General features: G+C 45.4%; 10 protein-coding genes across 30 annotated transcripts in view; 6 read left to right on the top strand and 4 right to left on the bottom strand.

Moving 5' to 3' along the window:
* iqgap1 (IQ motif containing GTPase activating protein 1) overlaps positions 1-1,594 on the bottom strand; it is a 31,233-nt gene extending 29,639 nt beyond the window's left edge. Inside the window, exons 1-2 of the mRNA XM_028401085.1 lie at positions 1,344-1,594; positions 535-637 (exon numbers count right to left, since the gene is read on the bottom strand). Coding sequence (XP_028256886.1) covers positions 535-637; positions 1,344-1,389 — 149 coding nt within the window. The 5' untranslated portion in view covers positions 1,390-1,594. The remainder of the gene's footprint in view (positions 1-534; positions 638-1,343) is intronic.
* Positions 1,595-2,759: 1,165 nt separating this feature from the next.
* Positions 2,760-4,111, top strand: cartl (cocaine- and amphetamine-regulated transcript-like). Its single transcript, XM_028402427.1, has 3 exons — positions 2,760-2,934; positions 3,479-3,556; positions 3,889-4,111. Exons 1-3 carry the CDS (start codon positions 2,797-2,799, stop codon positions 3,994-3,996), a joined length of 324 nt encoding a protein of 107 aa, XP_028258228.1. The 5' UTR covers positions 2,760-2,796; the 3' UTR covers positions 3,997-4,111.
* Positions 4,112-25,403: 21,292 nt separating this feature from the next.
* cart3 (cocaine- and amphetamine-regulated transcript 3) lies at positions 25,404-26,461 on the top strand. The gene is made up of 3 exons (XM_028402021.1): positions 25,404-25,597; positions 25,994-26,077; positions 26,166-26,461. Exons 1-3 carry the CDS (start codon positions 25,409-25,411, stop codon positions 26,271-26,273), a joined length of 381 nt encoding a protein of 126 aa, XP_028257822.1. The 5' UTR covers positions 25,404-25,408; the 3' UTR covers positions 26,274-26,461.
* A 6,180-nt stretch (positions 26,462-32,641) lies between these two features.
* cdkn2aip (CDKN2A interacting protein) lies at positions 32,642-38,199 on the bottom strand. 2 transcript variants are annotated; one of them, XM_028401383.1, is made up of 4 exons: positions 38,075-38,199; positions 37,295-37,547; positions 35,963-36,087; positions 32,642-34,541 (listed from the first exon to the last, which is right to left on the bottom strand). In XM_028401383.1, the coding sequence occupies exons 1-4, from the start codon at positions 38,079-38,081 to the stop codon at positions 33,952-33,954; spliced, it is 975 nt and encodes a 324-aa protein (XP_028257184.1). In that variant the 5' UTR covers positions 38,082-38,199; the 3' UTR covers positions 32,642-33,951. The 2 variants fall into 2 exon arrangements, with proteins under 2 accessions (XP_028257184.1, XP_028257185.1); XM_028401384.1 differs by lacking the exon at positions 38,075-38,199 and adding an exon at positions 37,922-38,009.
* Positions 38,200-38,229: 30 nt separating this feature from the next.
* On the top strand, positions 38,230-42,956 carry tubgcp4 (tubulin gamma complex component 4). Its single transcript, XM_028401381.1, has 18 exons — positions 38,230-38,409; positions 38,707-38,835; positions 38,991-39,113; positions 39,194-39,247; positions 39,328-39,384; positions 39,593-39,672; positions 39,824-40,025; positions 40,101-40,266; positions 40,339-40,463; positions 40,541-40,591; positions 40,672-40,777; positions 40,914-41,021; positions 41,212-41,356; positions 41,445-41,622; positions 41,908-42,042; positions 42,116-42,232; positions 42,305-42,444; positions 42,558-42,956. Exons 1-18 carry the CDS (start codon positions 38,332-38,334, stop codon positions 42,562-42,564), a joined length of 2,001 nt encoding a protein of 666 aa, XP_028257182.1. The 5' UTR covers positions 38,230-38,331; the 3' UTR covers positions 42,565-42,956.
* Positions 42,949-57,657, bottom strand: tp53bp1 (tumor protein p53 binding protein, 1). 10 transcript variants are annotated; one of them, XM_028401361.1, is made up of 31 exons: positions 57,523-57,657; positions 55,902-55,987; positions 55,004-55,115; positions 52,874-53,092; positions 52,457-52,535; positions 52,290-52,374; positions 52,139-52,206; positions 51,937-52,053; positions 51,752-51,806; positions 51,489-51,658; positions 51,275-51,401; positions 51,088-51,182; positions 50,807-50,991; positions 49,507-50,530; positions 49,308-49,424; positions 48,931-49,122; positions 48,767-48,833; positions 48,475-48,567; positions 47,343-47,610; positions 47,154-47,222; positions 46,921-47,073; positions 46,615-46,835; positions 46,169-46,336; positions 45,445-45,836; positions 45,155-45,346; positions 44,896-45,075; positions 44,219-44,407; positions 44,026-44,120; positions 43,584-43,780; positions 43,372-43,508; positions 42,949-43,294 (listed from the first exon to the last, which is right to left on the bottom strand). In XM_028401361.1, the coding sequence occupies exons 4-31, from the start codon at positions 53,051-53,053 to the stop codon at positions 43,086-43,088; spliced, it is 5,124 nt and encodes a 1,707-aa protein (XP_028257162.1). In that variant the 5' UTR covers positions 53,054-53,092; positions 55,004-55,115; positions 55,902-55,987; positions 57,523-57,657; the 3' UTR covers positions 42,949-43,085. The 10 variants fall into 10 exon arrangements, with proteins under 10 accessions (XP_028257162.1, XP_028257161.1, XP_028257165.1 ...); XM_028401360.1 differs by having other exon boundaries at positions 55,004-55,987; XM_028401364.1 differs by having other exon boundaries at positions 48,475-48,564; positions 55,004-55,987.
* Positions 57,480-88,663, top strand: map1aa (microtubule-associated protein 1Aa). 2 transcript variants are annotated; one of them, XM_028401358.1, is made up of 7 exons: positions 57,480-57,710; positions 58,090-58,191; positions 78,182-78,264; positions 78,718-78,858; positions 78,942-85,806; positions 85,894-86,120; positions 86,285-88,663. In XM_028401358.1, the coding sequence occupies exons 1-7, from the start codon at positions 57,485-57,487 to the stop codon at positions 86,438-86,440; spliced, it is 7,800 nt and encodes a 2,599-aa protein (XP_028257159.1). In that variant the 5' UTR covers positions 57,480-57,484; the 3' UTR covers positions 86,441-88,663. The 2 variants fall into 2 exon arrangements, with proteins under 2 accessions (XP_028257159.1, XP_028257160.1); XM_028401359.1 differs by lacking the exons at positions 57,480-57,710; positions 58,090-58,191 and adding an exon at positions 68,228-68,263.
* Positions 88,664-91,753: 3,090 nt separating this feature from the next.
* Positions 91,754-115,822, bottom strand: ppip5k1a (diphosphoinositol pentakisphosphate kinase 1a). 10 transcript variants are annotated; one of them, XM_028401371.1, is made up of 32 exons: positions 115,710-115,822; positions 112,195-112,733; positions 111,370-111,565; positions 111,170-111,260; positions 110,992-111,077; positions 110,373-110,527; positions 107,634-107,735; positions 107,371-107,532; positions 107,158-107,279; positions 106,987-107,088; positions 106,764-106,850; positions 106,591-106,666; positions 106,394-106,503; positions 106,156-106,241; positions 105,944-106,069; positions 104,695-104,816; positions 104,360-104,542; positions 103,965-104,106; positions 103,441-103,664; positions 103,221-103,348; positions 103,013-103,127; positions 102,812-102,919; positions 102,404-102,532; positions 102,162-102,302; positions 101,908-102,001; positions 101,078-101,203; positions 99,124-99,186; positions 96,003-96,062; positions 95,207-95,386; positions 93,230-93,367; positions 93,037-93,150; positions 91,754-92,675 (listed from the first exon to the last, which is right to left on the bottom strand). In XM_028401371.1, exons 2-32 carry the CDS (start codon positions 112,336-112,338, stop codon positions 92,053-92,055), a joined length of 4,335 nt encoding a protein of 1,444 aa, XP_028257172.1. In that variant the 5' UTR covers positions 112,339-112,733; positions 115,710-115,822; the 3' UTR covers positions 91,754-92,052. The 10 variants fall into 10 exon arrangements, with proteins under 10 accessions (XP_028257172.1, XP_028257175.1, XP_028257173.1 ...); XM_028401374.1 differs by lacking the exon at positions 95,207-95,386; XM_028401372.1 differs by lacking the exon at positions 99,124-99,186.
* Positions 115,823-124,823: 9,001 nt separating this feature from the next.
* On the top strand, positions 124,824-134,380 carry LOC114433593 (aggrecan core protein-like). Its single transcript, XM_028402234.1, has 21 exons — positions 124,824-124,911; positions 124,992-125,083; positions 125,326-125,617; positions 125,719-125,893; positions 125,983-126,110; positions 126,180-126,473; positions 126,558-126,857; positions 126,939-127,113; positions 127,184-127,311; positions 127,397-127,690; positions 127,765-127,863; positions 127,942-128,425; positions 128,537-128,889; positions 128,980-129,447; positions 130,336-130,413; positions 131,054-131,167; positions 132,150-132,308; positions 133,167-133,249; positions 133,329-133,473; positions 133,930-134,112; positions 134,195-134,380. Exons 1-21 carry the CDS (start codon positions 124,824-124,826, stop codon positions 134,239-134,241), a joined length of 4,179 nt encoding a protein of 1,392 aa, XP_028258035.1. The 3' UTR covers positions 134,242-134,380.
* A 2,618-nt stretch (positions 134,381-136,998) lies between these two features.
* The window catches only part of znf408 (zinc finger protein 408), a 13,037-nt gene continuing 9,439 nt past the window's right edge, over positions 136,999-140,596 (top strand). The window contains exons 1-4 of the mRNA XM_028402233.1: positions 136,999-137,252; positions 138,285-138,537; positions 139,237-139,289; positions 139,892-140,103. Of these exons, the coding sequence (XP_028258034.1) occupies positions 138,289-138,537; positions 139,237-139,289; positions 139,892-140,103 (514 nt within the window). The 5' untranslated portion in view covers positions 136,999-137,252; positions 138,285-138,288. The remainder of the gene's footprint in view (positions 137,253-138,284; positions 138,538-139,236; positions 139,290-139,891; positions 140,104-140,596) is intronic.

Here is a 140,596-nt window from a genome sequence, read left to right as displayed (position 1 = left end):
GAGGATTAAAAGGCGGTTAAACTGTGAGATTTAACTCTCTAACACTGACTCCTCAGTCTGCAGATGGTGACTGATCTGTCCCACACCACCACAGTTTCGATAGAACATGGCTGCTGCAGCTGAATTAATGACAGCGAATCACAGACTTTCGCTGACTCCGGGACACTTCATGAGCTCCCTAATGGTGCAGATACCGATCAGCGTAGTGGATCAATGTAGAATTTGCATTTGTATGCTCGGAGCTCTGCTAACAGCCGGGACTATCTGACAGGGAGCGGAACAAAATCCTGGAAATCACCAAGAGAGAGTCAGACTCCTCTGACTGTTCTCTGAACTGGATGATGGACGTCTGAGTGGACAGATTATGGGAGATTTCAGCAAAGTTGCAGAGTGTTTTTCTGAATGAGTAGCTGGAAGTTTTGAAATAATTATCTCGTCCTCTCTTCATATCCTCTAATTAAACACTGAGACACCCCGTCACCTCCTTCATCCCTGTGCAGCCTGCTGCAGAGGAGCAGCTGCCCACACGCTCACCTTTTGGCTTCTTCCAGGTGACACAGGTACTCGTAGGCCATGTTCTGCTGCCGCCGCTCATCCATCTCCTCCGCGGTGAGCCTCTCCACGCCATCCAGCACGGCTGCAGCCACACGACACACACAGAAAATGATCACACATTTAAACTGAAAGCTCTGGATCTTTTATGAGGCGTCTGTGCAGCAGAGCTCGGGGGCCGCCGGCCTGCCTGTGATGTGGGCATGGCCTTTGTCTGCACTCATACACCAACAACACAACACAATGCAGGGGGAAGTTATGGAGCTATTCAGTGGAGTGAAGTGGAGCAGTGCCCCCCCCCCTCTAAATTATGGAGGAGGAGAGGGGGGAGGAGGAATTTGTACAAAGAGGCCCATTTTCGAGGCTTCTGTCACATCAGAGGTGGGAGCCTGAATGGGCTCAGAGGCAGCAGGTAAAACGTGATTTTCACACAACACCAGCTCCTCTGTTCACACTGATAACATCAAACTGTTTGTATGGGATGGATAAAGGGAAGTTTAACTGTCAGACGTTTCTCTTTTGATTCCCTGTGCGCAATGTGGGCAAAAAGCAGCGCAAACTGTACGCGCAGGCCTCCCCCTCTGCATTTTTATAAAAACGCGGAAGTCATATTTAGGCAGTTACCATGCTGTCAGAAATAAAACCCGGCCCGACTCGGACTTTTCCTGGAGTTTGGTGGGACTTTACATGAGCAGAGTGCGGCCCCGGAGAGGCGCAGCCGCCCGGTGTGTGAGGAGGAATCCGCCCGCCTGGCGCCTGAAGGTGAGCAGGAGGAAAGTGTGTGAACTTACAGCCATATCTCGGCCGGAACCCGTCTGCCTCGTCTGAAGTTGACATCCTCCCTCTGCTGAGAAACGCGGCTCTCTGCGCTCCTCGATTCGCTTCAGTTAAAAAAAAAAACCCAAAAAGTTTACGCACAGTCTGGTTCCCGAAGTGTCCGGAGCTGAAACCCGGGGAGGACCTTCCGGCGCCGCTGCAGCTCCTCTGCTCAGGCTGCGCGGAGACTTTTTTCTTCTTCTTCAAACCTCACTGATGTCACTGGGTGTGTTCTTCCTAATCCTGAAGTATGCGTTTCAGGAAACGGAGCGCAGCAGCCTGCAGGCGGACACACTGCGAGCGCGGCGCCCCCTGCTGGCCAGCGAGGCCCCGAGACCCCAGGGTGGCTTCCACAGTGGTGTCCGGGGGCCCTTTGTAGACAAATACATAACAAATACAACTATTGTTGTTTGTTTGTTTGTTTGTTTTAGATTTAAATCTCATTAAAAAATCCACTTTTTATTTTTGAAACAATAAATGAATTAAAATGTCTTTATTTATCTGCACGAATTAACAGGTTTATCTAAAAAAAAATAAAAAAAAATACATTATTTATTTAAAATAAAAAATGAAACGTTGGGCTTTTAAATAAAAAAAATCACAGATTTCCTCTCATTACATTCAGCTGCTTCGAAAACAGTTTTAAAACTGTAAAAATAAAGTAAATAAAAATTCTAAGAGTAACAGAAAATACAAATATATGGGCTTCCTCTTGTGAAAAAGTTACTGTATTAAGTTACATCCTTATGTGTCTGCCTGTCAGCTGACTGTGCTGCCAGTCAAGATGCGTCTTGAACACGTCTGCAACGTTTACCACAAATGACACAAGCATGAAAATTATAGTGATGCTCACATTCTGGATAAATCAATAAAAAGCCATCTTCAGAACGATTCAACGCTCCTTTGTCTTTAAATACTCTCACATGTACTTTAATCTGACCTTCAGATTAAGATTGTGCTGAAGGTTTGACAGGTGAGTGTGTCCTCCTCTCTGTGCGGGGATGGATCTGTGTCCTGTGGGACCAGCAGCTGTGCTTCACTGACGGTGTGAACAGGCTGCAGCTCCTCCAGGACCGACCGTGGAGCAGGACGACACCTTCACCTGCAGCCTCATCATCCGTCCTTCTTACTGGGATTACTTACTGGATGATGATGATGATGATAACGTTAAATTCACCTCTCTACCTGAGCAGAGATCATGTGAGCAGGTGTGAGCAGACCTGTTCTCGGGCTTGCTGAGGGGTTACAGATGTTTTAGAGAAGCAGTGAAGGCTGCTCCCCTCCACCCCCACCGGTCACATCCATCCCTGCGGCCTCTCGGGCGGAGCTACGGCTCAGTATAAAGAGAGGTCCAGTAGTTGGAGGGAGAATCTCCAGTGGACCTCTGCTCCTCCTCCTTCACCTCCTCCTCCCACCGGGACCAGCACCATGGAAAGCTCCGGCACGCTCCGCGGACTGCTGCTGGTCAGCCTGCTGTGCGTCCAGTGTCGCGGCCAGGCGTCACAGGAAGTGTCCGCCGAGGACTTCGGAGAGGAGAAACCCGAAGCAGCTGCAGACAGAGACCTGGTCAGTATGTGGAGCTCCACAGGGTGTTATAGGAGAAGCCTGGGTCACAGGTTAGGGCGGTCGGGGTGTAAGATGCTCAGATGTTTTTAATCAGAAGATGCAACAATCAATATCAAGGATATGAGAATGTCAAGGATGTGAAGCCAGACCACATCCAGCTTCCATGCACATGTTTTACCTTCTGATGGAGACATTTAACATGTAGAGCTGGATTTGCCAGGGACACACGGAGTGGGCTTCAGCGTGCTTCCAAAGTCTGAGATGTAGCTCCCTGCTTAAAGTGCAGGAAAAACTAGTTTATAATCATTGGAACATTTTCTTTATTTAAATGCATGCAAAAATATTTCAGAATTAATATTTAGCATTTGTTGGTTTTTAATGTTTAACATATTGGACAGCAACATATGTGTGTGTGTGTGTGTGTGTGTGTGTGTGTGTGTTCAATGTCATGAATTCCACCACAAATTAAGTCAAAAATAAAACAAATGAAATCAGCCTGTTTCTGTAAATGTCCTCATGTTTCCCTGTTGTATTGTTTTGTCAGATTGAAGCTCTGCAGTCTCTGCTGGGCCGGATGCACAGCCGAGTTTCCTCCACTGAGAAGCGAGGCAGCATCCCTCTGGTAGCCTGACGCTCCTTCACTCTGAACTCCACACACGCAGCTCTGAGTGTCATTATTTTACACTCTGCTGCTGCTTTAATCAAAGCTGTTAGCAGAAGATACCTGCCGCTCATTAAAAGATAACAAACACAACAACAGGCCTTCACTCAGTGTAATTACACACTAATCCAGACTCAGGGGCAAATTCCAATTAGCTCAAAGTAGGAACAAAATCAATGTGGAAATGGATCAGATTAATTTCACCTACAGGCTTAATTATTCTTCTCTCTGTTAAAGAGCACAACAGAAACATGTGTCTGAGTCTGACCCCTGTGTGCTGCTCCTCTCCTCAGTGTGGGATGGGTGATCGCTGTGCCATGAAGTTTGGGCCTCGCATCGGGAAGCTGTGCGACTGTGGACGAGGAGCCAACTGCAACTCCTACCTGCTCAAATGCATCTGAAGCAGAAACACCCGTCAGCTGTCACCGTGCTCAGTGTGAAGACGAGCATGTGTTATTTTCAGCCCTGTTGTTGCATGTAAAGGCTTCATGTTCAATAAACAGATGTGTCATTTGATTTTTGATCATTTGATGATTCAGTGTGGATCCATGTTCTCACACAGGGAGGGGGGTCATTTGAGTTTTAAAAATAATATCATGGAAAAATGAGATTTTAGAACCGGACTGATGGACACCGAACTTACATCTGCATGTTTGTTTATAAGCCACTTCATACAAATACTTATTTAAATTGATATCGTGCACTGTCACCTGTGTGACGCACAGAGTGCTGGAGGAGCAGGAGGCTGGGACACACACAGGTTAAAGGTCTGAACGTGAGTTAAGGACAGTTCAATCATGAGAGACTCAGCGAACTGAATGAGAATTATTTATTAAGTACAAAGTTTAAATGTGCATTGGCGTCCTAGACCCCGTTGAGAAGACCACATCCGAAAAGGGGGAAAAACACAAGAGGAGAGGCCCCTGGATCAGAAGATCCCCCTGGGGTCTAGACCTGGTGGTGGTGGAGAGCTGGAGGGCAGGCGATAGGAGGCCTGAACTGGCGTGGACCTGGTGGTGCTTGGGGTGGAGGAGGGTTGCCGGGTTCAATCAGAAGACAGCTGGAGATGGAGACTTTTAAATTTCGTGCTAAGCTGTGATTGGTCAGGAGAGGGACGGAAAGCGACAGCTGATCGGTGAGGGAGGTGCTTTCTGTTAAGCACCGACTAAGAGTGGAAGAGAGGGGGAGCAGAGGAGTGAGGGAGAGAGGTTAGGAAGTGGATAGAGATAAATGGTGAATGATGGGAAACAGAGTCTTCCTGATTGAACTTACGCTGAGAGCTACATTTCTGTTGGCGATGAAGACATCATCCTGATCACCCTCTCCTCCACGACAGAGAGTTCATTTATAAATGTAAGAAGTGTAGAAGGTGAAAGAGTCAGTGTCATTCATGCATTTCTCTGTTCCACTGTGAGCGAGCTGCAGGCGTCAGGTGCCCCCAAACCCACTCTCCCAGTCATTCATACACATATTATGTGGATCATTGACTTTGTTTATTGATGACCTGGGTTGTTGTGTGTGTGCGTAGAAGTTGGTTTGGGATAAAAATAAAAGTTTTGTGTGTGTATATATATGAGTTCACGGTTATCCCTTGTTGTCATGGTAACGGATGGTGCTGACGTTTTGTATACACAGGGAGGCTGCTTGTTGTGTTTTGCTGTTGGATGGAGGGGAGTCTTTGTTGTGTTTTGAAACTTGTGTGCATTAAAAACAAATAGACACACAAAAGAAATAGAAAAGGGACTCTACACAAAGCTTTGTGTGCAGCACACTCAGAGAGCATAACAACCGACGGATTCATCAAAACAAACGGCTGATCCTTCACAGAAGAGGCGCTGCTGGAGCTGGACTGTTCATGGAGAGCTTGATGATTGGAGTGTGTTTCTCTGCAGAGCGCCCTGCTGTGACAAAACCATTTTAATGTAAGAAAAGCAACAAAAAAACAGAAGCAGCTCACACACACACACACGGCCTGCAGCCTGCAGATACCTTTTCATCTGCAGAGCCATAAAAGACGGAGCAGCTCATTTAAAGGGGTTTTTGTTGGAGAGAGGCGACAAACAGCAGCGTAATGTTTCCTCGTCCAGCGCCTGGAGCCGTTCAGACAGCAGTAAAAACATGTCGATACAGGAAGCAGTCATCAGAGCTGGATTCTGCTCAGCTTCACATTGTTTTGTCTAGTGTTGAAAACCGTAGCTATTGAAACACATGTAAAGAGGTGAACATCTGCTGAACACACAGATCCAAGCAGACACCTGAGATCTGCCTCTACAGACCGCTGAAGAAACTCTGACAGACCTGACACCACATTATACCTTTAAATGTCTATTATTATCATTATATAGGTGCTAATAATACACAGACACACAGTATGTTTCCTGTAACTAAATGAATATCAATAACCAGTAACATTGTGAGCCATGATCCCCTGGACCCCGACTACCTGCATCCTTATTAGGGCCTGAGCATGAAACGTGCAAGAGCCCTATTGAAATGCAAGGGGTTCTTATTTGTTATTCTTGTTCACCCCACGGTATCGCGATTTTGGCCCTGAACATAGTGCCACCTACTGGCTGGAGGACCTGTCTTGTCTTGTATATGTGCATTTTGGTGCACTCTTCTGGCCTGCAGACCACAGCACTGGCCGGTACGGGGGGAGAGAGGACGTGGGGCCGCAAGGAGTGCGAGGGCCCATCATCGCTGCTTGCAGCTTTAATTAAGTTTTGAGGCTTTTGGAGCCTTCAGACTTTGCTTCCTGTATTTTGATGTCAGATACAGATCCATGTCAGGAGACCTGATGGCCCACCGCTTCTCTGGTAAGTTTTGCGGCTCACTGTCGAGTCCCCGCTGACGTTAATGATAAATAACCGTCTGTTTTAGCTGCTTCTTCTGAAGGCAGCCATGTTGCTGCTCATTTGGACACTCAGCTGGAGTTCAGGTGGGGACGTGACGTCTTTACACCAACTGTCTCCACTCAGCTCTCACATCCACGCTGCTCTGACTGACAGCTTCAGCACCACATCTGGTTCCTCTGACGGTCTACTGAGAGCAGACCAGCGCTACGCTCGGCTCACTGTCCCAGCTAGTGGTACAAAGTGGAATTACAGTTGGTCATCAGGCTAACTTCACCAGATATTTCTGCATTACTTCTTCACACATTCTTTTTTAAAAATACAGTTACCTCCACCTCAGCGGTTATTAAAGATTCCATCTTTAATATTTTTATTGAACACACGATGAGGCCACAGGCAGACTGGTCCCTGGTTATTCCCCCTCTGCTCTACACGGTCTCATGAAGCCTCTGTGTTTGTACAAACACATGTGATGTTTGAGCAGCTCAGACAGAAGGTGGGACGTTTCTAAAGACCCAGAGCTGAATGAAACAGAGTGAGCTCGTCCCTCCAGAAGCTCCCACGAAGAGTTAAAACAAACAAACAGAGGCTCACATGTGATGACAGTCTCTGTTCTGCTAGCTGGTTATTAAGAGATCAATCATCTTTCTGTGCTGTAGATTATCACTAAACCGGTAATTACAGATAAACCCACCATCAGAGTTCACCATGCGGAGCGTTCTGTCCCGTCACATGACACAAACACACACACAGACAGACAAAAGAGATGGAACACAACACAAAAGCGGGGGAATCATGTTTCCATCATCACTGACAGACAAACTCCAAACACAAGGCGTGTCCCTAAGAAGTCCCTGTTGTGTCTCAGGGTGAATATGTTGCCTGGCTACAACACTTATTGGCAAAAGTATGTGGACAGCGAGCCGCCATTCTATTGTTCCTGTCCAGCCAGTAAGTATTTCTAAAGTCATGATGAGGATCAGGACCGGCAAGTACTTCTTTTAAAAACCGGGGATGATCTTTTCATTTTAACTGGAAGATGTCAAACACACAAAGTTATCATCAAAATCCCCTAAAGCTGCAACAACTAGTCGGTGAATGGAAGTTTGGGGGATTTTTTTAGGACGTTTTCCACTGGTTTGTTGCTAAAATGTCATAAAACACTGATTGATTCATCATCAAACAATCATCAATAGTAGAAAACAGCCCAGCTGAAGCTGCAGATGGTGTCCATTTACTTTTGGTCACTTACCGTATTTCAGTAAATCAGTTGTAGATGTTGTAGAGGGCAGGTTAAAGTGGACCATCACTCTAAAAGATAAAACACTGATAACAGGCGATCAGAGAGGACTGTGTCCGATATTGATCAGCGCTGGTCTTAATGTTTCACAGGACGTGCAGAGATCTATGTGGCAATCATGTGTAAAGATGTTACATTACATTTACAGCCTCTCTGCTGCCAGGATGTCCAGAGGTGATGTTTGAAAGGCTCAGCTGTTAACCTTTAACCTCTGTGGTGAAGAGCGGCGGGGTGACAGATGCCCTCCGGTCTGACAGGACAACTTCTGGTAAATCCCAGAATGAGCAGTTATCAGCACGATGAAGCTTTTCTGCCTGATGAGGGAAACATCTGTAAGAAAAAGAGAAAGTAACAATTTCAACAGGCAGGAAACCGCCGTCTGTAGCTGCTCAGGTTCAGGGGCTGTCACACAATAGAAAGCTAAACTATTATCACTGTTCAGTACAGACAATTGTAGGGTTTTACGCTGCAGAACATGACGTTGAGGAAAACTAAATCTATTTACTGCCCTCTTGGGAGCATTGTAAGCGAGACACTGACCTGCAGGCTCAGTGGAGTTGTGCGTCTGACCACAGGATGAATGTGAATCCATTATTCTTCAGGTTTGTACAGAGTCCTGAGGGAAATTTACTGTTAAACCTGCTGCAGCTGACAGCTTCGAAATGAAGTTCAATCATGCTGCAAATAAATTTAAAAAGGCAACAACAGAGCTCATAAGCTCACACCGTTAAATGTTCTGTCAGATTGTTCATTTTAACCCTGCGGACTCCAAACACGTCACATTCCAACATGAACTCTGCTGGAATAAATTGATAAATATGATTATTTCATACATGGAGTTTGGTCTCAGGGTCAGGAGGAACATGGGGGGTTCTTGGCCATAGGACACTGGCCTGTTGCTACAGGCCATTCAGGGCTTTAACAAGTGGAGAAGAGCCTGGTTCTGTTGCTGATTCTGTTCATTTTTAAGGACAGGTGGTGAGGTGTTCCAAACCGGGAGGAGGCACCTGAACCAGGACGTCATGGGGGGTGTCGGGTTTTTAGTTAGATTGAGACAGGACAACTCCAGGGTTTAAACAAAAGGCGAGCTCTTGGTGACCAAAGCCAAGGCATGAAAACCAAGGATACAAAGTACAGACCAAAGGAGTAAAAAGGAACTAACAGACCAAACACAGGTGATCCAAAAGAGGCCGGGGAACATGAAGGACATCAGGAGGAGGATAAACCACGGCCTGACAAAGACAGGAGGACAACAAGACCCCGGGAAGTAACACTCACAATTAAACAGGAAACACAGGGCACCACTACCAAACATCAATCAGACAACCCAAGAATTTACCAGAAACCAGAATCATAACAGATTATATCTCCTTCTGGTGGACCTGGGAACACCTCGGTGTCCGTCTGGAGGAGCTGAGGGAGGTCTGGGCGTCCCTGCTGAGACGACCTGACCCTGGATACGATGAAGACGACGGATGGATGGACCTTCTGTGTAGAACTGTTCAGGACAAAGATTTAATTAGACCGAGGTACCAATAGCTGTGCACTGAGATAAAGGTTAGTGTTGTATTGGATTAGTGAAGCTTCGGTGCACAGCACACTGAACTAATTAATCCATTTAACACATTTTTATCATAAGGCTGTCAGTGACAGGAAGCTGCTGGATTTCTCTGCAGTGAAAGGAGTCAATACTATAGATCTGCTGATGGAGGATGAGTCACACGGGCCGGTGGAGGCGACTGTTTACACAGCAGTGGCGATATCCTCTGAATGATGACAGGGGACGTGATGCGTTTCCTGCACACGGCTCATTCAATCCAACTTTATCAATAAACACTCCCCCAAAACCTCTGAACATCCAGCAGCTGTAGTCAGTGTGAGCTCACACAGAGTCCTGCACCTCCACGGAAACAGCATCAGCTGCAGGAACCCTGCACAGACAGACTCTGAATGTTAGTCATGTGACTGCTGGCCACAATAATAATCAATAAAAGCTTCCTGTTGTGTTGAGGAGTGCAGAATGTTTTTGTTTTTAAACCAGTTTTTGATGAAATATGACCTTTTTTGGTTTTTAAGGAACTGTATGTTACACACGATGCATTCAGGTGCCGTCAGAGAGTCCAGTTTTTGCAGTTTTCTTCAGTGATTTCAGTTTATTAACATCTTTACTTATAGAGAGAGGAGAAACTGAAATAATGTGTCCAACAAATAGTGTTATTTCTGTCAAAAATCTGTACGTCTTTGTGGAATATATTACTTAAATTTAAACATGTACATGCAGTGAATGCTCCAGACGTTCTTAAAGAGCCGCTGCGCTCAGACTCTGTGAAGCCGATCACATTTCTCTGGGCTGAAATGTAAAATTGGGTTCTGTGTATTCGATATGAGTGTTAAGCTAACACAGTGACACACTCGATGAGCTGGAACTCAGGGTGCCTAACCTTCATTTTTCAGACCTTACTGAACACACTGTGGCTGAGTGAGTTTAACGGATGGACACACACCACATTAAAGCTGTGAACAAGGCTGGAAATGCAATTACTCCCAGCTCCCACAGTGCACTGCTCAGACTGCAAATCATTTCACAGAGCTGCCGATGCACCTAGCACCAGTAACAGCACCAGCACCAGCACCCAGCACCAGCCGCCACCAGCACCCAGCACCAGCACCCAGCACCCAGCACCTGCCTCTCAGGTCAGATGTCAGGGAGCGTCCTCTGGACCACATTACAAAGAGGAAAGAGCTGGACGCCTGGAGTCACTGCAGCGGCATCATAAAGCCTCAAAAATAAATAAACACATCTTTAAGGGCCAGTTCACACAAATGACACTAACTGGCACTGTGTTGCTGAGAGTTTGTCTTATTTGGCAAAAAAATGACCTACAATTGGTGTTAGCAAAGCCACAAAGAGTTAAAATACTGTCAAGTCAGTGCCATTTAAGAAGGTCTCTCTCTTACTTGCAGCCCCACAATGCATTGCTCCTCATTTTATATTGATGTAGAAATTGCTCTTGTGCACATGTACCCGTGTATTTTGTATCAGAAAATAAGACAAATATTGTGAGCTTGTGCAACAAGATCAAAAAACACACTGACTTCAGGACATGGGAACAGGAAGGGTTAAAATGCTAATGCATTTATAGGTTGTTGGACTCGTGTCAGCAGGTATTGTGAATGAATGGACAGGAGAACAGAATCTCCACATCTTAAACAAAATGCCCAAAGCTGAGCGACAGGAGGAAGGAGACGCACCTGGACCCCACAGGGTGGCGCTGTTTCTTCACAAATGTCCTCTGCAGGTTTTCCTTCCCATCATCAGGCCTGCAGGATTCTGGATGAAGGGTCTGAAAGCAGAGAGGCTGTCACATCAGCGTCCAAACACTTCAGCAGGGGATGTCTCTGATTAGACCGCACTCTGTTTGAACACTGGTTTGGAATAAAACACACACACACTCAGTTCTTTACACTAATTTGATTTGATGTTTTTTTATTTTAATGTGTGAAAATGTTCTGCTTTCCAAAAAAAAAAAACAACATAAACACAAATCAAGCTGAAATGATGAGTGGATGAATAGATCAGGCAGCTATTTACTGAATAATCTTTGAAATATGTTTGAACGTCTCACAGGCTGCACAGGCTGGAGGGTTCTTGGCCAGCAGCTGTTGTGGATCTTTGTTTTATCCCACATGATCCTCATCCACAGATGGAGCCGGTCCAGCTGTTTACAGATCAGGAGGCTCTGGGGCAAAGATAATGAGCATGTGAATCTGAAACATACAGAAAGTTTACAGACTGTGATACCTGCATTATAAATCAGTGTTCATAATATTCCTGCTTGTCATTTCCTATGATTGTTTCTATGACAACAAGAATTATGTAAGGAACTGACGTGACAAGTGTGTTTTGAAAAGTAAAAATATCTTCTCTTTAAAAACACTCGGAGCTTTGACATTTTCAGATGTCAAAGCCGGCGTGTTTTCGTCAGCGGTTCAGCGCTAATCATCACAGCCGGCAGTCGGAGGAGCGAGCGGGCTTTGTGTGCGGACGAGGACCCCCCTGCGTTTCCTGGACTGATGCTCCAGGAGAGACGTGAGTGATGCTCCATCAGAGAACAACAGGAGATTAAAACTGGCCACTGTTGACCTTTGGGCCTGAAGTGATTCCTCTGACTGAGACATTACTGCTCTTTGACTGTCAAACACAAGCAAAGATTTACAACTGGGCTGAGTAATGTGAGTCATTACAGCAGCTGCTCTCCAGGATCCATTATTCAGGAGCACTAATTAGTTTTGGTTGCTTGTTATATCGCACCGATAAGGAAATAAGGAACAGAAAGAATTAAGTTTTTTTACACTGAAGTGTTTATATTCATGTCATTTTTCTGATATGTGCTGTGAGTGAATGAAGAAAAGAAATGGCTCCTAACTCGAGCAACGTTTAGCATTTCTCTCTGCTGAAAATATAAAGAAATAAAAAGCTTAATAAGCAGAAATTGTATGCTAACCTGGGTAGAGAAGATTGAAGCAAGGCGTCTGGACTTAGAGTTTTCTAGAAGACGTTTCGCTGCTCATCCAAGCAGCTTCATCAGTTCTAACTGTTTGGTGGGGAAACATGGTTTATATGTGGTTACAGACCTATGTGGGTGGGTCTGGGTAAAAACTTAAAAAACTTAAAAACAATAGCACTAAATGTTTCCATACTTACCTGTGATGTTCTGGCTGACTGGGCCAGGTGTGTATAACGACTGGCTAACGACTATGAAACTGCCGGAGGGGGACTGGTTGACAGCCCTTTGTTCTTACTGTGAGTATGTGCAAACTTCCTGGGAATGGATGGAATCACTGCATTGTATGTGGTAGAAAGATGATGTCTGAGGCCACCACCTCTGTTAAGGGAAGGTTTTTCCAGCTTAACATAGATGGCTTCCTTGACTCCTCTTTCATACCACCTTTCCTCCCTGTCTAAAATGTGAACATTGTTGTCCTCAAAGGAGTGTCCTTTGTCTTTGAGGTGGAGGTGAACAGCTGAGTCTTGTCCTGAGGAGGTGGCTCTCCTGTGCTGAGCCATTCTTCTGTGGAGTGGTTGTTTAGTTTCTCTTTAGTTTCTTGAGAAACTAAACAACCACTCCACATATATATATATATATATATATAAATATGGATAGCATCCAAAGCTGGGTAACATTCTCACAGTAGCTGGTAGCTAAATTATGCTAACCAAGCCAGACGATGCTCAACTTGGCTGCAGGAGTGCCGTCTACAGTTAAACACTTCCAAAACTGTAGGCATGTATTTCACAGAAATACACAAAGTATCACCTGATGCCGACACAAACTGTCAGCCAGTTGAAATATCTTTGCTTAATAATAGATTCACAGCTTTCCTTTAAAGCCCATATTGACAAATTGTGTAAAAAAAAAAAATTAAGTTAAACCTTGCAAATACTCTAATTTGAAATGAAATATCAACCGAAGCTGCAAAGATTCTTACATTTGATGATTTTCAGTCACTTCAACTATTGCCTAACCAGCTGGTACCAGGCTGCTCAGCCATCGGAAGTCTTGTACAAACAAGCAATTAAAGTCATGGATAAAAAACTAAGACACTATCATCACTGTGCAATTTTTTCAAAATTATAGCATTTTAAACTGGGACAGTCTCATTTCGCTGACTTAAAGTTGATTTATAAAGCATTGTATAAATTGGCTCCAGAACCTATGGCAGAAATCATCAGACAAAGAAACAGCCTTGAGCGTGTCACTCGAGGCTCTGTCAGAGGGCCACTCGCCTGCTGCTTCCCCTGAAGGATTACTGACTGCCAACAGCTTTCTTTGGTTAATTCAGGAAACCTTGGCTAAAGCCAACCTAAACTAGACACAACATTAACCTTATCAACTGATACCATCTGATGTTGGCTTAATGTTCATGTGTATTTAAAGACATTTAAATTTGTGGGGAAAAGAACAATATGAAAACTTGTCCTATCAACCAAAAACTTCACAGCCCTCTGCAGTACCTCCACAGGACCCCCTGTTGAAGACCTCTGGGCTACAGAAAGTGGAACAGCTGCTACATTATGCCCAGATGTTGCTAAATAAACAGAACCTCTGGATTCATCATGGTCACAGTCAGAACATAGAAGGTGTGACTCTAATGTCGAAACAGGAAGATCAAACCGACGCCATCTGAGGTGACATCACACGTCATCAGCGAGCGTCTGTGTAAAGGAGAAGAGGCTGAATGCAGGCAGTCAAAGTGAAGAGTCTGATAAGTGCTTCACTGATCTGCATTCAGAGCGTGTGTCAGCACATTTTACAAGTTTCCTGAGCTGAGATTAGAGCTGGCAGAGGATGCTATAAAGGTTCAAATATAGCTGGTGCTCTGTGCTCAGGGGATTCTGGGGAAAAAAAACAGCTGACTGTAAGATTCTACAGTTATTACGCTCCATATGGAAACATCTGCTGCTGCTGCTCACTGTGGACACAAAGGGTTACAGGCAGCAGGGTCACCTGAAGCTACGTGTGCAGCAGGTGGCGCTTTGAGGACTCAGACTGCTCATATGAGGACGTTTTGTTTTGGTTCTAATCTCCTCTTGTTAAGGTTTTTTAATAAAGTTCTGCTGGTTGTGCGGCTTCCTCTTTCTGACCCGGCGCCCCGGGAGCTCTGCTGCTGAACAGTCTGACTGGATTTCCTAAAAAAAAAAAAAAAAAAAAAAAAAAAAAAATCAAACAGACCTTTAAAAAAGCGTGAAATGAAGACTGAATCTGAAATTTAAATCAGCGGCTGAGCGGATGACACGGCACAAATTGGAGCCTCGTTTTCATATTTCTTATGTGTAAATGTTGGTGTTATTATTCAGGCTGTTGATAACATGTTAGAATGAATATTTGTTGAAAGTATTTGGTAAAAAATTAAAAGTGAGGAGCAGAAGTGAAGTGGGAACATTGATATTATGAGCATCATGATGACCGTGAGTTGTGTTTCAAAGTATAAACTGTGTAACTATGAACTGAGGAGGAGGAGGAGGTGGAGGAGGAGGAGGAGGGCCGACACATGCTGAAGTGTTAGAAACTGCAGTGCACTTCACAGCCACTAGGGGCCGGCTTCTAACGAGAGTCAATCCACTCAGACTTTGGAGTTCTTCAAACAGCTGTGACTGTGGTCACACTTCATGCATTGTTTTATACACTGTTACAGTTCAGGGAGGAACCAAATGCAGGCACAAAAATCCAATTTAAAAACCTTAAAAACAGAACAGAAACCAGCAGAAACAAAGACCCTGGAGAAAACACATGGAGCAAACATAGGGTGGCAACACAGGAACCAACAGGAACCAACACAGGAACCAACACAGGAACCAACAGGAGCCAACACAGGAACCAACACAGGAGCCAACAGGAACCAACACAGGAGCCAACAGGAACCAACACAGGAACCAACAGGAGCCATCACAGGAACCAACACAGGAGCCAACAGGAACCAACACAGGAGCCAACAGGAACCAAGACACAGGAACAAACACAAGAACGAACAGGAACCAACACAGGAGCCAACAGGAACCAACACAGGAGCCAACACAGGAACCAACAGGAACCAACACAGGAGCCAACAGGAACCAACAGGAACCAACACAGGAACCAACAGGAACCAACAGGAACCAAGACACAGGAACAAACACAAGAACGAACAGGAACCAACACAGGAGCCAACAGGAACCAACAGGAACCAACACAGGAGCCAACAGGAACCAACAGGAACCAACACAGGAACCAACAGGAACCAACAGGAACCAAGACACAGGAACAAACACAAGAACGAACAGGAACCAACACAGGAACCAACAGGAACCAACACAGGAACCAACACAGGAGCCAACAGGAACCAACACAGGAGCCAACACAGGAACCAACAGAAACCAAGACACAGGAACAAACACAGGAACCAACAGGAACCAACACAGGAACCAACACAGGAGCCAACAGGAACCAACACAGGAACTAACACAGACACACACATGGTAACAAGACACAGGTGAGAAACATTAGAGGGCAATCACGGAGGAGGGAAAACACTCTGAGAACACAGAAACAGGAAATACGACTTTCCAAATAAAACAAGGTAAATCACAACAAAGTATGAGAATAAACAAACTAGGAAAACTAAGGACTTTAGATGAACACAACACCAACCAAACTGGGGGTGATGACATACACTGTCTGTGAGGAGTAGTAAACAGACCTGCACCTGTACAGCTCTAAGGAACTTATGAGGCTAAAAAAATTTTTGAACCATGGTCAAACCATGAACATGCGTTAACATGGAGGTCTGTGAGGATTGACTCACTATTGGAACCAGCCCCCTAGAGGCTAAAAGGGGGACTGCAGTTATTGACATGGCCTCCATTTTTCAGCCCTGCTCAGGAGCTGCATCTTTTGAAATGGAGCAACATCAGCTGTCTCCCTTCCTGCTCCATTCCACATCTCACAAAAGAATAAAACATGTTTAAAAATGTTTTTAAATCTTCAGATTATTTCTAATGTCATGGAGAAGTCCTTATCTGATGCCTCAAGTTATATAGAAATATGATGTAGTTGCAGCACCTTGTTTACACAGCAGAATGTCTTTAGAAATTCTGTCTTTCCATTTGGAAAATGATGGAAAAACACAACCTGCTTTCCCCTCTGCGCTCAATAATAAGAGATGTTCATGCTCATGCTGCCGCTCCTCTGCAGCCTGTTTGGCTCTCTGCTTCCATGTGACCTCCCTTGTCACTTCGAGTTGCCACGTTATGACTGTGAAAAGCCTGGAATAGTTCAGACATTATTGATTTTTTTCCCTCCATCTTGAGTAGCAAGCAATGACTTTGTATCTGCTTTCAACAACGACAGAAACTTCAGATTGGAATCGATTGGAGTCCCAGTTGAGCCCAGGTGCATTCAGGGCACCACAGATTTAATGATGCATCGCTGTGTTATGGAACATGACACTGATCATGGATCGAACAATCATTTTATATGTCATGTTTAGCTGCTGAGCTACAAACAGCGTGAGAGGTGGATTTATTAAAAAAAACCACAACATAAAAACAATTTTGGGTTCAGAATTATCACATTTACTTACACAAAGCTGCTATATGCCGAACTAAGTGCAGGTGCTTCAAGTGACAGGTTGGTGCTATGGCCCCGCCCACCACTAATGCTCCACCTCTTTGGCCATATATGGATTTCCTGGAAATCATGGCAAGATGTTTCATAGGGGGCGCTGTCAGAACAGGCCAGACTGAATGTTCTATGAGAATGAAACTCTTTGAAAAGCTCTTTGTGTGCCCCGTTTGTTTCTGAAGAGCCGTTTTGAGGCTCGGGGGAGCAGGAGCGGGGTTTAGGGGGGCGGGCGATCGTGAAGCAGGAAACTCACGCTGTGATACGTCAACTGTCTGTCACTCAAGCAGCAACGCCCATAATTATGCGTAATTTTAAGTCCGAACACAATTGAAACAAGTGAGTTGTAAAAAAATTCAATACAATTGACACTAGAAGAGAACCTATCATCTGAGACCAGAGTGGTTTTTTGTACCAGGCTGTAAACATGTTAATTTCTGCTGTGAAGTCGGCCATTTTAACATGGGAGTCTATGGGAAATTACTCGCTTCTGGAGCCAGCCCCCAGCTGTTGCGGCGTGAATTACAAGTTTTGACACTTCCGCATGGGCTTCAACTTTGAGCCCCGAAGGTTGCTGTTTGGTGACAACCGGCCCGTCCTTACCAGGAAAATGCAGCATGAGATTAAGATTAAGAAACCTTTATTAGTCCCACAATGAGGTTGATATTTCAGTCCTTGAAAATGGAACCTTTACCCTGTTTGCCAAATCCACCTGTGACTGAAAACCTGCAGGCACAAATGAAATGACTGAGTGGGTGAAAACAGCTCACTGACAGGATTACCGGAAGTCCGGACTCAAAGGCAGACTCACATTATACAGGGCAGAGAGTGGTTCACAGGAAGGCAGTCCAACCAAGCCACAGTAAAAAGGAGTAAGGCGGTCTCAAAAAGTGGTCAACACAAACTAAGGAAGCCAAGTGAGCAGACACAAGACAGTAATCTAAAAAACAAACAGTCAAACCCAGGGTCACTAGTATGAAGACCGCTGGAACACTCGGAATAAGAACTCAAGACGACCTGGCAGAGAGGGGAGACACAGACCCTAGACACACCGGGCAGGGCAGACAATGAGACACAGCTGAGACATGTTAGGGCGGGCCAGGTAATCGGAGGAGGGACACACGAGAGGAGGAAGACAAGACACCTGACCCCAGAGGAGCGTTAGAAACTATCAAAATAAAACAGGAACTAGACTTATCAAATTAAAAGCCCCACAGTGTGTGACGTAACTTCACCAGCCACCACCTGCCTCTCCATACGGCCGCATGGGTCCCGTGTTCAGATGAAGTTCTGTTAACATAAAACGTAACATAACGTCACGTGCCGAGCAACACGTCCATCAGTTTGATAGCATAAATGTAGCCATGTGTTGTAGGTGTGCATGAGGACCTGATGACGTTGAGTCCTTCTTTTACAAGAGAGCACTTTGCTATGTCAAGACTATTAAGATTAGCGTGTTTTAATCCTGGGGTATAGTGGAGGAAGCTAGAAGCACATGCTAAGATGCTAAGATAATCATGGTGAACACTTGTGTTTGCTTAGCATCAGAAGCCTGGCCTCTTAGCATGCTAAAGTTAGCATCTGGCCCTGCACCACAGGGACAGCTGCAGCTGACTGAATGAACCTGTCAGGCTGGCTATGCTAATGTTTCTGCTGTTGATTAAGTTTCTGTTTATAATTGGTTAATGAGTTATGTGATTGATCATTTCAGCTCTGAAATTCTTTCAGCTGAAGGATTAATGCACGTCATCGAAAGCTAATTGTTTCAGAGAAACAAAGAAACTTGTGTCTTCTAAAGGATGGATTCAGTGTGTTTATACTTACAGCTGCATGCATGTGTTTGTGCACATGTGAGAACACACACACAGAAAGAGATGAGAAATTCTTATCATTGCTGCAAAATCTGTCAGACTCTTCTTCCACACTGCAATTACAGAACACAGAGCAGTGTGCATTATTTAGGGACAAATGTAAGCCGTGTAGGCAGACAGAAGCAGAAAAGGTCCCGAACCCACAACCCTTAATTACCTCACAGTGACGCACAAGAGCGAGTCTGAAGGCTGCTGGGCTGACAGACTGAACTTGTCCAAGTGTATGTTATTTGCCGATCCAGTGAGCTCAGAGCGGCGCCTTTGTCCTCCGGGTTCAAAAGGAAAAGGGTGGAGTAAGGTACTGCTCCTCATGAACACTTTATTATTCAAACATTGTCTTTATTTTTTTTGTTCCTCTCCTTTGATACTCTACTTTTTAATTTTCTTTTCTCTCTGTTCATAAAAGTGAAATATTAATCCCAGTGAGCGCAGATCAAAGCTGCTTCTTACACGCTCCAAATGTTCTACAACCTGACAGACAGTTCAGAACGGACGTCTGCAGCCCACGCTTCAAACAGCCTCTGTCTTCAGAGCACCGCGCAACTTAGCATCACAATTTAATGGTGGGAACTGACAGGTTATTGCATTAATCGCCTCCTACGCCCACTACGGTGTGCAGGAGATTCTTTCCACCCCCCTCGTATACGTGATAATGATATGATTATGTCAGGTTAAACACAGCGTGTGAAAGGAGAGAACGCACATCTGACAGATGAAGTGAGGGGATTCACTGTGACAGCAGGCGATCTGCAGCTGCTTCAGTGCATCAGCTGTGCCGGAGGGGAGATCTGCAAAGCTGGTTAAGAGCAAATAAATAAAAAAAAAAAGGTGAGAACATTTGTTGGGGCGATGAAAAATGAAGCATTTATTTTAGGATGTCCTGTGCTTTGGCTCCAGGATGTTGGGGACCTGACGTGGTCTCTCACTCAGGTCTAATTGGGTGGATGTTGCTACTGTTCAAGGTCACTGATACAGAAAATTGAAAAGCTGACTGGCTGTTAGATAATTATGACCACGGAGCGAGCGGAGGAGCTGCCTCCCGCTGCGTTAAACACGCCCTGTCACACCTGCTGATTGACTCTTGGAGGCGTCTCCAACGTATCTGCAATCACCATCAACCTCGCAAGAGCCTCAACGAAGGGATGCGATCAATACAGAAAGCTACTTAGGACTAAACACAGGCTTCGTCTGGTTCAAACTGTCGATTAACAACACTTCAGAAACCTTTACAGGAGCTGTTTGTAAGTAAACAAGGTACACAATGTGACCAAAAGTAAATGGACACAATGTTCCATGATTGCATTGATCGATTGTCCGTAAATAATCAATCAATCAATCAATGTATTCTGACAAACCAGTGACACATGTCCAGAAAATGTTTCCAGTTGTTGCATCTTTAGAGCATCTTTTTTTCACCTGGCCTGTCCTGACCTCATCACTCTTCATCAGGCTTCATCTTCAACAAGATCCACAGTTCCAGACTGACTGAGTCCTCCTCACAGCATCATACTGCCTCCACCATCTCTGACTGTATGAAGCCTGTTCTTTGGGTTCTAGCCTCTCCTTTCTGTCTCCACATGAAGACAACATCTCTGTGAGCAGAGAGCTCTAGTTCAGCTTCATCTGACCAAATGACTTCCGGTCTGTGTGCTCTGTCTCCAGGTGGTCTCTAGCAGACTTCAGTCTGTGTGCTCTGTCTCCAGGTGGTCTCTAGCAGACTCCAGTCTGTGTGCTCTGTCTCCAGGTGGTCTCTAGCAGACTCCAGTCTGTGTGCTCTGTCTCCAGGTGGTCTCTAGCAGACTCCAGTCTGTGTGCTCTGTCTCCAGGTGGTCTCTAGCAGACTTCAGTCTGTGTGCTCTGTCTCCAGGTGGTCTCTAGCAGACCTCAGTCTGGTTTGGAGGTGTCTTCTCTGCAGTCTGGCAGTCCATTCCTGTGCAGGACTCTAGTGACGGTCTCCTCTGACTCTTCAGGTCCAGACCTGGTTCAGTCCTTCACTGGTGTCTCTGCAGCTGTTCTCTTCAGACTCGTCTCTCATTGGTTTTCTTTCCAGAACCTTCCACATGTTTCTCCTCCTGTCTCTGACAGTCTGCTTCTGTTGGACTCTCTGTGAACCTCTTGATGAAACCTCTCACAGCAGCTCTTCAGACTTGAAGCTCTTTGATGAACTTGTAGATCTTCTTGTAGACGTTAACGACCCTTTTGATCAGGTCTGAACTTGGTTCTGTCTCTTTTGTCATGATGCTTTCAGACTAAATGTTTCTGGTTCCACTGTGTGGGCTGCAGAACTCCAATCACTCACTTTAAGTTCAGACCAAACGTTGAAGCAGGGCGATCCCATAAAAGCGTCCCTGCAGATGACAGTGACAGTGATGACTCACTCAGTCATGAAATTAGATGTGACAGCCACCAGTGGAGTCGAACTCTGAGCGCCGCTTTGTGTTTCGCAGACTTGGCTTCATATCACATTATATATACAGTAATGATGCTCATTAATCCTGCTCTTATTTCACACTGATGACTTATGAGACTTGAGATGCAGCAATTAGTGATGAGTCACTGCTGGAGTTAACACTCGACCCCGATGGTTCCACACTGCTCGGCTCCAGGATGACCAATCAAAAACCAGGAAGTCAAACTGGTGTGTATGTGTGAGAGAGAGAGAGAGAGCTCTGACGCGATCCTCTTATGTCACCTTATCGACCTCCTTTCCTTCCGTCCCTCCTCCTCAGATCCTCCGTTTGAGGTGTTTATTTTTCCGGAAAGGAGACGTTCTTTGCTAACGAGACAGCTCAGCAGCAGTCCTATTGGTGTGTGTAATTAAGGCCGTGCTCTGCAGATAAGACGCCTCGCTGAATGGAAACCCAAATTTACCCCAACACAAAACTTCTTTCAGGGAACAAAACCAGAGCAGCAGCTCTTTACTGCTCTGATATTCATGTGAGAAAGAAAATAATCAGTGAAGCTGGATGGTTCTATCATCCCCGAACAGCCCTCATTATGCAGCTACATTCATTTGTCTGTTTTTATTTTGTTTGTTTTTGTTTTTTTCAGGCTAAAACTGAGCCGGGCTATTTTAAGATGGAGAAAAGAAACATTTCCAGAGATATGAGGTCAAGATAAAAGACTATTTGTCGGGAATGAGTGGGACGTCAGGCAGGAAAAAATACAAGTAATGAGAAGCCAGGATGACAATAACACACACACACACACACACACACACCTACTAAGAGCTATTGGAGATAGATAACTCATTAGAACCAGCAGCAATTAATGCAGCACATGGAATAAATTACATGTAATGGTGACACAATAACAAATGTCCTCATTGTAAGCTGAGCTCATTGTGGAGCTGCAGCAGCTGTTAGCTCCATGATCATGATCAGGTAAGCGCAGACCTCGCTCTCTGAGAATGAGGGATGAGCTTCAAGTTTCTTTAAGTCACTTCAACCAGCAGAGAGATGAAACATATGACGAACGTATGAATGTACTGCCTGACATCAGCTGATCATACAGCAGCTCCTCAGTGTGAGGATGCAGGGCTGGAAACCGGAGTCCAGGGGTGTCGGCCCCACCGCCCCTCATGCTGCTGTTTTCCTGGTGAGGACAGGCTGGGTTGTGTGTCGTTTTGTGTGAGACTCATCACCGCTGTAGCTCAAAGTGGAGACATACGATGAAACCGTTTTTTACTATAAAACCACAACCCCGACCTGACCCTGTGTTGGTAATGTCTGACCTCTACCAGGTGAACTGTGAAAAGGAAACTGACGTCACATTAGCACCATAAGATGTTTATTGTAGCTTTTGCTATATATGCTACTATAATAATCTAATCACCCTGCAGGGATTAATAAAGTTAATCTTAATCTTAATGAGCCACCATCCAGGTACGTCAGCCCTGTGATGAGGCAGATGATTGTCACCTGGGCCCTGCGATGGACTGGTGACCTGTCCAGGGTGCACCCCGCCTCTCGCCCATGGACAGCTGGGACAGCCCCCCCTGTGACCCTGCACCGCAGGACAAAGCGGGTTCAGATGATGGAGCGATTGTCGACTGAATGTGGTATTTATTTGTACCTCTTCTTATTTTTCATCCTTGAAGCTGCTTGGAACACAGCCTGCTTTTAAACCACACAAGAGTTGGAGGGACAGGATGACGTGGACCTCCGTCACCTTTTTTTTTTTTTTTTTTTTAGATACTGTATTAATCCCAGAGGGAAATTCTTTACGGCTGCTGCACAATACAATGACTAGCAAGGCGCGCCACAGGCTAGGGTGAAGTGTCTTGCCCAAGAACACACAACAGTGACTGGGGAGGAGTTGGGATCGAACCACCAACCTTCCGGTTATTGGACAACCCTGCTATCCCACTGTGCCACTGTTGCCCCCCGAATCCTGCCGGATCCTGCTGCTGGCGGCTGTTTCTCCTCCACGCCTGTCTCAGGGCCAGAACCAAGCTGAGGTGCAGCTCTGCCTGGTGTAGCAGAGGTGTGCTGTGGTGCTTCATGTTGGCGGTTAAGGCCTGGCACGTATACTCCAGTGTTGTCAGTACTTCTGTGTGGACCCACACCATCTTTGAAATGAAAAAGACTTCATCTCTGTGTGGATGGAGCCTCCGTTTACTAAAGCTGAGTGAACACCGCTGTGGCTCTCAATGAGACGTCACATTAAATGAAGTTGTTCCTGCAGAACCGCAAGCAAGACGCCAGGACAGAAACTAATGAACAGGCGGCGGTGAATGGAATAACCTGGTTGTTGTGAATGAAACGGTAAATTGGCGTCTCAGTCATTAAAATCTGAGTAGAGAGTGAGACATGAGTCATGCAGCCTGGAGCACAATCAAAGCTTCCTGCTCCTCCGTCTCTGCTGATGGACCCCTGAACGCAGGCGGCTCTGAAACCAGCGATCAATGCAGCCGAATGGGACACAAACTCCACCACGGGATTAAGAACACAATAGGAGCAACAACTGCAGTCATTTGTCAGTCCGTGTTTTGTGTAAACATCCTTCGCTTTGTTAGAGCCGACTCCAGCGGTGGTTGCATAAGAGATAAAATGATCATATCATGCTGTGGCTGCAGAGATTCAGCAGAGGGGAAGCTCGTCACATTTACTTTCCATCGCTGGCTTATTTTCAGTGAATTAATCACTAAACTTACAGGTTCATTATAACCGGTCTGATCTCCTGTGTTCCCTCCACAGACAGCCAGTGGCATTCCTCCACTGTCCTTTGGATTGTTGCAGAAAATAAAGAAAGGTTTATGATTCTTGTTAGCATATAGCCTTTTTTTAAGGCGGGCCAACACTGACAGTATAAAACTATGCAAGAAGCTTCTGTGTGTTGAGTCTTGATGGGACCGTCGCCATGTTGGCAGCATCACAGTCCACACAATACAGCGACTTCTGTCCTGCATCCTCCCTGCATCCCTGTTGTGACGAGGTAGCTGTCACGTCACAAATAAACGAGAGACCGCACTGCTCCCCAACAAACCTGTGCAGCCAGAGCAGCCGGTCACGTGACAAATGAACGATGAACGAGAAGGCTTCTTACACAGCCCGAGCGGCCGGGCTGTCATGAGACAAAAGAACGAGGACCCAAGGATGAACGAGTCGTGAACCAATCATTTCTGTTTCCTGTCCTGCCGACTCAGCTCATGGCCGCCTGAGGTGAGGTGACTCATTACTCCCGAGACATATAAAAGATTAGTTCATATTGAACGTTCGCGACCGACACGTCACTACTCAGTACATGCCAGCTAGCTGATGCTAATGTGAGCTAGCCTGCTGTTAACAATACAGCCATGGTGTCATTGCATTATATCTGTAACCTCACCCAGTTTAACTGTTACATCCCTCAGTAATGAAGGCCTGAAAGCTGCTAACAAACGAGTCTCAGATCAGATCCAGGTCCATCTTACGGGTCAGCGTTTTGAACGGAACAGCCTGCAGCCTGAACTTCACTTCCAAAAATAACCCCGCCTTGTTTTACAGTGTAACCTGGCTCCCTGGTGTCTGTGTGTGTTATTGATTCAACAATTCACCACTTTTCTGTCAGTAGTAGTTTGATAACGGCTCCACACCAGTCTGAATACAAAAAGTGAAACAAATTCCAAAGCTGAAAACTTGTGAAGAGAAGTTATTAGCTGGAGACAGAACATCACACAGCATGGAGACGGACTGAGTCACCAAGCTTTAAATGCAGGAGAGGCTGCAAATGTCATTCTGAGGTAATCATGGAAAAGTAATATACTGCCAGGCCGTGCTCATCTGAACACCAACCGCAGCGGAGCTCTGACTGAAGGCAGCCAGCAGGCTGGTGCGTAAAAGTATAATCTAAGAATCAGCTCACTGTCCCAATAAAACTTCAAACATGATCAGTTTGTGTCGCATATTCTGAGTAACTTGTAATCCGTTACTCTGTCAGTAACGACCCCACGCGGCGGTGCTGCTGCTGTTGTTGTTTTTGAGGCAGATTTTGCCCAGCAACTTTTCCGGGATGACTCACCCAAGGCGGCTGTTACGCATGACAAAAACAGAAAAAATCAAAGGATAAGGTGGAGCGAGCGAGATGCTACAAGTCAGATAAAAAGCTGTTTGGCGCGGAGGACGGACTATTTGAGACCAGGAACTGGCCACATGCTGCCGCAGACCGGAACCATGCAGAGCTCCAAGCTGCTCAGCGGAGCGCTCCTGTGCGCGCTGCTGCTGCTCTCCGGCACCGCCGGAGCCGAAGTGCTGGACACCGAGTCCGAAGAGGAGCTGAGCCCTAGAGCCCTGCGGGACTTCTACCCCAAAGGTCCGAACCTGACCAGCGAGAAGCAGCTGGTAAGACTGCACCTTAACTCTGCATGCGAGCTTCTTTATTCCAGTGTTTTTTCTTTCTTTTACGCACTGCTGTTTATTCAATTTTACTAAAATTTGCCTTTTATTTTCCATCTTAAAACCAACCAAACTTCATCCAAAGAGTCATTAGTTTACGTTTTTATGTTTAAAACCGTTTCCTCACGAGTCACAGCCATTTATTCCAAACAGCACTTGTGCGTAATTTCATCTAACCTCATATTCTGCGCACTAACAGCAGTTTTACAGCGGTATTTTCAGACTGTCAGAGGGTGAAATTCTCAATAAATGACAAAGCAACATGTGTTTTATATTGATATGCCTGTCGCGGATCAATAAACGGACGTTTATTTCTGCCGTGTTCATTCTGTCTCCTGTCAGCTCGGAGCTCTCCAAGAAGTTCTTGAAAAGCTGCAGGCTAAACGGCTTCCTCTGTGGGAAAAGAAATTCGGCCAAGTGCCCACGGTACTGATCAATTTTATGAATCAATGATTGTGGTATGTGAGTGATGCGCGCGGCAGCAGGTGTAATCGAACCTTGTCTCTCCTCTCAGTGTGACGTCGGGGAGCAGTGCGCAGTGAGGAAAGGCGCTCGCATCGGAAAGATGTGCGACTGTCCCCGGGGAGCTTTCTGCAACTTCTTCCTGCTGAAGTGCTTATGAGCCTCCCCGGATCCTGAATGTAGCATGAGGACGAGGAGGAACCGCAAACACTCTGTTCCTTTGTAATTACTGTCATATTTTTTTATGATACAGATGAAGAGCAGGGGGCGGGGGCGCAGAGAACTGCAGTGTTTCTGTACATATTTTAAAAGTTAAATTAAACCACAGAAAAACTACGAGTCTCAGACAGGAGGTGTAAATACTCACTTTAAACCACACAGGATGGAGCTGAGCAGTGACACACACACACACACACACACACACACTGTAAAGTCTCAGCAGCAATATTACGGGATTATTATAGTGGCTCTTGTTTCCAGGTGAATGTTTTGTGTATGGATCTTCATCATGTTAATAAAGTGTGGATCATCTTCTTTTGTAAAGCAGCGGAGTGGCCGCACGTTCTTTTTTTCATCTGAGGGTGGTAGTGACGTCCGGGCGTGACGTCACGCGCCCTGAGGCCGGGTCGGGTCAAGCTAATAACAGAAAAGGAGCGGAGGGCTTAAAAAATGTTTCATATCCATGCAGCTTCAGGCAGCTGAACTTTATACAGCACACACACACACACACACACATTCCGACGGAGCCTTTAGATGGAAGCTATAGACCTGTCAGGTCAGTGACACAAACATCAAGAAATAAAGAAGAATATAATATAAATGAAACCAAAACTTCCACTGACACCTACTGCACCATCAGCCACCATTCAGGCAGACAGCACGGAGGGAGTCAGGCTGATGATCCGTCTGCTTCAGGTGCACCAGGGCCAATGAGCAGCTGCACCTGGACTACAGGTGGCCTCCATCAGGCCGAATGAGCGGGCCATGGGCGGATACAGCCCCTGCAGACCCAGGACTCACATTAAACTACATCTTTCATCAGTATCCAGGCATCATGAGCAGAGTCTGGAACCTGCAGGGTGTTGGAGAACGTCCGTCTCTCAGATCGGCTGTGTGTGTGCACAGCACTCTGCAAAGGGTTAAAGTGAGGACGCTTCAAAGCATCATTAACTCCATGTTCAGTAAAATGAACAGAAAACTAATTAAAGTGATGTCATCTTCTGCTCAGTTATTAACAGTGTGTCGAGCCCATCATCTGTGTCTTGGACCGCTTGTCTCGGTGTCTCCTGTCTCTCTGTGTGATGCAGACAGAGGCTGCGATCAGCACTTTTTGTCCACTCAGACCCTGATTTCATGTATCACTGCAGCTGTGTGTCAGCTGATTTCTGTTCCTGCTCGTCTCTGAGGACATTTGACAGCTTTGTCTTCCTCCTGAACTCCAGTCAAACCTGATTAACTTACTTCATTAGCATGAATTAGACCAAACACAGAGTTCTGTCTTCTTATAAAAGACCAAAATGTCCAATGTAACCATGCAAACTATCTGACATTGTGCAGGAATTGTTCAGTCAGGGACTCAACATTTCATATCTTTGCTTTGCTTCTCACGTCGCCTGTCCCCTCTGCATCAATAATGCAGTCCACAATCGTCGATTCCTTCACGTCCATTCGGGCTCAGCTGTGTACTTAGCACACGTGTGCGTTCACACACGGACACTTTCTCCCTGTTTGTCTTCTTATTTCCTGGAAAAGCTGTGATCATCATTAATATTTCACTGACAGTGAAGGACACGACAGGATGGAGGAGGCTTTTCTGAAATGACTTCTCACTAATTACTCTGCATTCTGGGCCCCGGCAGACTCAGTCCAAACTATTTTTGTCCATCAACAAACACGCATGTCTTCCTCAGAGTGTTATGAAAGTCGCGGAGGACACTCAGAGGAGGAAACTTGAGTTTTGGACACTCGGTGACCTTTCTTGTAGTGTTGCTATCAGGCAAATCGTCTCATCCTCTCATGGTTCGATTACCATCGAAGCTGTCACACTAATTCTTCCATAATTAGATGAATCATCCTGATTGCGGCGACCGATCTGTCAGGGAAACATCTGTTTCGTCATGCTTTTAAAATTTCACTCTTAATAAAGTTTTCTGTGAATATGGACGGTCCCTGTCGTGTTTGTTTGGGTGATTTTTAAGCCCTGGGCATTTTTTTTTCTCTCATTTCCACATAAAAAACATCCTCAGAGTCGGTAGCAGCGTCACAAGCGTGAAGTCAGAATGAGCACACATTGATCAGAGACACATGGAGGACACGGAGGACAGAAACACATGAAGCCTGAGTCCCCATCGTCACACAGACAGGAAACACAAAAGTGACATTTTTCCTCCTGAGTAATTTAAATTGTGGAAGAGGAGAATAAATGACGGTCTCATAACAATGAGGCAGTGATGCTGATAATGAAGCTGTCACACAAATGAAAACTCTACAATGCAACGTGCATTTTAATCAGAGCAGAGCTGCGTACAGCCTGGTCCTAATGCAGCAGCAGCAGCAGCAGGATGGAAAGGGTTAAACCACACGCTGCACTCACACACTTTAGAATTCTAGTTCTGATCACATGTGGCAGGTTCACAGAAGTGTAAACACGATCCCTGAATCCACATCGCTAAGGTCAGGACACACACATGCTTTTTTACACCTGGTTTAATAATAACTTAAAGGGCCAGTGTGTGGGATTGAGCACCACCTGGTGGACACATGTAGTCAGACAGTCCCTTTCACAAAGTGATCTCTGAGAAGTTCTCATCTTTATTCCACTGTAGCTCCACATCAGTCCGCTTCATCACAGGAATAGCAGAACAGTGTTTACATGGTGTTTACATGTCTGGCGCCCTCCTGTGGCTGCATGAATATGGGCTGTTACACTCAGCACTGTGATACGCAGGACAGCATCTGCTTCATAAAACACAGTTAAAGGCTGATTCAACCCAAATATGATCTTTAAATAAGCCCGAGTAGTTTTAACGTCTAAACAGACAACATGAGGCCACCCAGCGATCCAAAACCATCCAAAAACTCCAGAAGGCCAAACAAACGAAGGCTGACTGAACAAACAAAACAGATAACAAAGAGATATAAAACAAAAACCCAGAACAAAAAAAACTCACCTGGAAGCACAGGAAGGCCCAGGAGGAGCAACACAGACACAGGAGGACTCATCATCACAGTGGAAGGAAACAAGAGGAGGTCACACAGGGAAGGCACACCTTCAAAATAAAACAGGACACAACCAGGACGCGGCCAATACACCAGGAAAACAGCAAACAATACACAAAACCACAAAACAACGAACAACCAAGAATTCAACAGAAAACAGAGCCGACAGAACAAAGCCTCTGTACTGACTCTGAACAGCTGAGGATCCAGAGCAGCACATCTTCAGACAGACACGGTGGAGATGATGGTCCAAAGATCCAAAACACACAGAGAAACACACACACAGGCCAAGAAAGACCGGACTGAAGGCAGAACGACACAAACAAGCCTGATGACCGGGCGTGTGCGAGGTGCTGATGATCCACATCCTGGGTCTGTACAGGATCACATCAGACAGAACACACATTCAGGCCTGAAGCCGCCTGTATCGATGGCGTTTGTGTGGAAGACCATCTTGACTGAATGCTGTTTTATCACCAGCACGTCCACACATGATAACCAGCTGTGCACAGGCTGCACAAAACAAACATATCTGCCGTCTCTGAGCCGGTCTGACTTCCTCCTCACAGAATATAGATATTAAAAATTCAACAGACAGGACCATTCATGGCGGTCCAGCAGGCGGGAAGGAGACCGTTTATCTTATTTCCTGAGCAGCAATACTTTCTGCAGACAGCGAGGATTCGTCATTGATCCTCGGGGAATTGCCTCCAATTCTGATGGAGACTGACTGCGGACAGATAAGAGGCTCTTTTCTCACAGTGAGCCGGCGTCAACCTGCAGCCGTGGGGAGGAGGAACGTTTGTCTGCGTGTGATAATTCGACAGGATGACAGATCGAGATGTTGACAGACGCGGCCGGGATGATTGAGAGTGTGATTGATGGAGGCGCCGAGCGGCTGACAAATGATCCACTTGGAGGCACAGATCGCTGCTAACACCAGCCATACATCACTCCACACACTGCTGCAGGCCCGTGTCCTACATGTAAACACGTATGTTAACACTTGTCAGAGGGAAAGATCACGGCTCAACAAAAACGATCACATATAAGACATCTGGCAATTTAGGAAACTTTTTCCTCAGGACTCATTTTTAGACGATATAGAACATTCCAGGACAGTTGGTTGGTTTTCTTCTGTATAACTTCTATTTGAATCTCTGTTGGGTTTCCCATCCTCCATCCCATGGAGTTGGACTTTCTTCTGGAGAGGACAGTGGTCCGGACAGTTTGGCTTTTCCTGCGCTTGTGAGAGAAATGCCAACCAAAGGCTGAAACCTCCACGGAGCCATGGGTTTCATCCTACAATGGTGCTGTTGTCCTGGTTCACCCTGAAGTCTATTGATCCTCTTCCATTCTCCTTCGGGTGTTTTTCATCCATCGTGGTGCAGGCTTTCAGCGTGTTAATCCAGATCTTGTCAATGTAGAGGGTTCCTCTCTCTCTCTCAGGTGTTGTACCTGTTGAACTGATGTAAAGCTCTTGTGATTTTTTTCCTGCTGGAAGCGTGGATGTAATTTTCAGCACACCTTCTCCTGTAACACCAGCTTCAGACTTTTCTCTGTCTGGATTTTTTACACCATGACAAACATCAAAGTCATAAAGAAAGCCACCAGCACGTCCCCACATCTTCAAACCCCATTTGTGAGGTTTAGCAGGCATGTAGACACATAGACGAGATCTTCAGCTGCGTGGCATTCTTCAGGAGGTTTTGCAGAGAAACTGTTCTCACAGGCTTTGTGACCATGGCCTGAGCTTCCACAGTTTATCTTTCTTTGCATCATCAGACACGCTTAGGTTGTCCTGAAAGTGAATCATTGTCAGCACTTTCAGAAAGCGATCTGGAGACATCACATCACAAACTGCAGGGAGTTTTGTCTCCATGTCCCAGTAGGCTCTCACACTGGGCACATGTACTAACCCCACATGCCTAGAACCTTCTCTCTCTCTCTGTAACATTTCATCAGTGACAAACTGTTTGACATCAGTCTGGTCAGTCACACCTGTCCTCTGTGCCTTCCTCAATAGATGCAATGAAGTCGACAGGTGGAGCCTGATATTTCTCCACCTGTACTCTTCCTTTGTGCCCTTCACTGACTCCCTGTCCTGTGTTGTCGTCTTCCTCGTCACTGCTATCTGAGCTGAGCCCATTCCTCCTCATCTTCCCCTAACTGCTCCATTTCAATTAATTGCCATCCAATATCATGTTGATGACATTTTCTAGCATTTAGTGTGTGTTTGCATTGTGGTAGGCATGATGTAAATGACATCATGTGTTGGTTAAGCCTCTCCAGCTGTCTCCTCACCTGGCAGGTCATCACAGTCAAGACAGAGGGGGAGGGCTGAGCTGTGGTCCTGTAGTCAGAGGAGACGATGGTTTCCAAATGTCATGCTGGACCACATTTGGCCCTGGACTTTGGAAACTTTCTGCAAATTTCAGTCAGAGCAGAAATATCCCCAACACAGCGTCAACAATACAACACAGACACACACCGACAAGCCTCCTGCACAACAGCACAATACAGCCATAAAGTGTTCACTACAACCACACAGTGCGAGGGATGAAATGTCAACACCGGCCAAAAACATGCATCCATGCAAAGTACCTGAAGTCACATTCAAGACTGAAAGTTAAGAATGTAAAAGCTAAAAACACACCACAATGTGCAACACTTAGACAAACACACACCACCACAGGTCATCTTTTCATGAGAGGAGAAAAGTTTCATATTTTTAAAACTTAAGATGCCTGATGGAAGAATGGACCGAGGCCACAAGGAGGAGTCCAGACCTCCAGTTGGACATTTGAAATAAACACTGCTGCCATCTAGTGGTGCATCAGAGATAAAACGATCCTCCTGTTGTGTGTGTGTGTGTGTGTGTGTGTTTGGTTTATTGACTGATGAAGCTGTGTGTACAGACAGGGTTTGTGTAAAACTCCTGATATTTATCCAGTTAGAGAAGAAGATTCCGCTCAGGAAGCAACAAACCGACCGGATCAGTGATTTACTAATGAAGTGGAAAAGCGTGGAGCAGCCATGTCAGCAGGCCTGAAGGCATCCGGCTATAAACAACGCTGCAGGTCAACTTCAGCAGGGGGAGGAGATCGAGCATGAATGTCAGTCAAACCGCACGGTTTGGAATGATCTGATCCGACACGGCTGGACTCTGTTTGACTGTCGCTAACGAGCAGATGACTCATCCAGTGGACTCACCAATTACCACTAATGAGGCAACATGAGTTTCAACATATGGATTTAACCGTCGGAAACCCTCAGTGTGAAAGGAAATTATTAGGAACAAAACCCAGCTTAGTGACAGTTTGTTTATTTTAAAAATATATAGAAACAGGACCAACAGGTGCGAACGTACAGTAACAAGAAACAGTGCAGATACACACACCTCGGTGCTGTTCAACCCAGACTGGAACCACAAATCACAGCAGCACCGTCCCCTCACACACACACATCATCACTGTACACACTGTGTTCAAATGAAAAGCCACGTTCTGTTTAATTCAGTCCATGAAATCAGAGAAAAGCAGCAGCAGTTAGTTCGTCTGTGTGCAGTGAAATGAAACCGTCCACCTCCCACTAAAAACCTTCAGTCACGCCTCTGCACCTCACCGCCACCGTCACGCTACAGCCACGCCTGCAGAGACGTTTCTAAACTCTAAATAATAAACAGTAAAACTCGAGTGGCAGCAGACGAGTTCAGCGAGCTCCAGGCCTGCTCGGTAACAATTAAAGTGCAGGTTTATGGGGAATGAGAGCGCAGAGACAACCTGTTAAAGAAGCAACACAAAAACATCCGAAACTTAAAAACACAAAATCAAATCTGGGTTAATTCTTCATATTTCTGTTCATGTTATGGTCTTGAACTAGTATTAACAGTAAAGACGGGCTCATTGTGTTTAGAGAACAGTTTTAGTTCTGACTGAGCCGACCCGGCAGCCTGACATCAACACAACTGTACAAACAAAACGAGTTATTGTTGAGTCTTTGTGACTTGTACTGCAGCTACACTTCAAATGACAGAGGTGTTAATGTAAGGAGTGAAACACTCTGAGAAAAACTAATCCAAAAAAGATGGGATTAGATGTAAATTAACAAAAAATATAAATAATTTACAAGGAAAAAAAAGATTTTTTTTTTAAAAAAAGAGAAATCTATGTAAAAATTTGAGTAGTCATAAATGTATGAGGAAACATCTCCCAAATTTATATGCAAAAAAAGGTCATTGGATGCGACATATGTCAGAAGTTTACCCCAAACAAAGTTTTTAATACAAGAAACTGAACATTATGAGGCTGAAAATCTAAAATTCTTTGAAAAATCCAATTATTAAGGAAACATTTAACTCAGACAGGGCTTTCCTGACTTTAAATAATGGCACACTGTGTCGTCTATAAAACGGAACATGTGATGAACAGAGAACTTTATTTTTCCACCTTTGTTGCGTCTTTAACGACGTACGACACCAAAGAATGACAGTAGAAGCTCTGATTGATCCTCGTGTTCAGTTCTGGTGATCAGCTGCATGAGAGTCTGGTCCCAGCACAGCCCTGAGTAGCTGCACTCAAGTCGAAGTCGCTTGTTGATGATGTCACAGTCCGTGTTCTCTATGAAGAGCCGTCCTCCAGCTGCTCGTCCTGAAAGGGGTAACTGAGTGCAGGAGCGAAGCCCTGACTGCGAGGCTGCTCGTCCAGCAGCACCAAATCCTCCACGTCTTTCCCTTTGTACCTCCGCCTGCAGATCTTTACTGTCACTTTTCGCCCCTGAAAGACTTTTAGGGCTTCTTTGGAAGCCATGGCTTTGGCAGCGGCCTCGTCGCGCCCGTACCCTGTTCCCATGTAGACAGTCTGACAGCGGATTTCACACACGTGGCCTTCTTTCTGCGTGCGACCTGCGGGGAGGCCGGTAATGTCCTTCAGCGGCACAAACACGCACGTCAGGGTCTGTTTGCACGACTCAATGCAGCTGCGCAGTATCTCGACGTGGTCCAGGTTGGGCCCGAAGCCCCCCGCCGACACCAGCTTCCACGCCACGGCCTTATAGAGGCGGTTGAAGAAGGGCTGGTGCTCTGCCGGAGCCTGAGGAAGAGGACCTGTTTTCTGACTCACCGGACGAGTGGATGTCCTCCCGGCAGGCCGACTGTCAACCTCATTAGCCCCGCATTTGGCTCTTTTCACACAGCTGTCAGCATCGCCCTCTGTAAATGACGACACAGCAGGCAGGACAGTGTTGACTGCACGAGAACCAGCACCTAATGAGACTCCAGCCTCAGGTGTGGGTGTGTAAAACAACTGCATATAGGTAATTACAGAGAATCCCTGCTGCAACAGAAATCACACTAAAATGCCTCATGGGCCATAACAAGCTCTGACAACGTGAGAGGAAGCAGAGCTGTATTAGGACTATTTAAGGTCACCAGACTTGGTTTTTACTGTATAAATACCCACAAGTATAAATACTAGGCATGGGACGGTTCAGGAAAAAAATCAGAACCGTTCGGTCGACGTGTTTCGGTCGATTCAGGACATGAGCATAAAGTAATGCAGGGAGGCGTTTTTACCACAGCACGGAGACGAGTGTTGGTAACTTGGCGTCTCTCCTTTACTAAATTTGGCGACTTTCCAAACGTTTTTTAATCTAAAGCAACTAGTGACTCTCTCTGGTGACTTTTGGAGACTGACGTGAAATCATTCTGCAGTCATACTGTCCTCGACAAGCAGCGACCGTGAGCTCAAGCAGCCGGTCACTCTCTCTGTAGCTTCACGCAGCAGGTTCAGCTGCAGGCAGAGCAGAGACCCACAGCACTCTGCGTCCAATTGTGCGCAAAGCTGCCGCTGGTCCCGTCAATGCTTACAGAGCAGGATGTAAACAGCATATTTCAAAAGTAAAAACAGAAACAAAGGCATCGGTACTGTTAGCGTTGCTTAGCTTAGCGTAGTCAACAGAGTTAAATCTATCCGACTAGCATGTCATGAGCACCGGTGGGCAAAACAACACACGCTCTCTGTCCGACAGGAGGAGTATGTGCGCACACGTGTCTGTGTGACAGCAGTGGTGAATTATAAACAACCGTGCAGACAGAATTGACATGCTGCTGTGCAAATAAGTAGAGCTGTTCTATAGGAAGGGTTTTCTTAAATGGCTTCTGTTATGATCTGGTGCTATATAGAAAATAAAAAGAAATGAAATTGACTTGATGGTAAATGTTGGATAATTAGGATGTACAATTTATGCTCATCTATGGTGTTACATGTAGAAAAAAACCTCAACATTGTGAACCGAACTGAACCGAAAACCGTGACCGTGATTTGGTGAACCGTTCCACCCCTAATAGATACACTCCATCAAATCTGTACTGTAGGTTTTGAGACATTAGCTTGTGAACCTTTGTGATTTTGACATATTATACTATGCTTCTAACGTCATTTGTCTGCCCACATGTATTTAGGTGTTTCCTGGCACTCTGTATATCCACAGAGACCTTAAATTCTTGGGTGGAAACCTGGTCGTTTATTTTCACAAATACAGATTTTAAAAAAAGGATGAAAACTAGAAACTTCATCCACATCTTGGCCACATCATAAACACTAACATGAGTGTAAACGTGCAGTGTATTACCTGCTACGGCGCTCCACTTTCCTTTGGCAGTGACTCCCGCTGTGGTGGTTTTATGAACAGGAGGATCTTGGACAACTATTCCCTCGCCCATCTCGCTGATCTTGTCCATCACAGCCTGTGGGTAGCTGGATCAGACAACAAAAACAAATCACTACTCAGGAGTAGGCTTGTGCAAAATCATATCGTGTGCAATTGATCGTCAGAAAAACTGTCACCGATTAATATTTGCCACTTATCGATTACGGCGATTAGTGCCTCGTCATGATGACGCATTTTTGTGTGCGACGTACTCTCACCATCACCCGCGCACATGTGAGCCCACAATAACAATAATGGTGGAAGGCAGCGGTGTTCAGTTAGATGATGCGGAGCAGCACGTTCCTAACATAAGTTCAACGTCTGTCACCATAAGCCGGAGCACGAAGAAAGCCGAAGAAAGAGCGACGAGGACACAACGCCGGCTACAGCTGTATATAGTGCAGCGACATGCATTAGGTGAAGTGTGGAGCGTTGGTTGTTGCCATAGTAACTGAATTTTTGCTCGTATCAAATGAATGAACTCCGATCTTTATTTACGGACTCCACAGCAAGATAGGAAACATTACAACAGCGAAGTCTCCTCCAGCAGATATTGGAAAGAATTCCACTCAGCCGAGAATCCGCGGTACGTTTAGTCATCGTGCTGCTTACGACCAAACCAAGCGCTGGAAGATTGTAACGCAGGTTGATTTGCACAGACACACATTTAAATGTGGAACTGTCCGGTTTGTTTATTTGTTTGTTTTTTCTGCTGCTGTTCAACAGTCTGAGTGAAAACATGCACTAGTCTGTGACATATTCCAGCCACAGGTTCATTTGCGCAGACACATTTTTAACTTTAATAATCACTGATGTGACTTTTCTAAACTTATTTGTCTATTTGTCTGTTTAATTTTAATGTCGACATGCTTTGTGACCTTAAGATAAAAACATTTGAAGGACAAAGTTACTTTAAATGTTTGCTTCATTATTATTTTGAAGCAGTTTGTGCCTCAATATTATCAATACATATTTCCATGGCTGGTTGGTGCCTAATCACCAGCTTAGCCTGTTAGAATGAAGTAGTTAACTTGACTGATGATTTGTCGGTATCATGCTAGAACACTGTGCCAATTTAGAGTCAAAAACATGTCGGTGCAACTGTCATCAATTAATCGTCAAATTAATCGTTATTGGCTAAATGCCACAATTAATCGTGATTCATTTTTTTGCCAATATCGCCCAACCCTACTCAGGAGTCCTCATTTCTTAACTTTCTCAAGGTTTTGTTTGGTCCCTGGGTCTGTGTCCTACCTGCAGCCCAGGAAGACGTGATTTGTCCAGACCATGGACAGAGACAGCAGCCTGTCCAAACTGCTGCTGCTGGGGACACCTGGCTTCACTGTGGGGAAAGCCTCCATGTTCCTCAGGATGAACTCTCTCCTGGCACACCACTGCTTGTTGCTCTCACAGTAGCCCCGGAATGTATCCACCCACTGGGACAGCTGCGGGTTCTGGTCCAGGTACTCTGAAACGATGTCCTCTCCGCTCCTCTCCCCCGCCATCCCTGTGTTAAAACATACTACAGGTTATGAGAGCGGAACAGAAAACACAGTCACACCTTTATGTGTGTGTTTAGTATTTGTAACACTTAAGCTAGCTTGTTTCGATCTATTTCAGTGTAACCCTTCACAGAAGACTACGCACGGTGGTGTCCTGTTCTCACTAACCTGTGTGTCTGTTGTCTAATGTTAGTTAAGCTAACTAGTGATTGTTTTTTCAGACTGACAAACTAACAACGTGTAGCACAGTTTATCCGAGTACATTTAACCACACCAGTAAACACACAGCATCAAGCGCAATAATAACAACAATAGCAAAACACTGACTGCGTCAACACTTTGTATTAATTCCGTATTTTATGCGGTAACTACGACATACCAAGCTCTCCTTTGCGATGTGTTGCTAGCTAGCTACATGACCAACTGGTGACGCATGCCTGGTGACTACACCTGTTTCCGGAAGAAACTACATTTCCCATACGATGGGTGAAACAGCTACAGGTAGCTAACATAAGCTTCGTGTTTTACATACCTCTCATGGGTCATTTAAATCCAAAAAGAAGAGTTATGTTTCTCACTTGGCTGTTAGCACGACAACGTAGGTAAGAGTGAAAACGACAGAGGCTAACAGGCTGCTGCTGCTAACAGTTATTCCCATGATGCTTTGCGCGCCTACGCAATCAACCCGCGACAGCTCGGGCGGCGGATGCTCGTTTTGGTGGATGAATGGAAGAATATTAACTATAAACAGAGAGAATATCAGCTTTAATCTGTCAAAATTAGATTAACATGATTCACGAGCTGTTACTGGCGCTGAGTGGATACCCCGGGACGATATTTACATGGAACAAACGAACAGGTTTACAGGTAAACACACTGCAGCTCTTTCACGTATTATTATTTCTGATTAAACATGCTAGCTAAAACTGGTTGCACTTGTATTTATATACAGTAAATATATAATTTAGTCATGTGGTGTTACTGGTAGGCCGCCTGCTGCTAGTATAAGCAGGGTGTGACAAAGTTAGAGTCGCCAAAATCAATTTATTTAGCGTCACAATGAAGCAGCTTAATCAAATAATAGCTTCCAAAACAGATATAGATTTTTCCATATCAAAGTAGAACTACTTATTTTTCATAATAACAGTTTCATGTTTGACTCAGGTGTCCCAGGACCTACCCTTCCTTCACCCCAGTGAGACCAGTGTCCTGAACCGGGTCTGTAAACTGGGCTCCGACTACATCCGCTTTACAGAGTTTATAGAGCAGCACACAGGTCATGTACATCAACAAGTGAGTCCATGGTGCCACAGTTGCATCGTTTATTTCTACTGTTGGTATTTGACCATGTAATTTTCTCTAAATCCCAAGTTTTCTTGGGATTTTTTACATCACTTTTGTTTTATTAATACATTTATTTTAACATGATACTCACACTCTGTTCGTAGGAACATCACACGAGTCAGCCCAACCAGACCGGGCTGCATGGGATTTACTTGCGGGCCTTCTGCACAGGGTTGGACTCCATGCTGCAGCCCTACAGACAGGCCCTGCTGGACCTCGAACAGGAGGTAAACTGAAAATACAGCTGACGACAATGAATGACCACGCCTGTGAAACTGTGATCCTTTAATATGTGTGTGTGTTTCAGTTCCTCGGAGACCCACATCTGACCATATCCCATGTGAACTATAAACTCGACCAGGTAAAGAATAAATAATACCTAAAAAGAAAACATTTTTTAATGAAACACACCAGTTTAACTCTCTGCTTTTTACAATGAAGTTCCAGTTGCTGTTTCCATCTGTGATGGTGGTGGTAGAGACTATAAAATCACAGAAGGTATGGATTTTCTTTCACAGATGATCAATATTTGATATATTAAACACTTCGCTGTCATTTCCAAGTCTACTCTGTATTGGCTTAAACATGATTTTGAGGTCAAAAATTCATTAAATGATCTATTTATACATGTTTGGTAGTCAAACAATGCTCGGAGTAACTACTCCTTTCTGAATGAAGTAAAAACTGACTTTTGTACCTGCTGTAGATCCACGGCTGCCAGATCCTGGAGACTGTGTACAAGCACAGTTGTGGGGGGCTTCCTCCTGTCCGCATGGCCTTAGAAAAGTAAGTCAGCTCTGTTCCACAGTTGTGCTCATGTTGTTGCGGTGAGGCAGCAGAGAATGTAAACTGCACCAAATCCAGCAAGTACCCGCAGTGTATTTTCATTTGCACATTATTTCCCATCATAATTCACATCCCTTTGTCTGTTTTGCAGGATTTTGGCAGTGTGTCATGGCGTGATGTACAAACAGCTAGCAGCCTGGATGTTGCACGGACTGCTGCTGGACCAGAGTGAGGAGTTCTTTGTGAAGCAGGGCCCCAGTGCAGGTGGAGCGGCTGCCAACCAAGAGGAGGAGGAGGAGGACCTGGGACTGGGAGGGCTGAGCGGGAAACAGCTCAGAGAACTGCAGGACCTGGTGAGAACCACAATCAGACACCCCAGCAGAGCTGAGGACATGTTTCTGTAACAAGTCTTAAATGTTTGTATGCAGAGGCTGATTGAAGAGGAGAACATGCTGGCCCCGTCTCTCCAGCAGTTCTCCCTGCGCACAGAGATGCTGCCGTCTTACATTCCCATCCGGGTGGCTGAGAAGATCCTGTTTGTGGGAGAATCCGTCCAGATGTTTGAAAACCACAACCACAGCCCGTCCAGAGCTGGTATGTCTGTCTGTCTCATTGAAGTCCTGCAGTGGTTTTCTTTGTGTCACTAACACACACTGTTGATCTCAGGCTCCATCCTGAAACATCAGGAGGACTTGTTTGCTGTGGAGCTGCACAGACTCAAACAGCAACCTCTTTTCAGCCTGGTGGATTTTGAAAATTTGATTGATCGCATCAGAAGCACCGTGGCAGAGGTGAGATCAGGTGGTGATTCCTTCTTCCTGCTACCAAAAGGAAAGAGAAATCCTGACAATATCTTATTGACTTGCAGCATCTGTGGACGTTGATGGTGGAAGAGGCAGACCTGCTGGAACAGCTCAAGGTGTGTGCTGATCCCGCTTTGTCCTGGATCAATAAGTGGCGAGATGAGCAGTCATGAGTCATTTGTGTGTGTTTTTTCAGATCATTAAGGACTTCTACTTGTTGGGTCGTGGAGAGCTTTACCAGGTTTTCATTGACCTTGCGCAGCACATGCTGAAGACGCCTCCAACAGCCGTCACCGAGCACGGTCAGTAACAGTGTGAATGCACTCCATATACCTAAACAGGTGGGAGTGGAAGGAGCAGGAGTGCAGGAACGACTTCATGGAGTCACAGTAACAGGTACTGCGTTAGAGAAAACCAGCATGTGATACATCTCCACAGATGTAAACGTGGCGTTCCAGCAGGCGGCTCACAAGGTGCTACTTGATGATGACAACCTCCTGCCTCTGCTGCATCTCACTGTGGACTACCAGGGCAAAGACTGCAAAGGTGAGTTCATACTGTGGACGACTTTTCGAAAATTGTTTCCATCTTCTTTGCTTGTTTGGTGCCATCCAGTGGTTTTATAGTTGAACTGCAGCCCTGAATGACAGAAGTGTTGCTGGATGATTATGTGACCATTTGTTGCATGGAGCAGCACTGACTCCTTGTTGTCTGTGTAATTTTTTTTTTTTTTCAGAGGCATTAGGGCCAAGAGATGGAGCCACTCCCCCACAGGACACCTCCCCTCGTGAGGTTCCTCCAACAGGCTGGGCAGCTCTCGGCCTTACCTACAAGGTGCAGTGGCCTCTGCACATCCTCTTCACTCCTGCTGTTCTTGAGAAGTGTGTACATGGTTCCTCCTCAGTACTGCAGTTTTTGTATATTCGTTTTGAGTTGCCTCACCACCCTCTCCTCCTCCTCCATGGTCAGGTACAATGTTGTGTTCAGGTACCTGCTGAGCTTGCGGCGCGTGCAGTCACAGCTGCAGCACTGCTGGGCTCTGCAGATGCAGAGGAAACATCTCAAGTCCAACCAGACGGATGCTGCAAAATGGAGACTGCGCAACCACATGGCGTTCCTGATCGACAACCTGCAGTACTATCTGCAGGTCAGAGTGTGTGTCACGACATATATGATCTGACATTCTAATCCGAAAAAGGGACTTTTCTCAGTATATATTTTTGCTACAAATTGACCATTTAAATGATCAAATTAAATAAAACTAATAGTAATATTTAAGGTATACTGGAAGGACACTGAATGACTTAAAAATCAATGTCACTGGTCTGTGTCTCAGTACGTTTGTCTTTGTGCGAGCTTTATGCATCACACACTGTTTAAATTCTCTCTGACTGAAGCGTCGGCTCGGTTGTCGTCCTGCGTTTGTCTCCAGGTGGATGTCCTGGAGTCTCAGTTCTCTCAGCTACTTCAGCAGATTAACTCTACCAGAGACTTTGAGAGCATCAGACTGGCCCACGACCACTTCCTCAGCAACCTGCTCGCCCAGTCCTTCATCCTCCTGAAGCCCGTATGAATCCGTTAACGTATTCAGTTGCTAATATTCATCACCTGATTTAAAACTAACAAACATCTGTCCTCAGGTGTTCCACTGTCTGAACGAGATCCTGGAGCTTTGTCACAACTTCTGCTCTCTGGTCAGTCAAAGTGTGTCCACGCTGGACGACAGGGGGACCGCTCAGCTGGACATCCTGGTCAAGGTGAAGTCTGACTCTTTGTTTGTCTCATGTTGGAAAGATTTCTTTTGTGGCGCTAACACTGAGAACTTCTAGGGCTTCAGACGGCAGTCGTCGCTGCTGTTTAAAATCCTTTCGAGCGTGAGGAACCATCAGATAAACTCTGACCTGGCTCAGCTGTTACTGCGACTGGACTACAACAAATACTACACCCAGGCTGGAGGCACCCTGGGCAGGTAGGACAGAGAATACCACCACATACCAATAAATTCAGTCTAATCTCAAAATATAAAACTGGTGCAGAAACCTCAGAGAGCTCACCTGAAAGCACATAAATCTTTCTCTTTAGTGTTTAAGAAGAGGACCAACACTCACACTGAACAGAAGAAACTCCCATCAACTCTTTGACATCCTCAGAACACTGTCAGTGCCTGCATCATATCCTCATCTATAACTTCTCACTTCACTCTTGTGGTATCCAGCCATGCACTGAGGCAAACAAACCAGAAAAGAACAGCAAGACAACCTGGAATAAATAACATGTTTCTGCTTGGCTGCAGGCTAACTGTCAACGTGTTACCATGGCTGCAAGGTGAAATACCACAAGAGCTTAATGGGGAAACTGTTGTCTGGTAGATGTGTGAGCTTTCCCCTCTGGCAGTGAGTCAGGGGGCTCTTTGTATAAATTGTAAATATTAATGGATGATCATCATTCTGTGGAGAAAATAAACTAAAAGCTGTTAAAATGAAACAAGGGTCACAATTTATTATTCCATAAAAACAGACATGATAAAGGTATGTACAGCAGAAGCATGCAACAGAACTAATGCTGAACACTGAACTTGGTCGAAGGCATTTCGCACGTGTGGAGTCAAGATTATGATGAAGAGGAGGAAGAGGAGGAGGAGGAGTAGTCGTGGCGGTACTGAGGCTTACTGTGGAAACCCAGGCGCTCCCCGCAGATGAGACTCTGGATAAGCCACTCAGCAGACACCAGCGGGACTTCCTGTGATGTCACAGTTTTCTCTACCAATGGGGGACAGGCATGGTCTGTCACCACAACGTCATACTTGCCGGCAGGAATGTCTGCGGAAAAAACAAACACTCAGTGACAAAGAACAAAGTTTCTACAGCGTGCCTCGTGCTGGGGGGGGGTTCTGTACCGCAGCCGTCCTTTTCTGGCTGGAAGTGCCGGACCGACGATCCTCCACCCATGGTGATGAGCTGGGCCCAAAGCTCCACTGGGTTCTCAAATACCAGCAGGACCCGTAGGGCTTTAAACGGGCTGCACCGGGAGTGCCTGAGGAAAAAGAAAAGACTCAATAAAATCCCACAATCGAGCCTGAAAACTAAGAAAGTAAAAGCTTCAGCTCACCATTCCACTATGGCGTCATTTGGACCCACGCCGGCGGGCAGCAGGTAGTTCCTGTAGTTTAGCAGCTTGTTGTTTTTGCAACAGTCTCGCACCCACATATGGGACACACACGGCACTCCGCTGGCCAAACACTGCAGGTACTTCCTGGTACGGCAGTGCTGGTCTGCAATGAGCAGGCTCTGATAGGCTGCTTTACACTGAAGAGGGAGCAAACGTGGATAAGAAGAGCGAGTCCAGACCCGCATCCGCAAATCCTTTTACACATGCATCTCCACAGCTGGAAAACTGATGTAAGGGGGTAAAACTACAGATCTACAGTGGAGACAAACTGACCTGATGTCCAACAATATGTGTAGCTAAGGCTGAAAGAGCCCAAAATATATCAGTAGACAATCATTTCTAGTCAGGAGTCCCACAGTCTGTTCAGCCTTCAGCTGCTCACCTGTTCTTCATTGAAGTCTGGCAGGATGAAACCTCCACCTGCCTGCAGCTGTGACTCGGTGTATGCTTTGTTATAGGGGCCTGTCTGCACGTAATCTGTACCAACACAAATTGTCCATAATGATAGTATAAGACACAGACTGATCATGATTTAACTTATTACAGCAGGACATCCTGTCTATCATCTGCCTCACCTTCCTCATCGTCACTCGTGAGCTTGTTGGTCAGGCGGTCGCTCTCAGACGAGGCCGTCAGCATGAAGGCGAAGCCCATGAAGAGGGACGAGTTCTGAGGCAGCGGGCCATGAGTCTCTGCCACGTCACAGGACTGTCCGGGCAGGTCTGTGCCGCTGCCGGAGGTGTTGCACACGGCGACCCTCTGAGCTGCGGGCAGAAACACACACACTGTAACTATAAAGGGTTTTTTTCAACTTCCATTGCTGTGAAACTAAATCCTAAGAAAAACACCCGCGTGAAGCACACCATCTATCTGCCCTCCACCTGTGGACCTACACCACGGTAACACACACTATTCATTACCATGTCAGCCTCAGTGGCAGCCGGCAAACAGCAGCAGGATGGGCACAGGCCAGATGGAGGTCAAAAAGTCTTATGCTCAGTACAAAGATCACACATTACTCATTTCATATGAATAAAAACAAAATCGAACACAGTCTAAAAATGAAACATTAACATGATAAAAACATTGAATGTGATGTTTGCTAAAATAATTTTTTCTTAAAATGATTTTAGAGTCAATTATCATTATCAAAAAGTCTAAAAGTGATTCTCAAATGATGCCCGTTACTACAAACTGGCACGACTTCCTTCAGACACAGTCTGAGTTTTCGGGAGAAAGCTCGTCTCCGTACCGGCTCTGGCGCCCGCCCCCCTGCGCCCTCTCTTTGCCGGCATCCGGCTGTCCTCTGATGTCATCAGCTTCCTCTTGCTGGAGGGTCCGGGGGTCCGGGGGCTGCCGGAGGAGCTGCGGTTGGGAGTGTTCTGACCCCCAGGGGTCCCTCTGCGCCTCCTTTTCCCCTCCACCAAGTTATCTGTGGAATATAGTAAGAACACCATCATTTGCATCTGCCGACACAGTACACAATGTGTTCAGATCAGCAGTAGTTTTACCCAGACTGATGTCAGAGGCCTTGGCCAGAGGAATGGAGGGCTCATAGGGTCCGAGGCTGTGCTGCTCCCTCAGCTTGTTTCCCTGCTCCATTGACAAGATGACAGAGGTCCTGTTGTACCACTGCCTCTGTCCCTCCTTCTCCACGCTGTAGAACAGATCCTGGCCCTCCGTTTTATAGCCCTTCACCACACCTGCACACAGGACATCGTCAGAACTTTGGGGTCCACTGGCTATTCTGCAGACTACACAGTGCTGTTTGTAGATGGGCACTAAACCATCTGAGGCTCACCTATGCTGAAGTACTCATCCTCCAGCAGAGCAGTGACCTCAGTCTCCAGTGGGATGGGGTCACACAGGAGGATATCCTTCCCCGCCACCTCACACTCGTAGCCATCGTCAAACCGCAGGCGGAACGTCCCTTCACCGGCGTCTTTGATGATGCGCCCCGAGTAGAAGTAGCCATTGGACGACCACTTGGCCACCACCTGCAGGCCGACGAAGCTGCTCCCGGCCGAGCTCACCTCCTCAGGAGACGACCTGAGGGAGTCAGAGCGGCTGGGGAGCTCGGGGTCCGTGGGGCTGACAGGGAGGCGTGGGGGGAGCATGCGGCTGTAAGGTTCATCTTCTGAGGAAGACTGTGGCTGAGCCGTGAGCCTGTGCAGCGAGCCAGCACCACCCCCCCTTAAAGAAAGAGAAACAGAGTCTGGTTGCACTACAGGTAACATGAAAGGAGCACAGGAACCATTTAATCTGTGTCCACAATCAAAGACACTAGAGACACATTTGCAGCATGTTTACACAGGCAAAAATCCTGCACTCCTCAGCAAAACCAGGACTATAAATGAACTATAATCCTTTTCTGATTATTTGCTGTATAAATCTAGAAGCAAATCAATCACACCTAAAACTGATCATTGTGTGCGGAGTGAAGATATTAGTGAAAAGAGGAAAAGTGTTATTAAAGGTTGGGTGAAGCAGTCTGTCCGTGGTTTTGAGCCTCCGTGAGGACTCACCTGGACGGAGAGGAGCGGGACGGGGGTCGGCCCCTTCTAGCCCTTCCTCTAGGGGACAGCGGGACGAAGGCCCGGGACCCTGGGGTGTCATAGCCTCTGTCCATTGTGACCACTGACCCTGCCCTTTGACCCCTGTGACCCCTCTGATGCCCACCTCCCCTCCTGGGACTGCAGACACACAGAGGGGACGAACGGAGCCAGTCAGGTTGCACAGAAACTGATCTGGGAGCGCTCTCAGAATAAAAAGCACTTCCTCACTGAGGAATGAGGCCCCAGATCAATGCCTGTGACAACATGAACCTGAAACAGGCAGGAATCAGCGAATCACTGAGAAATTAGGGTGTTAGAAGGTCCAGGAAACAGTGACACAGGATTCAGCATGCAGCAAGTAGAGAGCAGAGAGACTGGGGAGAGCGTGAGCAGCAGCGTGGAGGACCAGGCAGTACCTAATGGATTTGGCCCCTCTGCTGAGCGGGATGGCGAAGTCCGGTCTGCCGATGCCGGTGCTGCTGCTCGTTCCTCCAGAGCTGTGCTGCAGGCTGGACGCCTTAGATGACAGAGAGCTGATGTCAGCCAAGTCGCCAGAGGTCACCGAGCTGCTGCCTGTGCGGCACGGGGAGACGTCACCATCCAAGACCTGGCAGTCCACCACTGGCTCCTCGCTCTCCTGGTGACGTCACAAGAGAGCGTAATGAGAAGCGTGCAGATTTCTAACAAGCTGCATACATCCGAGTTAACACAAAGAGCGTTACCTCTGTGACTTTACGATCCACCTCTTTGCCGTCCTCATAGTACACATCGGTGATGATCCGTGTGATGGTGGTCCGCACCTCTTGGATGGTGCGCACATGCCTGCGGTGAGTGGGGACAGTGGTTCTTCTAAAGGATGGAGAGTCCGGTTCCCCCTTTTGAGACAACAATAAATACTTTCAGCTGAACAACATTCACAGTCGAGCTGTTATTGTCTGAACCTCCGTCTCCGTACCCTGCCAGCTGGAGTACGCATCCCCGGGGCATCAAAGCTGGTCTGCTGGGACACAGTTCGCTGACGGAGCTGAGACACACAGAAGAGTTCAACACCAGCAAGACAGACCTCCATATGTCTCATGTGTCTCATTACAGAATTCTGTCTGTAGTGCAGGTGATGAGCACTTAGATAAAAACACTGACAAACCTTGGATGGTGTGGATGTGATGGTGTTGTCGAAGGCCTGCTGAGAAACTGCAGTCCGCCTGATATCTGTGCTATTTGCGGACGGCGGTTCTGGACCTTCAGGCGGCCCTCGGTTCACCTCAGTTGGCTCTGCAGAAGCGGGGGCGTCCTTCTGCTGTGGTGCTGCCGATGGTTCTGGCTGTGATGGCCCCGATTGGCTGTTAGGGAGACTGTTGCATCCGAGTGAGGACGTCTGAGAGCTCCTCAGAGGTGAGGCGAACAGCTCCCCCCTGGAGAGTAGGTGAAAACTGTGTAGAGCATTACGCCATCATGGTCACAGCAACAACCTCTCAAGTGCAATCTCTTTTTTTTTATTTGTTTTTATTTTCTGTCATGTCACTTAGGTGTGATCTCATGTCTTCCTTGGAAGAGTCTGAAAAAGTGCACCATTATCCATGAGCTCTCTCTCAAACAGAAAGCTTTTTAAATCTTTATCAGAAGAGGGAGAGCACAGTAACAGGAATACAACTTTCCACTCCTCATGTCCTGAGAGAATACACACCGACTGCAAAAAATATCATCCATCCCACCCCAGAATCCAGAAGTAGGTCTCACTCTCTCACAGAGACCCACTTCTGTCTATGAAAATACATTACGACAGGAGAGAGCTATTCATACTTTCCCAGGTCAAACAGACATGTGAAGCACCAGCTGATCAAACAGAGCTGAACACATGTACAGGGGAGAAATGACAATTCTGACAAATATCTAACTATTTTTAGGGTCTACATAGTCTCAGAGGATCAGAAGGATATTGTCACATATACCCATGTGAGGACATTGGTTCTTCACCACTCACACATTAGTAATGTAATACCTTAACAGAACACATGTCTGAACTTGGTACTAAAGGAACCCAGAGTGACCCAGATTTCGGAGTCTTGCTTGATAAATGGGGGGCTCTACCAGCAGGCAGAGGGACAGGAGACATAGCAAATGAGTCAAAGCTGCTGGGTTTCCCTTTAAAGCAGAAGGTTTCCAAAACAAAACTGAACAAAAGCTAATCTGCAGGAGACAAACCAGCCGTTTACACCCACCATTCAAACCTTTACTGGCTCCGTGAGATCACTTAACATTCAACAATATGTGCATACCTCACGACTGTGCTGTTGCCTCCAGGCTGACTGTCGTCCTCTGCCTCCTGCTGCCTGTGCACCTGCCTGACCCGGGTGAACACTGAGGGGCTGCTGGGAAAAACACATCAAACAAAGACTTTCATCTCAACACATGCTCAAAAATCCCAACTTCATACAACAGGTGACAATGTTTTACTCAAAAGCTTGAAAGAGGGCAATTGGATATGCTGGAGAGGATTTTTCAGCGCTCTCTAGTGGACAAATTGCGAAATTGAAGAAATTAATTCAATGGGACATTCATCAAGGTTACCTGGTTACAGACTTGGATACAGTCGTAACCTTGACAACAGATCCATCCTCCTCTGACAGCGTCGGCTCTGGAGGACAGAAATGTACGAGAGAAAGAGAGAGAGGGTGATAAGGGCGTACGTCTCCATGGATACCGTAGATGCTGCATCGGACATCAGCTCTTACTCTGCAGGCTGAAGGGCTCTGAGCTGCCCTCTTCGACGGGGGTCACGAGCTTCATCCTCAGACTCAGCTTCCCATCTCCCTTTTCTGTCACATCCTCTCTGCTCTGCCCAGATATGATGTCACTGGCGGCTATCACCACATCCGCAGAAACGTCCGCCACCACGTCGGACTTCTCGGAAAAGGAGCTGATCTCTGGATACAAAAACAAGTCGCAAATTATGTTTCGATATGTGTCTGTGAACACTCTTCATCATCCAGGTCATGTCATATCCAAGAGACTAACTGGACTCAATGCTGAGTTCACATGCCTCGATGTTAAAGTTTTGGAAGTGTGTTGATATTTGATAAACAGATCTTTTTTTGGAAAATTAACCCACCAATGGGAGTGCTGTGTCTCAGTGACTGCTTCAGCTGGTTGATGAGAGGGGGCGTGGCACCGTCAGCGGGACCAATCAGCTCACCTTCTTTTGGAAGAGTGAAGTGGAAGGAAATTTCTGTTGCAGAAACACAAAGTAGGATTATTTCTGCTTTTATGATGTGAAACAGTGAAACACTGCTGATTGTGTCTGTTCTTACCTCCTGAGCTGTCGCTCAGGCTCTTGTCTCTGAGGCCCTCTGGCTCACGTCCTGGTCTCTCAGTCTGTGACAGCCTTTTGGGAGCCTCCTCTTTCGCCTGTGATTCGTGGCCGTTGGTGGAGACTGACTCTTTGACTCTGGTTGGCTGGGAGCTGTTAGGCTGTCTGTCTATAACAACGATGATGCTGTCACTCTCCTCCTCCTCTTCCTCCTCCTCCATGGGTTCAGGAGACAGCAGCTGGCTCTGAGAGAGAACTAGAGCCACTCCTGAGGCTTCCCCTGTGGTCCCCTCCTCATCCTCCTCCTCCTCCTCTTCCATCACCATGTCCTCGTCCTTCTCTTCCACCTTATCTTCAGCTGTCTGGCTGTTACCAGTTGCTCCTTGTAGCTGTGACAGTGACCCCACAGGTGGACTCTTTGCAGCTACAGAGCTCTTCAGCACATCCGCAGCAGATATCTGAGAGAGCACAGACTGTGAGGGCAGGCTGCCGGGCGGGGAGTTGGACGGAGTCTCCTGCACACAGCTGTTAACAGTCACATCAGAGGACTCAAACTTTGGTTGAGAGCAGGACACCTCATCAGCAGTCGTCTTTACATTCACATTTTGTACATTCACAGCAGTCCCTGCTTTTCTGTGGCTGTCAGAGTCAATCTTGGCTTCCTCGCCGTGGCGTTTTAGTGTTTCAGCAGAGGTTGTAGCTTTGGAACTGGTGGCGTCTTGTGACTCTGAGGGGAGGGCCTTGTTCTCGCTCTTCGGATTACGACACACAGTCACAGAGTCACTGGTGTCGACACCAAGCGGCACATCCACCTCATCTATCTGAGTGGCCTGGCTGTCCTCCTCTATCTGGTCTGAGGTCTGCTGTGCATGTGGGTCACTGCTCTCCGTATTCACAGAGAGCTGCAAAGGCAAACTGAACAGAGCCGACTCCAGGCGCTGAGACTGCGACTCACAAGGCAACGACGCAGGCTTCCGATCAGACTGCTGCGGTGCCTCCTGGCTCTGTGTTGGGACAAAGACATCCTGAGAAAACAGATAGAGAACACTGAAAACTCATGAACACACAACACATTTATAGGAAAAAATATGGTAAATGACAAATAAACAGGCAACATCCTGTCCTCTGTTGGATGAGGATGATGGAGGATTATTAAGACATCACTCGAGCTCTGTGAAACTGCAGCTTTCTCTGTTTTCTGGTATTTTATGGTCTCAACATTTAATCAATTAAAGTGGTGCTAACATGTTCATCAATTAGGACAAAAACCTGTAAAACGACAAGAAGAATGAGGTACATACATGAGAGAACTCTGGCTGCGAGGGTACCGAAAGAGTTCGCTCCAACACAAAACCAGGGGAGTTCTGGGATACAGGAGTCGAGGCGGATGGCTGTGGCTTAGAGGCGGCCTCAGTTTCCATCGGCTCTTCCTTCTGTGACACTCTGTCATCTGGGGGTAGTGAAGTATCCATCGGTTCATCAGCACCTGACAACATAAAGAATGACATCTCTGCTCAGCCTTTTGAATTCAGCTTCTTCACCGTATGAAGCTCAAAACAACCCAGCGTGTGAAATCTGTTACCGTGTTCATTCTCTGGTCCGGTTGGGGTGCTTGGGATGATTAAAGAGTTCTGGGTGAAGTTGTCTGGGGTGGGTGCAACATAATCAACAGAATTCCTAGAAAAAAATGAACAGACACGCAACATCACGTCATTTTCTGCGCTGCGTTTATGTGGCCATGTGAGACTAACAGCAGCAGCGTGACTCACTGGGACAGACTCTCTTGCACCAGTGTCCCCTGTCCAGACAGGTGCAGCAGTCGTAGGGTTTGGGCCGGTGTGGAGGTGGGTCGGCCTGGCTGCTCTGGCTCAGATACTGTGCTGTCAACTGCAGCGCCTGAAAGCAACACAGACGTAACAGATCAATTGTGAATTTATTTCCTTTCACTGCAATCTGGCGTTGGAAAATTCTGCATGAACGTACCTGACTTGTCAGCATCAAACAGGTCCTCCTGTGAGGACGGGATCTCACAGTCCTGCTGCTCCTGCAGAACAGAAGTCTGAAGGTTCTGCGAGTGCAGCAGAACCTGGACACTCAGCTTCCTGCCAGACTGACCGAGAGACTCCGAGGAGCTGCTGGAGCTCACCTCAGACCTGGAGGGAGACAATGGAAGAAAGATTTATCACCAGACTTTACGCAGTCCAGCTGAATGTATGTAGACTTAAAAACACAACATGGGGCTGTACCTCGCTGCTTTGCTGTCCTGACTCTCTGCAGTCCTACAGCTGATGTTCTTCTCTGCTGAAGATGGAAAGAAGGACACATTCAACCTTTACTACACCCAGCTGCCATGCAGCACCAAATACATACACGTGCCTACAGCCAGCATTACAGTACAGGGCGAAGCAGGAGTGGCTCTGATCCTTGATACCTAATCTCTGTCTTTCGCTGTCTGGTTGAGGCACGACGTCTTCGTCCTGGCTGTTCATCCCCTCGCCTCGCAGATCCTGACTCTGAGAAAGCTCAAGGAAACCAAACTGGGATTCCCCTGAAGCACACAAACACGCTTGCTGTTACACATTCTGGAACGGTCTACTCTTCTTAAAACAGAGACAATGCTACAGGCTGCCTACCCTCAGACTGCACGCAGTTTGTCGTAGAGTCGGCTCCAGAATCCATTTCAGCATCCACAGACACACACCTGAAATATGAGGTGAGAACTCTTCATCACTGTCTGACACAGAGCATCATCAATCTGCAAAGACATGCCTGGGCCACACTCACTTTCTCTGCTTTGGAGGATTACAGATGTTTAAAACTTGACTCTCCTCCTGGAATTCTGAAGTAGTGTTGGTCGTTTCAAGAATGTCTGAGAAAGGAAAGGAGACATGGGTTAAATATTTTTTAAATCCTGAAGCGGTACGTTAACGTGTGACTGGGTTGACACTGACCGGGTTGAGCCTGGGAGTTGCTATCTGACTGGCTGTCAGTCTGAGAGCACCGGCTTCCTAAAGGTGAGGATATCAGTTCCTGGACAGAGACACAAACTGGGTTACTTTCCCAAAACATAGAAAATAAACCAAACTGATTAATTGTTGTCAAATGATTAGTCACAAAACAAGGCTATAAGTATCTCCAGACACATGTACCAAGGAGTAAATGTAAGCTTAAATCAATCAAGCAATTTATCTTGGCTGATTACTCACCTAACAATAAACAGCAATACTTTAACACAGGCTGCTCTCCTGCAGGATAAACATTACTTTGAGTACCTCAGAACATTGATTTGATGGTTGTTATGGTTGACTGCAGGACTTTCACCTGCACTTGTTGCCACTCTACTGTGGTACAGTCGTCTTGCATCTTACCAGGACCGGGCTGCGGGCGGTGGGCTGCAGGCTGGACAGGCGCCGGGCCAGCAGAGCTCGGTAGCTGCTATCGGGGTCGTCCTCCAGTGCAACGCTGTCCGGCTGAGAATCTTCCACGATCAGACACGGGTTCTCGGGCTGAGGCAGGCTGGAGTCCAGGTCACTTCCACCGGGATCCATGAGGTCACAGGCCGAGGACAGGAGACGAGCTGCCGATAGCTGGCTCAACAGCAGGGAAACAGCGCATGCAGCCGGTTATTGTTACCTGGAATTAGCCGGTGCTAGCATGTTAGCTAAAAGTTTAGAGGCTAACAAGATAACACTTCCGCACAACAACAACAACAACGCGTGCTGCTGTCCAGAGAGAGTCCGTCAGCTCCGAGGGAACCTCATCACACAGCTGGATGGCTACCCTTATTGATAACCCGATAAAACTATCGATTCATGTGTTTACTTTCGTAGCCATCGACTGTTTTCTACACAAACACACACACCCCCCTCTGCCTTCCTCGCGGTAAAACTTGCCAGAAGCGATCTCATTGGTCCGACAGGTGTAGTGACGTCACGCAGGAGCGATTGGTTTTATGGTTTCAGGACGTTAAAAGAGTAGAGGCGGGAGGGAGGGGATACCTGACTGTTTATCTGCTTTAAAGTATCCTAAAACCCAACGGATACACGTTTTTAAGAGGTATAAAATATATAATCTGATGATTTCTAACAAGGATAATTAGCTATATTGACCAAATAAACTATTAAACTATTCTCTTGGCACCAAACATGTTTACTACATGTGTAAATAAATATAAATATGTGTAATTTTATCATGTAGTATGAGTCTGTTTCAGTTTGTAATGTTTAATAAGTTGATTTTAGTAAAAGGCATTAACTTGTCATGTTGACTATAAGGATGCTTCAAGGTTTTCTGTGTCATTCTGTGCAGTTTCACACCCTCTGATGATAAAGTGCATATAAAGACAGAAATCTGGGCCATTCTGTCCCAGGGTGGGATCTCTGAGACCTTCACGGGTCCTCATGGGGCCTTCCCGGACTCCAGCAAAATGGGATGTAGGCTGACTTTTTCACTAGATTTCACTAAGACTCACTGAGTCTATCTTCCTGTGTGTGGTGTTTCTGTTTGTGTATCCCTTCTGCCTGTGTGTTGTGAGCACAGCAGACATTATTCTGTCTGTGTGGGTGTTTAAATAAAATCACAAAAAGCAGAGGTCAGCATGCTCTAATGACTCTTTCAACCTCGTGACGTCTGCTGGCAGAGCTGAGAATTAATGGAGGGAGCTTCAGATATTCACGACTGTCATCATCATCATCATTTGACAACCTCTGTTTCCATGGAGACACCACATTCTCCAGTAACAGCGCAGACTAAGCTGTAATGTAGGTGATCACAGAGGGGGGTACAAACACCCATAATGTGACTGAGAGCGGCAGAGAAGTGTGCTCACAAAAATGAACCACATCTGGTCTGAAGTTGGTCAGAAGCCGCATCCTGTCTCCTCTGAAGGATGCTCTGCATCAGCTGACTCTGAGAGGCGGCAAAAGGTCACAAGTCTCCATTCAGCATCATTATTTTGATGCACTTTTTATGCAGAGGTGTGTGTGTGTGTGTGTGTGCTGCTGAAGGTGTTTCCTGTCAGGCCTGAGCTCTGGTTTCCAGGAAAGCAGCATGGGTACTGACCGGCATTTCAATATGGACACACTGAAGTGGAGCCATCCAGGCTGGAAACAGTGCAATAAAGAATAATCTGCTCAATGTGTGCAGCCTGCAGTGGTTGAAATGAAACGACGAGGGGGGGATCATTCCCATCCTGCTGGATGCTGGATGGATAAGGATGGGCATCAGCCTCCTCCTGCCGCCAACCTTCACCGCAAAGTTCAGCGTTACGTCGTCATTTCTGCAGGTCGGGCTGACACCCACACTAAGAAATGCGCAGCCACAACCCAAAATGTCTAATCTGAGCCAAACCTCTGCTGGAGCCGGCACACACACACACACACACACACACACACACACACACACACACACACACACACACACACACTGGAAGCTGCTACGTCCTCTCAACATATAGAAGATTTTTCTCCTAATTAAAGAATCAAAGAGCCTTTTCTTACCTTTGTGATCAATAGGTCCACTGATCCCGGGCTGTTCTATTCGTTCCACCGTCCCGCTGGTTGCAATAATAACGCGTCCAGCATCGCTCGGTCCTGCCGTGCCTCTGTTTTGCTGAGAGAGTCGGGGTGTGGGATACACACACACGCATGGCACGTAAAGATGCAAGGGCATTTTTTAATGTAGGTACCATGCTCAGCTCTGGAGGCACACACGGCAGCAGCAGGAGGCTCATTTACAAAATATGAAAAGAATATTTTAATTTATTTATAATGGTTTTATGTGGTTTTATTTATTCTTTAGAATGAAATAGAAATGATTGTTGTCAAATCAAAAATTACTTTAGATTAAATTATTCCAAACGATCAGTAATAATAATAATAATAATAATAATAATAATAAACAAATAAATAAACAAATAGTAAAATGATGATACTTTAATCATTTCAACTGAATTAAATATAAATATTTATGTTTGTGCTGCTTGTAAAAAATGAGTTTTTGTCATGTTTTACTCCAGTTACTGTACTGAGTCATGGCTGTGAGACCCAACATGTTAATTTACTTTTAATTCAGGGCTGGTGGTACATTCAGGGGCGTGGAATCATTATATTTTTGGACTTTTCTTGACCTTTTAATCATCATTTTCCTTAGTATTATCTCTTTTTGGCAATTTAACAAAAACCTTAATCATCTTTACCCTGAACTATCTCCACAGTTTTTCCAAAATCAATGACTATAATTATAACCAGTGTAATTAGCATTAAGATCATTTTAAAATTACTCCAACATTATATAAGGAATTAAATGTGCTCTTGTAGTGCCCTTTCTTGACAGCAGAGGGCAGTAGAGGCCCTGGACAGGCTGACACTGCTGACTCACTCCTGATCAGAGACTTACACTCACAGAAGAAGAGTCAAATTAACCCCCACAGTGATCCATCACCGGAGCAGGAGAGGTCCCTGCCCGCCAGCTCACAGCCACACCTGCAACGAAGAAAACAGACTCTTCTTATTTCCCCTTAAAGCTCAGTGCTGTTCTTTAAATCTATTCAGTCTTTGTGTTGCATTGATTTCATTTGGACTTCTAGTCATGCAGGAGAGAGCGGAGGCATCGAGTTACAACCTCACAGGAGAAAACAGCCTGCATGTCACTAACAGCACTGAATGAGATGGAGATGAGAGGGTCACGGAGAAGGGATGGATGGTCGGTCGGTGGTGGGAGAGGATGTGCACTGACTTTCTCTCAGACTTGAGGCAAAGCCGCCCTGCATGTCTTCCGATGAGTCCAGTCACCTTTTGTTTTAGGTTCTTTTTACTGTTAGGACCAAAACCTGAAATCTTGTTTGTTCTTTCGGAGCTTCGTTGCAGCCTGATTCTTTGATGATTTTTGTGTAATCACAAGAAATCTTATACAGTTTAACTGTTAAATATGGAACCAGGAAGTGATTAGCTTAGCTTAGCATTAATTAATCTGGCTCTGTCCTCTGATCACTCCTCCTAACTCACTGCATATGAATCATTTGTCTCAGTTGGTGTCATATTATTATTCAGCAGAAAATCCTTTTAGCATCACTTCCCATCGTGCAGGGGACTGCAGCATCCTGTCAGGTGACAGGAAGTCTGGTAAAAGCTGACAAAAAGTTGGCATCAGACATAGAACCTTCACCAAGGATCCCTCTCTGGTTCCTGCACAACATGTAAACTACATGTGCAAGTTATTTCCACACAACTTCACAGGGGCCCTGAAGCAGCAGATGTCCCTCTGTGGGATCTATGATACAGAAGAACAGCACAGCACAGACTGGCAGCACCATGAGCATCATGGCTGTTAGATTGACGACCTTCTCCACCACGTATGAGCAGCTCCTGTGCTGCAGGAGCTCAATATTCAGATGTACCCGGCCTAAAATAACAGTTTCTCTGTGGTGACTGCCAGGCTTTGTTGTCAGTTTGTTGCTCTCTGCAGAGATAAAGTGCTGTTTTGTTCATGACGGGAACAAAGACACGTCAGTTTAGTAATCAAAGCACATTGCCTGGTACATGCAGTGACACTGATATAAATAGAACCTTTGTGTCGTCCCACAAACGTCTCGTTTCCAGCCACTTTCTGTCTGGAAGTGTAAAAACAACACTGCTACAGGTGAGTAAACTCAGCAAACCCCTGAAATTAAGGAGTCTGTCACAGTCTCATGAATATTTTCATGCATTTTAAACAAAGTTTCTGTAGAAATGACATTCATAGTTCATATAACAGGCCTCTCTTTCACATCAGTAGTGAGTGTGCTTCATATGTCAAATATATGAAATATGATTATCACTCATTCTCATATGCCTCTCCTCCTTCTGCCCAATGATGTGCTGTGACATCAAATAGCCACATAACCTGCCATCCAATCAGACGTCCACCACGCCCGGCTCTCCTCCCACCCCCCCCATCCTGCACCGTCATGGTGCCTGCTCCTGGATGCAGTTGTCATGGAGATGGAAAAGGGCTCAGCGTCCACTAGTGGCACTGTTACCATGGAAATCCCCGTCGCCGCAGCTGCCTCGGCGGAGCGGGCAGAGCCGGAGGAGTGTGTTCAGCACTTCCACGGACAGCGCCGCGCCGGACCTGCATTCCAGCACAGAGACCATCGCATGCTGATCGTGATCGGAGAGATTTCCACAGGACATCACCTGGAAGCAGCCAGGAAGCAGATCACACAAGGTAAGTCGGCTGAGGCGGTGATCCGGCTGAGAGGTGACCCGGGAAACTGTAGAATGTAAAGATGCATTCCTTCAGTTTCTGTTAAGTTAGAGTAAAAGTTTTGATTTTAAAACTTCACTACAAGCACAATAAAATACACAGAATGACAACTGATCAATAGATGTGATGTATAAATCAAGGATGCACAGTCATTTAGGTGACTGTTGATTGACTATAAGGACAAACATGGACAGCCGCCATCACGGGGATTTGGTGCCCTCCATCCTCTGGTCATTGTCCACGGACAGACCAGTAAATGTTTTCTAACCTGGGTTCTGTATTTTGCCTTGTTTCTGTATTGATCACACACATTAATCGTGTTTTTTTTTGTGTGTGTCAGGTTTGCGATCCTGGACCGTCGATCTGTCTGTTTGTGACCTGAATAAGGAGCTGCAGCTGTTTGAGACCAGACACACCGCTCAGTTCTCCTCAGAGGTCAAAGGTCAGTCTGTGGTCACTTCCTTTTTAATGTGTGTGTGTGTGACAGTCTGGTTGTGTGTTTGTGTGGCATGTTTGCACCAGTTTTTATCTCTTTTTGTATCACTGGAGGGGTTCAGCGTGTGTTTGACCGCATCACTGCTCTGCATCTCTTGCACTGGAGGGTGTGAGGGTGGAGGCCGTATTGATCAGGCTCTCATATGCAGACTGCATGTCACAGAGGAAATCAATGAGAGAGCGAGTACTACCTGCTCACAGGAAAATCAGATCAGGCCGGTGGATGGAGCCGGTGTTAGAGGGCGTCAGACCAGGACGTCTGTGCTGAGAAGTCTTCAGCTAAACTCAGCTAAACTGAGGAGTGAGTTTTAAAAAGGCTGTTCTTGGTGTGCATCCTGTCCTCCCACACAGGGATTTTGGCTGGTAGTGTTATGTAAAGACTACAAATATCTACATCCGTCTGAACACACAGGAGGCTTCCTCCAGCTCCATCGAACTCCCTTTGGTTTAATCACTCCTGCACAGAGCATGGCTGCCTGTTAAAACATGGTCGTCCTCCATGAGAGTAAATAAAGCTGGATGTGCTAAAGCAGTGAAATGTCCCTTTAGAGAAAAGTGACAGGTTTAAGGTGGTTGTAATGGAAAGAATATTTCATTATTGGACTCCTGAGAGGTTAGCCTAGCTTAGCATGAAGTCCAGAAGCAGCAGGGAAACTGCTTATCATGGTCTGTCCAAAGCTGCTTTTAACCCCTCATACAAACAGTTAATCTCATGTGGTGTTGGCGTTACATTATAATATCGGAGATAACCATAGCGTCACTTGTCTGTGCTGCACAGGCAGATTCCTGCCAGCTGAGGTGAGGTAATGGTGGATCGAATAAATGAGTCACAGAACTTTTTTTTTTTTTTATTAGCAGCCATATTGGCTCTCTGGACTTGTTTTTGCTGTGGTTTCCATGGCACTGGTAGGAGAAGCTATGTCCTCTTTCAGAGCTGAAGTAGCTCCAGATGTGGAGCACATGTGAGACTTAACTATATCACTATAACGGTCATCGTATGTCCCGTTTAAAATTTGTCTTTCATCAGTTTCAGCAGCACCTTTAGATTTACATACAAACTAAACTACTGTACACTCTGTCACATAATTTACGACATCAGAAGAGAAATTTCTCCCAGTTCATGTGGTGATGGGTTCATCTACAATATCGTTTCTTGCCTGAGCCGACAGCGGAGGGAGGAACAGCATCGAATCTGGTTGTCACGGTGACAGGACCCAGCAGCATTCTGTCCAACAGAGATTTCAAGGCTCAAGCTCATTTATTTGTCATTCGACAACATGTTAAAAACATGGAGGAAGGAAAACTGTTTCCAGCTATAGAACTTATAAAACAGAAAATAATCATAAATAAACAAACATGTTAGGATATTATTATTATTATTATTATTAAATAATAAGAACAAGCAGCACCTTGAATAGGTGGGAATGGGACAGTTTGTGGAGTACAAAGTGCAGCAAGTTAGACAGATTTATTTCTATACCTTGTCAGTTGACTGCCTCCTCTATTTGAACAGGAGTGCTGGTTGTCATGGTGTTTGATGTTTGAACAGTGTTTCTACAGTGGAGGAAGTTTAGCATCAGAAACATGTCCCCCACCATCTCTGAGACCTGTTCCTGACAGCCAGGGGTGCATCAGCCTCTGTGCTGCGTGTTTTCATACAACTGCTGCTGAGTGAATTTTAGATGCAGACAGTATCCCTGTGCTGACTGGGCTTGAACATTAATAGCTAAGTGATGCTCCTCAGATCGGCCCAGCCCTGCTTGGTGATGTCACGTGACGTCACGGTGTCACTGTCAGCGTGCATGAATTCTCACACTCCTGTTAACACAGACGATGTTTTCCTCCTGGACCAGCACGGTTCCTGTTTCACCACCTCTCAGATCAAACAGCCATCAGAATGGATTCCAGTTTCCCTTCATGAATAATTCAGCAGCGTCCACTGATTATTGGATTCTGATAGAGAACAATAGTCGCCATGCTTCACCCTGTTATCTCCTCACGTGCTGCTCCTCTCCGGTCTGATGAGATGCTTGCTGAGTGAAGCTCAGTGCTTCCAGAGACAATCATCTGCTCAGCTGTGAGATGCACAATGTTACTTCTGTTCATCTCCTGTTGGAAAATTAACTCTTCCTCTGCTGGGACCAGCCTCATATCTATACATGTTCACACCATTGTCTGTATTAAGACGAGTATGACGCGGCTCCGCCACATTACTTCCTCTTTTTCCAGCCAACCAAACACGAACATATAGAAAGAATGATCATCGGAATGATTAAAACTAGCGAACAAGCCATAAACCATCCTTTGAAGAAGCAGGGTTTATACTGCAGCCAGCCTCCAGGGGGCGATCAACATGTTTTGGCCTCACACCTTAAAACAAAAGGCTGCAGGATTCCTCATGTTTATGGTTAATATCACCAATCATTTTTATTTATTAAGTAAAACATATCAGCTTCCACTGAATGCTAGCATGCTACACCTTGCACCTGCTAACCAGCACCTAGCATAGCACTGCAGCTGTCAGCTCCAAGCATTGCTTACAGTGTTATACACTTGCTGCCTGATTTGAAAGAGAAATAACAGGAACGTGTTTTTTTTTTTACACACATTGTAAGCAGATTTCTCTGAAGCGCAGCCTAAATGTGCAGCATGCAGGACAGCACAGATGCTACTGATCGTATCGATCTCTCGGCTTTTGTCATTGATGTTGCTGTTTTAAAACTGCTCGCCCTGCCTGAAAGCTGATCCGGCTACAGTCACTGCAGTGTAAACGCTCATGCAGAGATGTGTGCAGCAGCCTAAAGCCGACACACTGAGTCCTCAGAGGATCACAACACAGACGTGTGTCCCTCAAGTCACATTGACTTCTCCAGAAAATGAAAGGTCCAGCCTTCACACTGTGCCAGCTGCATGTCCCCTGACAGTCTGTGAAAGGATGCCTGTGCAGAGGTAATTTAATATGGAGTTCATCTTCATAGATCCACTCTGCACTCCATTCTGCTTTTTTCATATCACAGTTTGTTAAAATCCTCCTCCTCCAGCCCCCCTTTGTCTTCTCCTTAGCTTAATAATTAGCTGCATTATCTCAGCATCTCCATCAGAATTCTTATTTATAATCATAAAAATACAGGTAGCTGCAAAGATGCTGATGTTCTCCATCATCTCCGTTCATGTGACCTTGTGAGCAGGTGAAAATCGACTGATTCTGGTGGCCACACATAGGGATGAGGACCCGTTTGTGAACGCAGAGCAACCTTCAGGACTGAAAAATGAAGCCAATGAGGAAGTGTCAAAACCGACTGTTCCCATGGCAGAAACCAGTCTCCAGCAGTGTCTAAAGATGATGGCTGGCACAAACCCACAGCTGCCATTAGCCTCACTAATAGTTGACCTTTATTATCAATGCATTTTGTCATTGATGTGTAAGAATTTGTTGGATAAAACCACATCAACAACCTGGTGATTCATTTTATAAGGATTATGAGTTTAGTAATATAACACCAGTATTATTGCTGTGTAGTATCAATATCAGTGACCAGAAGAGGTGTAGTGACGAAGATATACAGTGTGAGTCGATGTGTGTGTGTGTGTGTGCGGCCCCCACTGAGCTTTACCTCCCACCTTTATTGACCGCCCCTCCCCTGAGGGCCCTCTGGTGCCACTGAGCTTTGTTTACCAGCGATCAGTTTGCACTGCAAGGTCCACTGAGTCTTTATTAATTGCACTGTGTGGGCGACAGCTGCATTCATGGAGACTATTACTGCCATCCTCCTCCTCCTCTTCCTCCTCCTCTCCTGGGATGAAAGCGAGATCTTTCATGTTGCCAGACTGTCCCTGCACCTCATCAGTCAATCAGGAAGCAGTGTGAGCAGAGGAGAGGCTGAGACACTAATGGACACGCAGTGATGGATGCTCTGATTACCTGTGTGTCATATCCATTTCACGGTGACGTAAGACACTCCACAGCGTCGATACTGCTCCCCTCCCCTCTGTTTAAGGAACTAAAAGGCCACGAAGGGTTTTTAAAAATGGAGGTCTGGAGTTTCAGGTGATGATAATAAAGAGCTTTTGTATAATTCATCAATCAATCACTTTTTACTGACAGCTGTGGTTAGTTTATGGATCAATAGTAACTACTGAACCCCATCATTAGACTGGACAGTGTACTGTGAGATAGGAGAGAACGGAGGCTGAAAAATTATTTACACAAAAATCCCATCTGATTCTATTTTCGGTAAATACAGTATTGATTATATATCAGAACTAGGCTGCAAAAAGACAAAAGCTATTTCCACTTTCTTGCAGCCAATGCTAATATTACCCCATTCTGATTGGTCAGTTCAGATTAGGACTGATGGTGACAGGAGATCCTGCCTCAATATATATATATCTCTATATAGAGACGTCCACCTGCTGCTGCAGGGTGGATGTGTCCAGTAAAAATGGAGGATGCTGTGAAGTAGCTTGTGGTGACATTATAGAAGTTAGTTAGCTACTTTAAGCTTTTTCTTCTTGGACCTCTTGTTTAGATACTGCATTTCCCAGAATGCCCTTCAGCTCTAAACAATGAAGGAAGCTGACAGCCTTATAGTTCACTCGAGACCCAATCAGAGCTTCATCCCTGCGTGCTGCCATGTTTAGGTCTGATGTTTGGGTTTTGAATTGAACGGACTCTTAGACTCTTCTGCTCCATAGCTGCATTGTGTTTCTTTTTTTATTATCAGGAACTGATGAGACATAGGGAGGCAGAGCAGGGCCTGCAGGCAGGCACATGAAGGCAAAGCTTGAGGGTGCTGCCTGTCCTTCTGCACATATGCCACCCATCAGGGAGGTCGCTGCCATCTTGGCTGCCTAAAAGGGGCTGAAGTCTGGAGGGAAACACTAGCAGCTCACCAGCACTCACTGACAGGAGGGTGGTGTTTACTTGTGCATCCAAGAAAGCTGGAAATATTATTCTGTGCTACATTTAAATGTAAGAAAGTGAAAGAAAAACACAGGTACTACTGGCAAAGTGACTTGAAACGAATGGTAAGCGTAGTGTGGTGCGATAAAGAGCCTCTGTTTATGCTGCCTTTGCTCTCAAATGTGGTTCATTTGGGGACTTAAGGCTGCAGCGTGGATTTAAAACTGAAATTTATTCTGATCCTGGGAGGCATAAATCAAGCTTAGGAGAACTCTTTAACTCACAAGGTTTATCCTCTGGGAGTCATGAACGCCTGTGAATGATCTGCAATCTGGACGAAAGCGGATCAACAGGTTAGTGTTTCGATTTTGATTTGTCACAAAAAGGGATGAACTGACAGCAGAAGCCATTAGCTCCTTTGTGTCTGAGCTCGTCGGCCATGATGACTGTGCACTCCTCCACCAGCTGTGCATTAGTATTCCAGGCACAGAGGAGGAGGAGCTGAGGTATTGAGCGGTGGAGGAGTCGGCCCTGCAAACACGCTGTGACACATTTTCCTGAAAGGTAAATACAGAATCAGAGAGCAGCTACGAAAACCTCTCCGAGCATCACCGTCGTCACAAAGAAACCGACCTTCCACGTGGAGGAGGACATTCTCACTGATCAATTTTCCAATGTGACCTTTGCACGTCAGCCTGGTTGTTTCATCCCACAGCTCTGAGCAGCTGAACTGTGAACCAGGGGGCCTAATCCGCTCACATGTCCACAGAGACCGACATGAAGTTTCTCAGAGGAGCAGTCAAAGTATGAAAATATGAGGGGCGGCTGTAACCAGACTCCACAGATACAGAATGACTTCCCTCCCCCTGCCTGCTGATACAGAAATTGATTAGCGCCTCGGTTCACTTACTTTAAGTCAAATCATCAATAAGAGCCAAACCAGTGAAGCACAAAGAATCGGAGGAAGCCTGCTTTAAAAGTCCGAGCTGGCATGTTCCCACCTTATTACCATCAACACACTCGGTTGTTTAGTTTGACTCACACACACATCACACATCACCCTGCTGCCAACACCAGAACATCAAAGGCGTATCAATCCACCGCTGAAAACAGTCCCTAACAAAAGCCACAAAACTCCACTAATAACATCAAAATGCTGAGTTGGAAAGTGTATTTGAGTCAAAACAGAACATCAGACAGCAGTGGAGGATGTTTGGGGCTGTGGGGTTTGAACAGCCTGTTTGAAGCCTGCGCCTCAGGCAGCGTGGCCTTTTGGATCTGCAGCTGAAGGTTCACACTCTACACATCACATCACAACATCTCATGAATTTTTTCTTTTAATTTTGAGAATATCCTTTTGAATTAATAAATAGTAATTAATTACTTTTTTCCTCATAGATTTTTTTCCCCAGAAATTTGTGTATTTTTGTGTTTTCCCCATAATCTCATAAAAAAGTTGACCTAAATAACTAAGAGTGTCCACAGACTTGGAACTAGGGCTGGGCGATATTGCCTGAAATCAAAACCGTGATTAATTGACGCTTTGTCCTCGATCATCGGTTATAATGCCGGCGCCAAAAGCTGTGTGCGTGCATGTGTGTGTCGGGACGCCGACGTTTGAAACCCGCGACCTGTTGCTCCCAAGCCACTGACAATCCCCCTGCGCCACAAAACACACGATTAATCCCCACGCATTGCATTGCAGCGGTTACTGGGCATAAATGTTGGTTTCGATATATTTTCAGTTAATTAACCAGCCCTACTTTGAACTAAATACAATTCAGACCTACTAAATACATCGTTGTAAAGTTGGATAACAAAAAGTGACAGTGAAGCCAAAATGTCTCCATCACTCCTACTGTACTTGTACACTCTGTGTGTTTTTGTCACTGACCCCCGGCCTGTGACTGCAGGCGGCGTCCATATTAGACTTGTGAGACACTGACGTCCCCACACACCCAGAGGCTGAGGCGGGTGTTCACAGAGCGACAGCGGGCCGGAGCTGACAGCACAGCCTGAGATGACCGATGGCTGAGCAGCGTTAATAACGACCCCTCACACACTCGCAGGTAGCCGTGGCTTCATCTGCAGTCCTCCCACGTACCCCAGCCGCAATACTGGCAGGAGACAAGCGGTGGAAAACGGCCGACTAAACAATATTTACAAAGTGATGGTGAGGCAGATGCATCATGAGTGGCTGTAATACAATTCTGCAGTGTCAGCAGGTGTACTTCCTGTGTGTGACAGCTGCATTACTAGATTATTAACCCACTCACAGCTCATGTAATATCACTCTTTTTCTGTATAATCTGTCCCTTCGTAATGCTGCTGGGATGATTTTCCATGCAACAGAGCTCACGCTCCACAAGCGGTGAGCAGTTTCTCTATTGATTTCCACCAGAGGGGGGGCATACAGCAAATAAGAACCCGACCTGACCTCCAATCTGTGTCCCCGTCAGTGATCTAATGAGTAGTTAAAATTAGACACGCCCCTAAAAACTGTTTCCTGGTGTGTTGACTGCGGGTGCAGTTTTTTTGGAGACTGTGTGCTGATTAATAATTCAGCAGCCATTATTGATCTGCCCCTCGGCTACAGGTCTGCTGCTCTGGAGCCGTTTAACCTGACAGCACACACAGAGTGACACACACACAGTGACACACAACGTCTGAGCATGAGCTGCCGTTTACTTTGGACAGGTTTGAATATGATGAAGGATGACATCACTTCATCTTTAGCTTTTTGATGAATCTCTTCTTTTAAAAGACAGATTTTGAACTGCTCTGTGAAAGAAGAGTGTGTGTCCGGATATTGGCGGTGTCCTTGTGGTTGGTGGAGGACGAATACGATGCCTTGCCAGCTAAGTAGAGGCTGAGCTATTAGATTTTTCTACAGTGCAGTATTTCACATATTTTAACATATATGTGTAGGTGTTATCTTTATGTTTTGGTGGTGACAGTACAATGTGTCAGTGGATAAAAACCCTTCTGGGATTGCCATTTTTGGCTACCGTGGCAACAGGCCCCGCCCCCAGTAAACACAGAACTATGCACATGTGTCCGTTTTCACGTTTTCCTGGTGAGGACGGGCTGTTTGCCACCACATGTGTACATTAGTCATTTGTTTTGTACCACACTGTTCAGTCTGAGAAAACACTACAACCTGCGGCTGCCCTTTAAATGAACTGCCTCACACACATCACGGTAGAGCCGTGGCGGTAATACTCAACAAACCATCTATAAGTACAAACACTGTAGAACCATGTGACCTTGCCCTGCTGTTTGCACGTGTGTCCTCTGTGATAGGTGTGTGTGTGTGTGTAAGAATGATGTCAGGAGGTGGAGGAGGGAGGAGAGCGGGTCTGGAACAGCTGAGAAAAGCAGCTTGTCTGGAGAGAAGGGCGCGGCATGCCGGCCATCCGAGCTGCACGGCCAACAGCTGTCTGACATTTAGAGGAGACTGTGGGTCGGTGTGGATGCTGTTTTTATTAAACCCTCCACATTAACACTACAGCTCAGAGGGAACATGCTTTCTAAAGGCTGTCAGGTCGTCGCATCTCCATCTCTGTGAGCTGTTTCTGCATCATTTTCACGGCCGGACTAAACATCTGTCTGGACATCTGAACCTATGCTATCCACCTCTCTGCATTAGCATCAGTCAGTGTGTGTGATATGACTCATTTACAGTGAGTCAAATCTATTTTAGTTTGTGTCTGTCCCGCCCAGCAGCTGCTGTTTGACTCACAGCTGTTTGAAAAGTCCCCTGAATAGACGATCAGTAAATGATAACATGCCACTGGGCCTGCGTTTGTTCAGATACTTCAGCCGTTTTATTTTGAAAAGAGGGTCACGACTATCTAAGATCTAATATTTTTGCCTCAAAATTATTTCTCATAAAATGATTCATCTTCATCTTCATCACTATTAATATCAGACTCACATCATGGTTCGGTCACATATATGAAAGATTTTCACTTCACATCATCCAACGGAAGCATGCGAACAGTCAGATGTGTGCCTAAAATGCTAAACATTAGCTTTCAGTTTTCTTTAAGTAACTGATTCGTTAAAGGTTCTTGTGAGCTGTGGCTGCATGCCAAACTCCGTGAGCTAATCTCACAGTAAACCTCATGACAGATTACACAAAAAAAGATCAATTTCGTGGTTGGGGTCTGCAGCTCTGAGCACCTTCTGCAGGGGGAAGGGAGTTCTCTGTTCTCGCGGAGTATGGATCCAGCTTTATCCTCTTTTAGCTCTCTGTACTCGTTGTTAGCTGTTAGCTTCAGTGTTTGCAACTTTGCACAGTAACATCAGTTTTTTTCTGAATATTCTGTGCATGACCCTCAAAATTTTAATTACATTATGTTTCACAACAAACTAACATGGTCGGTGTTCTGTAAGAGGATTAAACTATGTACTCGCAAGTCTGTATGGAGGCTCGTAATGAGAGACAGCAGCCATGTCTCATCATCCATCCCCACCCAAAACAAACCTGTAAATAAAAACACACAAATATAAATATCCACTAACTCAAACTACTTCCTGCCTGTTGCTTCTGGTTTTTTCTGATTCACGTGAATGTTGCTGGGAAACTGCTTTGTACGACAAGTCCCTGAATGCAGCATGAGCCACCAGCTAGCAGGGTGTAGGTGTTGTGAAGAGGACCAGGCCGATCCTGCCTTCATCCTCATCCTCATCCGCAGCAGCAGCAGCATCCCCGCCCCTCTCTCTCTCTGCTTCATCCACACACACACACACACACACACACACACACACACACACACACACACACACACACACACTGAAGGACGGTACGACACCTTAGCAGCGCTGAACTGTCCTCACATCCCGCGGGGGAGACGTGTGTGTGTGTGGATGTTTGCTGGAGGCTTCACGCTGCATCCACCGCGATGGTTATAGCGGCTGAATAGACGCGTAAAATCCGGCGCAGGGTGCTTTGGACGGGAGGCTGCGCCGCTGAGGCTCGGCTCGGCTCGGCTCGGCTCGGCTTGTTTTATAACAGCGCATCGTTGTAATCTGCATGCAGAGGAATCTGACTGACTGAGAGGCGTTCATTCTGACAGTGAGAGGATCCGCGGGACAGTGGACCACATACAGAGTGAGTAGAACCGATCATCTGCATCCATAGCTGCTCTTTTCAGCTCATTAGCATAGGGTGTATTTTTGGTCACAATCTGGCAGCAGGATTACAGGAATATAAAAGGGCATGTTGTGGATTACAGCCTCTAAACAGGTCATTGTAATGTTCAACTATATATATTTTCACATATTTCTAAAGGGTTTCAATGATATTTGTGCAGTTCAAGCCACTAAAGTTGCAAGAAAATAAGAAAACATATTAATATACAACACTTTATGATTAAAAACTAAGAAGCTAAATCCACACTGAGGCGATGACATGTGTCCTCTCTGTATGTTGTGGCTTATTTAACAATTTCTCTGTGAGCTTCAGGCCTTCCTCCTCCTCCTCCTCCTCCTCTCTCAGTGTAAACAGCCTGCCTGACTCATGTTCCTCTTTCTACACTTCATGCTCATTTGTCAGTGCACGAGCTGCTCTCCATTCACTCCACTGAATTTGGGTGACCTGATTTTTCTGTAAGGTGGGAAAAGGAAAAAAAATCCTCCTCTGACCTGAAGGCAGCAGCTGAGGCTCGGGTCAGCAGCCAGGCCGCAGCACCAATTTATATGCTGAGAGACGTGGATTAGATTTATGCAACAAACCAGACAAAAAAAGGAGTGAAAATAGAACACACAGACGGACTGACAGCTGTTTTAATCCGGAGACACACACAGAGGAGGGTGTGTGAGTTATTTACACAAGGAGAAAGGGTTAAAGTATTTCATTAAACTGCATTTAAATGTGATACATGGAGTTTTATCACTGCAGTTTTATCATTATTTAAAGCTACAGTGCAAACCTTCCACTCCCCCTTCTGGTGCAAACACCAATAACACCCATGTAAACATGACATTAATCACACTACAGATACTACCGGTATTTTTGTCCAGATACATATATATTTATTAAACCCAATAGTGCCTAAACCCTCCTAAAGTGTCTCGGTATCATTCAAGAGTGAGGAGGAAACATCAGAATCTCCACCAACATGGCCGTCGCCATGACACCTTCACACCTTCCCTGTGTCTTCCTGCAGGCAGCGAATCAGCAGCTAATAACTTCTAATTGTTTTGCAATACAATACATCCCTTTGGACATTCAAATGTAAATATTTGCAGGATTTTATTTGGTTTTCTACATTTTCAGCTTGACGGCTGCTAGTCAAAAAACCTATAGACTGGCGCTATTGATCAGATTGATTGAAGAGATGGTGAAAAATCAATTGAAGAAATGAACCAGGACAAAACAAGTTGTCGCCTTCCAAAGAAACCAATCTATCAAAGCCCCATCTGCACTTTAGGGTTAAAACTACATCACCTTGTGGAGCTACATGTGGTCTGCTGTCCTGCAGCTTTAACTGTGACCGTCTTTGAAACGTCCTTGAGCTGCTTTTCACACAGACTGAGCAGGAGGACAGAGCAGCTCTTCACTCTGTGTTCATCTCAGTGTATCATTACATTCCCCTGTACACACACACACACACACACACACACACACACACACACACACACACACACACACACAGCCGGGTAGTATCTCCCATATAGCCTCAGGGTGGGTGAGGCAGAGTGCTGAGCTCAGCACGATGAGGCAGGGTGTGGAATAACAGGGAGAGCCACTGGTGCTGGTGTGTGTGATGGAGGTGTGGTCTGGGCTGGTGTTACATTCACTCCACCACTGTGAGTGTTGAAAGCAGGATAGGCGCCTCAGCTGAGTGCTGTTTAAAGACTATCTATCTATACATCCATCCATCCATCCAACCAACCAACCAACCAACATCAAGTAGATGATTTTGGTTGAAAGCGATAACATAGAAAACCCACAAAAACTTAGGGGTTAAATTAAGTAAAAAAAGGACAAAATGGAAATGGAAATCTGTCAGAAGAACATAACAGAGCTAATATGTAAGTAATCAGAAGGAAAGGTGTGTAACTTCCATTTGTTTAGGTCAGAGAGAATCAGTCTGTCCCGTCCGGGAAAACAACAACAATGGTCTCTCATTAAAGTAGCTGGTGTTTTTGTAGCTGTGTGCCCTCATCACCATGTGTTTATTATTGTGAAAGCATCTGTATTACCGAACCAGATCTGATACTGATTCTGATAGTCAGCTCACAGACTTTATTACAGCCCGGCTGATGCTGAATGTTTGAGTTTTGATTGGAGTGATTATAACTCTCTTTTATGAAGAGGCAGATATAAACACATCACACTCCTTACACATCCTAAATTAATTAGGATGTGCTGCTGTTTGCAGATGATATGTACACGTTGGCTTTATCGAACCGCGACCTCCAGCTCTCAGTGGAGTTTGAAGTGGCAGGGATGAGAATCAGCATCTCGGACTATGACACAGATCTGGTCTGTTGTGGCAAATGGAAAGCTGAGCCAAAAGGGCGGCCGGACTCTCACTTAGACAAAGGGTGAGGAGCTCGGTCATCCGGGAGGAGGTCGGAGTTGCTGCTCCTCCATGTTGAGAAGAGCGAGCTTAGACCTCCTGGGCGACTCTTTAGTGAGGTGTTGTCCAACAGGACGGAGACTCCGGGGCAGACCCTGGACATGATGGAGTAACTATAACCAGTATATCCCCACTAACAATTGGTCAATGGCATATTTTCTTTACTCTACTAGTTACAGTTAGAGGTTAGGTTGAAATCCTGGCTTGTCCTAAAACACATGATGAGGCGTCCTGAGAGCTGTCAGCATGCAGTGACGAGATAAGATTGAGGAACTGATGACATTTATTGAAATTCTTCTTGCTCCCTCTCCAGCTGGATGTTGTAAAGATTAAATGTGGTTTGCTATCAGCTTTTACATGAGAACAGCTCAGCGTGAGCTTCATTAACAAACCAACATGAAACCTAACAATAAACTCTACCCGGCTGTGTCTGGCTGTCTGCTTCAGGGCTTCAAACCAGAGCAGCATGAAGCTTCTCTAAAAGAAGTGAAGCAAAAAACAAGCAGAGCAGGTTGTGAATCTATCTACTACTATAACGTCTGTTTATAGGCGTTTGTCAGGACACTCAATGCTGCTCATTTACATAAAGTAACCAGACTTCATGCAGGCCTCCAGCTTGATGTCTGGCCTCTCAAAATGCAACACGATTGTACTAGAACGCTCAACATGACTGGTTACACAGACGATAAGTGGGGTAGCCCAAGTGGAAGCAGAAAACGTGCACTCTGATGTTATGTACTGTACACCGTGAACATGTTAATATGGAAGTCTGTGGGCATGGACTCACTTTTGGTGCCGCCACCAAGTGGACACCTTAGAAACTGCAGTTTCAAGCAGGAGCAATACTTACAGTTCTGTAAGCACAGATGCTGCTGCTGCTTCTTGATTGGATCAGTTGTAGCTATTCTATCTCCCCATCAGACTGTACAGAGAACAGACACAGCACTGTAACTACAGGGAATGAAATATTAAAGTAAATCATGACTCAAAGGGACAGCGAGTCCTAACACAGCGCTGCAGTCTGCATGTCCTCAGAGGGCCATAACATGCAGCTGATTGAATCTGCTGCTGTCGGATGCAGTTTTCAGGTGAGCCCCGAGGGAAATAATCACAGAGCTAAATTAGAGCCTGCGGCGCAGCAGCAGCAGCAGCTCCTGCGATATTAAGAGACTGTGTGGCTGCTGGAGCTCACAGGTCTCATACTGTAGCAGTTCAAACGTACTGTATATGATTCATACAACAGAATACGGTCCCAGAACCCCCTCGTTATTTACAGGTTAATAACTGTTCTTGGTCCTGAGCAGCGGCTGCTGTGGTCAGAAAATAAAACACAGCCCCAGTTCATTAGTTTAGAAATATGGCTCATTTAGAAGCTGTAGTCAAATAGCCAATAAAATAAATTATTATGGTTTATCAGTGTCTTCCAGAACCTCCTGTTACTGCTGGCGTCCTACATGTGTAGGTCAGGCATCAGCAACCTATAAAATGGAATCGCACTTCTTGGAATGTCCACTTGAGGGAATCAATCCCCTTAGATCTGCTTAAAATGTCCAACTTAACAGAGGAAATAAACATGTTTACAGCCTGGTAATAGTAAGTTCCTGCTCTCTCTCTGCTCATATCTGGATAAACCTAGAGATGAACTTGAGTACTGCGGTGACCAGAGTCACCACACCGAGCTATAAAACCGACGGGTCCATCTGTAAGGCCCCGTTCACACTGGAGAAAGTCATTCCAGCTAGAGTAGGATTGAGCCCAGACAGCCTTTAAGCTGGATGCCTTCAGACCTATTTTCAAATCTGGCTAGGACACACTTGTGTCCGCACTCAATCCGGCTTCATCCAGCATGTTTGCTGTCCTCCAAACCACTAGGTGGCGCCTCATAATATACAGAGTCCGTTCAGGCCGTGGTAGGACCGCATGTGCACATGCGTCATGCGGCTTTTTGTCCCTTGTCGCGCCCCGTGAACCGGAAGTAGCATGTCGCTAACTGGAAGTAGTGTGTCGCTAACCGGAAGTATCACGTCGCTAGCCGGATTCGCTAGCCACAGTTGCGTTCACACCTGAGCCACATTTGAGCCAACTGAAATCAAACTGGATACAGCCGGATTCGAGGTGTTCACACTCAGAAAAAAAACATCTGGATTGATCTGCTAATTCCGCTTTAGCCACATTTATTTCCCCAGTGTGAACGGGGTATAAGCTAGCAATGTTATGTTTGGTCAATAAATGAACAGGTATTGTGAGGTGGTGCCAACACTGAACCACCAGGTTTCTTCTTTAATTGTAAAATATGGCTTCAATCATCATGTTGGCTTTATAATTATCACATATAACACACATGTATAAATACTTCATTCTGATTGGTCAGTCATGGCACTTTGTGGTCTACTGTTTCATGTAATGTCAACATTTTGTGTAATAATATTGATTTATTCACAACGAAGCCACGCAACAAGACGGATAGTGTGCAGCAAAGATTATAGTGAATTTAACCTGTCTTCATTTACATAACATTTTATAGCACCTAATCTCCGCAGCTCAGTGGCCTCTTTTTGTCAGCTGACAGGGTTTTGTCTGAAGCTTCTCTCCCAGTTGTTTCACTTTGTAAAATAAGACGAAGAAACGCTTCTCTCTGCACTTTAGAACACTCTGAGCAAGATGTCTGAGAGTGAGTAGGTGTTTACATCCCACACACTCCTTGCCTCTGTGCATGATGGGAAATCATGCTCCTGCTGCTGCTGCTGGGATGGCAGCGGCACACTTTCTGCCAACTCACTGCCCGTCAGAGGCATCGGCTTCATCACGCGCTGAGACGCCAGCTGAGGCAGAGCGAGATGTCAGCCGTGTGTTTATTTGTTTAAGTAGACCGTGGCCCATATATGTCACTCTGTGTGACTCCACATGGCATGATTCTCCCACTGCCTGACCACAGAGGTTAAAAATAATCAGGAGAACGTTGCCTGTGGTGCACCAGCGTTTCCACTGCTGATACACAGAAAAGATGAGCCACTAAAGACCCTCACTGCTGCCGAAGCTCTCAGGAACAAACCAATTAAATGCTGCCCGCGTTATCTGGCAGGTCGCTGCTCATCCAGCCGTCGGCTGGTGGCGGCTTGTGTTAATAACTTTGAACAGCAGGATGATAAATGATGCCGTCCCTTCATAAGAAAAGCAATAAGTTGGCCTCGTTATGACTGGTCAGAGTCGCATCAAGAGTATAATGGAGTGGAGTTACTGGCACAGTTTTATCAAGCTGCAATTATTAGTACATAAAAAGTGGTGATTACTGTTTGTTAGAGCAACATAATCAGTTTATAATGTTCATGCAGGAGAGCTGCTCTGTTTAGAAAAACTGACTTCATGACTTTCGTTTAGCAGTTAAATACCATGACGTTTGCACCCCATGAAAAACCCAGACGGTCCCAAAGCATCGCATACTGTACAGAAAAGGTCACAATTTGCCTTCTGACTGACCGTGAAACTGTGGCAGTCGCTTTTTGTCACTTCAAATTGACTGAGATAACAGCTTAAAAGCAAAGTAACTGCACTCAGTTTCAGTTTCCTGAAGATGTTCTGTCGCTCCACAGAGTGGCATCATCAGTCCTGCTCATTGACTCTGCTCAGAAGAACAGAAAACTACGCTATAAGTCCTGTTTAGACGTAAACATGACCTATGTCAATGAGAGCCTTGTAACCATGGTAACGAGACCCAGACAATGATGCTGTAATTTAATTTACAACCCTAACCAAACATAAAAAAAGCAAAAGGAAACAGTGAAAAAGGAAAAACTTTAATGCACATGATGGGACTCGAACCCGAGTCTCCTAGTTGAGAGTCAAACTTTGGTTCTAAAAATCTGGAAGACAACATATTTCTGCCCCCTGCGTGGTTGTGACTGTGTTCTAGCCAGGAAGCTAATGGGCAGCCATCTTTGTTGTGATCAGGAAAGCTAGGATGCAGTGAAAGCTAGAAGCTTTTAAAGAGGGGATTATAAAATTCAGAGCCAACATTTTCAGTCCCTGTAGCTACACTTGGGCTTTGCCTATGACCTGATACCAAATCTGGTAATCATTCCAAACCCTCTCTTGAAAGGCTAATGCAGCTGCAGCCCTGGCTGTCTGATGAATGTTTTCAGTTGTCTTCTACAATACAGTGCACACATAAAATGTGTCTTTGTTCATAACATCCTCTGCACCTGGGCTGTTGGAAAGGCAGTGAGGTACAAGCGGCAGCCCCCTGAACTCACCATGAAACAGCAGGTTTCAAAGCCTAAACTGAAAAATGTTTACACCAATACTACATGTAGTGATAAAAGAGCCATTAAACTACAGAGCGACTGCTTCCTCTATGCAACCCTGCAGCCATTTTCCCCCCACAAAGCCAAGAAGGCAGACAGCAGCTGACAGTTTTACTACAGTGCTCCGTCCTCCCACAGTTAATCCTCCATTATTATAGCGGGGTATTCAGCTTGATAAGAGGCACGAGCCACAGAGGCCCACACTGCATTTGTTTCCATGATAACAGTCTGGATGAAGTGTGGGCACACAAGTGGCTTCAGAGGAGATTGTCCTTGGACGCGTTAATAACTAGAAATAAGAGCGGGCCGGTTAATAAGCTTCTCAGACATGCAGGGCGTTTATGTGATGGGTCACGTCTGCTTTTTGTTTCATCCTCCACTCCAAAGGACACACACAACTCAGCGCTGAATGAAATGTGCTCATAGCATCAGAATCCTGTCAGACATCTGAGCTGTCAATACACATAATGACTATTATGTGCCTTACATGTTTTCAGCTTCATCTTTAGCATCAATTGATGATGAACCCTTTTGACAATTAGGAAAAAATTGCAGATTCTTAGTTGGCTTTCTGTCCATGCTGGTGTCCATACAACAGTATCACTGCACAGAAAGCAGCATCCATCCACCCAGAGCAACAGACATCCACCTCAGGTCAGATAAACATGGTACAATAGTTACGTTGGGACCTCTTCGTCCTGATTTTAGACTCTGGAGTTGGACCTACCTGTTCTGCAGTCTTGTGTTTGATGATGCGCCGGTCAGGGAACCAGTCTGGTCCACTTTGTAGTTCAGATTTGTCCTCTGCTGGTGTAGAGTGATGATGTTAGAGGCCTTAAAAAAGACAATAATAATTAAATAATAAGTTCAAGTTGAAACATTACTTTTATATCCGTTTTTGTTATTAAAGAATATACATATATATACAGAGATGTATGATTCTATAAATATTTATAGATATAAATATAAAATAAAATGCTTTATAAATGAATATTCTAAACGTCTATTCATTAAAATACATTCTATAAATAAAAACATTTAAAAATGTTCTTAGCTTTTTTTTTTTTTTTTTAAGTCAACCAATGTCTGTATAAATAGATTTAACTGTTTACACTAGATTTGTAAAATAAATATTTAAGAGAAAAACAAAGATTTCATTTATCATATCACGCTCATGACACGCTCTGTCATCCTGGAGCGGCCTCAAGCCACAATGCTTCAAATAACACTCACATTTCCAACACAACTCTCAGCCTACATTTGTTAATGTTGTGTTTTCTCACCTTTGAAACTGACCAGCAGCTGAAAAACGTCTCAAATATTTCATTTATCTGATCATGTCCAACAGTAAAAGTCTGTTTACAGACTCTGCAGCTATTTTATTAACCCAATTAATGCTATATCAGGAAAACACCGTAACAGTTTGGACACACACAGACACACTGTGTGTTGTTGACTGTGAACAAACACAGCTGCCTATGGTAAGCAGTTACTCACAGCCAATCAGCTGGCACTTTTTTCACACTGCCTCTGGTGATTTGGATTACAGATTTACAAAGTGCTGAAATGTGGAGCCAAATGTTTGGTGGCTGGCAGCAGAAAAGCACCAACTGCTGGTCACTTTCTTCCATATAAATACAAGCTTTGTGTTTCTGATTAATCAACCTCACAATGTCAATATTTGCTGCAGTGCTCATTAATTCATTGAAAATGCAACGTCCATGTTGTAAAACAGTAAATACAGCCACCAGTTCCAGTCTGCAGCTGAGCAAATGCAGATTATACACTGCTTCAGAGAAGAGTGAAGAGTAATTTAGGAGGGAACAAATGTATTCTCTGAGCTAACAACACAAATTATTTAAAAAAAGAATCAATTGTTATTAATATGTGAAGAAAACCGTAATTTATGATATAAGCATAGACTCAACCCTGGGAAGTTATCGGAAATGAGTCACAACGAATCTACTTTTAAAGAAAACTATACTCTCTGACAACGAAGTCACATGTTTGCTGAAGAATGCAGGGAATGAACCACGGTGTGTCTGTAAACTGCTGATGCATTCTTCCAGTCACCAGCATAATGTTAATCTGACCCAACATGTAACCTCTGAGGCCACGTTATTGGCTCCCTGATATCTCAAATGTATTTTCACCCCCCGCCGCCCTTCCCTTTTCTCCCAACTCAATCACATTTTCAGGCAGGAGGAACATCTTTCCTGCTAAAAATAGACTGTCCTGGTGAGGCGCCTGCTTGCTTATTAAGTGGCTGCTGCCACTTCTCGCCTTTGCCTCCTGTTCTAAGTGATGCAGCGTGCATACTCTCATGCAGCTTCCCCTCCCTCTCACAGAAATGCTGCAATGCGTCTCCCGCAGCCAAGACTGGGTCAGTGTTACTCGGCTAGCAGCAGCAGCAGCCAGTGAACCGTCCCCATAGCAACAACCAATGAGACTTGTGGCTGAGGATTATAATTTTGTGTTACTGTTATGATTGTGTAGCAGAAAAGGGCATATTTGCAGGATTAAAGCCCCTCATGTGGCTTCAGTTGGTGAAATGAGGAGGTAACCGTGCAGAGGACAGGACGAGGCGGGGCTCAAGATGTTCCTGCACAGGCATGTGTTTGTGTCATTGTGTTCATAAACACAGCAAATTATTCTAGTAACACACAGCAGTGTCAGATTTCACCTGGATTACAGATTACCATACAGTTTTATGAAATGATTAAAGTTCCCTAAACCCAACACCAAAGTTGCAAAAACTGTAGTTCCTCAAGTGTCCAAAAAAGGTTTGAACAAAATTGGTTCGTTTTTTTTTTTTAGCAATTGTTCTCATTGTTTCTGTAATGACCGTGGACAAGGTAACGGCGGAAGGCAAAGCAAAGTCCGGAAGTCCAAAATCCTCAATCCAAAACAGGTAGCCTTCTGTTCAGGTAACAGCAGCACCGACAAGTGAATACGAGACTAGAAAATTACCGTCAAAAAAGAGGCTAAGGTACCAAAAGTGGCACGAAGGAACAGGAGACACAAATAGAACAGGGCTGGAAAGTAATGCACATAAGGTATACAGGCTGAGCAGAGAGATTAGTTTCTCTCCTGCAACTGCGGGTCAGTCATTTGACGGGGTTGTGTTTGGGTTTCCTGTAGGCCAGCGAATCCTCCAGTATCAGAGTGATGTCCTAGAGACAGTGGTGCTGGTGAACCCATCAGAGGAGACAGCTGTTTCAGAGGTAAGCCACATCCGAACAAAACACCCACATAATGATGGAGTATCATGCTGAAGCATGTGTGCTGATTTTATTTGTAATTCAGAATGTTCACTTCTTCTGTTCTTCTTTCCAAATCTTTATTTGTGCCTTTACAAAGCACCAGCTGTAGACCAACAGAAAACTCCACAATAAGCATTTAATGCTTCAAGTCACTAGAACAGTTCAGTGACTTATGATTAAATTAAAGTTTTAAATCCCCAAATGAACAGACTTCTGCCCCTTTTCTAGGTAAAAATAGTTCAAACAATCTTTTTTGGTGGTGTAAAGACAAAGACTCTTACAGATAAATTTAGATTGGTACGTTTATATTTGGTCTACTTGAATCTGAGGTGTTCTTCAAACAGAATGTTGAACCTTCTGACACTGTGTGTTTGTTAAATGTATAATTAAAAGGTTATTCTGTCTCATACCCAGACGCACTCTCTCATCACCGACTCTGCTGCAAACAAACTGCTAGTTCTGAGCGGTCAGAGCTCTGAACAAGGAGGTGACATCTTACTGCAAAGTGGGGCCTTCACCTGGCAGCACTTCTCCGACATTATTTCCAACCCTCAAGTAAGCCGAGCCCGCTTTCACTACGAATACCTTGTCCCTCCCGTGTATAGACTGGCCACTGACTTAGGTTCCCTGTGTTGTAGGTGACTGAAGTCCTGTCCAGAGCCTCTTCAGAGCAGCCATCTAGGCTTACTGTTTCCTGTCAAGGAGACGGGGGCTGGAGCTCCCTGGGTCAACACCAGGAGCAGCAGCCACTCCAAAATATTCTGGAATACCGCCTGAACCCTGAACCTCACCTCCCCGACATGGACGGCGTCACAGAGTTCACAGAGTATGTCTCAGAGACAGTGGATGTACCGTCACCTTTTGACCTCCTGGAGCCCCCGACCTCCGGAGGGTTTTTGAAGCTGTCCAAACCCTGCTGCTACATTTTCCCTGGAGGCAGGGGAGACTCTGCTCTGTTTGCTGTGAACGGTTTCAACATCCTGGTGGATGGAGGGTCCGATCGGAAGTCCTGCTTCTGGAAGCTGGTTCGACACCTAGACCGGATTGACTCTGTTCTACTCACCCATATTGGGGCAGACAACCTTCCTGGCATCAATGGTTTGTTCCAGAGGAAGATTGCTGAGCAGGAGGAAGAGCGGAATCAAGGATCTGGCTCCAGCAGCAATGGTGACTGGATGAAGAACCTGATCTCCCCTGAGCTCGGGATTGTGTTTTTCAATGTCCCAGAGAAGCTAAGGATGCCTGAGTCTACACTAAAAGTGAAGCGAAGCATTGAGGAAGCATCTCTGACACTGCAGTACCTCAACAAGCTGGGCATCACCCCAGAGCCTCTTCACAGGGTAGTCAGCAACACCATTGAACCTATCACACTGTTCCACAAACTTGGTGTGGGAAAGTTAGACATGTACATCCTAAACCCTGTAAAAGAAAGCAAAGAGATGCAGTTTCTAATGCAGAAATGGGCTGGAAACAGCAAAGCCAAGACAGGGATAATGATGGCAAATGGAAAGGAAGGAGAAATATCTGTCCCTTATTTGACTTCAGTCACTGCCCTCATCGTTTGGATTCCACACCGTCCAACAGAAAAGATAGTCCGCGTGCTGTTCCCAGGAAACGCACCACAGAATAAAATCTTTGAAGGTCTGGAGAAACTCAAACACCTGGATTACCTACGATACCCAGTGGCTACCCAGAAAGACATATCAGCAGGCGCACCACCTCCCATCATAAAACAAACTAAAATGAGATCAAGAACGGACAGCAAAGAGAGTCTGAAGTCTTCACCTAAACCCCACTCCAAGTCATCTAAGAAAGAAGCAGGCGGGCTGGAGGAAGAGTCAAAAAGTGACGCCACTAAAGAGAATAAAGCAGAAAAGAAAGAAGAGAAGAAACTCAAAAGTGAAAGTCTGAAAGCCACCAAACAACAGAAAAATATAGAGGTGGCACCTGGTGTGGGCAAGACAGAGAAGAAGAAGGTATCCAAGGAAAAGACAGTCAAGAAAGAGAAAGTATCTAAGATGGATGAAAAGAAAGACAAAGAGAAAAAAGAGATTAAGAAAGAGAAAGTGAAGAAAGATGACAATATAAGAAAAGAAGAGAAGAAAGACAGTAAAGCCAAGGAGGACAAAAAGAAGGACCCGAGCAAACCTGAGCTGAGAAAAATTACCAAACCTGACCTGAAGCCACTGACGCCCGAAGTAAGAAAAACCCTGCACAAGGCCAAGACCCAAGCTAAACCCAAAACCGACAAAAACAAAGCCGTTAAAGAGGAAGCAAATGATAAAAAGCCAGTTCCAAAGAACATTCCAGAAGAGGTTGCAGCTGCAGCCCTGGCTGACAGGTCCATCGTGTCTTCGCCGGAGGACCTCACTGAAGACTTTGAGGCTCTAAAACATGAGGAGCTGTCCAAACTTAGGATAGAGCCCATCCAGAACGTGGTGACGCCAGGCAAATCAGCCTACACAGACACTAAAGTTTCTTCACCAGTTTTTCCCGATGAGAAAATCTTGCCCCCAGCCGCTGAGGCAGAATCTGCTTCACCCAAATCACCCATCAAACAGGAAGACAAGGGCGCATCAGATCAGGTCGCAGCAACACAAAAGAAAGACACAAGTGATGCTTTTGACAAGAAGTATGAAGAGGAGAAAATGGAGAAATATGACAAATACTCTGTAAAGGACAGCATAAAAGACAGATCAAAGAAGAGTGACAGCTCCGAGGAGGAGGGTGATGTTATTGAAAAAGCTGAACTTGAAGGAACAGAAGATGACGAAGTCCTGAAATACAAAACAGAGGAGGTGAAAAAGGAAAAAATTGGAAAGGAGTGGGACACCAAGCCAACTGAGCAAAAACCGTTTTCAACCGCAGCTCTGTCTGGACAAACAGTCGCAGCCTCTGCCTCTGAGCAGTTCTCTTTCATCCAAGATGAGACCATTCCTGCTTACTCCGAGACTGAACAAACCATCTCTGATGAGGAGATCCATGAGGAGACGGAGGATAGGATCCCACAGCTGCGCTATGACGTTGCCTCCTATGACATCTCTGTTCCTGATGTTCCTGGCACTTTTGACTCCATGCATGGTATAAAAGAGATGAAGAGCTCTGCAGTGGCAGATGTCAAACCCAAAGCCTTCATGGGAGGTCACGAGCCTGAGCTTGCACCTTACCCTGCCATCATTGCTGCTCCTCTTGCTGAAGAGGAGCACATCTCTTCAGCCACTTCCATCACAGAATACGATAAGCTGTCATCTTTTGCCACATCTGTGGCTGAAGACCAGTCGATTACTTCAGTGACGGCACCACAGACTGAGGAGGTAGGAAAGAACTCCCTCCTGCTGGACACCATGAACAGTATCCCCTCACGTGCAGAGGCCGTCCATGGAAAGGACTATCTCCACTCAGCTGGAACCATCTCACCCACCTCCTCTCTGGAGGACGACAAGTGCTTTAAGTCTCCTTCCTCTGATGAGTACCAGCCCAACATCCCAGAGATGGAGAGTGACGCACACATCAAATCAGCCCATGAAGAAGAAGATGACGAGGAAGACGAGGAAGAGGACCAGACTCCAAATGTTGACATCCCTCTAGGTAAACTTCAAGAAGGTTATGAACACGCAGCCTCCATGCTGCTCCAGGAGAAGGAGAAATCTCCCGCTGCTGCTTTCTCTCCTCCTTCCTTCTCTACTACACAACTGTCCTCCACACAGGCAGTCAAAGAGAAGCAGGATCTCTTCAGTATGGGGGGATTAAAGACTGCTGCTGAAATAAAGCCTGTTTCACCCCCTCTGTCATTCTCCCCTGGGCTAGAGTCCCACTCCAGGCAGGACAGTGAAGAAAGATGCCTGAGCCCTGACGACAGCACCATGAAGCTGGCCTCACCAACTCAGTCTGTGCCTACGAGCAGTGGCTACTCTCCGACAGAGGACAAACCCTTTAAGACACTAGACAAAGACGAGGCGCCAACCGGTGTGAAGGCTGACATCCAGAAAACAGAGAAATCCGTCACAATTTTAGATAATGCCTCTTTTATTGGTGCGCCAGGTGACAAGACAGCATTTGAAGCTTCTGAAGAATCAGATGAAGATGAGGAGGAAGATGATTATTTTACCAAAAAGGATCTAAAGCCCACTTTTAAAGCAAAGCTCATGGAAGCAAAAGAGGGCTGCTTCTTGGATGATGACTTTGCAGCTGAGAAAAAGTCTACAAAGACAGAAACAGAAGTCAAGAGCTCAGAGAAGACTCAGGTGTCCTTTAGCACAGAAGAGAAACCAAAACCTAAACTCATGTACTCCGACGATGAAGATGAAAAGAATGACGACTTTCCAAGTGGGGTTGGGTCTACTGATAAAAGCAAAGTTAATTTTAAAGATGACAGCACTGAGAAAACAGATATTCAAGAGTCAGAGAAAAGTGTTCATTTCAGTCTTTATGATTTCCCAGAGAAGGAGGTCAAAGAAAAGGCAGCATATATAAGACAGGACACGCCGTATGTGCACGGGAAAACATTCTCCTACAGTGACATTTATGACAGCAAAACAAGCTCAGTGGAGTCATCGGATTCATATGGTCAGGAGTCTTTTGATAAGACAGACAAAGACAAGCTCCCTTCCCCGGTCACAGTCACAGACAAAGTGTCAGAGAAGGAGGGATTTGCTGCATCTTTTGGAAAAGACTCCTCTACCTCATCGTGGCTCGACTCCAAGAGCTCTCCGGTTGCTGCTCCATTTGAAAAAGTACTCAAAGAAAAGGAGACATTTGAATACAGCCAAGGAAGTCGATTCCCTTCAGTGGCTGACAGACCTGAGGCCTCGACCACCTCTTTATCATCAGAAAAGGACTCAGCTTTCAAAAGCCAGGCTGACAGCACAAAGCCACTGGTGTACTCCTCAATGGCTGCATTCAACGTGGACAAGCCTGCTGCGGAAGGCTTCAGCGAGAAAGGAGCGTGTTTAGAGATTGATATGCGAAAACTAACTGCAAGAGATGAGGAGGACTACGACGATGATGAAGTTGTTGATGAAGATGAAGAGGAGGAGGAGGAAGAGGAACAGGAGGATGAGTGTGCAGTAGATTCTGATATAGAGAAAGGTGCCAAAGATAAGTCTGAAAAGGAAGTAAAAAGTCCCATCAGTGAAATGTTTGGCTCAGACAGGCCTGAGTTTATGGTTTCCATGGCTGGTTATGGCTATAACAGTCAGGGGAAGCCAAATGTGACAGAAGAAAAGGCTGAAGCTGCTAAGACTGACTCCTCATCCTTCAGTGGCAAGCTAACAGATTTAGGGGCTACAGGTTTCTCTGGCTACTCGTCAGGGTTTGGGTACTCATATGAAAGTGGTGAGAAAGATTCATTTTTAACAAGTCAGACTGCAGACAAAGAGAGAGATGATTTCACTTTGAAATCAACCGAGGACAGTTGCTACCAGAATGACAGGGATGATCCGGATTTTGAGAAACAAAAGACCCCTGACCTTCTGAGTAAGAGGTCACTGGACACAAGCTTTCAGTACACAACCACCGCTGCCCCTGCCTACTCGTCCTCTTCGGCTTACAGCTACTCCTCCTCCACCTCAGGCTCCCTTTCCACCAGCCGTCAGTTTGGAGAGGAGCTGGAGACACCCGCCTCTGCTGAGCCGCTCTTTGAATACTCCTCCTTTAAAGAGGAACACTCGCTTGTCATGGATTCTCCCTTCTCCAGCTCTGCCGGCGCCAAAGATGACTATCTAGAAGTGTCTGAGAAACAAATGACTGCTACAACTATGGCTGAGTCTACCTCCAGTTTAGCCCGCTTCTCACCCCTTAGCCCTTCTGAGGAGGTCAAATCCTTTCCAACACCCTCGTCCACTAGCACTGTCACTGAAGACAAGAAGGAGCATACAACCTCATTAACTGGAGTTACAGAAAAAGGACCTCAGCCTGAGTGCTTCTATAAGCCCGAGTGGTCTAAGGGGACCAAGCTGGACTCAGCTTTTGGGTATGGCGCCTCAGCAATGCCGTTCTCTCAACTCTCAGACTTCAACAAAGACAAAGAGGCAGCCAGTGCTGCTCTGTTCGGTGTCACTTCCTCACCCCGGCCAGAAACAGAGGGCAAGCATTACTTTGAAGAGACCGACAGCAGTGAGGAAGAGGATGAGGAGGCATACATGCGTGAGATGACGCGGAGGTCTCCATCTGGTGGCCTGGCTGGTAGCCTGACGCATTCCGACAAGCCTGTTGCATCAGGTGTCAGTGAAAAAACTGTTGGTGCACTTCCAGATGTTCTTGGCTCTTACATGCCTCCACCTCTCCAGGCCAGCAAACCAGACACAGCAAATGGTCCCACAGAAGTCAGCACAAGCACCACCCTGCCTGGAGCCACAGCTAGTGTTGTAGCATCAGGTCCAGCCAAGGTGGAGTCCAGAGAAGGAGCAGCAGGTTATGTCAGGAGTTCTTATGAGTGGGAACTGCCAAAGACCCAGATGGGCATGGTCCCTGGAGACTCCCCTCCACACTACCGTCACGATGACGAGTTTGAAGAAGAGTGTGAGATGGAGCCAGAGCATCCTGCCCGCCCACTTTCACTGTCTTCGACCGATCAGCCATTCCGCTCACCGTTCTATGCAGAGGGGTGCAGCAGAGGAGGGCAGGATGACGATGATGACAGTGATCAGGACGCACCCATCGGAGCGACCTCATCTTATACCAGTCGCACCTCTCCTGGATACTCATCCTCCGAGTACAGGCAACGAAAAGAGGACCTTTCTCCTTCCTTCATTAACCCCTGCATGCAGCACTTATCAAGTGACGAGGAGGATGATGAGCAAGGCCGCAGAAGTGATCAATCACAGGAGGGCGATGAGGGCGACCTGTCAGTCAAGAGAAGGGCTCACAAACAACCTCATCATCACCAGTCTCACAGCAGAGACGGCAGTTCTCTGCACCAAGCTGGTGGGATGTCAGCAGGGCTGGGTCTTGCCACAGAAGACACCCCACCAACCTCCATCAGCGAGTCTCTAGCCTCTCATTCAGATTCTGATGTACCTCCAGGCACTGAGGAGTACCCCTCGGTCACTGGTGAAGGCAACATGGACTCAGATGAAGATGCAGAATACATGCCAGTTGATAAATCTGCCATGGGAGGAGGCAGCCATCACTCTGCCTCCAGGAGAAGCCATGACCCTCCGCCTGCACCACTTTTTGACCCCTACCCTCACCCCCCACGCCCAGACGTTTGCATGGTGGATCCTGACTCTTTAGATAGTGGCTCTCTTAAGAAAGAGCCAAAAGCCAAGACCTTGAAGAAGACTTCAGGGAAAACCAAATCATCATCCCCAGCTCGCCGCAAGCGATCTCCCATGCCTGTCAAACAGACACCGTCTCCTCGCAGTGCCTCGCTGAAGAAGAAGGACGCAGACAAGAGCTCACGTATGTCCCATCTGTCTGATGGACAGGGCTCCAAAGACGATGACCTCTCCAGATCAAGCTACAACCCTGGCAAAGGGCTAACTAATGGAGTCAAGAGTTTAGGTAACTATTCAGATACCTTAATAACAATATAAATGATGAAAATGTTGGTGCACAACAGTAAGAAGTTAAATGTATCCTCCTCTGCAGGTTCCCATAAATCTGGCTCTGCAGCTGCTCCTGGCTCCCCCATTTATGTGGATTTAGCCTACATTCCCAACCACTGCAGTGCCAAGAACGTGGACCAAGAGTTTTTCAAGCGCATTCGCTCTGCTTACTATGTGGTGAGCGGGAACGATGCAGCGAGTGGCGAACCAAGTCGAGGAGTCCTTGATGCGCTGTTGGATGGCAAAGCTCAATGGGGATCAAACCTTCAGGTAAAACTCAAAGCCCTTTAATTAAACTCCAAACTAAGCCTAACCAATGAATCAAGGCTGACAGTTACACATGATGCATTCAAAGACCAAGTTCACAATTTATATCCACAAATCCACTGGCGGTTTTCAATCAAACTGAACACTTTGTTTTCTGCTTCTCTCAGGTGACGCTGATCCCCACCCACGACACTGAGGTGACCCGAGACTGGTACCAGCAGACACACGAGAAGCAGCAGGAGCTAAACATCATGGTCCTGGCCTCCAGCAGCACCGTTGTCATGCAGGACGAGTCGTTCCCTGCCTGCAAGATCGAGTTTTAAGATCCTCCCCTCTCTCCTCTCTCTCTCTCTCCTACTGGCCTCCCTGGTGTAGATGTGTTTTTAATTACTCCTCTCTATAGCCTGATATGCAAATGTGTCTCTGCTCACTTGTATAGTCAGGTGTGGAAAGCAGAAACAGATCTGGATAACGGTCTATTTTTTTTCTAGATTTCTATTCATTTCTAAAACACCATTTGTACTACAAATTTTACCTTCTTGTCCTTCTATGTAAGACGTTTTTTTTTTTCCAAACCCTGAGAAGCAATCCCAGCAATGTGCCCGTTGTACTATAAAACCTGACACCTGGCTTCTCTTCTTCTGATTGGCCAAAATTGAAGCACAAATTTGCGCACCTCACAGCAAAGAACCACAAAATGATCCTCTGCTTAATCGCAAAATACAACTTACTTATTTTACTTTACTTTCTGTCTGTCTGACGGCGTTCTGCCTCCCGCTCACATAGCGAAATAGACAAGTAGATCTCAGCGGTCCTCTCAATATGTCTTCTGAGTATATTTACTGTAGCATAGAGACGATCGTATTCAAATCTCAGTATTGTAGTAAATGATAATATTTCTAGGCTTCTCAAATCAGTGGTTTCTGTGGTGTTTGACGTATTTTTCAGTGTTTTTCCAGTTTGTCAGAGGCCATGTAGATACGTGTAGGCAGAGGCAGTAAAAACCATCATCTGACCTTTGGATTCTACCGATTTATATATTTACACATAAAGAAAAACAGTAAAGTAGACCAACCTCATATCAGTTGTTGTGTCTGTACAAATTGAAAGAACAGAAGAAGAAGAATGTATTCCACAATAACAACATTGGGAACATGTGGTTGTGAAGAGCGTTTGCGTTTGCCTGGTAGTCTGATTGATGGTGGAGGTTAGATGGTCACCCACATGTGCCTTTCTGTCCTGCTGTGCTGGAAGGGAAAAGACGTGGCGTTGTGTGCGGTAAATCCATGGCTCTGTGGCACAGGTGCCGTCGAGCTCTGATGTTTGTGAGTTTTCTTTTTTTTTGTCAGACAAAATGGCACTTTGAAAGCACCAACTAAGTAATTCAGCTGCCACTCAAAGAAGCACAAAGTGTGCAAGACTTAAATCAGCTTTTTTGTTTTTATGAGATTTATAATCAACAAAAAATATTGTGCTTTTTTTGTTGTCTTTAGCCACAATGTGTATAATTTACTGGCAATTTTCTGTGGTTGCTTTTAGGTATGACTTAACTGTTATGAGTAAATGTATTCTAATTTTATTGATTTTATACTTTGATAAGTTTAATAGGTTTTAACCAGGAACACAACCAACAATCTTGGACCAACAAGCCTCACCAGGATGCAGCTTCGCAGTGAAAACCCAGATATTCTTCCCTGAGTTTTATTTACACTCATCAACTGATGCATGTGCGACAGATGCATGTAGATAAAGGCAAAGACGGTTATTTAAATGAAAAAGAAAGAAGTAGCAGAGGGCCTCAAACCTCAGCAGCTGCAACAGTTTTGAATGTGAAGATGCAGATTACCTTTATGTTCTCCCTGGAGGACTTGGATCTCCTGGTTGCCTTGGTTACCGTGCATCACATATGGTACACCTGACTCACTCGCAGCTTACTGTAGCCTGAAATACATCACACACAAATAAAACAACTTTGTGTGCGGATGAAACTCGCCACAGCAGTGATTTCTGTCGAGCGTCACGTTATCAAGGCGGCGGCGGTGTGGTGTGGAGGTTCAAATTTCCCGCTGAGCTTAAACGATCCATACAGCTTCTTTGATGAAATAAAGCAGTGTTTTACTGTTAACCTGCTGTGCGGTTAATGATCTGCATTTATATTACACACTACACCACTGTAAAGGATAACAATAATAATATCGACACCACTCACATAAAAACAGACCACTCTGAACCCAGACTGCCAGACATTCAATACATTTTTATCTATAGTGGATTTACTATTATTCACGTTTTACACACACACACACACACACACCTAACTGCTGCATTTTCGTATTGTGAAAAAAAATTAAAAAAATACTAAAATATCTGTTCAGACTCCAATCATCATAAAGACTGTTGGTTTCCAGTGAGCCCTGCTTGTACGTGCATGTGTACCTTTTGAGTTCCCCTGTATTGTATTAGCTGAAGACTAAACATAGAAATGCTATTTTAAAAGATGTTTATTAAAGAAGCTGTAAGCTGTTGCGTACGGAGGAGGCACATGTTAACCTGGCTGTGCTGTGCTGTAAGAGAAAGCCTTGTGATCGTTTTTCCTCCTCTCCTTCCTGCTTCATGGTTTCATCTCTTGTTTTAAGTGCAATATTCTCTTTATCTCTCTTTAAAAGCTTAAAAAATAAAAAAATAGAAAGCAGATTTATTGTTAAAAGGGTGGTGAAGATCAATAAAAACATCATTTACTGAAGAAAAATGGCTTCTTTTTCTTTATTTTAAGGAAATATCTTGTTGATGACACACTAGCTATCAAAACAGGTGGTGTTTTTTCTTATTTAATCTCATTTCAAAGGCATGACAACAGTCCTGCTAGCTGTTCTACAGTGCTCACTGTAGTTTAAGGCTAACATTGAAATGAAAACACTAAAAAAAAAAAAAAACGCTAAAATTGACCGTCTTCTTTTAGCCTATTAGCATGCTAATAGTTCGCTAATTATTAACACTGACGGACTGCGATACGTTTCCGGGGATTGTTTACTTTAACGCCAGAGACGGTTTCTTAATCTGATTGGATGAACCATCCGTCAGTCACTGCCAATATAGGGGGTTCAACCAATCATATCAAAGAGAAACACAACAGGCAGCAAAGGCTTTGACAGCTAGCAAGTAGCAGTTAGCATATATTTAGAGGCTTTTTTGAGGAAAATATAAGAATAAAAAGCACTTTTTTTGGAAACAAAAAACATATTAGCAAACCTTTGAAACCAGCAGTCGCTTCTAAGACACACCCAGAACTGTCGGCGCTTCTTCTCAGGAACGCTGATCGATTCGAAGAGCCCGCCCACTTCCTGTTCAAACTAGTGTACAGCAGCTGGCTGCAGTTCACCTAGAGGGCGCTGTGAGCTCTATGAGTGGGGCCGAATGGAGGTAAAATGATTATTTACACCTGCTTCTACACAGGAAACTCTCATTCTGATGTTCTTTTTTATTTATGCTAACACACTAGTTCAGATTAGAACTGATCGCATATATCTCTATAGAATTAAATTCATGAGCTAAACATGGCACCTAGTGAACATCATGTGATAACAAAGGCGATCCAGTTTAGAGTTTTTGATGATTTCAGTTTAAATATTAAAAACATAATGGTAGGCCGGGTTCAACCTCTGGGAACCATGACAGATTTGTGCCAATTTATCCTCCAGATGGTGACATTTCACTAGGAAACTCCCGGACCGAGTGGTGCCAGATAAGAAATCAGAGGCCTCGTCACTGGGATTTATCCTCCTGTATCATGAATGTTTGTGACTTGGTGCAATGGTTCATGGGAGATTTCTCTAAAAAAAAAAACCTAAAACGTCAGCCTCACAGTGCCACTGAAGGACAGGTGACTGCCAATGTTTTTACAAAGAATTTGTCCTCGTCCCAGTCCTTCCAACTCACTCACTGTCAGCACATTAAAACTATTTCTTCTGACACTCAGGGTGGCTCGGCCCACAGAGTGTTGGGATGATGTAATCCAGTGGGGCTGAACCCCCCACAGAGAGGAGCAGGCACAGGAACAGTGTGGGCTTTGTTCTGAGGAACAGGCTGAGAGTCCAGAGACGCTCTGCGGCGCCGATATGAGCTGCTTGTCATGCAGAACACGCAGAAACAGAGACGCCAGTGATCCAGTCTGTGTGAGGCTGATACTGTACCAGAAGCTGGAGGACAATGCTGTGAGACGCTGCTGAAAGGATGCTGCAATGACATCACCTCCTGGGTCACATGATCAGGGTGGAGACAACAGATGTGACAGTTTCCCTCCCTCTCTTCTTTTTAGACAGGGAAAACTATGAGTATACATACAGCCACCATGAAAGGAGACAAACCAAAAATCACATTTTCCAGGAAATATAATAATAATTTTAGTCAATAAATCACCTGTGACAGATATACTCATCAATGTTCACTAAAGTTTTAAGACAATTTGTTTCCACATGTCAATGCCCCCTCTGCACAAAGCAGCATCCATGTTTAGCTAATGCACTTCCTGATATTATTTTGAAAAGGGAACTGGACTTCCTGTTTCCTGTTGCATTATTTAGCAATGATCAGCAGCAGAGCCTCTATTGATTTGAGAACTCAGACTGCCATTAAAGCAAGGACTTCATGTCACCACCAGTCCTAATCTGACCCGTCAGCATCCATTAGCAGAACACTAGCACGGACCATAAACTATAAAAAAAAGACATTAGTCTGTTTTCATGTCAATTCTGATTGATACAAACGCAGTTTAGACTTGAGCCCCTTTAGGAAAGAAAAAGACGACACACCGTGATCCAGGCGTTAGGTTTTTATCAGAGTGTCTTTGATTCTACAGTATGTAACATCAAACCCACTGATTTAACACAGAATTGCACGTCTTCTCCCTGAATAGCTTCTTAAGCATGTGTGCACCCCCCCCCTCCTCCTCCTCCTGCTACATCACTGCTCGCCACAATAAAAGCGCACTGACTGTAAAATGCCCGCCCTGTTTGTTCAGTGATCAGCTTTAAGATGTATTTTTTTCCACATTGTGATTTTTACAAAAGAAAAATATACACAATAGCTATGGTACAATTAAATATCTTGACTGTGTGTATTAAAAATACAGATTTTTTTTGTTTGTTTTTAAGATGCAATTTGAAAATAAATATTTTCTCTATATATTTTCTTAGCTGATTATATAGAATTTTCTGCAAGGCTCTGGCAGAAAGCTGCGCGCAGATGATCTGATGTGGAGACACTTACAGACAGTAGAGAAGCTGCTGCTGCTGTTTGTTGTTGTAAGGGGTCTAAACAGGAAGTGCTGCAGGGACTCGGCGGATGGACACTGGAGCACGAAAAGGGATAGAAGATGCATCCTGTAACAACGAAAGCATTAAAAGCTTGTGCTCATGTAGCGATGATATGAAAACTGTCCTCACTATTGCAGCTGTCCACAGGCAGACGAAACAGAGACACAGACGCAGTTTAAAGCTGCGTTAATCAGTATCACGACCACTTCTTAGTTCGTCAGTTTTAGCTTCACAGTATATATCCTGTAGACTTAAGAGTTCTCTGCCCCCTAGTGGCCAAAATGAATTAATGCAGCTTTAAGCTAAGGTCTTCTGAGATACAAGTGACAGTAACAGTTTAATTTAAACTTGACGATAAAGCTTCACCTCACAAGTAGCTCATCACACCTTTACAGACAGATGGAGGAGGTGTCACTGCTATGCTCATCAAAAGGCAAAGAACAGCACGTATCCAACACAAGTCAGGGTTCAGCTGCCTGAAAGTACTCAGCACACAGTCATGGAGCGAAGGGAGAGAGAGGGGAGGAGGGGGTCAGGCTGGCTGCAGTACGATCTGCTCACAACAGACAACAAGGATGAAGCTCATAACATGAGAAATGTAACCACAGTAGTTGTTTTTTTTCCTACGGCTCTGTTGTGTGAGTGGATCCAGCTTCCATGGGGGTCTCAGGAGGGGGGAGGCTCTCCGGACTGTCCATCCACAGCTCCATGGACTCCTGGGTGTCAAAGAACTCATCAGGCCCCTCAGGAGACTGCGGCGTCTGGGAGCTGGAGCCCGCCTCACTGCTGCTCTCTCTGAGCTCCAGCAGCACTGGCAGGGAGCCTGGGAGGCAGTAACCCTCCATCCGACTCAGGCTGAGTTCGGCTAAGGCAGAGCAGGGCGGCCTGAGGCCGGGGTCTGAAATGACGGTGCCGGAAGGATCCACGGCCACAGAGGGGTCCTGCTGTGCTTGTGGCGTGGGCTCAGAATTGTCAGGCTGTGGATCGGTAACAGTGCAGGGCTCTGCGCCATCCTCCGGTGAGTTATTTGGAGTCAGAGGGATTTCAGCGGCGTTTGAAACGGCGGGCTCAACGTCGTGTGATCCGACAGCAGGCTGAGTGGAAGTGTTCTGACAGGAGTGAGTTTCCTCGCTGCTCTGTGGGGTGAGAGAGATCTTATCACTGAAGCTGAACCGTGGAGAGGTGTCCGCTGTGGTGGGAGAGGACGGCCCGGCACTGGAAACAGTACTGGAAGGACCGCTGCTATCTGCAGGGAAACACACCATTACATCTTTAAAATTAATAATCAAGACATTGTCTTTTATCATCATTAATGTCTTTCTGACGGTGTTATTCTGAGTCTCTGCTTGCAGCCGTGACTGTGCTGTTTTCATGAAGCTGCTTGGTGTTTTGAGGGTTAATAACGTTTCCTTTGCAGGAAAGGACCATAGTGATATTAGCTGGTTCATTGGGTTCTAAGTCTAAAAAGACAGACAGATCTAACAGACACAAAATGGTTTGAAACAGTTTGTAAAGTTCCATAAATAATCCCCAGACGTCTGGAACTGAGACAGCTGAGGAAGGCCAACCTAGAAATGTCACTTCTTGGGGCGAACGAGGATACTCACACCAAGGGGGTCTGTCAGAGCGAGATCTGAGAGAGATGGAGGAGGAGAGGACTCTCTGAGGCATGTATGCGTCCACTGACGGATGGTTGTGTGCGGCAAACATGGCCGACAGAGCTGCAGGCACCCACAAAGAGAAGGAGGTCAGATCGTGGTGTAAGTAACCCTTTAGAATACATGTGTGGGTCTCTCCTACCTCTGGTGGTCCTGGTGTGGGGATCCCCTGCGCTCTCGCACACACGGGTAAGGAACTCGTTGACCTGCTTTAGGGAGAGCGAGTTGTGCAGCGTTTCCAGAGGATAGATGGAGGGCACCATGGAGCAGCCTTCAAAACCTGCAGCAGAGGAGAGACAGGATACCCACAGTCACATCAGCCCTCCGTTAGGCCAGGAGTCAGAGGGGGAGCAAGCAGAACCACTTCAGCTGACACCCAACACCACTGCCCCACTGCCACCCACACTGTACACCTCCACATGGTGCTCCCCTGTCAGAACAGGGCCCTAACCTGCCGTGAACTCCTGCCGGCCTGTACGGTTCATTTCCTCGCAGGCAAGTTGCAAAAACCATGCTGACAACATGACACCAAATGTCAAACGTCTCGCTCTATTTGCAAAAGCAAGCAGATCTCAAAAAAACACAAAAAAAATCTGCCTTTCTTAGTCTCAACACACGCAGGGACGCTGCAGCTCCAACAGCAGCCGTCAAAGCTCTTCAGACTGCAGCTCAGGACCAACGTCCACGGTTAGTTCACAACCAGAGCCGTTCACCGCCACAAAGCGTCAAACCACAGCTCGCCGCGCTGGTCTGAGACCTCAGAGAAGGACGGTTCTCATCTGCACAGGGTGTGAGTGTACGCCACATGTACAGCAAACAAGCAGGAATCGCATGCTAGTTAAGGTCAGGAAGGAGGGCGACCGTCATTCAAACTGAACTCACACAGCAGCTGCTGAGTGCACAGCTGAATGGAGACTAAAATAATGAAACACAAACAAAATGAAAGAGCTTCAGTCAGGAGGTAAACAAGCAGGCAGAGCTTGAAGCAAAGCTGTGCTGCTTTAACATGTAAAGATCATGTAGATGTTCATATCTCACAGTGCACTGCACGGTGATGCAGTGTGCCATGTGTGCATGATGTTGGGATTTCAAGAATGTTGCCGACTGGTTACTACAGAAAACCAGCAGTGTCTGTAGTTATCTTCAGTGTGTCCAGAATGGGAGTGTGGATGACGTCTCACACTGTGTGTGCTGCCAAATCAGCGAAAACATCCCAGAGAACAGTGTGTTGTCAGAGGCCGTCAGTGTTTGTTGGATTTAATTACAGCAGCTAGCATTAACTCCTTATCGCCAGCTAAACGCTGCTATAGTGACTTCCTGTGACTTCCTGTCAGCTGACTGTTTTCAGTTCGTAACAACACGCTGCTCAAATCCTGCCCCACGCCAGTGATGGCTGCATGTACTAATTGGAGGTTACTGAACTGTGAGTCAGCTCGTGTGCACGACTTTGGTTGCTGGGCGTTAAATTATTAAAAATTCTTCATATGGGTTGATGGTACTGAGGGAAATAGGAGGGAATGATTTTTGTAGATGAAACACATTATAGGGCCTGATTTTCGTGTTACCTGGAGAACAGGCCACAATTTAAAACCTGAAAAATGCTGGAAATACATGTTTAACAGAACCTTTAAAGCATGATCTTAATTCAATATGTATACCTACACAGATGAGGTTTTTACATCATGTACTTAACAAACAACTAGTTTACTACATTGACCAGAAAATATTTAAAATAATAAATAATTAAAAGAGGCAAAAACTCTGATGAAAACCTGGGATATTTACTCAGACGTCAGCTTGAGGCGAGTATTTCCTCTCATTTTACGGGCCAAACTGAATAATCGAGAAAATATTTGACGGATTAATAAAAATAACTCTGAGCATAGCAACCTTCAGAGGGAAACAAAATTCACAAACAATGGCCAAAAAGCCAAACAGCTCACACCACTCCAGCTTGCAATCTGCATAACCACAGAAACAGGCAACATGCAGACACACCAAGAGGCAAAGCATGGAAGTCAACCACAGAACAAGCACAGTCCCAACTAAACCATGAGCGAGTGGCTGAACAGAGAGCGTGAGGCTGGGGGATGGAGGGCAGGGCCAGGCAGGGGCTGACCGTGGAAGTACTCTAGGGGGTCCTGGCCGGAGATGAGCCAGTTTCGGAAGAGGCGTAGGTGGTAGGAGCACTGGTGGAGGTGGTGGGCCAGCGCCCCGTCCAGAGAGAGTTGGCGGCCCAGGCTGAGGTCGGTGGAGAAACGCCTCAACAACTGGGCCACGTGGTGCTCCTCCAGGGGCTCTGAGGAAGAAGAGGGAAAGCAAGGAAGGACAGAGCAGAGCGAGGAGGGAGGAGGAGGAGGAGGAGGAGGAGGAGCAGTACAAAAGAGATGGAACAAAAGGTTTGAAAGCTTGGAAGGAGGGAGAGGGAGAGAAGGACTGAAGTACGATACAGATGAAACAGGAAACAAGAGCTCTGAGAGAAAGGTGAGGATTCAGAGAGAGGAGGAAGGAGGACGGCGGAGACGTGTGGTGTGTGCATGAAGGTGGAGCTCAAAACAGAAGCAGCAGCCAACAGCAGGCCTGGCTGCAACACAGCCAGCGGTCATGAAAAGCAGCAAATCTCAGAGCAAAAACCTCGGCAATAAAAAAAACATCCACACTGAAAAGGAAAAGGTCACTTTGCTCCTCTGCAGTTTCTCGACACCATTTTACACCATCATCCAATAGAGCCACAGAGGGGCAAGAGTGAAACAGGAAGCCCAAACTCAACACCACCTCTCACAGAAACACCGCAGAAGCTGCTACAGAAATGTGCAGATCAATTTACTGTCCAAACCATGTGGACAGCTGACGCCGTCCTGTTTATGAAACGCTGCAGCCGGACGTGTGGCACCAACAGAAACCTGCCATCGTACCTGTCGCAGTGCACCAGGCCGACGGAGCCACTGCTAGGGTGGAGCTGTCATCTTGTGTTCCTGCAGTGAATGATACGTGTAAAAAAAAGAAGACAATCTAATGGTGTACTTTTAGCAAAGGTGCTATTTAACCCTCTGAACTCCAAACCCCTCAGCAGGTTTCAAATGCAGTGATGTTTCTTTTAAAATCGCCAAAATTATGTTATTTTTTTAATCACAGCCTGAAAATTTAAAAACAAATTCATCCATCACTGAGTTTGCCCAGTACCAGCAGGTGCATTCTATGTATTGTCACTCGCATACTTCACATATGACCACATATGACACAAATTCAGTAAATTCGGCCGACCTGCGGAGCAGACTAAAAAAATAATCGGCTGTAAAAATGTAAATAGTTAATAAATAAGTAGTTAATTTATTTTTCCATAAATTAAATAAACTCTTCAAACTGATTGAAGATGAGCCAGGGTGTCCACAAACTGCTTGGAGTTCAGAGGGTTAACAGGAAGTGAGGTCATTTAAATTTGTAGTCCTCCTGACAGGTCACAACCGTCACAGAAACCCACCGCCTAAACAACCACTCAGCAGTTACACACCCCAACAACGACTACTCAATCTGCCCGCTGTCTGGAAATTGGTCCACGGCATACACACACACACACAAACACACACACCGCCTGCCGCACAACATCCTCTGCTTCTAACCACCATAACCGATCAGTGAGAAGAAACCTGCCACGTCTCCCCGCCATCAATATTCAATATTTTAAAACTCGCAACAACCACATCTGTGCAGTGAACACACTGAAACCGTGTACATGTGTGGATAAAAACAAAAATGGAGCGATGGTTCACACACAGGAGACTGGATGAATGAGGCTTTAACCCTTTCCCTGTTTCCCCAGTAAAGAAAGAGCTGATCCTGGTTCAACCAGCTGTGACTTTAATGCAGAGGACACGAAGCCGGCGTCACAGGAAACACAGGAGAAGGGTTAAACACAGATGTGTTGAAGGTGGTATTTTAACAATGAGCTCATTTCACACCCTCTACAAAGATGGCGGCAAGTGCGTATTTTATGTAATTACTGTAATTACACACACACACACTCATACACACATCTATCCACTGGGAAAAAATAAGACTGAATTATTGGGTAATGGTGACCAATTTACAAACGGTATGCAGGATGTTAAACAGGGTTCCCACCCTCAGGTCATGAGGCGTGTTTTGCTGTTCTGTATTTTTATTATCCCAAAAACTGTGAGGGAGGGATGACGCTTAAAGGAAATGTGCTGAACGGGTTCACCAGCTCTTCATATATATCTATCTATATCTTACAGGCAGCCTTACTCAGGCTGTGTAAACAGTGTAAGGTCTCCTGTGGCTCTAGAGGTAGAACGGTGCTGTGTCTCATTTTGGATACTTCCATTAGTACACACTTAACAAGGCAGTGTGGTTATAGTGTCATTATAGTGAAAAAGAAACATGTTTCCAGAGCTGCGGGCTTCTCATGGCCAAGACGATGATCATTATGAATGAGAACTGTCCATCAGTAAGAGCACTGCATGTTGCCATAGACTGCAGTATGATGTTATGCACTCAAAACAGCAGGTAAACTAAGTGACTGGAGACACTTACTTTACTACAGGGGGCCTGGGCTACAAGCTGAGGACCTGAAATAAAGACCCAGGGGCCTCAGCCTCTTCTGCTTCGATTCTCAACCTTCTTTGTCTCTTGCATGTCCTCAAGCTTTACACAGTTTAAGGGTCCCTTAAAAACATTTTTCATTTGGTCCTCTAATGTTAGATGTGGGTTAACATGATTCTTCTTACGGGGTGTGGAATTTGTTGTTACTTCCAACTAACTGATTGCAGAAACGTAAAGTTCATCTTCTTCTGGCCAATATACTATATATATATATACAGAGAACATCAAGCCTTACCTGCAGTAAAGGTACATTACAACGTATTTAATAGGGTAAATAAACTTTGTGTTGCCGTTTCTGTGGCTTTAAACACCTCCACAAAGCAGACGTACCGTGCCACTTTTCACATGCCCACTGATGCAGTGACATCATTTTTGAATGCGTCCACTGGAGGACATGGTTTGATCTCCCTCTTACTAAGGCCCCGTTCACACTGGAGAAAGTCATTCCAGCTAGAGTAGGATTGAACCCAGACAGCCTTTAAGCTGGATGCGTTCAGACCTATTTTCAAATCTGGCTAGCACACAGTTGTGTCCGCACTCAATCCGGCTTCATCCAGCGTGTTTGCTGTTCTCCAAACCACTAGGTGGCGCCTCGTAATATGGCTAATAATGTGGCTAGCTGGATTCGGTCGCCACATTTGCGTTCACACCTGAGCCACATTTGAGCCAGTCCTGCTAGATCCACCTCTCGAGGGTGGATTAGAGGTGTTCACACTCGGAAAAAAACACATCTGGATTGATCTGGATGCGGCCAAATCCTGCTTAAGCCACATTTGTGTGAGTGTGAACGCCTAAGTATACTGAAGGTGGGGTTTTGATCTCTGTGTCGAGGTGCGTTTGTTACTCCAACACAGTGCCTCAAACACACTGTGTTAGAGTTGATGACGTGGTCTGCTTGTCTTCTGTTAGCTCCAAATACATCAGCATGTGGCTGCAGATGTCACTGATGAGACGATGCTAGCGAGCAGAGCGACCACAGCTGCCGCCGCCTGCAGCGTCTTGTTTCCTGTGGTGGTGCACACCTGTGTGTGGTGTATTCCGACATGTGCCTCCACCAATCCAGAGTAAAAGTGATGATACGATGGCTGTGCTGTTTTGTGCTTTGCTGCTATAAGGCATCTGTAAAAATCACTGACATTCCCTGCCACAGTGTTTCTCATTTTAATTTAAACACCAGTGGGAACCCTGGTTAGAAAGAGAATGTCAGGTAGTGTTAGAAAAGTAAGAGTCCAAAGCGAATGGGGAAAAAAAACTGAAGCAATCAGGAAAATAAATCAATAAATAACGGAAACCTGGAATGCTGGAGGGCCATATGAAAAAAAACAAAAAACCCAAGGTTGAAAAACAAAAGTTTGAAGACATGCAAGACAAAGGGAGGTGAAGTGGAAAAATACTTGAAAGAAGCAGACGTACCATTAGTCGGATGCTTTGCAAACGACACAGAAAATCGTTTTACTGCCGGCATAGACAACAACTCTGAGGAAATAAAAAAAAAAAATTCACTAGTGTTACTATGAGCCACAGCAACTTATATTCCATGTTTATTAGTCCCTGTTCTTTTCTAATGTGGACGCAATGAAGGGGGAGAAAAAAGATATCATCCAACATCTTTACAAATTAAAGGGTTAGGAAAACTATTAACTGCTGTTCAAATTTAGGTTGAAGATGTCAGAAAATGGCTGTGGGCCCCAAACATCGATGGAACATCTTCTCATGAGGTGAGATGAAAGGATGTTAACTCAGGAGGTGAACAGTACACACCAAAAACTAAAAAAAAGTGAACAAACAAGCCCAATATTCAGGTCTGATCTCAAACCCTGAAGGCTAAATACCATCACTGTGTACAGAGAGGACGATGGAAATATTAAACTGGTGAACCGGAGCAGGACTAAGATGCTTCAAAAAAAAAAAATCAGGTGAAACCAACATTTCACTCAGAGGAGCATGCAGTGACACATCACGGTTTAAGGCCGCGTCCAAACGACAATGATTCCTTTGACTCCTAAAAATGAGGTGTAACAAGATGGACGACAAAGACCAACAGCAAGTCTACATGTGACACAGCCAGGAGGACGGAGGCTGAGCGGAGACAACAGTCTGTGCGAAGCAAGACTGACACCTACTGGACGACATGACAACAGCACTGAATGTATCAGCATTACCTAAAAAAAAAAAGTCTGCACACAGACACGGGAATCCATGTGCAAAAAAAAATGACAATGGATGTAAAAATGCTTTCTGATTTTATTATATTTCTCAAACTGTCTGAACTATGAAGAGCTGTATTAACCCTCTGAACCCCAAAAAAGCACCAGCAGGTCTGTCAATACAAATTGTAAAATATAACCAATTTCTCTTTTCTGCTTTTTATTCCTCTTTAAAAGTTCACTGATAATAAAGTGTGTGCATGATCAACATGTGTTAAAATCACTGATTACTCAGTACAACTAGGGAAGCCATGATCATGAGTAAAGAGGCAGTTACATGATGACAAAAAGTATGTGGCTGATCTGAAGGGTTTCTAAGTTTAAATGGTTAAATATCTAAAGCATGTGGAGCTTGTTTCTTCCTCCATAGGCGCAGGACTGACAGGAGTGAAAGAAACAGGGTTCAGAGAGTTAAACCAATCGCCGAGCTGACCTTTAGAGTCAGGAAGTCGGTGACTGAACGTGTGCAAATAAAATATATGAGGGTCATGAGGGGTAGTTAATGGATTCTGACTGATTTAACCATTTTATGCTGCATGCAGACGCTTTACAAAAGTACTGCACTCACAGCTAAATGTGTCTAAAAATACAATCTGTGATCTCCACCGCACAAAGAAGAAGAACCTAATCGCACACAGAATCATCTGACTCCACGATCACACAGTATTCTGGATTATGTCTGGATGAAGCTCGTCTATTCGCTGCCCCCATTTACACATCCTAAATAGTCTATGCTGGAGTTTTAAAGAGGGCTCGAGGGAGCACGTACACAAACTGATAATAAAAAAAATTAAAAACAAAACGAGACACACCATTTTACAAGTGGCGTGGGGAAAAAATGATGTGTCAGTGGATTTGGTGACTAGAATGAATATGGTGTCACTAAAACATAAAAAACTATGATGTACATGTACTGTATGACCATACGTACATGACACTTATCCCAATAAATTCTACTGATCATTTTTGCACATCGTCTAACAATGTGTCCCTGTCTATGCATAAACATACTGTATGTCCTGTATGTTGTCCAACAGGGCCTCACTGAGGATGTCAAACATGCATATCTTACAAATTAGCACTGGTAGAGTATGTGTGAGAAACTGATCAGCTGTTGTCCTGTGCAGGTTTGTGAGGGAGCGCTGCCTTTGGACACGTACCGTCTTTGTAGGACAGACTGCCGGTGGAGAATTTTTTGCGATGTGCGCGTGCGTAGTCCTGCAGGTTAGGGGCGCTAGAGGACCCACCGAGGACGGTGGTGCTGAAGAGCCCGGCGCATTGAGAGCCTGCGAGTGGGTGGGGTGGTTAGTCACCACTACAGTATACATGCTGTTAACTTCAAAACAAATGACCAGAAAGAGACAGAGCAGGACAGAGAAAAGACACAGAAGAAGAACAGGAAACAGGAAACAGGCGAGCAGACACGAGGACTCAGAGAAGATCATGCACACCCCCCCCCCCACACCCTCTCTACACTCCCCAAAGGAGGCTGGAGAAAGAACTTAGCTGCTAATGAAAAGGTGAAAATCCACCATCAAAACCCAAAATAAATTTAGTGCATCTTATTTCTCAACATTAATAATATTCAGACGACACAACAGAGTAGAAACAACAGAGACAATAGTTTAAAGATGGAATCCAGAGGGATGATTCAAGACGTTTTCTATATGTGCTGATACAAAACACCAAACATCAATATGACAGCTGTCTTTCTTTTAATAGCCCTCCTTGTTACAAGAGCTTACTCATTAGTGTACAGTGAAATATTTATCTATTGGAACCTACATAAAGGCTGAAACTATGCAGTAAAACTGAGATTAAATGAAGACTTTCAAACAAACACATTTCATCTCCACAGCCAGCTGCTTGTGTGCAGTTCAGCCTTCAGAGTGTAAAAAAAGATCTAATAAAACCTCCCCAGTCTGAGCCGTTTCCACATCTACACACACACATGGTTGCCACGACAACATAATATTTTAAAAACACCTACCTAATCCACTCTGTTTCATCTCGGGGGATTGACGTGAGCAGAACGAGAACAGGCGGTAACTGCCTACTTTGGAGGAGGATGTTTCTGACAGGACCTGATGGAGAACACACACACACACACACACACACACACAATTCAGAAAGTGGCCACACATTTAGTGTCATACACCTGTCTGACAGCAAGGTTACAGCCTGAAATTCGGACTAGAGGAGAGGCTGTCGGTCTCTGAAACACACTGAACCTGCGAGTCTCACCTCCATGGATCCGGTCTTGTGATTGCGAATGAGCGGGGACCTCCTCTGAATGGTGATTGGCTCAGACAGCGGCACTGCGCGGTCAGTTTCATCACGTGACAGGTCCTCTAGGCTGCCAGGGTCAGTCTGCTTTTGCCCGTTCTGCAAGAGCAGAGACACACACAGAGTGTGTGAACGCACGAAAAAAAAAAAAAAACAAAGAAAAATTACGGGAGGAGAAAACGCATGGATGTCGACCCTACCTGCCGCGCTACCTCTGCAGAAGCGGGCCGGAAGCCAAAGCCGGTGGGAGCATTCTCCTCCTCCTCGACGCCTTTGACGCCGGGGCTGAAGTGAAGCTCCACATGGAAGCGCTCCTCTGAGGAGATGTCCTTCAGGGAGAAAATATTAAACACATGAAACATTCCCAACACCTCCCTTTGTTAGATCATATTATATAACTTTTATTTTTTAGGTACCTCTAAAACTCAAAGCACATCATATCATTGAATGAGCCAGTCTGATCCAATTTCAACTATTTTTGTATGAAATAATGCTAAATTCTTACTTTGCTAGCTGTGGCTAACACTACACTACCTGAAATAAATTCTTCTTTGCTGCAGCGGTTGCCATGGTGCTGATACAGCTGTGTATAAATAAACAGACACTACCTTATTGTTGTCCTCATAAAGCATGATGACAATTTGAGTCATGTAGTTGAGTTCGGAGACAGCACTGAGGTAATCCATGGCGCGCTTCCACTGTTGGTCGTTCTCCTCCTGTCACACACAAGCACAGACACTTTCAGCTTTAAGCCTCATCTGGAAGAAAAGAAAATATTACCAGCTCTGCAGACTTCAGGCTTCACTTACATCGAGGAGGCCACCATAGCGGAAAATGCTGAGCAGGGAGTGGACATGACTCTCACTGGTGAAATACAAACGTGTCCTCACATGGCGCCCGGGAGACATCACTCCTCGAGAGTACCTGGAGTCAAATTGATCACATAGTAAGTTGATGCACTGTGTGTCCTCCTCTGTTTTCATCCAAACAGTCTGGAAATAATCTTTAGAGACTCACAAAGGGTGAAGTTTGTTGACCGACTCGTCCTCGTGGGTCCTCTGCAGGTCAAGCTGGATCTTTCTGACCAGTGGGAGACAGTAGGCGTAGGCTATGTCCAGTTTCTCAGCTTTGTTTATGCCATATTCCTGCAAAAACACAGACGAATGTGCTAATATATGAATGGCCAGCAAAAACCAAAAATAATCAGTGAGCCTATTGGTATCTACGGTCTGCCCACCTGTGGTATGACGATGTCAGCCAAAGCTCGAGACAGCCTGAACAGCTCTAGTGTGTCCTCCAGGCCGAGCGTAGCATTGTGGATAACATCGTACTTGACACAGTCATATATGTCGGGGATTTTACTGATGTCATAGCGCCCGTTCTTCATGCGGAAGTCTCTCTCCAGTTTGGACCAGCGCTGCAGCATCAGCTCCAGTGTTTCACTGTGGTAGAGCTGCAGGTCTGGAAGGAAACAGATTATTACAGGTTTTAGTCTGAAAATCTGATTTGTTGCCAAACTTGTCATAAATGTTGACGGTCAATACGGCAAAACATGTTTGAACTCGACAACAGAGGCAAAGGACTGTGGTATTCTAAACTCCAGCACCCAGAATGCAGTGGGTAAGCTGCTGCTGCTGCTACCAACATCACATTACAGACATTACAGTCAATTAAAATTCTGATTAACAGCGAAACACAGACTGAATATAAATGTTTTCACACAGTAAGGCTGAGGTAGTATTATTACTGGCTTCTGCTCACCAGCTGATTTGGGGTCTTCCATCCTTTTGCGTATCTGTGAGGTAAGGCTCTGAATGAGGGCGTAGACACTGTCACATGTGGCCACCGGGTTCTGGACGATCTTCATTGAATTTACCAGAGAGGCACTACAGGTCGGAGCGAGCTGTCACACACACAAAAAGAAAACAAAAATGAATGACAACTTTTACTTTCAGATGTTCAGGCTGTGAAACTTTATCATAAATCTGTAAACTGGAAGTTAATCCTTTCTGCTGTCATTACAGCAGGTTAGTAATCCAGTCAGTGATCAAAGAGGATATAGTCACAGGCAATTACCAAAAAAATATACAATAAGATAATCCTTTATTAGTCCCCCCACAGGAGAAATTCACAAACTATATATTATGGTCAGTCACCCTGTCATAGTCCTCTTCCGCGAACTCCCGGTCCTTCTGCAGAATCTCATGAAGCCGGGCCTTGACGCGGTGCTGGCAGCTGCTCAGAGAGTCGCTGTCGTTGTCCAGCAGGCCGTTCATGTTGGCGCTCTTCACCATCTGCACCAGGATGGGTGTGAGCTCGCCCTCCAGGGCCAGCAGACCCTGCACACACACACAGATGACATGAGGCAGCCTGGCTAAAATTCAGACACCCAACACCTGCCATAATATAAATACACTGTATTACTGTAGGTGTGTATTGCTGGTGACAGTAATGCTGGGAAAGATTCCTGTTTAGTATGAATATTGCATACCTTTGCAAAAGCGGCAGCCGTCATCTGCACCCTGCCTTCATCAGACGCGTAAATCTTCAGGTCATGCCTGTAGGTGCTGTGTAACCGCAGCAACCCGCAGCCTGGAAAACCAGCGTAGTCTCCTACAAAAACAACAGCGTTATGTGTATAAAAACACGAATCTGGCTCCTCTAAATGTCACTGTAAACTGCCTGGATAATAAAGGTACAGTGGACAGTCACCACATTGGTATGAAGTCTTTTTTGATAAATCTTCACCATCAGAATGAGAATCTCTTTATTTATCCCGTAGGAGAAATTCTTTTGTTACAGACAGAAGAGTCTGAACAGGACCAAGATCAACTCATCATTTCTTGTTTTATCGTATTCCTTGAAGTCAATGATCTATTATATGTTCACACCAAGCAGCAACCTTCGGGGCTCAAAGTTGAAGCCCATGCGGAAGTGTCAAAACTTGTAATTCACGCCACAACAGCTGGGGGCTGGCTCCAAAAGCGAGTAATTTCCCATAGACTCCCATGTTAAAATGGCCGACTTCACAGCAGAAATTAACATGTTTACAGCCTGGTACAAAAAACCACTCTGGTCTCAGATGATAGGTTCTCTTCTAGTGTCAGTTGTAGGGGGGGTGAATTTTTTTACAACTCACTTGTTTCAATTGTATTCGGACTTAAAATTAGGCATAATTATGGCCGCTTGAGTGACAGACAGTTGACGTATCACAGCGTGAGTTTCCTGCTTCCACGATCGCCCGCCCCCCTAAACCCCGCTCGTGCTCCCCCTCTTTGTCCATATTTGGAGTTTTGGTGGACGTGACGCTGCCAACATGGCGGCGGTCATCACGTCCCGGAACCTCCCACCGAGCCTCAAAACGGCTCTTCAGAAACAAACGGGCGACGTCACGGAAGCTCTGTCCATAGTTTTTACTGTCAATGGTTCACACCTACTGAGTTGACCCAGATTGGCTTGTTCATATGGGTTAAAAGTGCAGCCAACATACGTAAAGTGAGCAGAAAGGAAAAATGGGCCGGCACACAGGACAACACACAACTCATCTCTCAGTAATTTCAGACATAATACTTTAGCATAGATCTGTAAAATCCATTTATACAGCATTCATTTATGGGTCTCTTCCACTGGGTATTGAAATCCTGTTGACCTACTTTTACGCCCCTCTTTCTCTCATTTCTCCATGCTGTGGTTAATTAGAGAGCAGCAATAAAATGCTACCAGACACTGATGTATCTCACCTTGTCCCCCGGGGTACATACAGCGGAACGCTCTTCCCAGCTCCTCGGCCTGCACTCTGCCTGCGGGAGTCAGCTCTCCGCCCCACTTCAGCACCAGCAGCAGGGACGGACCCTCCTTACGTGTGTCTATAAACCCGAGGCAGACAACGAACAAAGGAGCTTCAACACAAACTTATTTAAGTAGTTAAAATAATGTATTCTTAACTTCATACCTTCTTCCTCGCTCGAGGTTTTGGGCTGCCCATGGGGCAGGTAAGTTAGTTGCACTTTTCTGTTGATCCCAGAGAAGTGGCCGTACCTTTGTTAGCAGGAAAGAAACAAAGAAGAAACCTTATGACGTCCATGCACTGTTTAGGTGGTTTTTAGGCACGTCATTTGCTGAGATTACCCAGAAATGATGAGACGAGGGGTTGTGTGAAATAAAGTGACCTGGTTTTACTCATCACTTACATTTCCAGAACAGTCTTCAGCTGCTCCAGTTTGGACTTCTTCTCTTCTATCTCACAGTCATTGTGTTGTCCCAGTTCTGCTAACAGCTGCCGCGTGATGTCCAGCACCTCCTGTTGAGGTTAAAAAGTTTCCCCAACACATTACAAACATTCACAGGATGTTGATCCAAAAACATATTCTTCATTATTCATTTCTACCTGCAGCTGTTTTGGCTTTTTGAGTTTTAATTTCCCAGTTTTGTATCCTCCATATTTTTCAAACAGATCAAAGAACCTGGATATATCAAAAAAAAAAAAACATACAATTTAATCACATGTATTTAATCTGGCTTTGCAGTAAACTGGAAGTCGTTACCATAGAGATGACTTACATGGGGTTGCGGACTTCCATCTTCATCTTCTGTTTCGGGGTTCGGTCTCCGTGTCGGATGACAGCAATGACACAGCGTAGCTCCATCCTGGAGTGTAAGTTAAAACCAGCAGAAACGATGAGAGTGATAAGTGCATTTTGCATAAAGAACAGCACACTGGAAGCTACTTTGTGTTAATGTTTCAGAGAGAAAATATTCTTTTTCTTAATTTCTCATGACTCACATGGTCCCTGAGGTGGTGGGAACAATGGGGATGTCTTCAGCCTCAGTAGGGATGGACCAGGGGATCTGAAACTGTGGAGCCAGCTCACGCATCACGATGTTCCTGGAGAGCCAAATTCTGGTCAGATACACGCATAAAACAACAACAACAACAACAACATGGAGCACACACCCGAGGATCTTGGCACAGTCGTCATAGTACTTCATCGAGTTCTTCACAAAACTGAAACCATTGACGTCGCACACGTAGGAGTGCCCGTTGGCTCGGAGAAGATCAAAGCCACACACAGTTTGCTGCGTGAAAGAAGAAGAAGCTTCTGTTCTTACTCAACAACTAGGAGAACATACACTGTGACATACATTCAGCAGCTCAAACTCTGCTTACCTTAAATGCCAGGCAGACCTTACGGGCCACCAGTTTCTCCATGGCTGAGAGCATGACAGGGTAACGGACCTCCTTCCCCTCACTGTCTCTCTCCACCTTCCCATCTAAAGCAGGAGACTTCCGGGCCTCAGCGTGAGCATAGTCCGGCCCCACGGTGTACACCTGATGCCACACCAGACGTCCACACAGAGCAGCGGGTCCATTTCAACGTTAAAGTGTTTTTAAAAAAAGTGTTCTTCAGTAGTACCTTATGCATACTTTACCTTAACATCAGTGCCATCTGTTGGCATGAACTCTTCATAGATGTAAGATCCCGTCTTCCTCACGCTGCTCTCCGGTGAGTAGACGCTGCTCCGGCTCCCAATCTGACAAAAAACAAACAAAGTCGAGTCTATAAAACACTTCTGTCATAGTTTCTATAACATGCATTGCAAGTTTAATGGCTGCTGCCTCATGTTTGACAACAAGGACACCGATTTATGATAATGCACGACAACATAGAAGGGAAACTACACAGTGCTGCAGGTTATTGTCTGGAGTGTTTAGTCTGTTCGCTTGATTACGATTAGTATTGTTATTATTAAACACATAACATAAAAAAACTGTACTTTAAAAATGTCAAGTACAGTCGAACTCTAAATTTAGCATGAGTGCTAAACACAAGAGCCCCTGCAGGAGGTGAGGAGAGGTCAAAGCTATAAGTTAGCAAAACAGCATGTTCAAAAGCTTCCATTAGTGACCTCTTGTGTCTGACCTGTTGCATTTACATGTACATAGCTGGTGGCTGAAAGGGGTTGTTATGGCAACAGTGACCTGGTGTTTAGGACAGGACTTTTTTTAAGGATGCTGCAGGTGTCAGGTTGAGAAATCAGCAGCTAGTTTTGACCCATCTTTTAGAGCCCTTCAACAGACCTGAGAGCATGCGTTTAAAAAAAAAAACAACTTTCAAACATTATACACTCAACAAAAATATAAACGCAACACTTTTGTTTTTGCTCCCATGTTTCATGAGATGGACTTGAAGATCTAAACTTCATTCCAGATACACAATATTACCATTCCTCTCAAACATTGTTCACAAATCTGTCTAAATGTGTGATAGTGAGCACTTCTGCTTTGCTGAGATAATCCATCCCACCTCACAGGTGTGCCACATCAAGATGCTGATCTGACATCATGATTAGTGCACAGGTGTACCTCCAACTGCCCACAATAAAAGGCCACCCTGAAATGTGCATTTTGTTTCTGCTTTATTGGCGGTCTGGGGACTCAGAACCAGTCAGTATCTGGTGTGACCACCATTTGCCTCATGCAGTGCAACACATCTTCTTCGCATAGAGTTTATCAGATTGTCTATTGTGGCCTGTGGAATGTTGGTCCACTCCTCTTCAATGGCTGTGCGAAGTTGCTGGATATTAGTGGGAACTGGTGCACGCTGTCGTATACGCCGGTCAAGCACATCCCAAACATGTTCAATGGGTGACATGTCCGGTGAGTATGCTGGCCATGCAAGAACTGGGACATTTTCAGCTTCCAAGAATTGTGTACAGATCCTTGCAACATGGGGCTGTGCATTATCTTGCTGAAACATCAGGTGATGTTCATGGATGTATGGCACAACAATGGGCCTCAGGATCTCATCACGGTATCTCTGTGCATTCAAAATGCCATCAATAAAATGCACCTGTGTTCTTCGTCCATAACAGATGCCTGCCCATACCATGACCCCACCACCACCATGGGCCACTCGATCCACAACATTGACATCAGCAAAGCGCTCACCCACACGACGCCACACACGCTGTCTGCCATCTGCCCTGAACAATGTAAACCGAGATTCATCCGTGAAGAGAACACCTCTCCAACGTGCTAGACGCCATCGAATGTGAGCATTTGCCCACTCAAGTCTGTTACGGCGACGATCTGGAGTCAGGTCAAGACCCCGATGAGGACGACGAGCATGCAGTTGAGCTTCCCTGAGACGGTTTCTGACAGTTTGTGCAGAAATTGTTTGGTTATGCAAACCAATTGTTTCAGCAGCTGTCTGAGTGGCTGGTCTCAGACGATCTCGGAGGTGAACCTGCTGGATGTGGAGGTCCTGGGCTGGTGTGGTTACTCGTGGTCTGCGGTTGTGAGGCCGGTTGGATGTACTGCCATATTCTCTGAAACGCCTTTGGAGACGGCTTATGGTGGAGAAATGAACATTCAATGCACGAGCAACAGATCTGGTTGACATTCCTGCTGTCAGCATGCCAATTGCACGCTCCCTCAATGCTTGTGGCATCTGTGGCATTTTGCTGTGAGACAAAACTGCACATTTCAGGGTGGCCTTTTATTGTGGGCAGTTTGAGGTACACCTGTGCACTAATCATGATGTCAGATCAGCATCTTGATGTGGCACACCTGTGAGGTGGGATGGATTATCTCAGCAAAGCAGAAGTGCTCACTATCACACATTTAGACAGATTTGTGAACAATGTTTGAGAGGAATGGTAATATTGTGTATCTGGAATGAAGTTTAGATCTTCAAGTCCATCTCATGAAACATGGGAGCAAAAACAAAAGTGTTGCGTTTATATTTTTGTTGAGTGTATTTACTACGATGCCACTGAATCCCTAAAACCATTCATCGCAGCTTCACAGGTTAATCAGAAAATTTAAGTTTAAAATGTATCCTGTGTTTTTAAAATAATACTATACTGAAATAAAGTGTACGTACTGACAAAATGTAAAGAACAGAATCACTGTGCGCTCCTCAGTACGACTAGGATTGGCCTATATGTGGCCGTTGATGATAAATAGCCAGGGAGTATTTAGCTGGTAATAAACTGGTTTGTACAGGCTGTTGTTAAATATCTATAGCATGTGGAACTCTCATTTTCCATTTTTTGTGTTCTCACAACTTCCGGCCAGGTGCAGGACTTTATACTGAAGTGAACTATGAGCCCACAGGAATGCCGGCATGCTGCTCTGGGTTCAGAGTCAAACAGTGGTGAATGCACCTTTCTGAAGAGTCGCTGGCTGCCTCCACCAGCCGAGGTGGGGTAGTAGATGTAGACGTTGTGGTCCTCAGCACAGACGGGCTTCTCAACAAACGGCTTCTGGAATATCTCTCCGTTCACCTCCACGTGGTCCTCCCCTTCTACCAGGTTACACTCTGAGACACACACACACAGAGCAAATGTTTCTGTCTGGCAGGCGGCTCCTTTTCACTTGCCTTGATAATATATACAGATGACCCTGCAGTGTTTACTCTCAAGCCCTGCGAAGCAGCTCTGCACTCTCAACCATGTGACGTTCGTGGGTCACTCATTACTGTCAGGGAAGGTGGACACATAAACCATCTGATCAGTCCAGGGGCTGTGTCACTGTGTAAAAGCAGGATTTGGATGCCAGACCCATCATATCTCAGCACTTAAGTATGGCACACTGGTGACTGCTTCACATTTGATACTATATTTATCTGTGAGCTGAAATAAAACCAACGCAGCCTCAGATAAATGATGAACAGCAGCTGTTTTCTTTGCCTTTACCAAGGAGATTTTGATTAAATTAGCTCGATGCTGCCTTTTTGTTTCATCTGTAGTAAAGATTTATCAATAAATCATTCGGCAGACTGACCATCCGGTTTATCTGGGTCACGGTTCAGCACAGCATAGCGCGGTAGATCAATCCCTTCCTCCTGCAGGATGCGATACACCTCTCTCCTGTTAAACATGCACAAAAATACAGAAACTATTATAGCATTTTTTTTTTTTACAAGTAATGGAAATATAGGGGTTTCATTAAACGGACGTACCTGTCCTGTATGTAGTACTGCATGTTCAGGTCATTGATGAGCAGAGGGTTTCTCAGTTTGGCATAGCTCACCGCCTTATCCAGCGGGAATCCTGGTTTACATACACACAGAGAAATGAATCAATAAATAAGACTATCCGACAAAAAGCTGCGCAAGAGTCAGAGTCACTCCTGTCTGCATGTGTGTGCTGGACATTGTACCCTTGGAGTGGAAGGAGATGAGGCAGTCACACAGAGGCCATTTGTCCACGGGCTCATTGAGGATGACGTCCTCTGGGAAGATGACTACAGTGATGTACTCAAACCTGCACAGCCTCTCCAGTATCTGGGTCATCGGCTTGGACTTGGACTTCTTCATCATGCAACAGATCCCCACCACAATCTGTCGCTCCGGGGGCTGGAAGAGGGAGAGGAGACAGTGATAAACTAAAGATATACAAAGACCGCTGTGTTCCACAAACCTCGAGACAATGTCAGCACACATTAGCTGAAATGGATGCAGTTTATTCAAAATATCTAAAGTCTAGTCTGTCAACTACTACTCAGCTTAGTAAATCACCAAAGCAACAGATGCCAATGTTAACATTAATTCAATGAGCAAAGGTTGGAGGTATAAAAACCTCATGTCCCCAAAAGAAACAAACTTAGGACTAGTTTTAGGATTTGTACTAACTGGAGAGTTATCCGGCGATCATAATCCTGTTCTCATGTAGTAAACAAGAAAATAACTGAACTGGACTTGTGTACAGGTGAGAAATCTGATACCTGCAGCGTGCACAATAAACAGGTTAAGTGAGGTCTCTCTATGCATTAGAGATATAATGACAGCACCTTCCAGAAGTGCAATGACTTCATTTTTATCAGAAGCTCTTCAGACATTTATCACATTACTTAATTTCATCTTGGAAGCAAAGCCAAAAACTGAGCAACTGCAATATGGATGCCATCGAAAATATGACCCAAAAGCCCTGTACTGCTGACTAATCTGCATTATATAATAATCTCTTGTAGCCAAGTGTCTCCCACCGAGTCTGTGTCTTCGTCGTCCTCATACAGCTCCATGTCTGTCCTTATGCTCTCTTCCAGGACCTCGCTCTCATCGTCCTCGCAGCCCACGAAGAATCTGGGAGCGCCACACCGGCTCTCGCCCGGGCTGTTGGGCTCTGACATCACAGTCCCCCACGGCAGCCCTCAGTGTCCCGCCGCGCCATCGTACACCAACACACCGCTGTAGCAGGTCGCCGATGGGAGGGCGCAAGGCCTAGGGAGAGGGACGAGTCCACTCTGCCTGGGCTACGCAGCAGAGCGCAGAGCTGGTAGACGGCAGTGTGTGAGGTGGAGCAGCAAGCTGGGACTGAATGAGGGATCACTCAAACATTCAAAGTTATGTGGGGAAATTATGGTGCTGGCCAGTCCTCCTCGATGACGTTGTTACTCCAGTTTCTCATTCTTCATTCAGCAAATTCACATCCTAAATGACAGTCTTGGGTTTCCTCAACGGCGAGCTGAGGCTGTAGTTATCCAGTGAGAGCTCTTTCCTCCATTTGTATGCAACACTGATGTTCCTGCAACAAAGTAAAACATTTATTACTTCAACAAGGTGTTCTGATGCTCGTTAAAACTCCTTAGTCACAGTTTTACGTAGTACAATGCATAGTCACAGTCATAGCCAGCAACCATGTGACCAGTTTTATTTTTGGTGAATTTACGTGTACAATAAAGTATTGCACAAAATGTTCTATCATCCCTTTCAGTGTTTATCTAAGTTCAAGGGCATCTGATGTTGTTTTCCCCACAACAGTCTTATGTAAGCGATGTGGGTAATTTTAGTCCTTAAACTGCACAATAAAGAGAACACGATGTATGCCGCTGCAAGTCTCTCCCAATATTAGGCAGAAATAGCCATGTGTTTGTCCAATAATTACCTACAGCAGTGTTACACATTTAACTCTGACGCAGCAAAGCAGCAGGGGCCCTGAACTGCATTTCCATTACCACTGAACATTAGCCAGTCTTGGAGACAGGGAAGTCAGCAGACCATGTCTCGCTGTAGACAAACCACAACCACTCATTACTCTCTTCTCTGGCATACTATCTGAACAACAAACCACTTCACCATCAGGCACAGTCACTCAAGGGTCCAGAACAACTATTTGCAGCTGAAAACACTGTTATTCGTATAATCAGCCCAGAAGGGGTCCAAATGAGATAATAAACACACAACTGTGCAAACTCTGAGATCTGACAGTCAGGGAAAACACAACTAATAATGCCTAAAAGGCCAAGTTCCCTCTGCAGGATTGTGTTGTTTAATTTAAGACTGTGTGAACTCTTATCTAATGTTTCTGGGTAACTGTAAAATAGGTTTTCAAAGATGTTCTTGGGACCGGGATTGGGACTATTACTTCTGCATGAGCAATCTGGGAGATGTTGAAGGGCATGCCACAATATCTTTAAACTTGTGTTATTCAACAAGAGAAACTATCTCAGAAACTATACTGAGAAAAACACACCTAAGAAAAAAACAAAAAACAAATCATCTGACATCAAGGTTGTAAGGTACGAAAGTATGGAACATGGCGGATCATGCTCATGACAACAATATAGTAACTCTAAGCCAAAATGACTTTATTGTAGTCATTCTGTGTAGCTCGTCCCAGGCAACTGCATGCATTACATATATAATATATTCTGTGCACATACACTTGTGGCTAGGGAAATAAAAAGTAATGAAAGGGGTGTACTGCTGCATAAATATTTAACTACTGCCTGTGCACACACACATAAGGACACTCATTCTTACTCCCACATTGGCATGGAGTTGATTTAAAATAAACTCTTTCTATGCTTAAGTGGATTAGTGTTTCAGAGCTTGAGCGTAACAGTTAATCTCTTTCACTACACCTGCCTACTCGAGCTACCAGTGGGGCTGGTATCTCACTGAGCTCATGTCCTCTTTAGTTTTTATTGGGTTATTAGGTGACCCAGTGCAGTTTATGCTCTACAGTTTAATGCAGTACAGAGTTGTTACTAAGGGTCAACAAAGCGCCTGAGACGGAACTACATTTGCAGCAGTGCTTCTCTTTCCCTTTGCCCTTCATTTCACGCATGCAATCTCAGTCTGATTCTCTGGATCTCGGCCACGTGCCCCTCTTTCCATTTACTTGCCATTTTTTTGCAAATATCCCATCACAGACTTTTATGCATTCTTGTAAGAGATACTTAAGAGCTCTTTGTAAGGCAGACACCACCGGCAGAGCAGCCTGGAACCTGCAGTGCAGTGGAACCAGAATCCACATCTCATGTCGTTCAAGAGGAAAAAGTTTCATATGTCTTTGAACAAACAAATAAGGATCGCTGCAACCTGAACAGACTGGCAAAGTGGACTCACTGCATGTGTGTATATACTTATTTTTAGCTCTGTGCTGGTAGTGATGTCATTTCTTACACTTGATATATATAGTTTTTAGACTTTTTGTCTTTATAGTGACTATTCTTATATAAAGCAGAGTAAAAGAAAATCGTTGCATTCTGAAAATTCACCCTTGGTAGTCTGCAAATCATTAACAACTCTGGCCCTTATCTATTCAGATATGTCAAATTTAAGAGAAACCAATACTTTCAAATTAATGAACAATAAAACATTCACAAAGCATACAGAGCTGCAGCTAACACTGGATTCTCACCATCAAGTCATTACTCCAGTCACAGCTAAATCATGGTTTCCCCTTAATCAATAAAATGTAAATATAAAATGTATTCACTTTTTTAAAACTAAAATCCTGAACATCTGGTACCAGCTTCAGAAATTCCACAAATGACATGATTATTGATGGTGCTCTGTCCCGGGCCTGGGGGGATTATGATGGCAAACATTTCACACTTCCTTATAAACAAAGAATTCATTGGTGTAATATGTAATAACAACAGGTTGTTTGATATAAAGTTGGATTTAGTTTGACTCCAATGTTTTGTAGATGCCTCTTAGACTTCAGTGTATAAAAATAACAAATGTTTTTAAGGTTACCAGTCATTTGGCGAGCCACACACTTCAGTTACACCACTATCGCTGAACAATAATCTTAACCAAAAGTAAAACGTACAGAAAAACCCTTAATCTGAAGCAGATTTCAGGTCGTTCCTTGGTTCAACAGGTTCATTAACGTAAAGTGCTTTTTTGACAGTAAAAGGATGCTGTACACGCAGACGTTATTGCGTAAAGACCCAAATAAACAAACCGACTGCACAATGAATATTATCATCTAAACACCTCGTTATAGTTGGTTAAGTTAAAAAAACAACGCGAATTTAGGTAGAAATTAGCCTTAGCTATTAGCAATGTCAAAATACATCTAGCTAACGTTAGCATTCAGTTAGCAACCCGGCTGGTTTGGTAATGTAAACAAGTCTGTCAGGGCCATTCTGTCTGCATTAGCAATAGATGTCGAACATCTGCGCTGTTATTAACGTTAACGTTTTACGTAGGAGCTGTGTCAGTCACGTTTGCGTTAGCAGCGAAGAAGACAAAATAACGAACTCACAGTGAAACTGGGAGGTTTGCACCGCTGCCATCATCAACTCGCTTCCCTCGGTCTTCTTGACAGTGTGCGTGTGAAACCAACCTTGTTTTTTTCAGATGACGCACGTATGTAACAACGAATGGGAAAGGAGAACCAATATGAGAAGGCGTGACAATAGAAACGGATGAACCAATGAGAAACGAAGAATGACAGTCAGCGGCGAAAGGACATTAGCGCCCTCTGTCGTTAGTTAGTGAGACGCGCCCCAAATAGGATTCAAAGCATTCTTATACAGGTTTCAATACATGAGTGACATCATCACAACTGTGTGTAAATAAATAATAAAATAATATAATATAATATAATATAATATAATATAATATAATATAATATAATATAATAATAAAAAAAATAATCATTAAAATAATAAAAAAATATTTATTTATTATAAATTATTCAGAATTAGACAGAAACACTGCTCAAAAAACTAAAGGAAACCTTTATTCATTACATAGTGGAATATGTTGAATAAATATAAAATAACATAAATATGATCAATGTAAATCAAAATTATTAACCCATAGAGGTCTGGATTTGGAAGCATACTCAAAATGAAAGTGGAAGATCACATCACAGGCTGATCCAACATGAGTGGAAATTCCTCCAGACAAGTCAGAATGAGGCTCAGTAGTGCGTGTGGCCTCCACGTGCCTGTATGACCTCCCTACAACGCCTGGGCATGAGGCGGCAGATGCTCTCCTGAGGGATCTCCTCCCAGACCTGGATTAAAGCATCAGTCCACTCCTGGACAGTCTGTGGTGGATGGAACGAGACATGATGTCCCAGATGTGCCGGATTGGATTCAGGTCTGGGGAACGGGCAGGCCAGTCCATAGCATCAATGCCTTCATCGTGCAGGAACTGCTGACACACTTCAGCCACATGAGGCCTAGCACTGTGATCATCAGAAGGAACCCAGGGCCCACTGCACCAGCATATGGTCTCACAATGGGTCTGAGGATCTCATCCTGGTACCTAATTGCCCTCATTGAGTCTGTTTCTGATAGTTTGAGCAGAAAATGCATATTAGTGGCCTGCTGGAGGTCATGTTGCAGGGCTCTGGCAGTGCTCCTCCTGCTTCCCCTTGCAGAATGGAGGAGGTAGCAGTCCTGCTGCTGGGTTGTTGCTCTCCTACAGCCCCCTCCACATCTCCTGGTGAACTGGCCTGTCTCCTGGTGGACTGGCCTGTCTCCTGGAGGACTGGCTATGAAGAATAGTTTATTTTACCACATTATCATTTTAAATAAAATAAGATAAATATGATAAAATAAGGTAAAAATAAAACAAAGTAAACAACGTAATCTAAAAATAATGCTATAAATTGACATTACACACATACAATGAACAGAACAGGTCCAAAGAAAAATGTTACTGAAAATAAACCAGAAACAAAGACCTGGGCTCAGCACACACAACCAACACGGCCTCTGACGTCAGCGTGTTTCTGAGCACACCAGCGCTTGTTTGACCGCCACAGCGACCGGTCAGTTACCTGCACCCAGGCCAACTGGGGCGTCCGCAGCGGGGCTGGCTGCTTATGAAAAGAGCATTTTATGTGCCACATACAAGGCTCCTCTGTGAGCACACAGTGAACATGGAGAGGAGAGGGGCACCCACTTGTACAAATATTCACAAATAAATATCCCTTTTAAGTCATAATTTACACTGTTTGTGTTGCATCACAGTTTAAGCACATTAAGTAGATGGAAAAGAGATTTTCAGGAAAACATACTGAGTAAAGGATTCTTGTATTTTCCTCCATTGCTGCTGCCACAAAGACTCTCTAAGAGGAAGCCCTCTCCTGGCCCTCATATGGCTTCTATTTGGGGTGTTACACACTCTCTGTCACGTGCAGCAGCAGGCCAGGACAAGGGGCCTCATTATTGATGCACTTCCTGTCTCTATATGTCTGGACTGCAGGCTGACCCAGGATCTGCCAGTAAAAAAAAAGATATGATCTAAAAAACAGTTTCTCTGTAGTATAAATGCAATTTCCCCATTGTGGGACTAATAAAGGTTTCTTAATCTTAAAAACATCCTGAAAACAAAACCATGCTCAGTAGCAGAGAGAACCTGAACATGTCTCTGTGCAGTGTAACAGATACGAAGACATAAATCATGATAGATTTTGTCTGAATATAGCACATTGAAAATGTTTTCCATATATATGATTTTATCTTTTTTTTTCAGCACAACCCCACCTATATGATCTGATTTATTATGATCATTATTTTTAACTTTAACCTACTCTATTAACATATTAGGCCCAAAAAAACACACCCAATCTGAATTGAAACAAAAAATACTATGACACAAAAATTCTCAATGAACTGTTGGAAAAGTAAACATAGGTAGCAAATATGAACAAAGAAAGGTAACATTTGGTAAAAACATGAAACATGTATTTACAGGCGTTTTTACTGGGTCTATCAACAACCAATAAAAACTGGGAAAGTTTAGAATCTGCACTTTCCAATGACGTGATCAGCAGCACTACAAAATGGCGGTTGGGTTTTTGTAAAAATGTCACATGATCCGAGAAGAAAGATGAAAAAATCTAAAAACATAAAAAGACAATAATCCACATGGAGGCAGTGTTAATTTTGGCAGCAATTTCTGATTTAGTTTTTATTTTAGTCTCGTGACTAAAATGTCATTTGATTTTAGTCATCAACATTTTTGAACTTGACCTTCCTCATGAATCCTCCATAACTACAGCAAAACACTTTTGTGACAACTTAGAAACAGGTCACATGCTGTAAAACCATCAGCAGTGTCTTCATTTATAGATTTTGTCACGTGTATCTTTGAACGGAAGTTAAGATGACTCGTCTGCAAATGTCGCTTCAGGTTTGTTGTGTTTTTACCGCTGATAGTCGCTCCGCACGGTTTAAACAGTCTTGTTTGTCTTGACATCAAACGTGTCCGTGTGTCTGTTCTTCTCCTGTGTTGTGTTACCATGCATGAGGACGCCTTCTTCCAGCATCACGGGGTAACGTCCTTACGCAGAGAGATCACTTCTGATTGGCTCTCTGCCGCCGTCTCCTGATTCGTCCCTCCCTTCCACAAACACAATCTGCTCTGATTGGATCTCGTCTCCATCAATAATTTCGTCTTGTTTTTATTCGTTGACGAAAGTGTCAATACATTTTGTCTTTGTTTTTGGCACCGTGCGTTAGTTTTTATTTAGTTATCGTCTCATTTTTATCAGCAAACAAAGGTCGTTAACGAAAACTATGACGAAAATGATTCGTCAACAAAATTAACACTGCATGGAGGCAGAGGGGGAATGTAACGGCAGCATTTTTATCAACAATGTTTGTGTAATTACACTTGCTGCCAAAAGGGGGAGACAAAGGTTTCACTCTGTAGCTTTAACTCTGTTTACCAGCATCACCTGTGCTCAGTGAGCGTGTTGTGTTAAAGTGCGGCTCTGTAACACACAGAGCGGGTGTGAATTCAGTTATTTTAACACCACCTGTGAGCGTGTCCTGTTTGACCCGTATGCTGAGTTTGGAGTCAAAGAACCACATAAAGCATGTACAGGCCTTCATTCAAAGAGTGAGGGCACGTGTCTCCACAGCCGTGCAGAGCGCCGGCGGTCAGCGGTCCTGTAGCCAGAGGATCAGCTGCGTGTTCCAGCTGAGAAGAAGGTCTGCTCTGTGCTGCTCAGCCAGAAGGAAACGGTCGGAAACACCCTCACAGATCACCAAGTGTTGAGTCTGTGTTTCACGGAGACGACGTGCGGAGACGACGCACAGGCCTGTATTCAAGCTTGGGAAAACCGTGACTGTACGTTCAGGGACTGTCCACTTCAGGTGGAAGGAATGAGGCGTGAACATGACTGGAAAAACCCTGAAAATAGTCCCTGAAACAGCCGAGTGAGGAAACAACAAGCTCTGGAAACTTACACACGTTTCAGAAAAGAAAAATGTCCAATAAGACATTATGACATTATTCCAGCAGCTATTTTAGTAGATATAACACAGTACAAGGAGAGTCACTGAAACCAAACAGCAGCTTGTGTGTGTTCTGAATTCATGAAGGCAGCTACACTACTACTACGTGTAAATCAACCAGAAGCTGCTCATACTGAACATATTTAATATATATAACACGTCTTTAGACTCAAGATACAGCTGTTCATACATATGCAAAAAAAAAAAAAACTAATAAAAAACACACAAGGTGCCGGCAGAGGACAGACTTCTGACTGCAGAAAAACTTCTCAGGTCTCCAAAGTTCAAATGGAAGCTGCTAGAAACACATCAGTTCATAAACAGGGACAATAAGTGTGTGTGTGTGTGTGTGTGTGATCAACTTGATCTTGATGTTTTTGTCTATCTTGCCTGTAAATCATCTCCTCTTCCTTACATGATGTCTTCTAGGAATCTTGCTTTGTCCTTCAGTTGGACTTGGTCCCAGGCTGTCTGGCCTTTTGTGTATTTTTTTTATCAGATTGAAAGTGAAGCTCGTCCTTTGTGCGTTGGACGTGTGCATTTGGGTCATTTTAATGTTACACAACGAGGCACAGCTGAGCCTTGAACCTGAGCACAATACAGATAAATGCTGCCATTAGCAGCTAACAACAGCATGGACTTTTGGAAAAAGTCTATAAAGGACAGGCCTAAGTGATGGCATCCATCCAACTGTCCATCCGTCCATCTGTCCATCCATCAACCCGCTTCGTCACGGCGGGCTGGAACCTATCCCAGCTCACTCTGGGTGAGAGGCGGGGTCCACCCTGGACAGGGTGATGGCATCCATCTCTCACTTAATACACTTAACCAACTAACAATAATAATTGCACTTCCACTTGTGTCCACTCGGAGGCTGGCTCCAAAAGTGAATCCCCACAAACATCCATGTTGAAATGAACAGCAGACTGAGAATGACAGGTGGACGCACTCCACTGCCTCCCCTGTGTTTGGATTAACTGGACGTTTAGGTGGAATCAGGTGAGGCCTCCCACACTGACTCAAAGGCGCTTGTACCAGGAAACAAACATGTGGAGAGAGGGAGGGAGCGATGAGAGAGAGAGACTGCTAGCAGTGTCTGCTAACATAGTTAGCTTGGCTATTGTTCACCTCGTAACACAAAGTAACTGAATGTTTTTATTGAACTGATTGGAACTTTTGCTGAGGGGTGTGTGTGTGTGTGTGTGTGCATGGGGGGTTGCTGTGCTGCCTGGGGGCTCAGGATGTAGGCCTCACCTGATTGTACCATGTGTTGGTTTGTTTGATACAGGATTGTGTGTTTGAGCACTTACCTTTTGTTGTGGCCAGGTGTAACGGTCCAAAGAGTCCCCCTGGAAGCAGCAGGTATTTAAAGTTCCAGGTCAGACCATTCAGGAAAACAGATGCAGGGGGAGTATATTACTGGTTTGTATTTGGTGTAAAGTGTTTTTGTGGGGTAACTTTTAAATAGAGGGAGAAGGAGATCCGCCTTTTTGGTGAACTCCAGGTGTGGTGGCTGCCATCTTGTAGTGATGGGGGTTGCTGTCAGGGCCATATGCTGCCCGTGGTCCTCAGCATGTGGGTGAATTCACTGATGTTTGTTCTGTGTGTGTTGATGCTGCTGCTGCTTGGCCATCCTAACATGGGGAATAGAGATGGTGGTGGTGGTGTTGAGGAGATGGGGGGGGGGGGGGGGGGGGGGGGGGGGGGGCTGCTCAGTGGGTGATGTCTGTGTAGACCTATAGCAGCATAGCTAATAGCTAAGAAGTGACTGTAACTGTACCTTCCAGACCTACACACTGTGTTTGAGGCTAACTACACCTTACTGAACAGAAAGGTTTCACGTCTGGTGTTAGAGGTGGAGGCGGTGCCTGATAGCTAAAGGCTTCTACTGCTTCTGTACACCTGTGCCTCCTCTGTCTGCACAGCTGAATAACTGACAGACCCGGCATACATCCAGCCTAGCTTTACATAAACAGTGAGGCTAACAAGGCTTGTACTGTAACCGTGTGTGGATGAACACCGATGAGAACAGTGACCGCAGAAACAGTGACTATAAACGGCCTCCAATGCTGTCAGTATTATGTCATCGCACCACAGTTCTGCTTTGTTGACAGCCTGCTGAGGTGGAGCTCCAGTGCAGATTTCATCAACGGTCCAGTCATTTCGCCCGACCTGAGGCTTCCAGTATAAACAGCCCGGGACGTGTGGACACACCTCGTCCACACAGCTGCACACAAACATCCTAAACATGGAAAACATCGCACAGCAGGTAACATGGGACAACTGTGACACTGTCACAGCACACACGGAGGAGTGAGCACAGCTGCCTCTTTGAAGCCCGGTCCGGGCAGGTCAGTTACTGCACGCCATTCAGATTTAAATCCAGAGCGGCTGACCCTCAGAGAACAACACAGAAGCTCTGAGACGCAGCATTCTCCCTGCTCCTGCATAAGGAGACCGGAGAAGAGGAGGGAGACTGTACTAAAGACTAAAACTCAGCTAAGTGGGGCTCCGTTTATATCAGTGGCAACAACATGTTAGGTGTGTGAATGCTCTGTAATTGCCATTTCCTGCTGCTCAGTGGTCCCGGGCTGAATGAGCAGCTTTGTCTCCACATTTTTTTTCTCCCTTCTTTTCAGGAGTGAAATCGAGTGGAGAGAAGTTAAAGGGCGAGGTGTGATACTCAAAAGACTCCATTAATGAGTAGAAAGGTGACGGCAGGACGACAAAGCACAGAAACATTTTACCCTGAACAAAAGCTTCGGTCACTGCGGGGTCACTCCCAATCTCAGATTGTCTTAATGCTGCTTTACATGAACACGCCTGAGCGTTTAACATCAGCTCACTCCACTGACTGGGTGGGTTGGACGGCGCACACCCTCTCACCTCCACCCCTCTACTCGTTTTTCCCCCCTTACCCCCAACAAATGAGCCAAGAATGCCAGATATCCCCTGTCTCCTTCAAAATAAAAGCTTTTAAAGAAGTTGTATTCCTCTGCTGGCCAGTCAAGACTCACTTTATACCCGGGAGTCGACTTTTTAGATATAAAATCATCATATTAGTGAAATTGTCATGATTCTTCTGCATTTTCACCAAACATTTAAAATGTTCCTGTGATGAGGGATTTACAAAGATTTTTATTTTTAGATTTTTTAGACCATTTTCATAATAATCCTAATCTAATCTAATCTGTCCAGAAGGTGAAAAATACACAAAAATTAGGATTTCTGCTGATTTCCAACTCAGCTGATAATAAATATCCTTTAATTACTCCAGAGTATTAAACAACAAGCAGGTCCGTCACTTTTTGGGGTCCCCTGGAAACATTTGTGTTGTTGGTGGTGTTCTGTCCCACTGGGATTATGTTCTTTTATTCAGTGATTATACAGTCACTCTCTGTTATTATATATTCTTTACACAGCACAGTATGAGGTATATGTTTTGAACAGTTACTGTCAGAACTGTTGTTCCAATAAATTGCTTAAATGAGAGACGTTTCTTAGTCTTACTTCCTCAAACCAATGGACGCACTGACACTGAGCCAAGAGACTGAGACCAGAGATAAGACTCAGTAAATCTGATTCTGCGTCGATTCATTACACGCCTCAATGTAATTAATACACATCAGATTGGATCTGTCACCACTTGGCTGCAGCAGCAGCAGCAGCACTGAGAATTGGAGCCAGCTGCTTTTATTCTGAAGGCCGCCCTCAGACCCCTCATACTTCGCTGTGAGCAGCTTGATCCCTCTGAGGGTTGACAGGCAGACCTGGTCCCAGGTTCTTTCCTCTGCGCACAGCCCAGCATCCTGACCTCTCTGCTGGGACTTTACCACACACAACCTGGAAAGTTGGAGCTCAACTGAAGCAGAGACTGACGTGAAGAAGAGTTTGACATCCACAGGTGAGGAATACTTTGGTGCATTATGTGAAGAGGAACAGATGTTATGTGTATTGCACGTGAATTGCACTGTAAATATTTATTTATTTAAAAGCCCACATTAATTTCTAGACTTAAAAACAATGTTTATGTAATGTTGTGTATAATGTTGTCATAATTATTTTAGCCTGTAAAATATGAGAAATACAGACATTCTCCTTAAGCAATCCCTGCAGTCTGATATTTAATATGATCTTCACCATGGATAGAATAAAGAGATTAAATCTGTATTTTTCAGACAAAAGGTTTTTGGAAGAAGCCTGAGAGACAACAAACAAAAATTTAAAAAAAATGAACAAATAAATTCAATTCAATTGAAAAAGATAGCGATTTAAGTCATACATTAAAGCAAAAATAATTCATTTATAGTTGATATTGCATGTTTATTATTTAAGTGTATCAATATGTAATATGACAGGAAACATATCAGTTGGATTTCATTTATTATACTTAAATAAAAATGAAGATCAAATTTCAGACTAGATCAGATCATCTTCCGTATCAGAAAATCATGTTTTTTAAACATCAGAAATGTTCGTGTAGAGCGACTGTTTACCCGGAGTTGTACAGGTGAGGACCGCAGCCCTGCCTGGACCGCTGCCATCCTGTCTCGCACTTTTCCACCTGAATGTGAGCAGTGTTGAGCCGTGATGGAAAGGGTGGACTCTGGAGCACACAGCCTGCTGTTTACATAGGCCCTGGTGTCGTCAGAGCTGCCATAATACGGGCTTCACGGTGGAACAGATCTGGTCTTATGGGCCCCCGGTCTCTCTGGGAGTGGACCTCACCACAGCGGCTGAATGAGCACAGTGTGGAGCCGGCCACACGGCTGCTAATGAACGGTCAAACATCGCAGGGCTGCAGGGGACACTCCCTCCACCGTGTTTGAAGAGAGATATAAACATTTTACTGACAGATGTTTATACAAAATATAAATAAAATACACTGTAACCAGGAAATGGACAGAACAGAACAGTATTCTGCATAATTATGGAAGTTCTCTGGTGGCATTTAGCTGCCTCAGGTTTGTTTTTGTGGTCCTGATGTTGCTCACGTTGGCTTTCAGGATCTTTTCAGGATCTTTCAATATGTTCTCTGACAGTATGCTGACATCACATCAGACCTCTGGTTTGTGTTTAACGCCCGGATTTGTCTGGTTTTCATGGTTCAGGTAAACATGATCAGGTCGGCTGTGCTGCTGTCTGTGTGTCTGAACATCATCTCAGCAACGTTTGATTACATGTTTGAAGAGCACTCTGTAATGGGTGAGACATCACACTGCACCATCTTTCACTAATTCACATTTTAGTCAGAGGGCACTGATGCTCTGTTCTTCCCTTCACAGACCCAGACGATGTTCTGAGTGTCAGCATTCCTCTGGAGGGGCCACAGCGTCCTCTACTGGGGGGCACACTGGATCTACCCTGTTACTTTGAGGTGTGTAGGTGTAAGTTTTTGCCATTTCTGTCTGTATATTCCATCAAAATATTTACCAACATTCAGAAACCTGATCACCTGTCAGTGCCAAATCTGAAGGCATTCGTAAGACATTGATTGCATTCACCAAACTGGGATGGACATGACCTCACAGTGACATTGACCTTTGACCTATGACCATCAAAATCACTTTATACTTTCACTCCAAATGACTTTGAAGAAATTTGTTGTTTCCTTTGTAGGACCACACAGTCCCTGACCCTGGAGCTCCCACCATTGCCCCCCTTTCTCATCGCATTAAATGGAGCTTGGTCACCAAAGAAAAGGTCACGACCATCCTCGTGGCCCTGGAGGGACAGGTGCTTATCGGTGAGAACTACCTGGACAGAGTTCATCTGTTAGGCTACCCCAAGACACCGTCAGATGCTAGCATTACGATATCTGAGCTGCGCTCCAGTGACACAGGCGTGTATCGCTGCGAGGTTCAGCACGACATCGAGGACAGCCATGGCGACGTCCACGTGCAGGTTCAAGGTACGCAAATCACTGTCGGAGGTGACGGCAATGGATACAACGGCTCAGATCGACCAGTCCGCCTTTAACCTAAAGGACATGTATCTCATATATCTCTGCAGGTATTGTGTTCCACTATCGGGCCATTATGGGGCGCTACAGTCTGACGTTTGAAAAGGCGCAGGCAGCATGCACCCAGAACAGCGCGGTCATGGCTTCACCTGAACAGCTCCAAGCGGCCTACGATGATGGCTTCCACCAGTGTGACGCTGGCTGGCTCTCAGATCACACAGTCAGGTCAGTGTGTCAACTTTCTAAATACACTCCAGCCTCTGAAGACTTGTAGTAAATTGGTATCTGAACTTGTCACGTCATTCCATAAAAAGGTACCCAATCCACGACCCTCGTGTGAACTGCTACGGTGACAAAGACGAACTGCCCGGGGTGAGGACGTATGGAGTGCGAGACCTCAATGAGACCTATGATGTTTACTGCTTTACTGAGAAGATGACAGGTATGTGAAGACAAGTGCACCACTGTCATTTCATTCTTTTATTTGAGTGCCCCATTTTCTCTGAAACAGGCAGAGTTTTCTACACTGCTTCTGCTGAGAAGTTCACCTTCTCTGAGGCGGTGGCAGCGTGCTCCAATCAGGGAGCTCGGCTCGCCACGACAGGGCAGCTCTACCTGGCATGGCAGGACGGGATGGACGTCTGTAACGCTGGCTGGCTGGGGGACAGGAGTGTCCGCTACCCCATCAATGTACGTCGTCCACAGTGCGGAGGTGGTCTGCTGGGTGTGCGGACTGTTTATCTCCACACCAACCAGACAGGATACCCACTTCCTGAGTCCCGCTATGACGCCTTCTGCTACACAGGTAGGCCACCATTCAGGAAAAGAAAGAAGACACAAACATCCACCTCCTGCATTGAACATTGTCCTTTTCCCCTGACACCTTCAGAGTCCCCTGATGAGGAGGGTTCAGGCCTCACCGAGGAGGGAAGTGGTGTGTTGAGTGTTACCACGGTGACACAGAATCCTGAGGTGTTCTTCAGGAAGACGACCACTGAGAGCGAGGCAGTCGGAGAGGTGGAGACTCGACAGCCTACTGATGTGTACGTCACCTATACAGAGAGCCCCACTGAGCTGCCGCTGCCTGAGCCGCCCAACGTCACTGAGCTCATCACGGATGTGATAGAGTCGGTCACCGCCCATCCAGGTGTAGCCAAGAAGCCTCCATCCTTTGTGATGCCTCCAACTGGTCAGTGAGAAAAGTGTAACACAACAAAGAAAGCCTGGTGAGTGTCCTTGATTGCCATGTCCCTCATTTCTCTTGTTGCAGGCGTGGTTTTCCATTACCGCTCAGCTGCTGGTCGCTATGCCTTCACTTTTGTTGAAGCCCAGCAGGCTTGTCAGAGAGTCGGAGGCTTTATCGCCACACCCCAGCAGCTCCAGGCGGCATATGAGGCTGGATATCACCAGTGTGATGCTGGATGGCTTCTGGACCAGACTGTCAGGTAAAGCTCAAATGTACTTTTACAGCCTTCCCAAAGCAAGATTTGATAACTCATTATTACTCCTGTGTAGGTATCCTATTGTTTTCCCAAGAGAGAGGTGTGCTGGAGACCTGGGAGATGAACCAGGAGTCCGGTCCTACGGTCTGAGGCCAGCTGATGAGAGATATGACGTGTACTGTTACATTGATGGGCTCAAAGGTGATACAGGACACTGAAAATGCAGAGAAACAGTTTATTCTTTATTGCTGACATCTCTTCATCGTCTCCATCATCTGGTTGATAGGTGAGGTTTTCCATGTGGGATCCGCTGAGGGTTTCACCTACGATGAGGCTGCCTCGAGCTGCCAGGAGCAGAATGCCTTGCTGGCCTCCACAGGAGAACTCTACGCAGCCTGGAAAATGGGTTTCGACAAGTGTCGGGCAGGATGGCTGGTGGATCATAGTGTCCGTTATCCCATCAATAACCCCCGTGCTGTGTGTGGAGCAGGAAGACCAGGAGTGCACGCTGTGTACTCTCACCTCAACCAGACTGGCTATCCGGAACTTGATGCCAGATTTGATGCATACTGTTTCAGAGGTAAACCAGTTCGTTCTAGTTTTATCATCTATCGATTTGACATAATTATTCATCAGTGTCTCTGTTTGTTGCAGCGGACCTACAGCTAATTGCAAATGAAACTGGACTGAACATCACAGATATCCAGGAGGCTCTGATAAACCTGACTTCAATTACCGATTTGCTAAGACCTGGTAAGTCCAGATCCAATCAAGTAGACTTCATATTGTTTCTAAGGAACCTTACACTTGTTCTTCTGTGTCTCTTTACAGTTGTTCCCTCCATCACACCTCCCATCATTGTGGAGACCTCAGGCTCTGGTTCTGGCTCCGCAGACTTTGGCTCTGGAGTTCGTAGTGGCTCTGGAGTTTCTTCTGGAGATCTGTCTGGCTCTGGAGACCAGATTACCTCTGGAGACCTATCTGGATCTGGAGATCAGGTGACATCTGGAGACCACTCCGCTTCAGGGGACTTGTCTTACTCTAGGGACTTGTCTGGATCTGGAGATGGAGCCAGCAGTGCAAGTGCAGAGCTGCCCAGTGGAGAATCTGGACTTGGCAGTGGTTCTGGATCAGGTCTCAGCGGAGAAGGTTCTGGCATCACTGTTGTTTTTTCAGGCACTGACAGCATTGTCTCAGGTGAGGGCTCAGGTTCTGGAGGAGTCCAGGAAGCTGGAGAGGGAAGCACAGAGATTCTCATTGTCCCTTCATCTGGTGAAGGCTCTGGAGTGCTCAGTGGTAGCGGAGATCTGTCCGGGTCTGGCACAAGATCTGGATTTGGCTCTACAGAAAGTGGGTCTGGAGAAAGTGGGCAATTCTCCGGCATGACATCTGGTTTCATCACAGGCCGGGACTTTTCTGGGTTCAGTGGTTTCCCATCTGGAAGTGGCAGTGGACAGTCAGGGGAGCCTTCAGGAAGTGGAGACACCCAGATCTTACTGAGAAATGAGGAACTCATCGATGCATCCACCCCTGTTACCCAGAGGGAGCATGAGCTTGGTGGAGGTGTGTTGGTGTTCAGTGGCTCTGGGGACCTTTCAGGATCAGGACTTGTCAGTGGCTCAGCCTCTGGAAGTGGCACTGAGTTCTTCTCTGGCGTGACCTTTTGGGGGTCAGGATTCACTGAGCTCACAGGGTCATCCTCTGGAGAGCAGGAAGCCTCTGGGTTTTTACTCTACAGCTCTGGAGAGGGAAGCAGTGAACACGTGTCTGGATTTGGAAGTGCGAGCTTCATTTCTGGGTCTGGATCAGGAGTTTTTGGATCAGGAGTTTCTGGATCAGGAGTTTCTGGATCAGGTGTTTTTGGATCAGGAGTTTCTGGATCAGGAGTTTCTGGATCTGGAGTTTCTGGATCTGAGTCCTCTGCTAGTGGAGAAGACAGCAGTGTGACATTCCTGACGGGGGATATTATGACAAAGATATCTGGAGGTTCTGTTCTGTCTATGGAGCTGGGACAGGGGTCTGTGGAGTACAGTGCTGATGGAAGCAGTAGCGGCAGTGGCTTTTTCTCTGGTAGTGGGGACAGTGAGTCATCTACAGCTACCTCCAGTTTTTCAGGATCCTCCTCTGGAGATCTGCCTCAGGTGGTGCTGCCATCTCCACTGAGTGAACAGACTCCGACAGAGAGCAGCCCACGACCTGAGGAAGTCCTCAATGCAGCTGCCATGACCCCTGGTGATGTTTATGTGACGCAGAGCCCTCCACTTGTCCCTGCAGGACTGGTAGCTCCTCCTGTGGCAGCGACACCAGCCTCTGTGCAGGCAGCAGGCAGCGTGGAAGGTAAGAGATCCAAAGACCTTCTTGTTCCTTACTTTTTACCTCCTTGTCACTGGCATTAAGGACCAGCTGGCTGCATGCCACTGTGTCCTGATACACCCCTGAGCAGCACATTGACATGTGAATGAAAACATACAACAGATTTATTTATCTAGAATAGATCTAGATCTATTTACAGCACAGGCAGCTCATTGGCATTTAAAGGTTTATACAGGGGCTAACAGAAAGCACTCAGAATGAGTCGAGCCAAAACATGAATCAAACTCTGGTAATATGCATTTGTACTTAAACGTAAGGGGGCATCTTACCCAAATAGCAAAATTGGTGGAGCCAAATCTGGCTCACTTTAACGCTCTTATCTGGCCCACTTATCTCGTAGATTGACGGCACTCGAGCAAAGTGGTCCAGACCAACAAAACTCTACCAAACACTGCATGTGGGCCACTTTAGAGCAGAACACAGTGTAAAGATGGCCCGCGGTAAATCTGAATTTTGAGCCACATTTATTATTTTACCACTATAGGCTCAGGGTGCTCTATCAGTGCCAGAAGGGGGCCAAATTTGCTTGATATCTGGGTCTGTGCCCCTTTACCTGCTCATGTAGCTGAGGTCAAATCTCAGGTCAAATATACCAACACAACAGAGCAGAGCAGACCTCTGACGACACAGAACACGGCATAAAAACAGGAAAACGCTGTGAACTGTGTCATGATTTCTATTTGGAGACACTGAGAACTGAGCTTTTAAATTACAGTAGAGTTGCACTACAGACTTGTTGTTTATGGTAAAGAAAGGCAGGAATGTTTACAGCTGATAGAGATGAATACTTTTTCTTCTTTTCTTCTTTGTCATTCATGGAGGACATCATGTGTGAGTTAATTGTTCTTCTAGGAGTTGTTAACCCCTGTGAGCCGAACCCGTGCGGTGGCGCTGCGTGCACAGCTGAGGACGGTGTTGCGTTCTGCCACCGTGAGTCCACTCACTGTTTTTAACGTCTCTGAAATCACCTGAAATCAGATCTGTGTGTTGGTTTGTCTTTTCTCTGCATGTTTGATATCACTGGTCTGCATTTATTAGACATCTTGTTACAGATAAACATTTAACTGATTCCTGTAAATCAACCTTACCAGAACTCCCCTTTCTCTCTCTGTCCTGATGTGTTTGTATTTGTGTTGTTTGCCTCGTTTTGTGCATCCTTGTCTTGACTGTGGGTCTCTGTGGGTCTCTGTGGGGTCTCTGTGTCTCTGACTGAAATGTCAGATATGATGGGCTCTGCTGCTCTGAGGACGTAGCGCCTCTGTGTCACACGTGTCGGTTGTGTCCTCAGACTGTGTGTTGTTTTTGGTCTGCTGTTGCCGGCACGCCGCCCCCGCTCTGCTGTCTGCATGCTGTGGAAACATAATGTGTTGGTGCCTCCAACCTGCATGAATACTCAGCTTCAGCTGCAACATGAATTTACTGCTAATCTGTGCAAATCTGATGGTTGCAGTAAGCTGCTCCAGCTGCAGTGTGTTGTCACTAACTCCTCCACCCTCAGCTCACCATCCCCTCTCCCCCTCCCTTGCTGAAACAGTAGTGTCACCAGCCCCACCCCACACCTTTCTTACAGAGGTAGATGTGTGCCACTCCAACCCTTGTGCCAATGGAGCCACCTGTGTGGAGAGTGCAGACTCTTTCAAATGCTTATGCCTGCCCAGCTACGGAGGGAAGCGCTGCGAGATCGGTACGAGATCAGCTTCAGCTAATGCATACTAACAACAGCCTCTCAAAAACAACTGAAGAGAGAGAGAGAGAGAGAGATGCTACAGTCAGCAGCAGACAGCATCACTGCTCAGTGAGGTCAATGATGTGCCTGTGGTTGCCATGGAAATGGCATCCATCATTAAGGTACCATAAAGGGTCAGCTCAAACAAATCAAGAAGCAACGCATGCAGGTCAATGCTCAGTGTTTGACTGTACAAACACTGCACAGCTAACGGCTTCCCAACATGCTGACGAGATGCAAACACAACAACAGGAAGTGCTCAGGAAGTTAACTCTTGAAGCACCGAGGTTCTCTGGTGGTCTGGAGCAGCCAGTCCGCATCCTGTAAGGAGGCTCACTAACAGGAAGTTCTGTTCAGTGTGTCTGCATATGATGTCACAGGATGCAGACATCGCTGTGGTTCCACCCACTGAGTGGCAAAAAGCTTGTTGAGTGTCAGGGTTGTGTTGAAAACTGTGGCTCGTTAGGAGCGGTTTGTGTGACCGACTGTACAAACAGGCCGCTGAAATCTAAAGAGAGAAGGTGGAAAAATAGGTGCATGTGTCAGAGTATCAGTCATCTGAACTGGGAAACACTGACCTGTCATATAGTAGCAAAATGTAAATGTTTTTATTATAAAAATCACAAAGAAATCACCCATCTAACTGCTGCTGTTAGTGTTCAAAGTTCCTCTCCGACTTGTTGTGTTTTCTCTGATCTGATTGGTTGAAGTTATCAATGACAACTAATCAGCCAAAAGAGGTGAGCAAGTATGTGTGTTTCTGTGATTTGGTTGATGTGACCCTTTAAATAAAGTGTTGGAGCGACAGAAGGAAAGAAAAACTCTGTTCTGTTAGGACAAAGTGAAAACATTAGGGAAGAGTGAGGAAACGATGAGGAGGTGTCCAGGCGCCTCTGAATGACTGCTGTCCTGTGCTGACTGTTTGCTGTTGTGGCTGCAGATGAGCAGCAGTGTGAAGACGACTGGACTAAGTTCCAGGGGAACTGCTACCTGCACTTCTCTGACAGAGAGGTGTGGCTGGAGGCCGAGCAGCGCTGCCGCGACCTGAACGCCCACCTGGTCAGCATCATCACTCCGGAGGAGCAGCACTTTGTCAACTGTGAGGAGAGAGAGAGAGAGAGAGAGAGAGAGAGAGTGAGAGTGAGAGACAGAGAGAGAGAGAGAGTGAGAGAGAGAGAGAGAGAGAGAGAGAGAGAGTGAGAGAGAGAGTTAAAGAGGGCGAGAGAGTGAGAGTGAGAGAGAAGATAGTGAGAGAGAGAGTGAGAGAGAGAGAGAGAAAGAGGGCGAGAGAGAGAGAGAGAGAGTGAGAGAGAAAAAGTGAGAGTGCGAGAGAGAGAGAGAGAGAGAGTGAGAGAGAGAGTGAAAGAGGGCGAGAGAGAGAGAGTGAGAGAGAAAGCTGAAGATGGCGAAGTGAGGGAGAGAGAGGGGCAAGAGAGAGTGAGAGCGAAGTGAAGACTAGATGAGAGAGAGCTGACGAGAGGAGAGGGAGAGGAGAGATCGAGAGTGAGATAGAGATGAGAGTGAGAGGAGCGAGTTGAAAGAGGGCGACGAGAGTGAGAGGTGAGAGAGGAATATAGTGAGAGAGAGAGTGAGGAGAGAGAGAGAGAGAGAAAGAGGGTGATGAGAGGAGAGAGAGTGAGAGAAAAAGTGAGAGTGGCGACGAGAGAGAAGAGAGGAGGGCAAGAGAGCGTGAGCGAGGAGAAGAGAGTGAGAAGAGAGTGAGAGAGAGAGAGAGGTGGGCCGATGAGAGACGAGAGTGAAGAGAGAGAAGAAGAGAGGCGAGAGGCGAGCGTGAGAGGAGAGAGAGATGAGGAGAGAGACAAGAGGGCGAACGAGAGGAGAGAACCTGAAATGGAGAGAGGCTGTGAAGAGAGAGAGAGAGGGAGAGAGCGAGAGAGAAAGAGAGTGAGGGGGGAGTGAGAGGGAGAGAATGACTCTAAACGTTTTAATCCCACAGCGCACACACAGGATTACCAGTGGATCGGACTGAACGACAGAACAGTCGAGGGCGACTTCCGCTGGACAGATGGCACTCCGCTGGTGAGTGAGGACGGTCTGATGTTTGAGCAAACCACAGGCCGGCAGAGCTGCTCTCACATTTCTTCTTCCTCTTCTTCAGCAATATGAGAACTGGAGGCCGAACCAGCCAGATAACTACTTCCACTCCGGAGAGCACTGTGCGGTGATGATCAGGCATCAGAGCGGCCAGTGGAACGACGTGCCCTGCAACTACCACCTACCGTTCACCTGCAAGAAGGGCCCAGGTACACTTGAGTCTAACGCCCTAAAGCTGTCATTGGACTTCTAGTATTAAAGCAGAGTCATCCTGCCTGTGGAGGCAGATGTGAGCAAACAATTCACATCAAAGTTTGATGTTTTCTTTTGTACTGAACACCTGTTGGCAGCCAGAATGAACATTTCTTTGTCTTTTCTAACCTTCATTTCCATCACGACCCCTTTCATGTCGGTATCAGAATGACGAGCACCAACAGCTGCCTGCATAGGCGACAGCGGATTAAACAGGAAGTTGGTACCTGTCACTCAAAGTGGTTACAAACATTTCCTAAGAAGAAAACAGGACAGCCGTCCACACAGACCAGACACCTGCTGGTTATTCTGCTGTGAAGTCGGAGGACTATGGGATTGACTCAGCCCTCTAGTGGCCACTATAGGAACTGCATCCTGCTCGGCAGTCACATGACCTCTGCTTGTGTCCTCAGTGTCGTGCGGCTCACCGCCTGAGGTGGAGAACGCTCACATGTTCGGTACCAGGAGGGAGGAGTACCCCGTCAACGCCATCATCCGCTATCAGTGCAACCCAGGATTTAGACAGCGCCATCCGCCGGTGGTGCGCTGCCAGCAGGACGGCCAGTGGGAGCAGCCGCAGGTGGAATGTACCGATGGTGAGTGGGGGTCTGCGTGGACACGCTGACAGCCGCGTTGTTGTCTAATTATAACTGTGGTGTTTTGTTTGTTCTGCTGCAGTGAAAGCCAGGAGGAGGATAGAGAGACGGAGCAGCGAGCATCACTGAACAAAGAGCAAATTACTATTGATAGCACACAGAAATCAGCTTTAATATTAGTGGAGATGATTTGAAGAGAAGGGTGCTGCGTTATGTGATTTCCCCCAATTCCCTCCTAATATATTTGAAATACATATAAATATATATGATAATGTTAAGTTTATTTTGTGATGTGTTGTGTTTTAGTGGAATCTGCTGTAGGTCTGTATCACACAGACACACTGGCACATTAGGACGTGCAGCTTTCAGAGAGGAACACCAGCAGGTCTCTGTTCGGCCTCTGTCTGTCATCCCTGCCGCTCTCTGCTCTCTGAGTCTTCCTCCTTTCGAAGAAGCACTTTGCTGCATGGAACATGAAACAGCTCAGAGCGAGCAGGGCGTCACAGGAGGAGCATCTGTGCAGCTAATGAGCACAAAGTTCAGCCGAGAGGCTGCGAGGGTTCACTGCACGGCTGCACACACAGACCAAGCACACACACACTCTGTCTCTCTGCAAACACTGGAGTGTTTCCAGGGACATTAAATGGTGACGGACCTGCCGGGATGTGCTCGTGTGTATTTTTAAGAAGCTGCAAATCATCAGTTATGATGGAAATTAGATGTATTTTTCTGCGACTTGTCAGCGTGTCCCAGCGGCTCCATCAGCCCTGATGAGTATTTGCATCGTGTGTGTTGTCGAGGTGATGACGTTTTGTTCTGAATTTGCTGCTGTGTTGTGTGTTTTCCTGCTGTGGCAGTGCAGTGAGCCCTCTGAGGATCAACTTTATATATACAAAAAATCATATTTTTTTACATGGCATTACATTTAAATACGAACCAAAGCACATGAGAACAGATGTGTTGATGAGGCTTAAACCTCCAGGTATGAATCTAACCCGGCCACTTTGTTCATGTCACATGTTCTCATGTTTGGCATTAGCTTAGCTTAGCATACAGACCCAGGCACAGGCAAGTGCAGTTTGGACAAGCGAACTCATAAGTTTGAAATAAAATGATGAAATATTGTTTCATCATTTTCAAACTTTTCTGTAAGAAATCGTCAAATAAAGGAATATTGTTATGATCCTGATCAATGTTGGGTGATAACATCTTATATACATTAGTATTTACTGTTGCTGGAGACCACGTCAGCATCAGCACCACAAAAGCTCCATATTCAGAGGCTGGCGTGCTCACACTTTGTTTCCACTGGTCATCTCCCATGAGGCTGTGCGGTGCACGGCGTCTCCGTGTAAACTTTTTTTTTTTTTTACTGCTTTCAGTTGTGCACTTGTTGTATGTCATTGATGCTGTATGTGGGGGGGGGGGGGGCTGTGCCTCTTTCAGACATGTTCTCACCTGCTGCATAATCAACCAAAGACTGGTGAACCTCTCAGCGCTGCACTGCTGCCTGCACGCCTCCGTTTCATTCACTCTGACAGGGAACGTTGTCGCCATGAACATTGTTTGGTCTCACACGTCCTGCTGCTGTTCACACTCACTGAAGCACCAAATGTGGATTCATCTGCTGCTGAGAGTAGTCGCCAATCAACTGCACTGTTTCCTCCTGTTGGTCGCTGTTTTAGAAAAAGATCTTGTTGCTCTTTTTTTTTAATGGACTTTATTACATAAATAATTCAAAACAAGACCATGAAATGTGCAGCTATGACCAGAAGCATGCCATTTAAAGGACAAAATAGAGGTGTATGCATTAATTTATTGAACACATGGAAAATAAAAACATTTAAACTACACTGGCCTCATTATCTCATGACTTTTTGTGTCTTGTTTCATGTTTTATGCCATGAAAGCATCGGTGTTTGAGCTCAGACCTGTCAAAGCTCAGGCCCGCCCTCCTTGTCAGGAGAGCGACCGCCGCCCAGATGTTCCAGGTGTGGACCACAGGCCGCCTTTCACCTCCTCCTGCCTGCGTCTCAGTGAGCGCAGTGTTTCTGTGGTCACAGCTCTGACTCACCAATGACTGTAAGTTTGTATTTGCACAGCGGGGTGGACTGCACATGCTGTCAGCTTTACCTTGTTGTCTTCAATGGAGTTCTTTTAAAGTGCTCTTGCACTACACCCTCTATCCACACACACACACACACACACACATGGCTTCACTGCTCTATGAATTGTGCACTTATTAGAGAATTGGTTAAACCTTTACTTTAGGGAGTATAATTTAAACTTCTATATTACTGTATATGGCTTTGTGACACTTAAACCACAGGTAAAATGTCTTTTCTCACATAATTACCTCGTCAAACAAGGGTACTGACTGGAATTTACATTTTTTAAATCCTGGTGCTGTTCATTGATGGACCACTAGATGGTGCTGCTGTGTCATGCCAGGCACTACTGTCACTGTCAGCAGCTGTACAGGCTCAGTTAACCGTAATGTGGTCATAATGTGACCCATTCTAACCTGTTGGTTTTATTTATTTTAGGAAATAGGCAAGAGCTATTGTTGTTTGAATGTCAGTGCATGTTTTGTAAGTCTTTCTGTCTGTTTTTGACTAAATTGCTGGCAAACTACTTCGTAAACGAGATTTGTCGCATCAAACGGTATTTTAAAAGAACCACCAGTACTTTTAACCACCCTTTGGCCAGAAAATCTAATTTACCACTCCAGTAACATATCATGAATCACACCACAGATATTGTTGAAGTATGTATAATTATTTTAGTGCAATTTACATATAATTCCGGTGAGTTTTCGTTTCTGGCTGTTTGCGGAACCAAACACCCCACAGCTGTTTTCTGGCCGGACCTCAGAGGCGGCGGACTTCCTGAAGCTTTTTCTTGCTGGATGAACGATGGCTTTCCCAGAGTTTATACACATTTGAAATTAGTGATAGAAATCCAAAATAGCAACTTAAGAAGTCAGCAACGTCCCACGTATTTTACAGAGTTATTGTGTTTTCCAAAATGATTCATAAAGTCATTTGACATTCACGGAGTTTAGCTGGTTAGTTAGCGAAGCTGCGCTAACCCAGCGTTAGAACAAACATCTCACCCTAGCTTTGGAAAATCTCTAAAAAGTAAGTGGCCTTGCATCTAACAACTTAATTTTATTAGCGAGAAACAAGGCGCTTACAATTCACTAAAAGGGGCTGAAATCGACGCTAACAGCTAACATGCTAGCTTAGCTGCGTTAGTTGTTGTTGGCCAGATATGCGTTTTCCCTGCGTTAGCAAGTCACACAGACTGAGCACTCAAGTTAGAGATTATAAATCCTGAAAATACCGTTTTATTCTGATAATCAGACGTGGAGAGAGTGCTGAAATATTTATAATTACTTTTACTTGAATATTTTTGGTATCTTACTGCTAAAAAATACAATAAATACAAAGTTATTTGTACCAGTCAGAATAACAAGTCTGCTACCTAAAAATATGCTTAATGTAAAATCATATATAATTCAGCATAAAGAGCACATCAAGACAAAATTATACTAATTTCACTGTGACACTCTGCCTCTACGTATATGCTTAAGTAGTTTGATTAATGTTAGTACACATAATAACTAAAGATTTCTGCACATAATTGCAAATCCTCTTTATTAGCACCTCTTGATTTGGTCCTGTTCCAGGCTGGGTCACAGTGCTTGTTGCAGTGTTTGCATGGTATAATAATAGAATGATAGAAAACACCTGGTACAGGGTTATCACAGCAGACGTTTTCATTTGTCACGGCAGGAAAAGCACGGATGTAATTACTGTCGTTTGCAGTTCTGCTGAAGTGTCACAGTACTTTAAGCCACAGCGAGTCCAGTGATTACTAAAGTTATTAATTACACCCGCACTTCACCTGCTGTATGTCAGACTGTCAGCTGGGAAAATGGTCTGTAGGGGAAAAAAAGGAAAATAGCTCAGGAACACTAGTGTCTACTTACCAGTGAAGAGAACGGTGAAAAGCTTTTGTATTGATTTTAATTTAAAATGTATTGACGTTTAAATCAAATAAAATGTAATGTAGACACATTTCAGATGTAAAAGATATGTCTGCCGATTAAAAGCAGACTTATAAACATCGTGTTCCGCCTGTGAGCTGCTTTGTGTTTCCCTCTGCAGGTTGATGGCCCGGCATGTTCCTCGCGCCACGTCTGCTCTCGCCTCGCTTCTCTCCTCGTTGCTTCCCCGTGGCTTCGCCGTGGGACCTTCGCAGCTCTGTGAGGGCAGGCTGGGGCTGTGGTGGGTCGGCCGCTCACTGGAGGCTGGATCCCTGCTGGGGAGGGAGGGGGACACTGAGTGGACCTCAAAGGGTGAGCTGACATCAGTCTTTGAGTCCAAATCGGGTCAGACGGAGGAGACGGAGGCTGAAACGGTAAATACTCATCATTACAACATTTGATGCTTGAATATTTCCTTCAATCTTTACTCCTGTAAGAAGCAGCTGACACATTAAAGTCACATCCTGCCCTGTCATTTCAGGTGATGAAGATCTCATAGTTTTCCTCCTCAGTCTTGATTTTCTTTAACCTGCAGAGATCAACAAAATTGCAGTAGTCAAATTTAGATGTGTAGAAACCTGCAATTATCATATGTGTACCAGAACACACACACACTCACACACACACACACACACACACACACACTCCAGAAGCTGCTCTGCTCCACAGATGGAGCTCACACAGACACGAATCCATCCTGTTTGATATTTGTAAAGTGTTTGTACGTATGTAAAGACGCCTGATGCCTGAGCCAGCCGTGAGATTCCTGATAATGACTTCACGTTCACTAAGCCAGACTCCTTTTGTCTGCCTCTCTTGTATCAGACAGTTGTGCAGTGGATGCGACTCGCCCTGCTTACCTAAGTGCTGACCCTGTGGGAAGAAAATGAAAGAGTCTTTGTAATTTTCTTCAAACGTTTCACAGAGGGGAGGCAGTCACAGAGATAAATATGTATCTGTGATCACTTACAAGGCCGCTGCTGTCAAAGCACAGCCCACCCAGACATTCGTTAAGTAACTGTCAGGATTACAAGCATATATATATAAAAGTAAAAGTGATGTGTGTTCTGTAGGTGCTGATGGGGATCACAGGAAATCAAGAAGCACAAAAAGGCATCTGGATCAAGTGAGTACACAGTGATTCACACATAAAGCAGCAGGGAGTCCTTGTTTAGAAGAGATTATATCATTTATGCCAGATTAACACTTTCACTTCAGGGCCGAATACATAACATAAATAAATAAGGAGCTGGACAGAAGGCTGAGGGAGAGAACTCTAAAATCTCACAAATATCCAAGCTTGTCTCATAATTCTGTGAGTTATTTCTTGTTAATCTGTGTTTTTAATGTCAGATTATATCAATTTTTATAAATTAAATATTTGTCTTGAATATACACACCTCTACAGTCTTTTTAAAATTCATTTTTCATCCTAATTTGCAGTTGTAGTTTGGATTTATTGTCTAAGTGAGAGATGTCCATGTTTGCTGTCACATATTTATATTTTGTGCAGAGTGTCGATCATCTGCAGCTGCTGCTGCCTGTGTGTGTAGTGACAACAGTGCTCGTTGCTTCAGGCTGTGTGCTGATACAAACTGACCTATTTTTCTTAGTAAAACACTGAAACTGTAAATCTGCTCTCCTGGGACTGATAGTGACATACTTTAGGTAAAACTAAACAGGAAGTGCAGTTTTTCATTGTGTTTGTGGACGTTTGTGTTCCCTTAGCTTCGCCTGCCAGGCGCGAAGCAGAGCCCAGCAGAATGTGATGGTGCAGTGTGTGTGTGGAGAGGTGTGTGAGGGCCAGTGTGTGGGTGTGTGTCTGCGCCTGTGTCGGGATGTCCAGCCGGGAACAGAACTGCTACTGTATGATGACAGAGTGGGAACAAAACAGGCAGAAGAGGAAGTACACACACCCGGGGACTCCACTGGACACTCAGGTAGAGATCCTATCTTTTTACTGAAGTCTCTCTTTATGGTTTGCTTTTGTTCTGAGTGAAGAAATTCTGCTTAAAGCTGCTTGGTGGAAACATTTTGTCTCTTTATCTTGAGAGTAATTATTTTATTTATGCATGAGTGTGAATTGGCTGTCCGTGGCTATGCTAGGTTGGACCTCAGAGCGTGAACTGTGTCCACTTTGAACCTGAGCCAGCCCACATCCTCGGGTCGGTGTTGAAGACTGGAGCTAGCTCGCTAACACTACCAGCTCTGTGAAGTCCCAGAGAAATGTCTGCATTATTTAGGTAACATCCTGATGAAGGTTCTCCAGGTCGCTGTCATTCAAACGAGCCACCTGGACCAAAACCTTGTTCACAAAGTCCTGAGAGTCCTGGGAATATTGTCATTCCATATGTGTCAGGAGTATCAGAGAGACTCTAACAACCATGACATCCCGGTCCATTTCAAACCTGTGATGACACTGAGACAGAGACT

This window comes from Parambassis ranga, chromosome 3, assembly GCF_900634625.1.
Source record: "Parambassis ranga chromosome 3, fParRan2.1, whole genome shotgun sequence".
NCBI lineage: Eukaryota > Metazoa > Chordata > Actinopteri > Ambassidae > Parambassis > Parambassis ranga.
The sequence above is the reverse complement of the archived record's forward strand: the minus strand, read 5'-3'. Positions and strand labels throughout refer to the sequence as shown.

Bases quoted from the DNA above. Each gene is read 5' to 3' on its own strand.
- cartl (XM_028402427.1), top strand. From the start codon at position 2,797: ATGGAAAGCTCCGGCACGCTCCGCGGACTGCTGCTGGTCAGCCTGCTG. The intron at 2,935-3,478 runs GTCAGTATGTGG...TTGTTTTGTCAG, and splicing joins CAGCTGCAGACAGAGACCTG to ATTGAAGCTCTGCAGTCTCT. The intron at 3,557-3,888 runs GTAGCCTGACGC...TCCTCTCCTCAG, and splicing joins AGCGAGGCAGCATCCCTCTG to TGTGGGATGGGTGATCGCTG.
- cart3 (XM_028402021.1), top strand. From the start codon at position 25,409: ATGCTGCCGCAGACCGGAACCATGCAGAGCTCCAAGCTGCTCAGCGGA. The intron at 25,598-25,993 runs GTAAGACTGCAC...GTCTCCTGTCAG, and splicing joins TGACCAGCGAGAAGCAGCTG to CTCGGAGCTCTCCAAGAAGT. The intron at 26,078-26,165 runs GTACTGATCAAT...CTCTCCTCTCAG, and splicing joins AATTCGGCCAAGTGCCCACG to TGTGACGTCGGGGAGCAGTG.
- cdkn2aip (XM_028401383.1), bottom strand. The intron at 36,088-37,294 runs GTAGGACACAGA...TGTCTGATCCAG, and splicing joins CACGTCTTCCTGGGCTGCAG to CTACCCACAGGCTGTGATGG. The intron at 34,542-35,962 runs GTAATACACTGC...CGTCATTTACAG, and splicing joins AAAGTGGAGCGCCGTAGCAG to AGGGCGATGCTGACAGCTGT.
- tubgcp4 (XM_028401381.1), top strand. From the start codon at position 38,332: ATGATTCACGAGCTGTTACTGGCGCTGAGTGGATACCCCGGGACGATA. The intron at 40,026-40,100 runs GTGAGAACCACA...GTTTGTATGCAG, and splicing joins TCAGAGAACTGCAGGACCTG to AGGCTGATTGAAGAGGAGAA. The intron at 41,623-41,907 runs GTCAGAGTGTGT...GTTTGTCTCCAG, and splicing joins ACCTGCAGTACTATCTGCAG to GTGGATGTCCTGGAGTCTCA.
- tp53bp1 (XM_028401360.1), bottom strand. From the start codon at position 53,053: ATGGATCCCGGTGGAAGTGACCTGGACTCCAGCCTGCCTCAGCCCGAG. The intron at 52,207-52,289 runs GTGAGTGTGGCC...CTCATATTTCAG, and splicing joins AATCCTCCAAAGCAGAGAAA to GTGTGTGTCTGTGGATGCTG. The intron at 44,121-44,218 runs GTGAGGCAGATG...GTGTTGGTACAG, and splicing joins CACGAGTGACGATGAGGAAG to ATTACGTGCAGACAGGCCCC.
- map1aa (XM_028401358.1), top strand. From the start codon at position 57,485: ATGGAAAAGGGCTCAGCGTCCACTAGTGGCACTGTTACCATGGAAATC. The intron at 78,265-78,717 runs GTAAGCCACATC...TCTCATACCCAG, and splicing joins AGGAGACAGCTGTTTCAGAG to ACGCACTCTCTCATCACCGA. The intron at 78,859-78,941 runs GTAAGCCGAGCC...CCTGTGTTGTAG, and splicing joins ACATTATTTCCAACCCTCAA to GTGACTGAAGTCCTGTCCAG.
- ppip5k1a (XM_028401371.1), bottom strand. From the start codon at position 112,338: ATGTCAGAGCCCAACAGCCCGGGCGAGAGCCGGTGTGGCGCTCCCAGA. The intron at 107,736-110,372 runs GTGCATTCACCA...GTTTTTTGTCAG, and splicing joins GCCAGCGACTCTTCAGAAAG to ATTGGGAGCCGGAGCAGCGT. The intron at 95,387-96,002 runs GTACGATGGCAG...CTTCTTCCTCAG, and splicing joins GGCCTGGTGCACTGCGACAG to AGCCCCTGGAGGAGCACCAC.
- LOC114433593 (XM_028402234.1), top strand. From the start codon at position 124,824: ATGATCAGGTCGGCTGTGCTGCTGTCTGTGTGTCTGAACATCATCTCA. The intron at 127,864-127,941 runs GTAAGTCCAGAT...GTCTCTTTACAG, and splicing joins TACCGATTTGCTAAGACCTG to TTGTTCCCTCCATCACACCT. The intron at 131,168-132,149 runs GTACGAGATCAG...TTGTGGCTGCAG, and splicing joins AGGGAAGCGCTGCGAGATCG to ATGAGCAGCAGTGTGAAGAC.